This window comes from Acyrthosiphon pisum, chromosome A2 (assembly GCF_005508785.2).
Source record: "Acyrthosiphon pisum isolate AL4f chromosome A2, pea_aphid_22Mar2018_4r6ur, whole genome shotgun sequence".
Taxonomy (NCBI): domain Eukaryota; kingdom Metazoa; phylum Arthropoda; class Insecta; order Hemiptera; family Aphididae; genus Acyrthosiphon; species Acyrthosiphon pisum.
In genome coordinates, this window is record NC_042495.1 from 69,432,603 (window position 1) to 69,558,038 (window position 125,436).

The 125,436-nt window shown below is 32.0% G+C and overlaps 1 protein-coding gene across 4 annotated transcripts; it reads left to right on the plus strand.

The window, feature by feature from the left end:
* The first annotated feature begins 46,452 nt into the window (after positions 1-46,452).
* LOC100571674 lies at positions 46,453-121,637 on the plus strand. Of its 4 annotated transcripts, none has more exons than XM_008183820.3 (13): positions 46,453-46,966; positions 107,718-107,967; positions 109,651-109,806; positions 109,957-110,028; positions 110,591-111,598; positions 111,681-111,940; positions 112,403-113,013; positions 116,250-116,942; positions 117,255-117,550; positions 118,195-118,820; positions 120,782-120,918; positions 121,018-121,094; positions 121,193-121,637. In XM_008183820.3, the coding sequence occupies exons 2-12, from the start codon at positions 107,779-107,781 to the stop codon at positions 121,092-121,094; spliced, it is 4,125 nt and encodes a 1,374-aa protein (XP_008182042.1). In that variant the 5' UTR covers positions 46,453-46,966; positions 107,718-107,778; the 3' UTR covers positions 121,193-121,637. The 4 variants fall into 4 exon arrangements, with proteins under 4 accessions (XP_008182042.1, XP_003243834.1, XP_008182043.1 ...); XM_003243786.4 differs by having other exon boundaries at positions 121,018-121,090; XM_029490093.1 differs by lacking the exon at positions 46,453-46,966 and adding an exon at positions 58,005-59,839 and having other exon boundaries at positions 121,018-121,090.
* The last annotated feature ends 3,799 nt before the right edge of the window (positions 121,638-125,436 follow it).

Genomic DNA, 125,436 nt, shown 5'->3' on the forward strand with positions numbered 1-125,436 from the left:
TATGGAAATATTGATAAGTATTTTCTTCTCACTGTATTTCATTTTTTTCCCTCGACGTCCCTTATTTTTCGTCCTGAACTTACTCGAAAAATTGTAACGAACGTGAGCAGTGGCGTATTTGAGGGGAGGCGATGGGTGCAATCGCCCCTCCCCCGGAGAATTTTTAGACCAGAAAAATGTCATATAACTAATGGGTATAGGGTATTTAAATATTTCATTAAAAAACAAAAATTCCGAAAAATTGTGTTGATGATAACAAATTATTTGTAAAAATCACGTTTATCTAGATAAGCGTGGTAAAAATGTACATACATTTTTCTTTGTGGTACATATGTCGTCATGTAGATCACTGGCAAACTAGATTCCCATGGGTCATTAGTCCCCGGTAACCTAGTTGATGGGGTATCAAAGTGGTCGATCACCTGTTATTATCTATGATAACTGACTCCAGCTATCAGCATGATTGTACATAAACGGCTATTTTTTTATATAGTGGTTGCGACTTGCATTTCTTCATATTATGTTTTATAGTGTTATAATAATTAATTAAATTAAAATTAATTAAATAGCAAGCTTTTATTAAATATTTTAACTATATTATAATATATATATTATATATATAATTATTTTATATGGAAAATGATTATGTTTAAGTCGATTCAAAGAAAACAAATCTTTGACTTAAAAATTTAATTTAACAAAATCGAGTATATTATATAAATATATTTATTGTATATTTATATATTTACATTGCTTAAAATTAAGGACTTGTTCTTTTTCTTAAATTACATTAAAAACAAACTCATAATTCTTCTCTTTGCTTACTTTTGTTGCTTTTTTTTGATAGATTGAAAACATGGTTAAGATCCAAAATGGGGCAAGAACGCTTGACTGGTTTGGCTTTGCTAAACATACATCATACTATAACTATATCAATAGATGATGTTATAAATAGATTTGCTAATAAAAAAAATAGAAATATAGATTTTGTTTTATAAATATGTTGCTTTTTTTATCATATTTGTTTAACTTATTACTTTATAGGTTATACAGGTGCAATATAAAATTCATTATGTCTTGGTAAGTTTGTGTGAGTAGTTGGGTAAACTCTTTTTAAATTCGCCCCCCCCCCCCCCGACATGAACTCTCAAATATGCCACTGAACGTGAGAAGGTGCAGTATTCTCATACGCGCGCGTAACGCATTATAATAATATAAACGGCTCGTCTGATATGACGTATGTATAATACGTTATAATATTGTAAGTATGTATTAAACCCGATTAAGTAACAAACCGTAAAAACCGTCAAGGAAGATTTATTATTTCGTAAAAGAAAAATTCCCCACGTCTTTTTAGTGTATATCTGGCTCATCTTATACCGAATGCTCTGATGGTTATAATATGCGCATACCGCGTCGTCATAACATTAATCGAAACGTTTTTTCTTCTTCTTATTATTATTATTATTATTATTATTATTCATCAGTTTTAAGATTCAAAAAACTTGCTCAATTAATCCTCTCTCCGATGAAATTAATTTCACGATTCGTTCAAAACTAAATACTCTGCCATAAAAAAAAATAAAGTCTTTTCTTAGAGCAAAGTTTCGTTCTTGTTCAAATATGTTTTACATTCGTGTATAGATATATACTAAAAATATTTAATGGAAAATGTCTGAGGTTGCACAATATTGCAAAAAAAAACGTTTTGGTTAATAAAAGTCGGTTCCGAATATTATAATTTATCTTCGTAATAAGAGAAAATGTATTATACTTTGCTTTATTTGTAGACCGTATTACAATAATTTTAATTTTAAATTGATTATCGTATCTCATAATGGTCAAAATTGAAGGTTTATAGAAAATATTCGTTTTAAATAGGAACTCATACTTATATTACGATACGCATAATACAATAAATACGTTACAATGAAAAAACGTTTTATATATTATCTTAAAATATAAAAACATATACGTTTTTGAATTAAACAATACACAGCACAAATTGGTATACTATTATGCATCCATGTTTCTTAGTTGGATAACGAATTTGCGCACCGCCCCAAAGGTTTTCTAACAACCAACTGTTACACTCTTAATATTGAAGAAAATGTTTTGTTAATTGGTTTTGAGCAGAGCAAAATCCATTTCCTAATCTACGAGAAGGCAAATAATTAATGGCATAACGCTGCATCGTATATATAAATTAATTAACACGCGAATTGGCAACCGAGTGAGTTCGTATCAGACGGACTTTTCTTTACGGATTGTCGTGAAGTTGTATTCCGGATTATTACCCATCTCCCGAACCTTAAACACTCGGAGAGCTTGAAAGATTTATTTTGTTATTATGATCGCACATACAAATATATACAATGTGTGGTAGCTTTTATTTGCACCACAATAAAATATTGTGTAGATAATCTATGCGCAGTATAAAATTAATAACGTATATTATATTAAATATATTCCATAAGTGTCGACCTGCAGGGATGGGAAAAATACATCACATTTGGGAACTGAAATACAAAATAAAAATAATTACAGCAAATACTTTAAAATATGCATAATAATTAATATTTATAGTAAATAGTAAATATTAATATTAATCATGTACCTATCTTGAAAACATTATTGTCTTTTAAAAGTATAAGTTTTTAAAATACTCTCAATATCACTCATTCCATAGCTCTAGGCTCATTCCAGTGAATCAAAATAACCTCTACTATATTATAATGATGACGAACTTCAGTACCTACTTCGCATGTTATTTGTATTATGTCTTATGAACAACTAGCGAATTTTAGGGTAGAGTCATTTCAATACTTAACAAAATTTAAATCTGTACTTTTTGCCATCGGTATTTCAAATACATATTGTTGAAATATTGCTCATGCCTCATCCCATATTATCATGTCGACATTTGTGGGTAATCGATTGAAAAATCGTTTCAATCGTCCAAGGTAATTCTCGATGATACAAGTGTGTGACGTGAGTCATAATTCACATTGATTTCTTCCTTATTTAAAACAAAATAAATAAAAACGTTGATTAAATCATTATTATTAATTTATTAAATCATTATAATAATATTATATTGTGCGATAAAATTAATAATTATTCCGGTCGAACACGTAATACGCTGGATTCCTTTATATATATAATGTATATGTTGTATATATATACAACTATATATGGAAAATACGATCGATAATATGTACAAAAACAGCGCTTTGGTACGAAATGTTAATGATTAATTTTTTTTTTCACTCGTGTAAGTGTTCCAGTTACCTGAGGCTAATTGGATACGTGCCTACAGTAACGATTTTAATTTACATATTACGTGTGCATACGTCCTCTGCACCGAGTAGGATTAGGACAAGAGAAACGTGATCGGAACAGGGTTCGTTTTCCTAAACGGGAATATACGTATATTATTCGACAGCGTTACGGCCATCTAAATTATTCACTCCACGTGAATAAAAATAAATACACTTTGAGAGAAGAAAAAGTCGGATTAACCGAAACGCATGTTATGCTGCAAACTTTCTGGAACGAACTCGAAATCCTGAAATCGCCGCCGTTATAATATGATCGTCTAAATCATTTTCAAGAATACTACTGACCTACCAAATTCGGAAACCCGTACATGTATTGCGACGACGACACGAAAAACGCATTTGATACGTGCTCAAACTTTTCTTACTTTTTCCTTTTCTCTTCATAAAGGATTGTTTCTGGAGAGGTCTCTCGGCGCAGTTTTCGAGTCCGACGCGCCCGGAAAACAATTAAACATTTGACGCGCAAAAATACTCGTGGGTTGACAAAATGTCAAAACGTGAGCTCCTTCTCGTGTGAACGACCCTGGCACACATATTATTATATATTATATTGTATCGTGTTTGTTACGCCTGTGGTGTAATAAATTCCGAATCTTGAACCTTATAGTACAGAGGAAATCACAAATCAAACGGCGGCTGTACAAAACGGAAATATAGTTACTTATTGCAATGCGTCGACGGCGAGGCATAAAGGTATGCCCGCATGCTAAATAATAATAATATAATATATATAATGTACTTATGATATATATGTAACGCGAATCAACTGCAAAACGAATGATAGATATATTATTATTATTTATTTATTATTATTATTATATTATCATCATGATGCAACGGCAATATATTATAATGTTATACACTTCAAGTACAAAACAACTTACTGGTAAGTGGTAACTAACTTTTTTTCCGGTAATTATACCAGTCCATCATCATCGAACTGATCTCCATACACGGTTAAAGTGTGTAATGTGTAAGCGTATACACTATATATAATTCGGCTATTTATCAAACATAATTTCCAGACACTCCCAAATGTGTGGCACAAGGATTTATAAGAAAACAATTTTTTGTCGTTTTTAATGGATATAATATCACTATTAGATTCTGAGCAGTGAGAAATGTATTAGTTTTAGGTATATTGATTATTGTTTTAAATTGTTTTTTGTGCCAAACTCTGTCACCAATAGGAACAGTAAAAATAAGTTGGCAATTATTTATTTTTTGGTTTCATGGTGAAAGTTTGTCCTTGCAAATTCTAAAAATAAACTTGCAAATACTTGCAAATAATTTTCAAAATAATGGTATAGGTCTTTAAAAAAATGCAGTTCTGTGGGCCAACTTCGCGAACTTGATTTTGACACAAAACCAATTTTTGGCATAACCCATTTTGTTTTTTTGTTGTAATTTAAAAATAAATTACATCAACGATTTGAATTTTTCCCTTGCATTTTCATCTTTATTACAGATATGATTTATAAAATGTTCTTAAGAAAATAAGCTGCCTCCGCTCAAAATCGTTTTTACTATGCGATAGTTTATTATTGAATTCATTTTTAGTTACCCGGTTCTTGTGTTAGTTAATATTAATTAACTATTTATATATTTATCTATTTTGTTTGTGTTCATTATTTGTTAGTTTAACTATTAATTCGTTTTGTTTTGCATTAACTTTAATGTTTATCTGCGCCGAAATTGTATCATACGGAATAATAATAATAATAATAATAATAATTTAATTCATATTTAACACACCCATTACAGTGACCTACTCGATTAGTAATGACGAGATATACTCGAAACTTTCTTTACAACAGAGCGAGTTCCATCATGATTTTTTTTTATTTAATCAATAATAATCACCGTACCTATATTATTTTATTTGTAATTTTCTGTTATAAGTATTTTTAGTCAGCGAGTGCTAAATATCGAGAGTAAATTTGTGATGATTGAGTAATATAGATGACTGAATGACTCCGTTAGAAACCGAACGAAATATTAATAATTAGTACTTACATAATAATATTAAATACATATTTAAATATTTTATGAAATTTAATTTATTACGCTTTAACGGCGCTTACAATTTTTGGTTGATTGAGTTTAATTATACGATTGAAGCAGCGAAGGAATTGTAAGAAACGCCGTTCAAATAAAAGCTTACCTATATATTATTATCCACATTATAATATTCTACATTATTTCCATGGGAAGAAACAAAACGGTTTTCCCGGAATGACCATGTTGTAGTTTTTGTTTTAAGATGAAACCTATATTATTATGTTATTATTATACAATATATGTGTCGCTGCATTATAGTGTTTAACGTTCTCCAATCGTACTAAATTATCTGTTTTATTTTAAATTATACTATATCCGTGCATTATTATAATAATAATGTGCAGTGTATTTAATATGTAACACCTACACGCATACGTATTTTATATGGAACACTTAATGACGATTGGTAAAAATAAAAAATATATTATATATTATTGAGAAGCTCAGTTTACTTACGCCAAGTGTTTAATAATGGTAATAATAATAATAATAATATTCTAGTGAAATGCCTCCAAGTCTTTCTCGGGTGCAACGCGTTTTCGAAGGCAAATAACATAATACATAATAACACATATTATACATGAAGCATGCGATATGCACCTATAATGGGCGTGTATTTTTCTTTCTTCGATATGTTACGATACGAAAATCAAACGACGCACGCATAATATAAATTCGTTTAAAATACGCGTTATACATTATATTATCCGCCTTCGTGTAGGTAATAATAATAATAATTATGGTGACCATACGTCGTGTGTACCTACTTATTTTGATAGGACGCGTACTTGTTTCCAGTATTTTTTGTGTTAGCTTGCTCTAAATGGTTTTAATCGGTACACCTATAATACTTACAATATGTGTAGGGTAGGTATACCTAAATGTGATTATTTTCGCAGAATTGTGATGCTGAGGACGCCACACCTGCGAGTGTATTGACTCCGTCTTACAAACGTACTAGACTGCAGCTACAACTTAACGAACCGACTTTGTGTTGTCAGCCTAAATATTAGAGTGAATATTATAAAATTTTAAGGTAAGAAATCGATCTGTGTTTGATGATATTATCATGATGATTTTTAACGATATTTTAAAGGATTTTTAAATTTTAATATGCTACACACCCGTACTCATAAGTAATAATTCGTTTAGAAATTGAAATATTGTAAAACGCAGGTAATGTTTTTATACCTTTAAGTTTGATAAGCAATAACTAATTGGTCAACTCATATTTTATACTAAACATAACAACACAAAATGATGACTGCTGAACGAAAATTAATTGCTGTATCAGACGATTATAAAACGGCGACAAAACTACGTCTATGCACTTGACCCAGCCACTTAATATGATCGGCACCAAACTAATAGTTAGAAAATAACAGCAAATCTTTTTTTTTAACGTTAGCAAATCAAAATTATATATTTGATGAATATTGTTTTGATGTTTCTCCAGTCCATTTTCCGTACGCCCATACTATGATTACCTCTGATTCTCCGAGAAAACATCTAACAAAAGTTATCGTTTTTACATTTTTTTATTGTTAAACTAATTTATTATTTCAACCACCTCTGCCATGTTTGTATAAATAATGAATAATAATGAAATGTTTGTTGTATGCAGACATCGATTTAAATGTAAAAATTTCCCACGTACCTATCAGCGGTATAAAAAGAAAATAATTAAAAATGTTCTTATACATATAAAGGTAGTAGTTAAAAGACCGTAATCATAATGTATTTTAAATTTTATTTTATTCTTCCATCAATAAAATAAATGCTTGTACAAAAATACATTTTAAAATTATATTAAATCCTGTCATACATGCGGGTGTACAGTCCTTTTACGCTGTACCTACACTATTTTTACAGAAAGCTATGTCGAATGACTGAGCATTTTGCGTTATTAAAGTGCACTCGATTATAAAATGTAGTTTGTTCTTTGAAACACGTATGATATTAAATACTCGACAGTTTCGAAAATCTACTTAAAACACATTTTAAAGTACCTAGATTTATAATAATACTATGTTGAAATACTTAAAAAGTAAGTGACGTGACAAAATAGTTTTATGCGTTTGAGTAATACTTTACACACGCTCTTCACATTTTCCTTATAACACTAGTAGTACCTATCTTTGGTATTTTTCAGTGCATGTATGTAGTGTTTTAATTTCTCTGGGACGATCGCTGACATTTTCCGGATTACCGATACTTAAATAGTTTAGTATACCATAATTCGGTATGCTAAAAATGTTATGACAATAACTGTACACCGTAAACTGCGTCAGCCCTAAACGCCAATGATTCGTTTTTTTGTGTAACACAAAACAAATAAAAAAATTGTTTTAACGTTTTCCAGCCATGGCCAACGTTTTTCATTCCATATAATATTTTATATGGCATATAAATCAAATGATAATTACTACATATTATACATAGTCGAATGGCAAAATGGAGACTTCGAACATAATATAATAAATATTTCCCAGCATAACAACTATATAATATATATATTATATATATACCATTATATGAAATACGACATAATAAATCCACAATAATAATAATTGTTAACATTTACGAGCACTCAATATTTTATATTCCTACTTGAGTGTATTTTTTTTGTCCCGATTATTGCAATTTTAAGAAAAAAATTAATTCATTTATATTTAACGAAATTTATGAGTTTCCGAGTAATAAATACACATTACGTCGTCTTATTTAATTCAGACTGATAAATGTAAATGGAATTTCTTCCTTTAGTTTGAGTTTTAAAGATTTAGTTTTAAAACTCCGTTAGGTACTTTTTCTTTATCAATATTCATATTGAACAAGGAAAAGACGGAACGTATTGTTAGAAGGACTTGTTTTGACATATTCTGTTAGATTTGTAATCATGTTCCAATAGGTAAGTAGATTACAAGCAATATGTTAAACTTTAAAATTCAAGAAAGAAAATGTTTCCTTAGAACATAAAGTTTTAAACTTGAAACTAACATTTTAGAATAATGATTTAGCTACTGGTAAAATGCTTGTTATATATAAATAAATATTTATATAAGAAACTTACCTATATATGTATAGGTCCAGGTGCACCACCCTTATGAAAGTTCAGAGTCGCTTAATGACAGGGACGGATTGATCCCTTTCAGAAAGTCTGAGAAAAACTTTCATACAGCTTTATAATTTTACTGTGATATATTCTATAGACGTAGTATACTTAATACAGTATAAACTTAAATATCATAAAATAGGTACAGCAATAATGTATATACAATGATCGATAAAAAATAAAAATGATATTATACTCTCAATATGACCACGGGCAAAACAAAATTATTATATAAGTATAAAAACAACATATTATGGAATATTTAAGATTTTTTTTTTCTTAAAACACTATGATTTGTATAATTATTATTATTATTTTGTGTTTGTGTTATGTTCATATATAATACTAACAAACATTGATAAATTTAAGTTTGAAATAGAAATGGAAGAGTTATATAATTTATATTATTTAGCATTATTTAATATATTATGTTTCCTACAACAATTCCTGTTACAATTTTTTTTTTTCATAAGGATTAAACAACCGTTAATTTCTCTCGATACAAAAGGCGTTTAATCTAAAAACATCAGTTAGATAATTACTATTCATTATTCAACGGTGTCAGTGTTGCTGTTAATAAGTCACGGAAATAATGGACAATGTGTTTTCCGTCGTGACTAATCAGTAATATCGTACACCACGTATTTCCTAGTATTTAGTTTGTATCACTTGTATATAGTTGTAGTTCCAATTGGTTCAACAAAATAAAATTGGGCTCAACCTATATATTTCTGGCAACTCCAATATAGTTCACTTAATAGATTATTTCAAGGGTCTAAATCACGTTGACAAGTTGTAATATGAAGAGGAATTGAACAAAAACTATTTTATATTGACATGTTATGGAACTTTACAAGTATAGTTATGGAACTTTTGAAAGTTGTAATAGTTTTCGTCACTGCCGTGGGGAAAAAAAGAATAAACGTTTAGTCACATTTTAGTTGTAGTAGTTGAATGGCTCTGCAGCACTACGATGGAAACCTTCATTCAATTTTCAAACAAATCCGAAAAGTGGACGAATAGAAACGGGAAAAAAATATCAGTGAAATATAAACCTATTGGCCGGGATAAATGTCCGAAGTCAAAGTTCCAACGTGAGATATTATATACTCGCGTATAGGAATGTCTCTAAAATCGATTTGTAGCGTCGTGGCAAGTCGTCGATGCAATAGCAGCAGGGTATATAGGGTGATTCATGGTGCATGCTTAACTCCATTTTTTTTTAAATATTTAATATTGAATTTATCATGGTGAGTCTCGGAGTTTGTAGACACACTTAAAAACTGTATTTTTAAATCCTTGAGATTTTTTCGTGCTTATATTATGAGATGTGTCATTGTGGCGATACCAACTTCAGTTTATCAAATGAGAACCCCTCCTTTTTTACAATAAATTATTAAATAGATATTTTTTTTTAAATCAAATTTTGAACGAAAAGTATTCTCAGCTATTAAAATGTTTATACTGAGGATAGGCAGTCTTTTAAAAAATATAAAATATACGTGATGAATGATATTACATCTAGTATTTATACCTGGACTTTTTGTAACCTATACATTTTGATAAATTAATATTAATTATAACTACTGAAATATTCAAATCACTTTAGCCCTAAATTTTCCAAACTCAATATTGTGGACCGATTATCCTTAGTACACACAATTAAACAACTCAAAAACTACTCTTTTAAATTTTAATTTTGATATGCCAGTATTTTCAGAAAAATTATCTGCTAAATCATTTTAAAAAGAGAAGTTTAGATGACACTTCTTAGGTATTACAAACAATTTAAAGAATTAAAAAATAATATGGTCATTCAATATATTTAAAAATTCCAGAAGACTGATTTCGAATAACTGCGCATTATTGAGGAAAGAAGAGGGTGAGATTGCTCGATGAATCGCCCTGTGAACGCCAACGTATATTCTTATTTGTTATTGTTATTATTATTGGTTACATATCCGGTGATATGCACATCGGCTGTGGCATTAATAAAACTTTTAAAGGGCTGGGATACTAAAAATGGTACCCACCGTCAACCGTCAACGGTTCTCGGCCGAAAGCGTTGCTATCGCTAGAACGACGCGTTCAGACGAAACGAAACGAAATAATATATTACATCGAGAAAGCGCAGAGAAAAAAACCGAATGAAAAAATATTACGATGGCGAAACACTCGATCGGATACATGCAACTATTATATTATGTTATATTAAATTGTGTAATATAAACGCGTCTACAAAGATTACGTCCGGTATCTACTGAGATTTTGCATAGCGTTTTACGTTGTTCGTATCGGAGGCGACGTTCCGTATACAATTATTATACGCTCTATTCGGTGGCAGAATTATCAGTCTTTCGTAACCGATAAAAACGGCACCGACACCCGACTATTCCGTTGTGTACATCATAGATAATAAAAACATGGATGGGACATCGTCAGTGGCGCAACTAAGGGAGCGGGGGGGGGGGGGAAGATTTGCCACCCCTAAAATACTCCTTATTGGTTTAGATATGAGCCTCATGTGTGTTATTTTAATTTAATAGTCTTATTGTTAGGCGGGCGTAGTTCCTCAGAATTTTAACTATAAAACTTGGCGCACTTGTACCTGCATGGACATTGAGGCCACTACATTTTTGCGTGAAGTGATATCAAATTGAGGCCGTTTGTTTAAATTTTTGTATAAAGTTATTTCCTATATGTATATTTTGTATGTATTATAATATAATATTGATAGCCGATTCTCGATGTAGGTATAAACATAGGCGCAACTAGGGTTACAATTCTGGGGGGGGCTTACAAAACTATTTATTTAAAATAACCCATAGGGGGTTTATATCTGAATCAATAAAGGATATTTTTGGGAGGCTAAATCTTCGTCAAGGGGACTAAGCCCCCTAGTTGTGCCAGTGGGTATAAACCTATTGACCTCAATATTGGAATCTTTGATCACTGCTGATAAGATGATAATAATATCTCCTAATTCCTATCCAAGTTTTTATCATCTATAGTCGTAGGTATACGATGATGGCCCTCAAACACCGCGGTGCCAAAGACGATTTGAGAACATCGTCGGTCGATCGTTGCATATACGCCGCAAATTTATAATGATATTAATTATATATTCATACGTCATATTCTAGTTGGTTGTTTCCCGCGATCGTTATTAAAACGGTTTCTGCACTCCAACGATTATCTGCCGCAGTGTGACCGCATGATGTTATTCAACATAAATATAGTATAGTTAACTATGTGAAAATTTTTTTTGAAAAATATAACGTAGGTAAATGAGAGTTAGAAATTACTCCAAGATGATGATAAAAAAAAATGTAATTCTATAAGCCATAAGGTGGTGAAAAGTTAATCGTGACACTGTGACAGAAATATTATTGTTCATACCGACCTGCCATCGATTGTACACAAGTTACAATTATGAATTATACTATGAATTATAGTAGTCGTCAATATGAAAACTTGAGTTTGAGGTAAACCGCAGCTTGAGTGTGACATTTTTATTTTATAGGTATAGTTTAATATTGTTTCAAGTTTCAAGATCAACACTTTCAGTAACTTACGTGCCAATTATTATAGATTTGCAATTTCAAGTTTGAAATCAATTTCAAATTAATCTGTCGAACGAGTTAAACATAGTACCTATGCCTAAGAATTATGATATATATAATATTGAGTAAGTTGATACACGGAAACCACATCATAATAAACCACCAAGTTTCTTGAACAAATATTAATTGTTTTATACATCGATATGACTTATGACGTTAAAGACATGCACAGTGGTTCCGTATCGCATAACTCACGCGTGTGAAATTATTATGACCGACATTACATTTTCCACTACAAATTCCAATATGAAAAAAAAAAAAACAATAATAATTATAATTTGTATAATTGATCTTTATTTGAGTCCACTTGAAGGGAATACTTTATGTAATAAATCGAAATTTAGTAGAAAATTACATTCACAAAACATGCGGTGGAGTATAAAATTCCCCACAATTTCCGCACAGTTTTTGGTCAGGTCTATACAACGCGCAAAATACTAATTGAACAAGATTTTCAATTGACGTTGAAGCATTAAGTTCACAATTTAATGTAATTTGGAGTTTGAAAGATTGAATCCTATTTCGTTATTACGTTTCACAACTTGTTAGATGGTTTTATACAGACAAAAATAAATTATTGCGCTTTCATCTACATTTAAAAAAATACCTGTTAGATTAACCCCTGTGCAAGCCACTAATAAATTATATTAGAAAGTTATGAAAAATTATTTTTCTTACAATAGTTCATTTGTAACCATTAATGTTTAGCACTGTGAACCGTGTCATGAATGACGGTTTAGAGACGAACAAGTGGTTCCTGTTATAAACGCTTAAATTCTAGCTCGGGAGGGGTCAAAGAAATCATAAGCGACAGTCTTTGGTTCTATAACAACCAACGGCTTTTACATTTTTCAAAATTGTTGTGAGATACATCTATTAATTGAAAATTCGGCGTAGATGTTAAGTAGGAGATTAGCAATATAATTAGGTAGGCATATAATTACTCATCGTCAACTAAGATATATGAAAAAACCAAATTTTTAACTTTACTCCATGAAAAATTGTTAATTAGAAAGTCATCAGAGAAAAGTCATCGTCAGTCATGTACATTAATTAAACACTTATAAATTATTACCGTTTCGTTCATTTTTTTTTTTTTAATGATATCGCAGACCAAATTATTTTAGGGAGTCTACTGAAAAGTGAGGATACACTGAAAAAAAAATGAAAACTATGAAAGACTGTAACTATTGATGTAATAATATTATATTGACTTGCAAGTATTCGTTTAAGCTATATTTATTATATACTATGATACGAAAATAAATGGAATACAATAAAGGACATTTTAGAATATTTTAGAATATATATAATATAGTACCTATCTATCTGTATAGTCCATTCCTATAGATTTTTTACTTTTGATAAAACTATTTTATTTGATATTTACATATTATAATGAATTTAAACATGTTTATCGTCTATACTCTCATAAAAATGACTCGAAATATTTTTTTATACATATTAAATAGGTATAAAGACATATTAACTTTACATTTGTACGATAATATCCCATTGAAGTGTGATAAATAAAACAACGTAGGTACAATAATAGGTATAGTGTATAATTATGATATTCTGATGAGTAAATTTAAAAATCGTAATTTAATTCAAAATCAAATAAGTTAAATCGGACAAGCATTATACGCCATTATTCGGCCTTCAAGACGTTCGTGGTCACAGTTAACGAAAAAAAAAAATGTCTTTAATTTGATAAAAACTATAAACGACTAGTTTTCCTTGGCCCTCGTGTCGACTACACACACTCGCGCGACTGGCGTGGGAGTCTATTCTTTGGATCATCGCAAACAAAATAATATCACAATAACATCCATAATATATCCATCTTATTATTCGTATAAACGAGCTTATTAACATGATGACACGATGTGCAATGGCACGATTGTGTCCGCCGCGACAGTCGTAAGATATAATATTTATTTACAATAAAATTAATTAAAATAACTATCGTTTATTAGTTTATTATAATAATTGATAAGTCTCGAGTTTTGAAACGTACTCCACACTATTATATAATATTAGTGTGCACTATTTTCTAAATAACCGATTTAACGATGACATTTTTCGTTCGTAGGAATCGACTTAACACAATCAAAAGCTTCCCTTACATGAAACCTACACAACCCCTAATAACCAAGGCTTAACTGTGCACAAACGGTACATTTCTACGGATTGTGATGTCGAGGAATAAAATCGTGAAAACAAAAACATTGAGTCACCGAAACATAATAACTGGACATTATATCCGGATACCATGTTGTCTCCATCTTACAAAAGCTCAACACTCTATATACATTATACATTCAGAATAATCCATTTTCTCTGTTACTTTTAACGATAGAAAGAATATTAACCTATTAAAAAATAATATTACGTTCAGAATATTCTTCAGGGCCCCTGAAACTTAGGTTTTTTATATTTAAATTTTAAAGTAGGTCTTTTTATGACATATTGCACTTTTTTTGTAGTTGAGCAAACATTATACGTAATTACGTCAAATTTTGATATAAACTCCAAGTTTCCTGGCCTATAATTATTTATTTGAATTTTTATAAATGTAAAATCATAAATGTATTATAAATATTGCTGTAAGTTATATTATACTACCTAGTACCTATTTTAAAACTTAAAAAAATATATATATTTCTAAAGATAACATTTTTTTGCGCATTTGGAGTATAAACGGACGTTTATTATATTATATGCCATATTCAGTGATTTCTCATTTGAAAAAAAACTGAAGGTTTGTATCACTATAGTCTTCAGAATAGGTACATCTAAGTATTTTAAAAAATGTACTAAAAATGTAGTTAAAGTTTCCAAAAATCAGTATTTAAATATTTGCATTGTAGGAGTTCAAAATAGGGCTGTACCTACATCATACAGCTTGCGTTGAAATGGCGAATGTTCCTAAAATAATGCTACTGTAAAATAATAGCAGCCAAAACATAAATAATTCAATTGACGAAAATACTATGTATAGGTACCTATACAAACACAATCGCGTTTTGAGCTTTATCGACGATTTTGACTTACGTTTAAAAACATTGTTTCACCGTAGTCATAAAATGGGATTAAAGTTGTTTATGTTTTATACCTCACGAGTCATCATCGCCAACGGTATAAAATCCCACGTCACCATCACACCAGCATCACAATAGATACCATATAATATTATGCGTATAAAATATAATATATACTTAAAACTGTTATATATTATTGTAAATAAAATATGTAATTCGTTCCGACTGACCCCCGGGTCCGGTGACCATAATTTCGTCGTCCGACAAATGTCACAGAACAATTACTATTACCTATATAGCATAATGGTCATATCGGTCGGTCCCGCAGAGATTTTTACTATCCGGTGCCCACGCGCGTGCAACGACGATATATGTTTTTTGCATATAATAGGTATACAACAGAAGATATTATTATTATTATTATGAGGTGGTTGTACGGGGATTTCTCGCAAACGATCGTAAACTTAATGTGAAAATGAAATAGTTTCGCGTTGTCTGGAGCTATAAAACTGGAAGGGCGTATCATTGTATTGGTCGGATAACCGCGTTTCAACGGGTAAACACGTCATATTCTCATAATATATTATTTATTATTATTATTATTATTATTATTATTACTTGGAGTGTATATTATATTTGGTTGGGAAAGAAAAGTAAACAGCCGTTCGCTGTTCATTCGCCGTTTAGGTCGCCCACATTCATACTATTCACGCTGTATACAGCTATAGTAAACAGAGTGATTATTTTAACGTTAACACTAACTACTTCAGCTAATTTTTGCAGTATTTGAAAAAACAAAATAAAAGTTTTTATCAAGAAAATACCCGTAACATAATACCTACAATTTTACAATCTGAAGGAGATTGTTTACATAAAATATTTTTTTTTTATATTACTAATATATAATATATATTATTGATTAAAAATACACTATACACACCATGTCCTTAATATTAATAATATATAAAGTGTATTACAAGAGTTATGGGCTTATGGCCATATCGACTATCGGCATTCCTCGAAAATATTCTCTAGTTGCGTTAATATCTGTATTGAATACAGGTACCTTTGTACCTACAAATACAACCTATACTAATATTATAAAGCTGATGAGTTTTTATGTTTGAAAGCGCTATTCTCAGAAGTCAGAAACTACCCTGGACCGATATCAACAAAAGCTATGTTATTAATTATAAAAACTATTATTTATAATCAATGGTTATATCAAAAGATTCCTTGAGAGTCAGTTGAAACTCTGCAGATGGTGTTTTAAGCTTATTCGTTCAACCCCAAAATACATTGTGAACCCTATAGGTTGGTATAAAGTGAAATGTAAATTTGGTTTTGGCTCACGAAAAGCGAAATTTTTTTTATATAAAACAATCTCTGAATATAAAGGTATAACTTATACTTACCGACAAGCCCAGATTAAGGCATTTTGAGGCCCAGGGGCCAAAGTTTTAAATGAGGTCCCTGTACGAGAAAAAAAAATAATGTATATTATATTATTTAATATTAGGTACCCGTTATTATAAATATATATAGGTATTAGGTACATAGCAATAAATAATGAATAATAACTTTATTTATAAACTATAATTTACAAGCTTTTTTCCTCTCTAAATAATCATCGATTTTTTTTTTAGGTGATTTATACAGTGTTATAGCCTATAATGAAAAAAATAATGGACAAATCTGAGGCCCCTAAATAAATTCTAATTATCGAAGCCCGAGGCTTAAGGTCCCCTTAATCCGGGGTTGCTTACCGACCGGCGACCATGATACATGCATCTTACTCTGATTCCTGCCAGAAGCAGAAGAATTAAAATAATTCAACTCCAGACCATAACACATGTGCTATCGAAATAATATACAAATATCTCGATCAATATCGTTTTCCAGAAAATGCGTTAATTCCAATATCACACGAAAAGAAAGTGTATTCAGCTTGGTTAAATTATACGGTTCTCATAAATAGGTAATATTGTTGCAAATTAGTTATAGTTTCAAAATGTACATCATAATATCACTGCGGCTATTAATTTATCTGAAGTATTCGGGTATCAAATTCATCGAGCTCTCTTAATTACGTAATTCGGTTTAAACTTTCAACTGCCTAGTAAATTTGTTTGTTAAAATTATTATAATTTAAAACAAATTTTTATCAATGAACACCGAAATATCAAAAATGTTTAGTTTTGAAAGAGTTCATGGCGTTCTCTTGTTTTTTGTTATCATTTAAATACCCATTTACTATACGTATGTACATTATTTATCGAATCAAATTCCAAATCCTCAAATTAAATGAAATTCCATTTTGAGCTCTTTATTCTTTATTGACTTTATTTTATACTTTACTGCAACATAAACATGAATTCTAGGTAAGCATTCTAAATTCTAATGCAACATTGAGTTAACTATACCCACATATTATACATTACTAGATCACTATATTATAATATTTTATTATAACAGCCTTTAATTTATTGTAAATTCATCTAGAATTTAACAATTGTATTGGTATTATAATATTGAGATCATTTAATAATTTGTAAAAATATTTAGACTTAAAAAATAGTTATAAAATATAAAAAATTGAACTGCAAATTAAATACCCACATAATAACAGAACGGGTATAAATTGTTCAAATTGTCGTTTCTCGGAATAAACCGTAAACGGGAATTCGTCAATTTGAAAGAGTGTGCGCAGCAATGCGAGTTAAATTATTTAAACCGTTTTAATAGGTATTCGTAATAATAGTGAGTACTGAGCAAATGTGTAGCAAATATTTTGCGTAAACAATATAATATTGCCAAATATTATTGGTAAATGTTTATTTTAAATGTTAGTGTAGGAAATTATTGGTGAATAATAAGTCAACGGCCATCGGAGAAATGATATACGCATAATAGTTTGTTTGCATTTATAAGCCATTTTTTGTCCATAATAACACTAGGTTTTTTTTAGGATAATCAACGCGATGAGTTTTTGGCAGTAATGCGTAGTGCGTACTAGTGTATACCAGATACCTACAACAATTCAATAATTATACAAATCACAAGGTTCCAATATGAGGTTATTTTAACAATTCGAAAAATTATAGTTTTAAAAACATTTTAACTTATTAGAATTTTTGGATTTTTTTTGTATGTAATAAAACATATCAATATATATCATTATAATTTATAATGTGTTTATTTACTCAAATAGTAAAAATTAATATTGTTATTTTTATAACTGTGATCGCCAGAAGGGCATACCGATATTATATTAATTGTTAAGTAAAATTGTGGATACGAAACACCCTTTTCATTATATTTTGTGTTGCACGAACACCAACGTGTGGTGTGCAGTGAGATTTATTATACTTATTTTATAATTTTGAGCTATAAGGGCTTAAGTTATACTTACCTATGCTATTATTATTGTTTTTGCATACTACCTATATTTTATTTTAGCATAGGACCAGCTAGCTAGTCTATGCTCCACAAACTGTGAGTTTTTCATTATTTATATTATCATATTATTAATTTCGGTTGGTCATAAGGACCGGTCTTTTATTATTATTGTTGAGTATTGGGCCAAAAGGGCCGTATATCATTTATTATTATAATTTTGTTGGGCCAGAAGGGATGTATATCATCTTATAAGAGCTTCAGCTCAAATAGCTGCGTCAATTATATTTAATTTCGGTTGGTCATAAGGGCCGGTCATTTATTATATTGTCTCTTATTATTATATATTATAGGACCAGAGACCTTTTTTTATAGTGGCTCAAATAGCATCTTTATATCATATTATTATTATTATTTCGGATAGGCCAGAAGAGTCGTTCAATTATATTTTTTATACATTTGTGTTGTGGTGAGTTTATTATATTATATTTTGTACATCAATTATTTAAATCCGTTTATTATACAGCAACTTAATTACCTACCAGAAACCGTGTTACCATTTTTTATTAATTGTTTAATTGTATACCTACACACCTACATGGCTACATACATACACACATTCATACACAAATATACATAATTACACAACACACACTACATAGCCGACAGTAATTTCTAGGCGATTCCGACCACTACTGTTTGAGCTATTACACCATTACACACCCAGCTTGTTCTCCACATTTTTAAGACTTAGGTGTTAGTGGTTTAAAACCCACGTTATCCCGTTGGTATCCGGACGCGCGTATTATTATTGTACGCTCCCGGCCCGCACAAAGTTGGTCACACATTGTGAGTCCCACTTGCAACTCTTAGGGCCAGTTGTACCATCTCCGACTTAAGTTAACCGAAGTTTAATTGGCCGAATTTGTCCGGTAATAAAATCTGTTATCAGCTGATTAAGCGTAATCGAAGTGTAACCGTAGACGGTACAACTGGCCCTTATTACAATAGTCGATTACACATAGATTACGCTTAACCCACTGATTTTACCGGCCGAATTCCGCGGTTTAACCGGAGATCGGCTATTGTAATACTGGCCTTTAAAACATTGATGCATAAAATATAAATATGAATATCGAGTATCGAATATTGAATAAATTAATTTATCATTTTCGTGAAAACTATGGTTTAGATCAGCGTTTCTCAACCTTTTTGTATTTAAGTACCACCTACCTACCCACTTACCGTACCTACCTACACAGTTTAAAAATTTCCATGTACCACTTACGCCAAATTTTTTTTTGTGCTTATTAAAAATGTAAGTTTATTTTATTTTACATGTACTTAAATAACAAAAAGAAATTTAAATAATATGAACAATTATTATTTATATCATATAAATGTGTATAATGATCCATTTCATTTTTATTATAAAGGGAGATTTTCTTGGCGAACCACACACGAGCTTACGGCGTACCACAGGTTGAGCTGGAACGCTGGTTTAGATGATAGCAGAGTACATCACAATTTTTTTTGAACGGGGTAGCCTAATCATTGCCACACCACCATAGAAATGTTTTGCAGCACATCACGAAATACAAAACTAAAGTGTGAAAATTCTAGGGCTACGTATCAATCCAGTCATTAACTTTGCAACAAAATCAGTATCAAAAGAATTTGGTGGTTACAGAAATAATGAGTGTTAAGACATTCAATAAGAAAATAATTAATAGATGCTCACCCTATAAGGGCGTACGAAATCGCGCATACGTAGTTTGGTACATCAATGAGCACGTTATAATATTATATTGCCAGGAAATAAAAATATAAACGTTTAAAAATTAATCACACATATAAGTACAAAACGGTAGATGTTGATAAATGTACTGTTTTTATCTTTTCTCCATTTCGCGTGACGTTTCCGAATGCATCATAATATTAATAATACTATATTATATCCCTAAACACACGTACATAATAATATACCGGACGGGCAAGGCGAAGGATCTTACCTATAATGATATTGTGTGTATGACGAAGTGACCATGTTCGGGAACTGCGGTGGCCAATATCGTCATATTATTATATACTCATCAGGTATAATAAAATATGTATAATAATATTATAATATGTATACGCGCACGCAACACATTATTTATTCGTATAATTATTATTACTATTTTTTTTATTATTGTCCGACAACGGACAGCTGATGATTCATGGTATTCATATGCGCTTTTGATAATAAATGGACTCGCGCCGTACAAGCAAAATAGGTGTATATATATATATATATATAAGCGCATAACGATGTATATTATTATTATAATGTAATAATATAATATAAATGATTTACCGGCCGATCGTATTAGGCAAAACGGGAAGCCGCGCGCGATGACCGACACGAGAGATTTCAACAATGTTTGTGAGCACGACGGCGGCGACGATGTGTGTAACCTATAGCCGCCGCCACTACACCGATTGATTGATTTTTATCGCGTCGTCGGAACGGCAAGTCATCTCAGGGTGAAGGACAGTAATTATGTACAGCGGCCTATTAGCGGATTGTCTATATGATCGGCGTTTCTCCAGTACTTATAATAATAACGTATACCTATATAATATACCTGTTGTAGTAGTAATGTACGTATATAGGTAGGTCTATTATATATAGGTACATACAATATATATATTATATAGACGTGTTATTATCATTATTATTACGCGCTCGCGCGCCTTTTTATTATAATATTATTATGTAGGTACCTTTATAGACGATGCGTATAATATTATTGTTATATCGATCGAGCAAACGTGTTAATCGCGTTTTTCCCCTAGCTGTATTTGGCATTCGTTATAGCGTATTCGACAAACACGCGTCAAGAAAAAAATAAATCTATTTTAGGTGTTGTATAGACGTGGTTTAGGCATTGGTGCCTATCTCACCGTCTTTGTTCGATCACGGACGCACCAACGCTGCTGCAGCTGTATATAGTGTATAATGTATATAATTTTATTATTGCGCACTATTACAAAGATTTATCTAATTATCATAATGTCATGTCGTATTTCAGTTGGTGGAAAACCACTATAAATACAACGATATAGGTGAATTTCATCTACCGGTACAATAGCGTATAAGATCACATATTAAATACAGTGGCAGATCTAGGAACTTCATATGGAGGTTGCTATGTTGATAATAAGGCTCCTTATAGGTAGTCACAGGCAACACAACTTCCGGTTAAAAACAAATTTTACCTCTTTTTAGGGGTAGGGAGTAGCTTACAATTATTAATACGTTTAGTTCTACGTGATACCTGTAATCCAAGTAATTTATAATTTTAAAAAAGTTCAATATGCGGAACGGTGGGTGCTTCAGATTCCAAGCAACCCCCCCCCCTAAATAAGCCACTTCATAAATATACAACTTACTATAATATTTACACAAAAAACTATATGCGAAATATTATATAAATGAATCAATAAATCGTAAACAAGTTTCACCATGACGGAATACTCTGCAGTGTTTTGTTATAATAATTTAGTGCCATATTGTCGTCACACTATGGCAATGACAGACAAAGTTCTATAGGTACATCGTACACGTCCATGTGACTATCATATTATTAGTTTAAAAGTAGAGGACAGTAATTTTAAATGTTACCGGTAGGTATAGCTGCCGTAATAAATGTCTATTTTTTAATAGCCTTCCGTCAATTTAATATTACAAAAAAATTAATTTTGAATAACTCTGCTCCAGTGCACCAAAAGATATATGCCAGCCAGCGAGGCTGATCTCTTCCACCTCAAACAATAAAACTCACAATAACCTGACTGTACACAAAGAACAACTACAACTTACAACTGAAAGTGCAGGTCATGTCTCAAAAATATGCGATCACAGTGCATGATTTATACATTATAAACGCCAGTTGAACAATAAGTACGTAGAGTCAGAGACACGAGGTAGCCAACTACTTCAAAATTATGTACCTATACTTATATATAGCCAATAATTTAATTTCGTACTACCATTTACAGTTTGTGCGTAATAGTTGAACAATCGTACAACAAATTGTTATAATTGAATTATGATTATTGGTTTTATATATATATACACACAATGTCGTTGTTGTTTTCATTCAATTGCAATAATAAAATATTAACAAATTGTTCGTTCAATATCGCGTCATAAAATATTATGTACCTAACTAACTACGTTGGTAGGTTATACATTAGGTTAGGTATAAATAAATAAATAAATAAAATATGGACTACCTACCCACTAAGATATGCGACCGATAGGATATAAGACCAGTTATACGATTACGATGTAATTAAAGCAAGTACCTACTCGCAGTGGTTCACAGCATATTTGTTCTCAATCAAAATCACATTTTATATGTTTCGAAACCTGTCGATAATTATATTAGATAATTGATATCGTATATGGGCATATGATCCGTTACACATATTATTACAATGTGGTGTTAGTCCAATTTCAAGAATTTAAATTTCAAAAAATTTCTAAGACCTATTTTCAACATTTAATAATTTAAAAACGAAATCTAAACATAACATTATAATACAGAACTTTTCAAAACTTGGGAAGTATAAAATATCTAAAATGTATAATGAAATGCATTGTGTAGTTTGTATTTATGATGCATTAAAATTTTTTTGAATACCTACTTAATTTTGAAAAATGTAAAGTATTTTGAAAATTTCTATTTAGGAACATCTTATGAATATCAAAATAATTTGATCCACTCGCAGAATCGCATAAATGAATTAAATTTAACCAGTGGCTTATTATAGTACAAGAACATACTTATGAATTATTATGATGTATTTTTTTTTTATATTATTATTAGATAAAAGTAGAGTATTTACAATCTGTAATATTTATATAGGTACAATAATACAATAAGTAAATTTGATAGTTAATATAAGGTACATAACATAAAATGGTGTGAGGAGGGAGGCCCACCACTGTGGATACCCTCTAACTTGGGATATGATATTATATTTATATACGACAATTATTATCGAAAAAACATTTGTCAAAATAAAGAAAAAACGTTATGTTAGAAATAGAAAATGTTAAAAATATTATGTAAAATATATACTAAATAAATTTTCAAATTTTAGTGAACATATCCACAGTACCACACGTAATTTATGTGGTAAATGTTGGTTATTCTAATGTGGTTATTTCATTCTTATCGCATTAAAAAAATGTCTGTATAAAAATAAAGAAATTTCATTTACATATCTTTTCGATAAATTATTTCGAATAAGATATTTAATTAGTTTCGCAATTGCATGCGCAGTATAATATATTGTGCACCAAGACTCGAATGATGAGAAATACACTATAACCATAAACTTAATATTTAAAAATACAACAATAGATACAAAATGCAAAAAAATGTCAAATCGTATAATTTTTTTCCATTATTTACCGACGTGTGGGATTTTCCGTACCTACAGATATATGCATAAAATAATATATATCATCAAAATTTCCGGCAATGACTCGTTACCCGTTAACCAATATTTTATGAAAATTTGTTGCGCCTGAATCGCGCCTTTGTCTTTTACATGGAGTAGTTGTTTATTACCTATATAATGACGCATAACTTAAATTTATAATGTATATTATACTTAGAGGCCAAATTGTTCATGACTGGGAATAATATAATACAATTTACCTGATATATACATTTTTTGATGATAATAATATAAACAAGGAAAATATATTTTATTCGTATAATATGTATAATTTCCAAATTAGAGGTATATAAATAAAATGAGTGTTCCAATATTCCGCCAAAATTGACCTTCCCGTTTACGACCATTATAAAAAATTTCACATAATATAATGTATTTCTAACTTAATATTTTACTATCTCTGTTATAATAATGACGTAATCACCAATTGTCAGCATATTATGTACGTATAGTTATACTATATAATTTTCTATTTTATGAAAAAAAACGTTAACAAAACCCAAAACATGAATTTTATTTTTGTGCAGTCTGGAAGTATATATTTTATTGTTATAAATAAAAAAAAATAAAAATAAAAATAAATTATACTGCGGTAAACGTCGTAAAAATTAATTTTTATCGACGTCCAATAAAATCATATATAATATATTATGGCATAAAAATCTAAAATTGTTTGAATCATTAATCGATATTATATTAAACGATCTAATATTTTAAAATTATAATGAACCATGGGCAATTAATATATGCATTATGATAAGTTATGTACCAAAACCGTTTTCGCGGGTTCAAACGTTTCAAACAATATTATTGTCAGAGTATGATTTATTTGCTCTATCAAACATTAATAAACTGCCTCAGCGTGGGTAATATAATATTATAATATAATATAGTTTGCCTTTAGATCAGCACAAGAAAAAACCGTTTGTAATTTCCAAAAGCACTCGACTGCAAACAATTGAAATGGTTTGACTTTTGTTTAAATAGCAAGTATTTGATATAGTCACGACTTTAGAATGTATAAGATCAATAATCTACTTTATGAAAAGGGATGAACTGCAGAACTGCGTCAGTTTTGGTTTAACCATATTTTACAGTCAAACATATTTTAACTGAATGTCACGTCTTGTCCTATGATAAGGAGAGGCGGAAAGCCAAAATTTTCAACATCCCGTCAGAATCCTTTAACCTAAGTGTATCGAATCATTAATACTATTCATGAGAATATCCAACTCACTCAAAGTTATTCAAGACTTAACTGTACCACGCTGTACTGAAATAATTCTGTACTATTTTTTATTTTGTTTTAATCACGCTGGTAATCCAATGGCAAAATTCACCCAAGATAATCTAAATATAAATAAATAAAATATGTATAACGAAATAAATAATAATAATACTGCATTCATATCGGCGGTGAAACTCAAAATTATTTAACCACATGCCATACAATTTTTCAGCATAATCAATCTATTTTTTTACGTTTTCCCGATATTCGTTTTCCGGTGAGATCGTCGAGCACCGCTATCTGAGACGCACTTCGACGCTGTTTACTATAGTTTCTGGAAATCCTACGGTGGTCAATGGAATCGCTTGAAAGTTCGACGTCCATTATTCGCGGCCTGCAGCATAATCTAACTTTCGGCCGTCATTTGTGTCTATGATATATTTATTATTTATCAGCGTTTCTGAATAGCAACAATAATGGGCTTGATAAATTTTGTAGAATTTTTCCCAACTGCAATTTTAATATATTATACTTATAATGTGACGTATACGCATTCGTTATATTATTATACTTAACAGCAACGGCCCCGGACATGGCAAGTCCTGACTGCGTGGTGGATCAGACAATATAATAATAATAACAATATCATCATATTGTTATTATTCTCGTTGTTTACCATCGGTCGGATTGCAATCATTTCGTTTGATTTGTCGCCGTGGGAGCGATTTGCCGCCGCATCGCACCTGTAACATTTTAATGAGAATATTCATTATAAATTCTTATTATATTCTTATTATAGCAGCACGTACGCGAAATATTGTGTTCGCGTATAAGTCGTCGCCCAGGTACGTTTATTGTAAATTCGTGACGTGCTCGTTTTCCGTAAGACCGCTCAAACACGATTCGTCGTCAACACACTTGTTATCGTAATAATTATCATTAGGTAGAAGATTCAATGCCGCGAAGAATCATCGAACACGATCACGCCTGCTCCAGCCGCTACACCGCAAAGACTATTTTGTACGTTATCGTGTGTAAACCATCTGACGAACGCTGACAAATCGGCACTAATAGAAATCCACTCAGCTAAAAGAGACGAAAAAATTGTGTGAAGAGGACCTAAATGTGTGCCCATTATGCTTAATATAGTAGCTTGAATGTGAACAGAGTGGTGGGTGTCCTTACCCCGGTGGCATATTTGAGACGTCGTCATTTTTGGGAGCGGTCTCGTGAAGTACCTACTAAGAGTTATAAGTTATGACTTTAAAATATTTTAAAATTTAAAAATTGAAAATATTGGCTATTGAATATACATTGTTTTGATAAATACCAAAAGACATTTTTACTATAACGTTTATAATACAATTAAATCAAAACTTCTGTTTTTGAGTTTATAAACAATAAACCATCTTGTATTATCCATAGATGATCATATCCATGAATATATTTGGCAACGTCAAACTTTTATATGGTAAAAATATAAAATGCTCCGAAATATAGTGGCAATCATAAAAAATAACAATATAAGACTAAAATTGTTTTTGATAGGTACCTATATGTCATTAATTTTATATAATAATATTCTGATGATTGTTTTATCAGTTGGTAATAACTATAATGTATAATATTATATTGAAAAGTATACATTTTTAAACAATTATTTCTGTATACACTTACTTGACAAGTTATCTGAAAAAAAAATAAACATTTTTCTATTTCTTATCGTTACATTTTTCTTAAGTACTTCTTTGAATGGCAACAATATATTGTTTTAAGTATTGAAAGTTTAGCTCATCCTTTACGAATCAAATAATGAGCGGAGTAGTATACAGGGTGTATCTTATGTCATTGTACGCGGGTTTTTTTAACGATTATGGGTCGATGAAATAGAATTTCGTTAAAACGAAAAAAGACATGTTTCTTTATTTTTAACACTTAAAAGGCAATTTTTTTATAACAATTTCAAAATTTTTAAATACGCAGGTGTACCAATAGCAAAATCAACTTTATTTTTTCAAATGGTAACTACTATATTTTTAATGGATTCCGGTAAAGCTTTTTTTTCTGAAAATTTTGATAGTCAAATCATCAATTTTGGTTCGCTAATTTATTAGCTATGGTCTTCTAAAGTTTACTAAAATATACATAAATTCTTTTAATTTAAATAATTGATATAAGTTTAATTTACAAGAGCTCAATCATTTTTCTTATAACTAACTTTTACAACTTGAAATTTGAACCATAAATTCCCTATATTGGTAGGTATCGCATGCAAAGTATGAATTTAGCAGCTGAAATTCTTTAAGAATTATTTAATAATCGTGATTTAAAATAAACTATTTGCAAGATATTTAGAGAAATAGTCAATCTCAATATACCTAGGTTTGTACCTAATTTAGGCATACTCTTAATCTGAGTTAATTATAAATTTCCAATATTATTATAACAAGAATCAATTACCATTAGGTATCCTAAGTCACCTAATAAAGAATCCAAATAAATTCTATTGTAAAAAAAGTTAGATAGGAATTTGTGATAGGAAAAGTACGAAATAAAATGTAAATGTCAAAACTAAAAAATATGAAGGGTTATGAATTTCAACTCCTAAATTCATACTTTGCAGTTTGCATGTGATACCTACCAATATAGGGAACATATATGGTTCAAATTTCGAGTTTATCCTACTACGAGAATTAAGAGCACCACAAAACATTGAACTTTTTTTTTTCCACAATTTTTTTAACCACCATACATACCTAAGGGCTAAGACATTAATGTCAACAATCGAATACCATTTATCAATTTACCATTATCACTTTAGCCACCTAATAAGTAATAAATAATCCAAATTTATGAAATTATAAGAAAAGTAACTGTGAAGTAATTAATTACGATTATCTATAAAAACAAATTAAATAATAATACTAATTTTGATGATTGTTTGTTAAAATAAAAACAATGAACATAGTTTGCTAACAATTTTGTTTATATTTTTTTTTTTTCAAAGTGTCATTAGATTATCAATTAAACAACTTAAGTGTATAAAAATGTAGTTATAAGAAAAAAATGATTTAGCTCTTGTAAATTAAACCTATATCAATTATTTCATTAAAAGCACTAATGCATATTTTATTAAACTTTGGAGGACCATAGTTAATAAACTAGCGAACCAAAATTGATGATTTGACTATCAAAATTTTCAGAAAAAAAAGCTTTACCAGAATCTATTAAAAATATAGTAGTTAACATTTGAAAAAATAAAGTTGATTTTGCTATTGGTACACCTGCGTGTTTAAAAATTTTGAAATTGTTATAAAAAAAATTGCCTGATAAAAATATAGAACATGTCTTTTTTCATTTTAACGAAATTCTATTTCATCGATCCATAATCGTCAAAAAACCCCGCGTACAATGACATAAGATACACCCTGTATACATCTGCAATGATGAAAATGTCCTTTTGCTCGTCTTCTGATTTTCAAATAGCTACTTATACCTAATTAATAAACTATTGGCCCTCGTTTGAAATTGAACATTCATATATCGAAATTCTCAAAATAATATTATCTTTGGAAATTTAAAAAGGTAGGTTAGTAAAAAAAAATGGAATAAAATAAAACATATTTTTCAAATATGCTCTTTTTGTAATAACTTTAAATTATATAAAAACAATGTTTTCATAAGCTATACCACTTTTCAAAACATTTAATATTAACTGTACCACTCTATAAGAATATTCAGATGGGTTTCAAAATAACAATGTAACAAATTAATGTTCATATTGATATAAAATGTTATTTCTAGGTAAAAAAAAAAATAATAAAAACTATTAACCATCACTTATTATATTAGTATTGTTGTGTGATTTAGAATTCTATAGGAGCGTACATATTTTTATACATATTGGCACTTGCAGTACCCATACGATTAATTACATTATTGATGGCACTGTTTATGCCAAATAGAAGATTTATTGAACAAATTACAATTATTGGTTTTCCCATATACCGAGAGTCATTGTTTTCATTTTTTTTCTGCGACCACATCATATTTCCATTGTATGTGCCTATCGTATATATATATTATTTAATGTATATTATGAATATAATATATTATACCTGTATTTAAATAAAAATCTCGTGTATGCGGTTCGAAGAATCTAATGTTTATTGTTTCTCTTTCCATCGATTTTAAATTATATTTTATATAATATATTATATATTGTCGTCGATAAGATGACGGTTTGCAAAAAAAAAGTATAATACCCTCTACGTGTACCTTCATGTATAATGGTAGATATCTCTACAATTGTATATGTATATACCTGGTAATTATTCTGTAAGATATTCACTAATGGTTGTCCTACACTAAATGCACGACGCGAATCAATAAGGAGTTTTAAAATTTACATAATAATTGCGTATTATTATTTTAGTACCTATTAAGTTTATAATTTATTTTTATGATATTTTTTTTAATGTCACACGCCAGTTTTAAATCTAAGCACCGAAACACACTTTGGAATACCTATAGTATTTACTGATAATCGTTTTAACCATAATATAATATCTATATTATAATCATAATATATGATATAGGTAGGTACGTTCTATTTAAATTCTAACTCTTCATCTAGTCTTTACCAAGCTTAAACGAGGTTTTGCATAAATAACTTCCTGTTTTTAACTTTTGAACAAGACAATTTTTAATTAACTGTGGAGATTATTTTTACACTTAATTTACATATAATTTTGTCAAAAGTATGATTACATTTTAAATATCACGATTATATATTTGAACAGTTATTTATAACACCGCAAAGGTAAGACTATAAATTGTACATACAAAGAGATAAAAAAAACAAGTCAAACATATTATGGATATTAAATTTTAAGTTTCAAACTTTTCTAACAAATTAAAAAGTTATAAACGCTATTGAAGTTTTATAATAAAATATAACCTAAAGCTTAGTTTAAAATAGATGTACATAAATTTTATGCTTAATCAATTTATGGGGAGTATAGTTTTAAAATCTAATCAGTTATCAAACGACTAATAGAATTTGTGTTCGAATGTTAATTAAAAGGCTTGTTTTAATATTATAGTTCTTCTAAAGTCCTAAATATAACATTACGTACAAACTTAAGTAGATAAAGACTTGCTCTTCGTAAATTATTTCATGATTAAAAAACTAAAACGATAAAGTACATCAAATATAAAAAGTATATAATATGAACTAATATTATTTTAATATTTCATACAAAATTTACAATATTGTTCGAGAAATATTGATTTACGATGGCCGACGATTTCAATGAAGGAAAAGATATCTAAGAAAATATTTGTGTGAAAATTAAATTTGGTCCCAAGTAGTCAATGAGGAAGTACACAGCGCCCTGCAGCCGCCATTGCAATTTGTATTGTTTGTTTCGACGTCGGATTGGTCGTAGTGGATGTTTTAGCTGATCTGACCCGAAGGCTTTTGATGAATATATTGCTACTGTAGCGAAAACTCAACCATCGTACTCAACTGCAGTTGAGATCACTTTTTTCGTTTAACGACGGAGATTAATAGTCTACTTGCACTTCGAGGGCACATATTATGATGGGCGTTTAGAAAATGTGCAAAAACGGCATTCTTGCCTTTGCAGTCACAAATCGTATTTATTTAATACAGTTGAAAATTAATTAAAATTCATAAAATAATTGAATTTCTCTATGCATTTCTCGAGAAGTAGTAGGTATAGTGTTATAGATAACACAGTATTCAATTTATATACCTATATATCTGTGTTACATTTTAGATGATGGTTTAGTGACTAATTGAATTTAAATGTTTTATCATATCTCTTTTGAAATTGTCATTGTAATTTGTAGTTGTAAAAACAAAGAAACAAACAAGTTCCTTTGCTGACAAAAATATAAAGAGAATTAATTTATCAAATTAATCTTAACAGCCGTAAACAAATTAATTTAACAACATTTGTTTAACTCTTGTTTTATTTATTCAAGTAATTTCGATTAATGAATAATCCAGTGTTTGCTTTATACACTAAGTAAGTCTTCTAAATGTGTAACCATACAAAGAACTAATATTAATTGTCCGTTTCCGCCACTACACAGCAGAATATTTTGATGGTCGTTTCCTTATAAGATTTTGTTACTGCGTACAAAATAATATGTACAATTATAATAGCGTATATGGCAATAACTATTAGAGTGTATTTGTATTTAATTGTACCTACCTATAGTTTTCCGTTTAAATAATTACTTATAAAAAAGGACCAGTTTTAAATTTCTCGTTAAAATAAAAATTACACATTTATATAAATATATTATAATACTATTCTGGTCAGGTGGCACTGCTGGGAGCCTTCCTATTAATGTTATTTACGTATGTCTAATGTTCCTATGTCACCTGCACACTTACTCATTATGCCTTGTTTTGTATATATTGTAAATAAACTTTTTTAAATAAATAAAAAAATATTATAATACTAATTATTATTAATATGATATATTATATATGGCCATAACAAATAAACTAAAATACACCTAGTACAAAATATATAAGAAATAGTAATGATACTTACACGGCTACATATTAGATGTATTATTCTTTTCAAATTTTTTATTTTTTATTGAAATTTGAACACGCTATAAATCTACAATAGTACATTGCATCAAGCAATAAGAAGAACTTATTGTTGATATTGTTCAAAAATATTCAAATTGGTTGATTTTTTGATCCGTTATTGAGTTACAGGTAAACGAATCATACATTCATCTGACTCATTACCGTGTTTGTAACAAATGTATTATGTATATTAAATCAAAACGATAAAATATATTATCTAGTACCTACGTGATTCGATATAGGTAAATAGTTATTTGTGTTCAAACATTTTCATATTATTTTTTGTCAAGTTAATTTTTAGTCATATTTATTCTTCAAAATATTTATTGTTCTAACCATCCTTCCGTGATACGGCGTAATGTAAATTCGTCTATATTTTATTATAAAATAGATATATTTTGTGAGGCAGGTTCTGGAGACTGTAAATCGATATTTGGTTGGTCTTGAGATGTTCGGCCTCTGCAAACTTATATCTAATATGCTACAGCTACTGAATAGTTTGTCAGAATAAAACTATAATACAATTTAAATTTCAGACAATCGTCAACCGTGTTAACATCTAATACTCTTGCCAACTTGGCTTATACCTTACAATAAACTTCCTATACAGCCGTATTTACCTATTGTATATATGTTATATGTATATTGTCCGTCGCGTACAAGAGTACAACACTATATCGTACTATACACGTATCCGTCATTGTGTATGTACAACTGAAATAAGCCGAAACCAGAAGGATTGAACAATATCATTACAAGCCCCTGCAGGCCATGCATATTGTCGGAATGTCTTGATAATTTTTTTACCAGTGTTTTGGTACAAGCCAAAAAATAACTTCAGCCGAAGGTCGACTGCCTAATCAACTAATAGTATAAGTTCCATGATTATTGTTTTGTATTATTTCAGAATGCGCCGATGATTATATTTGTAGTATAAAACTGTCATTATCTGGAAAGCTCAATATGAGAAAAAATATAATTCAGCTCTCTGCGTTTGACAAGTTTATCATGAATATTGTATATATAGTATCAGTGATGCATGGTAGGTAAATCAAAAATATTACGTGCAGTGGAGTCGGGTTAGGCCAGAAAACTTGCAAATACAATTCAAATTTTGGATGGCATATAATAGGTGCGTGCTATTACTTGAGCTAAAATAGGCAGCTCTCGCTTAACACATGCTTATCTCATCATAAAAGAACCAGCACCAGTATGGGATAATTGTATAAACATTTTAACAATATATTATAGCATTTAAAGTTATGAACTGCCCCAATACACCGAAAGCGCTCTCACACTTCACCAAGCCCTCAATGAAAAGAACACTGTCGCAATAAGTACATTTTTCCACAATACAAACCTAGGCCATAAATTGTGATAACATTTCAATATTTGTATTAAGATATAATGAAGGCAGGTAACCTTTTTTCTTCTAAATATTAAGTTTATATAATATATAAAGTAGGCTATTAACCTCTGTATAGTTTAAGCCTTTTACCAGATATATAAATATTTTTCAAAATAGGTACGTGATACGGTTTTGATGTACAACTGTACAAGTGTATAACGATGCTTACCATCCACCTAAAGCAGCAGAGTAGTCTCAGAGTATACGATCGGTTGTGCATTAGTCGTTCCCCATTGCAGGCTCCGATTGACGAGCGCCTTCGTACACCGCCCCGGTGTGGTTTCCGTACTTCAAGCAGCATATTCAATTTATATTTCTTATCGCCACTTGAGCAACTTTATTTGAATTCGATTTCACAAACTCGAACACCTCGCCAGCGAGCATTGGTTTGAATACTATAAAGCACCTAAGCATAATATCGAAATTTAAAACAAAAAATAAAATTCGTTGTTTTCAACTTTTGTTGTACAATTTTACAACAAAATTTGTACATGCACTTGATAAATGTATATCATAAAATATAATTTGTTGAGTAAATATTAGTACAAAATATGTTAAATTATAGTAATATAAACTAACACAATAAATTTGTTTCGAGCAAAAAAACAATTGAATAGCGTTAGTATCAAATAATAAAATAATGTAACACTATTGGATGGAAATAATAGATGTGTTTTTTTTTAATATTTAATTATACAACGAGTGGGGTTGACTTTTGAACATTTCAACAAAATAATAACTCAGATATGATTTGTAGCCATAACATTCGTCACACGCGTATTCTGGTATTTTGAAATAAATTGTAAAGATACCTACGTTTTCATGAAATAAAAAAGTACCTACAGGAATAAATTTACAAAGTATCTAAATTATAAGCAAAGTTAAGTTTTATTTTGGAAACAATATAAAGCTCCTCATAGATCTCTTTTGTAACAAGCTATTGCGCATATGTGGCGTTTATATTTTTAAACATATACAGCATAATGTATTAGTTTTCAAAGTTTATTTTTTAGTACCTACTAAATTTTTCATGAAACCGAAATAAAAACAGGTAAACATAGAAAGAGTTTTCACAACCAAATTAATAGACAACGACAATTTGTTTCTATAAACTTTATTACTTTTAGAAATGTCTAATGCAATTAAAAAATGTATAGCTGCGTTCAATTAAAACGCACGTGTGCTGCTTATGATTATATTTATATGTTGTCGGATGTCGGTTGACATTGCAGCGATTCTGTAGCCAATCGTCTGTACAGAATGTTAAACACCGGCGCCACTCAAATTACGTGCGTGTGTTGAAAATAGCGATATTATTTTATTTTACGTCTATAATAATAACAATGTATCTCGTATTGTTATAGGTAACTCACGTGTTCTTAAGATTCAAACGAAATAGATCTCGTATCGTTGTGTATTTTCTTTAGTGCTCGGTAGACCGAAGTAAATGTCAATATAATTAGCACACTAAACGGTACAGCTGTAACGCAGCGTCTATATGCCTATGTAGTTTGTATGCAACTATACACTTTTCTAAACTCGATCCACATTATTATAGCTGTCGGTATAAGTATACTAATGGCTAAAAGATTGATGACTGTGACGCATTATCTTTGGGGATAAAAAATGCGATGAAATAACGGTCATCTGCAGCAGTAAATTATCATCATTTACTGTAGAAAAAGGTATATCAACGAATTCCTAATGCAAATACCTAGCAAATGCGCTCATCGACGTTCATATATTATAATATTATTATGATCCCCTCGTTCATAGAAGATTGAACTACACATATTTTAGTAAATTCGAAAATCGCATAACATGAGAGATTTCCAAAAATGCTGAGAAATGCATCGAATCTCATTCCCTGTGTAGAGGAATGCATTCAAAATTTTTTTTTTTTAATGCGGTATATTAGAATGCATTCGAATTTTTGACGATCATTGTGTATATGAATGCACTTTCTGTAAAAATAAGGATTGTTGAATGGGAACGCATTACTTTTTTCACTTCAGAAATAACTGGAATGGAAATGCATTACTTTTTAAAATTATTTTCCAGACGCTGAATGGTATACCTATTCGAAAATAAACGTAAAACGTTTCTTACGCATAGTGTAGCAGTTTCGTGAATCACGAGCTAGAACGAGAAATAAATTAATTCACTTTTAACGTTACATAATTATTATTCAAGAATAATTAAAAAACGTGTAATATTTTACTCGGCGTTGGCAAACGACTGCGATTTCTGAACGTAACACACAATTAGGTAAATACGCGTTTACACCACGCGCGCGAAAAATAACATAAGAAAACGTAGGTACATACGTCGTCCAGGTAAAATATCGTTTTATTCGCCACGGTGTTCGCAACGTATAAACCTACGCACATTATCTCGTAAAATAATACGTGTTTTCCCTTAAGAATTCAAAATATCGTCTTGTAAAAAAAATAAACATCGGAAATAACCATAAAACAGCGCACCGCGGTGAGCACACTATACCTATAATATTATATTATGGTAGCCGAGCGATCGCGTGTTACGAACAATATAATAATAATAATAATAGGCGACATTATATTATTCCGTTTTGTCGGCGGTGATCGTGCTGTATAGGATGGACAAAAAAAAACAAATGTAATGTCGTATTTGGATAATAGGATAAGTATTATAATGTATACGCGACGTCAACGACGACGGTATACGAACTATATATAGGTACGAAATGTACTATTTTATGATTTTGTCGTATCCGGGGAGAGGGACGTAAAGAATGTAAAAAAAAATGCATTGGCCTTGAGGTCGGCTTTGATTTTTGACCACGACCGAGAATAATGAAAACCGCATACAAAATAATAAATAACACCGTCGTCGGGTGCATTGTGCCGGGCGGCGGCACATCAGTTCGGCTTCCGATCACAACCGATGTACGAGATAATATAATTTTCGAACACCTGCGGCTCCAGTACTCGTCGTCTAACACAACGTAATAAATTATAATATTATAATAACCTATAGGTGCTATTATCACTTCGGTCCGGAAGCTCGCGTGCCAGTGCTATAGCAGCTGATGCCTACGAGATAATAATATAACCTGTTGTGTTTTACGTTTTTTTTTTAATTTTTCGAACACCTCATAACGTTTCAAATCATCATGGTGCGGTATTCAACTATTAATATTGGGTCGAATATCGCGAAGTCCATACAAGTTGACGGGCGTACGTTATAAGAATTATTAATATTATGCATAACATAACTTCAGTAATCGGTGATGATGCGAGTTGTGACCGATTAAGCGATGTATTTTATTACACTGGGTGATTTTTACTTTTTTTTCTCGAAAAGTTTACTAAAGTTTTGGAAATATATTTTATTTACATAGGTAATTTGATGTCATTACAACACGTAATTTTTGAAAATAATGTTTTTTAAATTTTTGTTTTATTTTTAATGACAATACCTATACATTTTGTATTTTTAAACACCAAAGTAGAATATTTTACAGGTAATTTGTATGTGTGCAAATTGAGTTTTTAACGAGTATATTACACAATAAAAGTATATATTATAATAGTGTATAGTTAATTACTAATTAGTTATTATACTTAATAGTTTATACGTTATTACTTATTAAAGTTATAGCTGATTAACCATTCGTTTAAAGTACGATTTGAACACATCGAAATTCTCAGAAAAATATTCTTCTTCGAAATATGAAATTTAAAGTGTAGGACGTAGGTATACTGTATTACTGTTGTCTGCCATTCAAAAAGTGAACATAAAAAAATAATGATGATAAAAATATATATATATTTTTTTAAAGTTGTTTGGTATGTTTAACATTTGTGGAATAAAATATGAACAATAATAATATTATAATACCTTTCGATAAAATTTTGTTTATTTTTAATAGAATCACCTTGTGGCTTGTATAATATATACCACGAAGGCGGATTATACAATATAATAGATAGGAGGTAGTTATTGTGTTTGGACTCGCGGTTACTTCTTCGGCGTAAAATTGAATTATGGTCTGTATGTTATAATATCAGAAAATTCGATTTAAATACAATGCGTTGAATTAGAATATACGTTAAGAAAGAGAAAAAAAGTCTATTGTATATTTCATAAACACGCATTTGTCTTGGCACATGATTTATCGATGGGAAAATATTTAACGCACTGATGTCACCGCCGTAATCGAAAAGTCATTAGTATCATAAAAATCGACGTGCGTGTACATTATAAAGGAAATTATTAGATCTTATGAAGTCGTCATAATAATATTGACATTTATACGTAGGTATAAACGTGTCATACGTACGTAACGAGCGGTTTCAAGGTAACTTAGATAACAGTTTAGATAATATCGAAAACAATATAATAAATCTCAAAAACATAGCACCTATTATGTACAATATTAACTTTTCATTAGGTCTGCGCCTTTCGCTCATTTACCGGTTTTAATTAATAAACAAAAAAATTAGGTTATCTAATGTCTAAGTGATACAAAAATATAGAATATTAACAATGGTATTTACCAATTAATACAAAACTAAATTGTTATACCTAATATTGTTTGATATATTCGAGCGTCGGATTAAAAAAAAAAAAGAAAGGTAAATTTTAATTGTTTACAAGAGATGTAATATAATATTACCCAAAATATGATCTTATAGCGGCACAATTTATAATAATTTTGCATCGGTGAAATAAAAGTTATACTCGAGCCAACCGCGGTTATTACACTCGTAGAAGCAGGCACGTACAATATTATTAAATTCCGTTTTCGGAAGTAAATAATATGCAGAAACTGTAAAAATGAATGTTATTTAGTTAATGTTATGTGTATATACTATATAGTGCCTTTTAACCAAACGCCCGCGATGTACTTACATAATATTACAATACTATCTATCTATCGGAGCGCCGTCAAAACGAAAATATTCACCATTTATACAAACCTTCACAAATGCCGTCCATTACTAGGTCATGTTTGTTATATAAAACAGCCGCCCACCAGCATCTGTTCGTAACGATTTCAATGACACGGGTACGGGTTATCGACAAAAATATATGGAGACTATTATAATAGGTACATAGGTAATAATAATATATGTACGGCGATGTGGTTGCACGGTGTGTTCATATTCGATGACGTCAGATCGATGGAGGATCTATTATACACAATAATATACAACGAGCGTGTTCCAGCTGACCTGGTCGAAAACCATTGGTTAGGTACTCTCAGAAATCGAACTATTCCCCGAGTGCGAGTGTCAATCGAACATTCCAAAATATGTAGGTATACCGCTAGTAGATAACCATAACAAACTGTTTACTCTAAATGTGAGTATAAATCTGGAACAATATCGTTCAGCGCCTTAATTTGTATTTTTCAATAATAACAGTATCATTGTATTTAACAACGTTGTTGGTCGTAAATTGTAATATAAAATATTATAATGTTATTAAAATATGATTGTTACCACAAAACAATTTAATGTTATATTATTTATTTTTCAAAAAAAGCTCTTAAAGATGAGGAAAACTCGTTGTTTGTATACAATTTATTAATGACTATGACATATTATTACGTTTGAAAATAAATATGATGATTAATGGATTACTCATGCATAAAATGGGAAGTAAAAATAAAATAAAATCTATTACTATAGATTGAAGATGAACGCATCTGCAAATAATGAAAATATTTTTATTTACCTATACTTAAAACGATGATACAATAAATAAGTGAAGACTTAACGCTTAAACATTTATTTTGTTGTATTTTATAAAATATGTATAGTGTATACCTAGTAAATATTATAGTTATATAGGTACAATTATCTTACCAATAGTATCGTTTTGTTCAATGATGCGTTAGTACTTGAAACAAAACAATAAAATTAAGCATAAGTGTATAAATATTTGAATAATAATAATAATAATAATAATAATAATAATAATAATAATGGATGGTTACGAAGTCAATTTTAAAATTCGAATGCGCAAGGTTTTAACGTTTACTTCCGGTCATTGTAGAAATCTCGCATTAGGAAGTCAAAAGATTTCATAGAGATTTCGCCCGATGTTCGATGCGATATAAAGTATAAACCATTAAGTGGGTGATTTCCACGCATTCTCGCCATAATAACTATTATTATTATTTATACTTTGTATTTGGAACACAGGCTTCAAATTGTCAGTTTATGAAATATAATATATTATAGCAAATTGTTTATATCTACTGTAATATAATATTATGTACTGCATAATATATTATATTATTTTAGTATCTTTAAAAATTCTACGCATTATTAACATTTAATGCAGCTCTTGCAGCTGCAGTAAAATTATTACTTTACATTGTACAATTTACTACTGAACAGTTGTTTGTAGGTTAAAAAAATTGTATATTCACTGGTGAGTATCATTCTAATTTACATCCCTCTTCCTTGAACATGTAGTACAGTATATCAGTTAGATTGTAAGAACGCGATTTCAATCCGTATCTCCTACTTTGCAATCACAAATAGATAATTTGTACCTCCATAATAATCGCTGCTATTATTATATTATATTATGTATAAGGACGAACACTGTGAGACACTCTGTATTAGTGCAGTATTACAAGTTCTTGGACCCACGTATTGTGTATAATATATTATTTTATTCTCGTCGATTTGCGTTTGTAACGACCTGTCGCATTCGTTTGAAATTACTAGCGTCGAAGAGTGCGACACACGTCGCATAATCGGACAACACGACTTTTCAGAAGCTGTTTAAAACTGTGCTCGTAAACGACTTAACACGTTTAAAGCAATCACTCGCAGGCTCTTAGCTTATAGTATAAACAGTATTACGCATTATAAAAAGTTTGAAAAAACCAGTGAAACACTAATTAAAATAGAAATAAAAAAAACCTATTGTATTGAGCTATTTTACTTGTTTCGTACCCAATGTCCATACGACGCAAGTAGTACAATTAAACTTGATTACTATACCGTAATTTTTTTTTTTTTTCGGAAAAGCGATAGACTTGAAATTATTTTAAATTAGTGGCGTATATAGGGAGTGGGTCTAGTGGGCTGCACCCACCCCCCCCCCAAAAATTACAGTTTTTTTAAATAGAACAACAATATATTTTATTAGGTACTATTATAAGTTATAATATTTCATAGCCTGTTGAAAAATAACAAATTCGAATATATTTATAGAAACTATTAAATATATAGTAGACAGTAGCCTCTAAGTAATAGATCAGTTGCTAGTTTCTATCTACTATAGCCCACCCCAAAAATTATTTCTATATACGCCACTGATATATATATATATGTATTATGAATGCATAGCATTGTATCATACTATAGTACAGAATTCCTGCTAGAACACTGAGCTATAATACTATTAAATAATATTCTATATAATAGTAATTATAAATAGCCTTACCACCAATGATGCCCAGTGACAGGCAGCATGCTGCAGCCAGCAGGACGATGGATATAGGTACCTACTCACGAATCACGATTTTCGAAACGAAGCGGTCAAATAGTGCGATCATCACTTAGAATTTGAATAGGTATAGGTACTGCAGTTGTTGAATTTTAAAATATTTATCACCATCCATTGTTATGTTCGATAATATTAAATAAATAATTTAAATACCTATAAGATTATTATAATTAATTAATATTATATTATCATCGTATAAACAATAATTTAGTTAGAAAATAAATAATTTATCGTCACACGATAACACCTATACAGTATATTATATAGTATACCCATATAGGGGGGCGGAGTGGACGAGCGGACTAAGGCGTCAGTTGCAATGCACACCGTCGCCGGTTCGAAACTCGGTCACAGGTGGCACTTCTCTCTGACACCTGTCTAGAGCCTGTCTAGAGAGAGAGGATGCCAATACGCCATCTCACAACCAGGCATGACAGATACCTACGGGTGTCCAAATCAAATTCTGCCAAAAACAAACACACACGTGTAAACAAATCTACAGTACTCTCCCACACAGTACCACAGGCTAATGACCTTAGTAGTTGAAGCCTTAACCCTAATAAAAAAAAACATACAGATAATATATTATTTGACTCAAAAATATTTTTTAGTGCTCTGATGTTTTAGTTTAACATGGTATATTGTGTATATGGTTTATCTTTATTATAGGTACTTTGCGTCCTGTATCAATAACGGGACACATTATATAAATTCTCGTTCTTATCTTTTTGTATAACACCTGAACGCTTTACGCCCGATGAATGGAGGACGGAATTATGTCGTAGGTGCATAATAATACTGAATTAGTATTATATATAAAATATTATTATAAGGATAACACGTCACGAATTGATGGAAGACAATCCGAGGATTCCGTTTCAGACAACCCATGTCATACTTGCAGTCAACCTGCAGCACCTCACGAGTGATTAAGCCGATTATTATAGTAGTATTATCAGACTAATAATAAACGCCTGGTGGTAAATTATCAGACGCATTACAATATTATTTACAAAACGTTTCAACAACGAAAGTCACCATCAGCATAAACAAACTAGGTGAAGTGGGCAGTGGCATAAAAATATAAAATGAATGTACTTTTTTTTAAATGTTTTATTTACAATCTGTATTAATAAGTCTGCAGACAAGAAGAATAAAGTGAGTACTGAGTAGAGGAATTCATATCCAGTGATATTACTCTGCAATATTTACAAAAGTAGAAATAACATTAGTAGTCTAGTCTGAGTTAAAGACTTTTTTTTACATAAATTAGGTGTAAGTGATAATTAGTCTAAACAGTCCCAGGACCATTTTCTTTTAAGTCGACTGGTTATGTCGCGAAGGACTATGGAGGACAAATTGGATATGAGAGGGTTTGAATGATTAATTAGTTTTACTATGGAATCGTTTATAGACTTGATGCCTGATCGGGGATGGCTATTATGTTGAGGTCATTGTGAAGGGTTCTATTCCTATAATATATACCAAGGGGTATTGGTTAATGTTCTGAGTAATATTGCTTGGAAAGATTGAATAATTTTTATGTCCGTGTTTGTAACTGGCGATATCTGTCACCACTTGTTGGTGTCTATTAAAAACGAGGACAATTTAGATCACATCATTTTTTTGATTATGACGGCAACAAAATATATCACCCATGATGGTGGAAAATTGAGGAAAAGTTATGTAACATAATACTATGATTTCGCATGTAAAATTTAACAGATATATCTTGGGAACTTTTAAACGTTAATCGTTACCTTAGAAATAAAAATTAAAAAATCTTTATTCTTAAGATAAAAAAAATTCCAACATTTTCGCTTTAGAATTTAGATCACTTCGCAGATTATGTTTGAGTGACATTCGTTCTAGAAACTCCCTGTATATTATATATTTATATTATGCATATAGAGGCCAGTAATATTATATTTATACACACACCACCCGAGTACGTGACACTGCTGCTGAACCGTTGACAACGAACAGCTATTATAGATAATACTAGGTATAGTACCCAAAGTATACCGTTATTACGACGCGTTGTGTCTATTGAAGAAGCGTAGTTCGTCTTATGATCCAACGAACACAGTTATTATCGAACTCACGCCATGTTATTATTATTATTACTATTATTACTGTCATTGTTACCCGATCGTCGTTATAACATTTTATCGGTATAATACATGAAATAAAATATATCGTCGACATCACCTGCAGTATTTCCGTGAAATATTATGGCCACTATCCTAAAACGCTGTTAAATACAATAATTCAACGACGTCATATCATAATATTATGTACCTAACTATACGATGCAACAATTATGATGTTATTATAATGTTGTTATGAATTGCGGGCGATTCGTTAAAGTCTCCGGGAAAATTAATGACGTCCCCGTGACCGTCGTTATTGCAATCGAATGCAGGCCTGGGAAATATTTTTTATTGCTCAAAGAGCGTAAAAAAGTCTCTCAGACTCTTTTTATTCGATCGTCCGGGTTATTGTATTTGTATTTACAACATGATAATAATATTATACATTGCATACCATACGTATACTGTGTATATTGACACCAAACAAATCGTTTGTACTGCAAGTGTATTATCATTATTGTCATAGTATTGTAATCATTTTATAATGATATTATATTATATTGAGTACACCTTAGACATAATGCAATAATATTATAATAATACCTCTCTGTGTTTAATGCGACGATCACCGTGATATGTACTTATTATACAGACTTTTATATGACATTTAAATGATTACGATTGAGGACGTTTATGTAATATTCACATTTGACCGAGCGCGTACAATCGTCGCCGCCACCGCAGACAAGTCGTAGGTGCATTCGTTTGGCTGCTTGCACACAATAATATTATATACTTGCACATGCCGTAAACCTTACGGCTCTGTGTGTGTGTGTGTGAGAGAGAGAGAGAGAGAGAGAGTGTGATTATTCTCATACATATTATTAGTAATATAATAATAATAATTTATATTATGCTATATTGCTATGTAAGAACACATTTATCTTCTATTAATAATTCGAATTCAACATTTCAACGTCGATCGCGTATATAACAGTTTTAAAGCGTCCAACGTTAAATTCGAATTATTATTAGTCGATGTATTCTGTTTTGCGACCGTGTCTCCCGGGATAATTGTATTGACGAACACGGTTGGATGATTTCCCGGAATTGTTTACACAATCGCGGACGTAGATCAATCCGGATTTTAATGATTTTCCTGATTCGTTAGACTTTGACGCGAGAACAAAATGTTGCTCAGATATTACCGCTGTTGTCGTTTGAATTGGAAAAATAATATCCTACATCAATGAAAAAATTTGAACCAAAGTATTGTAATCAATAAAAATTCTAATAGATATAAATATATAATTATTATACCTTACGACGTAGATCTTAGAGTGATATCACTATAAGTTTTTATCGAATAACATTGTTCAAAAATAATTTACATTTATATAAGAATATATGTTATTACATGTTTAAATGTTGTTGTTTATTTATTACAAGGGAAACATATTTTATTCCTTATAAGATAATTCGAAATCCATTTTTGATATCTAGATATAATGATTTAATTTCTTTTACACTCATTACTTACGGAAAATTCTTTATTTCTTTAAAGTCATATTTATATAGTATATAAATACATGTCCTTTAAAATATGTTTATGATGTAATATAATAGTTATAAACAGTAAAAATAAAATATAAAAAGACAAGTGGTATACTCGGAATAATAAACCCATTTAATTCGGTGATAAGTTGGTTTATCTATGTAATATTTTCTTAATGGAGGTCGATTATGGTTTAACACCGGAAGGCTAATGAAAAAAAACTAAAAGATAAAAAATTAACTCATATTTGAAGACAAGGTTAATCCTCTTAATTTGCGATTATCTAAGTCCCTGGAAAACGTTTCTCAAGGTATATGATATTATTGTGGAGTAGTTGGGATATTATATCAAAAACCAAACACACCGTCAGGATATAATCCATAATAATAAATCGATGACGTACAAATATGATTTTTATTCCACATACTTCATTCGCATGCTACTCGTGGTCTAAATATTATGATGTATGATGAGTACCTAATACCTATCTCAAATCTTAATAATTTGGGAAATAATTTCACTGCACTCTCTGAGTCTGTCGGTGTAGAGACGAAAAGTCAAATATTATGGATACGTCAACATCGTTTTATACGTCCTATAAAAATTCAATATTAACGAGAACGTGGGAACGCAATAACTGAATATTAAGCTGCGCGTTGGACTCGTTTTTAAAATTCGTTTATGTATAACTAACTATAACTATATTATAATTTATAATATAAAGTCTCGTTTTCTGTTGGTATTTTCAACGCTCTTGGCCACCATCTGAATAATAATAATTACATTACCATCATTATTATTAGGTAGGTACCTATATAGCTGGTATTATTATTATTGTCAAGTACACGTACAAGTGGCTCTCCGACGCGCGCACGACCTATTCGTACTTTTCACTATTATGCTTGTATTATAATGCATTGAAACGGTCGGCTAACGGTGAACACAGCCGCACGAGAAATCTTCGTCCGCGAGGAAATAATAATTTGATGCGGTGGGGACTCAACTAGGGAGTGTGGGGAATTTGGAAAAAAATTAAAATTGAAAAAGGCGACTAGCGCAAACATAATAATATAGCTGCGGCTACGTCTTAGACCCGACGAGACTGGTCGTAGTAGAGTCGACATTTTGACCATTGTGTAATGCGCACGGCATTTGCGTTTAATTGTATATGATAGTGTGATATTATGATAACAACAACAACAACAGGAGTTTTTTTATTGGGAAAACTTAATTATATTACACACTATTATGTCGAGTCTAGAGATATTATAACAATAACAATATAACAATGAGTGGTAACATCGATTACACCTCAAATTCGGGTTTAATTGGTCACCGAACCATATAATACACATGCGATGTATATCGTGCAGCACATCAAGACTTAGGTCTGTGGCCGGTCTGCTGCCACAAGACGTAGGTACCCATCTGATACCTTTACGTGTACCCATATAATAATATAATATTATATTATATTGTAATACTCGCGTACCCGTGTGTGTGCGCGCGCGTATGGTGTTGACCATTTTAGGAGAGACCCGCGGCGGACACGGCGGTGCGCGCGTACACACACTCGCGCGGTGTAGGTACACGCAGACACTGGCATGCACTCAGTGCCAAGTGGGCGTCGGGCGATACGGCGATATGGGGGGGAGTGTAAAAAACGCGAGGAAAAATCGTTTCCACACCGGTTTCCGCGTCGCTCTGTATATGCATGTGCACTGCGCACGCACGCGAATCGAACCGAACGAGTGCGCCAACACAAACGTACGCGTATATTATTATTATTATCATCATCGTCATCGTCATCGTAGGTATCAACGATGATAATATTATATAGTCGGCGGCGGTCTCGTCGCGTCTGCGGTGGGGACGGTGAACTCTCGCCGCCGGAGAGTGTCGCGCGCCCGGCCGGCACGCGAGACGACTCCCGGGCCGCAGTACGCGAAACACGTTCGACCGGGTCGGCGGTGGCGGACGACGCGAAAATTTTCACGACACGTGCGATTTCGAGCCTATATATGCGACGAGAACTTATATTATTATACACGTCGTTATACGAGATATCATATTATTATTGTGATATATTATTATTATTATTATTATTGCGCCCATACGCGATATAACGGATATTCGATAGTACACGAATTACGTTATAATCTGGTTACGTTCGCATAGTAAATATTATATATAGACACATTATATATGTATCGGTTTTCATAACCGTCAACAGGAATCGACGCGACGCTTTCGTTTTTTTTCTCGCCGTCATCGCGTGTTTTTTTCCGTCGTGAAAATCTCGACCGATTTTGTTTCAGTGCGATTTAAAAATAGTTTTTTTTTTAACGCCAGTTTACGAAATCCGTCTATCCGGTCACCGATATAATAATATTATACGGTCAAACCTGCGACGACAAGCTAAGACGAGACTGGGTATGTGTTTTACATATTATATTATACGGGTGTAATAGGTATATAGGTATATTATAGTAAGTAATAACTATTATATCGCGTTATACGCACATATATTATTAATTTGCACTGCCCCGTTTATCGTCGCCACCTATCGTATGTTTGTAACGGTTGTATTATTCGTTTTGACTGCACGGATATCATCGCGAGTCTTGCGATCCGCTCTCGTAATAATTGCTCTGTATATTATAACATTGTTGTGAGTGTCATTATGCGATAGGTAGTTGTAGACAACGTCATAATATTATACACGCCAATAGACGCGTTTTTAATAGCTTTTATTGTATTTTTTATTATTATACCTTCAGTCCACGGACCTGCCCGCTAGTGGACGGCGGCTGTCGGCAGCACCAGACACTCGCGTTAGTCCGACGCGACGATCCAAATTTGGAAGTAGTTTATATTCAATATATCGGTTACGTTATCGCTATACAAACAATGACCGAGTATACTTTTAAAAAAAACCGCCAGTCTTAACATTCTTGTTTACTTGAATGTGTCGATTTACATTTAAAAAAGACTTAAACTAAACACAAACTATCTACTCGTAATACATTCTAAGCAATATATATACCTATCTGTGTTTACTCTGGTTTCGGTCATTTCTTAAAAGCTATACAAACCACATCTGGAGTCTACTTTAAACATAAGAACCATCGTCCATGGCTTTGCTTTAGATTACAATAATAGTCGCCATACATTTTAAGCTCAGATAATTGTTTTGATTTGTCGGGAAATTATTGTTTTAATACACACGTTATTTCAACCTACATTAGATTCTTATTATGGCAAACGCCGATATCTCGCATTTTTCGTTATCTCAAACTGATTTGAAAAATCCTTGAAACTACCATTACACTAAAATACCATTACAATAAAACTCGATATCTTGAATTTTTCGATAGATATATCTGACTTTTTTCTGTTCTCCTTGAAATTCGCCATAACGATGGGAGTTGACTGTAGGTATTAACACTTAAATTGTATAAAATATTGATTCCTGCTTTGGTAGCTAACCACAGTGTTAGAAAATATTAATATAATTATAAATTTCCATATAAAACTTTTATACCGATCAACACAGATCTGGCTATTGGCTACTCTTATAATTAAATTAATAGTTTTAATTATTCGATTTAAATACAAGTTTATTATCATTTATCATAATACATACAAATGTATTTATCTAGTTAAGTGATAAAATCGTATAATAAGAGCCGATTGTAATAATAGGTACATAATTCCATCTTGTCCTTAAGACGTAATATGCTGTAAATACTACTAAAGTCAACGAAGAACACTGATCATAAAAATTTATTTTAATACCAAACCCTTCAAAAATGTCAAAACATAACGTATTTACTGTCACTTTTTAAAATATATTTACATCAAATCGTGTGTGGCCCGTCAACCATTCAATATTTGAATTGTATTTTCGGATTTTTAGATATTGATTGTTTAAAATCCTAATGGGCATAACAAATAAAACGGTCAGTTGACTTTCTGATCTACTCATCGTAATGCAGAACCATACATTATACATTTTAACTATACATTATCTGGTATAGTCGGTCTCCAGATATTGTATACAAAACAACATAGGTACGTCACACGAAAATAACCGTCGAGGTATCTTAAGTGGTTTAAAAAAACAGCACGTGGGTTTTCGAACAAGACAAACAACATAATATTATGATGCATAATAATATGTTATATGGCCCTGATGATGAATTTCATAATAATATACGATATTATTATTATAATAAATGTTACCCAGACATATTATTTCGGAAATTAATTTAGATCGGATAAAATAATAAATGATAAATATGTGAATCATTTAAAACTATAGTTTGCTTGTATAACTATTGCTGAACAACTTTTCAGTTACATCCACGGACGGTTTAAAGTTGTTATATGTATTGCATTTTATATAGTTATATTCTGTATATTCTGTGAGTTAGTGTCATCGACCTAGTAATATCCACCACGGAAAACCTATATCAACACGGCCATATGGTTAAACATACCAAAAAAAAATAGTCTTTCTTCTAATTGTTTAGTATGTTATTATTGTTTCGATAATTTTGTACAGCATCCATTGTCGAAGTGATGCTGTACCCACGCCACACACATTTCGGAAGTGGTATTTCCATCGCTCACATGAGTATCCCGGTACGGGTGTAGGTTGATGTTCATACAAAAACTTGCGTAACACACACTTTATTTTTAATCTTCCTCCGTCATCATTTTTTTATTATGATTATAATTATTATTTTTCGGCGACTTTTGGTCTCCCGTCTGTTGTGTGTATACCTACCTCGGATCCGTTCGGTTTTTGTTCTCGGCGCCAAACGCGCGGGACGGACAAAGCGCCGATGAAAGCTACGTAAAAAACAGGCCCGTAATCTTTTACACACGCACATGGAAAAGCCCAGTAGTGGGTACTGCAGATTGAGTGATGACTGTAACTAAAAAGATTATTTATGATTTCAACCAGCTATGTCACGTATTGTAACATACATGATACAGTAGGTATTATATTATATAGTGGCTAGCGCATTCGATCAGGACAAAATACACTGGCCACTAACATAAAAAAAAATAACGTCTCGAAAACAGGATTGCATGACGGGTATCTTCAACCTCTAAATGGCGTACAGTATGTTCTTAACATTGGTCGACTTCACTCTATTTATGTATTAGATAGATAGATAGATATTATTATTATTAACTATGTATTTTTCCCCTGATATTGATTCGAATAATTTGTCTGAACATTTAACGGTCTGTTTAAAACCCATTTGAAAATCATTATTGTTAATTGTACGCTTATTTAAAGTTAACAATGTATATCACTGAATACAAATAAGAAATTGTTCAATTGTGTTTAGTAGCAGGTACCCACGTTTTTAACACAACCAGTTGGACAATAAAATTTGTTCTTCTATATAATAGCACAATGAACTGAGTAATTTTACATAACTCAATCCCCGCGCTGCAGCAGACTCTCTGAGTCGTACAATATTTGGTTTTTTTTTTCGTGTACAGTTGTTACGGTTTAGTTTTTTAATTTATTTACTATTAACGAGAAAGCGTTGAAAATATTATTACCTGTCATTTGGTGAACTCAGCTTACAAGACGTCGCAAAAATATAGATGACGAATTTCGCGAAGGACATTCCTCGCTATAACCCTGAACCGTCCAATAAACACGCGACTTTATTTTTCTCTCAGTTTTTATCTCGATTGTCTCGCTTCGAGAAAAGTGTGTGGAATCGCAATTTTATTATTTTGTTTTTTATTTTCCAAGGACATATCAGAATCTAAGATTTTACCGTAACTAATATTCCTCACTGGTGACGGAATATTTTAGATGCGCCTTTTTTTAATAACTCGTCACTCGAACGTAATAATGGAAGAAAAAATTGAATAAGTATTTATCGAGATGAACCGTCGACGGTCTTTGATTTCGATATTCACGAGTCTATAGGCGGACAAGGTTCGAGGAGGGCGTTATTATGTACCTACCTATGTAAGTTAACTAGTGTGCATCATGTGTGAGTAGTCGGTCGTCGGTGGGCAATGAGAGGAGATTATTAAATTATTATTATATAGCTATACAGTATACACTATATAATATCCGTCACCCGCGTGTGATCGCGAGTTCGTATATATAAAAGAACCAACGGACCATTTACATGATGTACATATACCTATATAATATTAATATAATATAAAATGTATATTCACGACACGAGAAAGGCCGTGTTGCACAATTCGTGATTCGGGCGCACGGGAAGTCGGAAAGCATCACGAAAACGTTTCTTTGGGGATTTCACCATCGTCGCCCGGGCCAGACGCGTGCGGGCAATAATATAATATAAATTATAAATACACAATATTATATTGCGCGTATTACTTTGTCCGAACAGTCTCCATATAGATGCGAACGCGTGCCGGTAATACGATATAGGACGATAATTGTTGTTATCACAGTCGTATCTACTTATTGTACATTGTAACGGACGAGAGTTATACTTCGCGACGCTTTCCCCGTTGCAGCAGACGTTTCGCCCGCACACGAGACCAGCGACATCCGCAAAACAGCCACAGTATTTTTCCGCCCACGCGTCACCCCGCGCACTATGGCTGCACCTGGCATGTGCATATAATAAACGCGTGTGAGATTGTCATCTCGAACGGACCGTGGCCTCAGGACTTGCACGAGCCATTCGGAATGCGTATATAGGTATATGCGGTTGCAGTCGTTGCGTTGCGGTCTATACCTTTACTGTATTATGTATGGTATGGTATAGTAGTGTTTGCGCGTACAAAGTTTGCCGAGTTAGCACGGTCGCATTCTTTAATAATATTGTAATAATACGACGTACAATAATAATATAACACGTTATTATAATATAATAATCGTCAGTGGCGACAAAATATGGGCCAAAAATCAAAATTTTCAACAACCCCCCAGCCCCAACAAATATCTAAAAAATCTAAGGGTGTTTTATACCTCTGTTTCATTCATTATATTACACTTTTTTTTATCAAGTACACCAACTAATAGACTATATTCGTAGGTACCTATTATAATATATAAGTACATATTATATTGAGTGAAACCGTCACAGACCTCAAGACTTTATATGTGACCACTTTTAATACTATAAGTAAAATCCGCATTAAGACTTAAATTGTTCGTAAAAATTTGAATTTCCAGTGCGTTATAATTCTAATTTTAATTCACTCACCATATAAACATCATGGACATAATATTGAGTTAATAACATATTATTTACACTCATGCAAGCTATTAGTTACTACACAATCAATATTGTAGACAACGTGACAACTAAATTTTAAGTGTATTTAAAATTAAAAAAAAATTTTTTTCATCGTGCACTTCGGTTCTCCTAGTAACCAAGTCCAGGTAAAAATGTAAAACTATACCATAATATATCCGATCTATTCCGGTTATATCACTGTACCAGGTTATATTAATGTTCCGGTACTACAAAATTCAATAGAAAATTGCAGTTAAAAGGCAGCAACAATATGTTTTTATCATGAAAATCGAGTTATTTGACCGTGTATATTCACGTTTTATCTAAAATAGTACCTACCTATCTATTGGAATCTTCGGTACGAGTGTATGATGACTTCTGTAACTATATATTGAATATTAATTTATTATTTTTTACAACCAATATCCAGGTATCGATCCACCCTCGTCTGCACGAGATTGGAAGCATAATATTATTATTTAGTATTACATTTTGTTTTTGCCATCCGCCGTGAGATTTAAGAAATATAGTGTCTCTCAATATATATATAGGGCGTCCGCGACATTTTTTTAATTGTATTGAGAACCATTGTGGACAACGCGATCTTTTTTGAGCTGTTTCATCGGACCGTGAGTCATGTCACTGCGTGTGTGTGGCGCGTATATGTATGTGTGTTTGCGGCACGTCATCGCCGTTAATGACCTCTGCGCGTAAGTTCAACGTATGAATGCAAATTTGCTCCGATTCTGTTATTTGTTATATTTTATTTTTATTGTTATTATACTTCATTTTTATTTTTATGCGATTCTTGTGATGGGATTTTATACATATACGCATATATAATATATCATTGTTGTTAATATTATTACCTACCTATTATTATTGTTATTGTTGTACACATTATTATTATATTATATTATTATTATTATTGCAGCGATGTGATTTCACCGTTGAATTTGATTATCATTATTTATTAATATTATTACCATCCACTTCAAACCGAGCACTCAGCCGAGACGTTTATTTTACCGCTCAAATAACTATAATACTATGTTGGCTATACCCGAATTACTAACAGGAAACTGGAATTATAACGTTATTAGCGATTCTGCGTGCACGATTCGCGTAGTTTTCATGTTTGGAATTTCGTATTTGACGTATAATTCCACTACGTTTTGGTAATTTGTTTTGTAACCATCCAGTGATGTGTATTTCTAGAAGCTCTAGGACGAGCCTCGGGCATAATGATATGTTATAATATAAAATAAAACTAATAATACTATAATATCGAAATCGGTATTTATGATTTTAACTGAATTGAATCATATATTAAGTTTGGATATTATGATTGTTATATTCAGTTTCATTAATATACCGTTAGAGTTAGTTGTTAACAGTTCAAAACTAAGAGACAATTAAACGGGTAGAAAGATTTGATATATTTTTTTAAATATTTGGAAATTACTTGAAATATCACGATTTGATAATTTTGTAATTTTTTTAACATAATATTATTTATTGCAATTATGTGCTTATCTACATCACTGAAAACTTATTTAATTTAAATAATTGTTGTAAATAGTTGAAATGCGATTCTCGTTAGTCGTTATTAGGATTGTAATATCACCGTGCTTTAATCAAATTGCAGCTATATAATTTTACTCAGGGACCAATTGCGGCAGAACAGTATAGGATATGCGGAAAGGACAAATTGTATTATTATAATGGCCGACGACTGTATGTACGTACAGTAAAATATTACACAATATCATAACAAATAAACGACAGCCCAATTTACAAGGATAATATTATTATGTAAATAAATATATGAAAAGCACACTACTCGACATTCGACGAGTTTAAATAGTAATAATAACAATGATCAACGTGTATACTATTATATTCTATGAACATAGGGCCCGGATTTCTATGTAAAGTGCACATTTTGGGGGGGATGCCATTGGACAATGCTTTACATGTACCTACATAATTAATTTCATGTACTTAACATAGATACTACGAAACTTTTTTTTGCATTTTTCCACGTACCTAACTCCATTTTTAAATCCTTTATTTTTGTGTACAATTGTATTAATTTTCGGTGCATAATGCATATTAATACATTCTAAGAGCTTTCAGTATAAATTAGGAAATATTATTTTCATAATATTTGAATTAATAGATTTTAGGTAAGTATTTTTATCCATACAAAATGTCAATCGTTCTATCAATGAATGCGATACCTAACGATTTATCTACAGCGGTTTTTGAATGTGATATGTTACCAGTACTCAAACAATTAATAACAATTTATACTAGTTGGTCAGTCGATGTTACATCTTTAATCGTGATTGAGTTTATTTCGTGTATACTGTTTATTTATTATGCGATTATGGATGCCAAAATTGGTATTATTTAGACTAGATTAGGTTTAGATTAGTTTAGTTAGTAAGATAAAGAATTGTTAAAACGCTGAACATTTTATCATATTTCACTCACTTGCGTATTTATCAAAACAATTTGAGTAATTTTTTAATGATATTATAATATTACAGTGAGAAGGCATTTTTGGTTATTTTATAGAGCATTTTTAATAGTCTAGACATTTAAATCTAGGCCCTATCGTTACTATAGGTAAATAATAAAAAGAGGCTCAATCTCCGTCCACTACATCATTATCTGTCCTTAAAATAGAGTATATCACCCGACTGTAGTGTATAGGTACGCAAATATTATACATCATAATGTGGTAGCGATTAAACACAAAACTCGTCTCGCTATTTAATATTGTACCATATAAGATTGTGTTAACATACATACGTGTCGAAAATTGTATCGATATAGTGCGGGCGCACGCGACAATGTCTCGTCGGCAAGACCTCGAAAACTAGGTCAGTGTGTCTGCTGCTGCCGCTCGTTTATATTATTATTATGTGTATGGTCAGTCGTTATGTTTATTTCGCGCGCATACCTATTATACCCATACGATAATAACATAATAATCGTAATTCGTAATAATAATAATAATAAAACCGATACGCCCTACGACACGACCGGGTCCGTCGTCCCCGCAAAACATAATTATAGTAAGGATATAATAATAATATCATAATAATAATTATCATGTTGGATTGCCGCTAAAATAATATCGTCGACATTATGCGATGTCGTATAATATTATTATGGTGTATACTATTTGTATATCAATATGTGTAGTTTTTGTAGGTATATACCATACCTACCATAATATTATGTTAAATACCTATACTACGTATCGTCGCGATCGAACCGGGTGAAGTCTGCTGCGGACAGACGAAAAGCAGTGTATAGGTCCCACGTAACGTGCGTAGGACCCACGTCTCCAGCCGGTGCCCGCGTCACATTATTTTTCGTAAATTTTTTTTATTTTATCACACAGACACCCGTCGGCTGCGGGCCAAATTTCGTATATTGCATCCGAACCGGGTGTGCACGATCGCTGACAGATGAACGTTTATATTATAACATTGTATCGACTTATGCGCGCGTATTATACCTGTACAATATATATATAGTGTGTGATAATAATACGTGTATGTGATATACCCGCCAGGCGTCTGCATTAAGCCCAACGCACGTGCGTTGGGTGGTCGGAGGGGGAAAATCAAACGCCGTGGGTGAAACGTCCAACTATCGCCAGCCACGACCTCTTCGCGTGATGTGTGTATAATATAGGCCGAGATACGTGATATTAATTTAATACATAACGCATGCGGATCGCGCGCACTGTTTATGTTATGTATTTCGCCGTAGGTAGGTAGGTGCTTGGAATGTAATATATTATTATGAATAAAAACGTTTTCGATTTTCGAAGCTTTTCTGCGAGACGAACGTCGTAAGTACATCATTATAGTCGCCGAGCGTACCACATCGTATATACCTAAGATAAAACCGTAGAATAATAACTTGGTATAATATTATGTAGAATTCGGTTCATCAAATTAAAAAAATTGAGGTTTCTGCAGTTTTATGTGTATGGTGATAAATATTCATAACTTAAGACTGAAAATAAATTATACTTCTAATTTATTTAAATATTATTATTTTCTTAATTATTATCAAATTGAAAACATGTTTTATTATTGTCGTACAACTAAAATACATACAATTTACCTATATATAATATATGTATAATGTATATATCGAGGATTTACGACTGATATATATTATCAGTTATTATTAGATTGAAATCGTGATAAGTTTTCAGCACTCTAAATAATTAAATGTAAGGGTTCCGGCGAAGTATCGGTTCCAGCCCCCAGCGAGAAAGATCTACTCTCCGGATTTCGAAACCGATTTATTGACGGTTGGTCGGCCGAGGTGTACATATATATACTAAATTCAGCATTGTAATATCGCGTATTGTTTGGGCAATAATAATGTTTTGGCAGCATTTTATTTGTATGTTTTCGCGCCATTGAGACGCGCTTGGAAATCGATGATATACCGCGGGCTTTCCTTTTATAATATTTTATATCTTAATATAATATAATATATAATAATAATATGCGCACTCTTGTGTTTTGCGTGCCCTTGAAAGGTAAATAGGTTTTTGAAAATTAATTTCGTACCCTCAACAAATGTTCGTCCGCTCGCCCGTATTGTTTGCACTCAATGTCAGCAGTCTGTCGAATGCATTATTCTTATTATTATTGTTATTATGGCGGTTCTTTAGTACAACCGTGTGTGTGTTTAATAAACATTCACCAATTATTTTAAAACGACAAAGCACATACAACACACTGTATAATACTATAATGAGTAGGTAATGACATATCAAATATAAATTATATTATATTAATTATTAATTTTACGTAGATTATAGTTATACATGATTTAATTATTATTGCTACCTTGTTTATATTATATTGATCTTGTTTTGCGTGACTATACTGCAGTGTCTGATATCCGAAAGAACATTATGTCTCGATTAATTATTGTTGTTTTATTTTTGACATTCCACCAATTCGACGCCATCCGATCACTTTAGAAATGTTTGACATAATATTATGTCCAAAATGTTAAATATGATGATTATTGGACTATTTACGATGACGTTTAAGGATCGTGCGGAACATTAATGCTACATACGCGTGAAGAAGAATTGTTGCCACCAATAGATTTTCATATTATTTGCAAACCTATATAATACCTTGACAATATTATATTATTATTATTGCTATAGTGGCCCGGTGTTTTAAGACGTTTTTCGTGTAAAAAAACAAGACATGTGTGATTAATAGCACAAGTATCGTTATGCAGACGACAAACCTTCGCCTACGCAGAGTACCTACCTCCTAATTCTCCCGTTCCTCCTCTCGGTGCTGCAGAAAAATTGCACCGTGGTGTCAGTGGTGGACCCGATCACCGCATAATTTTCGTCCGACATGCGGCTACGAAAACTCTTAATTTATCGTTCGATTTGAATGTCAACCAGACTGCCAGATTTTGCAACTGTACAACACTTACATGCGCACACGAGTAGCTGGATAGAGAGCGTAATTTATTATAATGAACACTAAGCCATTGATCACGTCAATAATAGTAGGCACTACGAAGATTTCGAAATCGTAATATTATGTATACAATGCTTTTTTTCATTTTTGCTCACATATTCTTTCACTTTTTATCCCGCCAATAAATTGACACGCTGGAACATGCAAGAGGTCGTGGAAAGTAGCAAAAAAAAAAAAATAAATAAATAAATAAAACACTTTTACACAAAAACAAGAGATGAAGAAATAAGAATATTTTGATTACCATTCGTGGGTTAGTATATACCTATACTATATAGATACCTATAGTATATATATTATATTGTATATTAATGTGGCCGCCGAAAGATTATCTAGAACAATTTCATATTAAATAAACGCCTTGCTTCTATGTACTAATATTATTATTATATTATCTTTATAGTAAGTCGTTTATCGTTTATCTCGTTAAATTAATTAAACTCAACTAAACGCAAATACCGTGTTTTTGTTAAAAACATTTCAGAAAAACAATTTTTGCCCGGTTCAAGCATAAAAAGATATATAATATAATATATTATGTTGTATTATTTATTATAAAGCAATATGAGTTCACAAATAATCATAATATAGTAAACTTTCAAATTTAAATAATATATAATATTATAGTATAGTATAGTATAATATAGTATTAACATATTATGTGTATGTAGATAAGTAGATTATCAAAGAACGTCCATTTATATAAGACTACATTAGGCTGATCATGGCAGATTATTTTAGAGCATTTTATAATTCATAGGTACATGAGTGTTCTACGTGGACGCGAAAAATACGTGAACGACTTTTCGGAGTGCATGGTTATACCTATATATATATATATTATATATATATAGACAATTTGAAATATGTACAATTGCATTGATTATAAATCCTCATATTACTATTATTACTATATGCATTTACGATTGGAATATGGTATAACTCGGCGATTGAATACGCTTCGCAGGAAAAAAAAATAGCAATCAAACGTCATTGGCTAAAAGAAAAATATTTAAAAAAAATAAAAAACACATGTCGACGAGCAACAACCGCCTACGGTCATGAGTTGTGTCGTAAATCGAGTATGCAATCGCGGAACTCTCCACGCGGCATCCGTCTAGTGATATAGGTACGTTTATCGTATATATAAGACTCTAACGGTACCAAAGGCACTATAGCTTTAATATATAATATTATGTTTTATATCTCAAACGCATTGCACAATAGGGTGTTTGCGCATATATAATTGAAGGGTATACGAGATGAGATGTCTGCTATACGTAACACAAGATGCGTGTAACGAACTTCGTGTACCGCTTTATTTATATATTATTACTATCAAATCGTTCAATGTGAATCTGCTCGGATGAGACACGAACGACGACCGGGGACTACGCGAACACACGGTAGAATAAGCGCAAATGCTGATTAGTTATCGCGGTGTAGTTTTATAATATAACATTATAATAGGCGTACATCCACCTATGGACGATGTGGGCATTTCCGTTATCACGATACTGACGGTCGGTGGACCGTTTCAACGACGAAATTAATTATCATACGATATGCGTAATATGCGCTTTTGCACAACGAAATAGATACGCGATCCGCAACTGCAGCTTGTTTAAAACCTAAATATATTACATAGGTACATATACTACATAATATAGTAGATTCGTATGCACGATAAATCAATATAGGTACCTATATACAGTAGTAACGAGTACCTATTGTAGACCTCTCACGAAAAACAACGTCGGTCAAAATTAAATTGTGGATTATTACTCTTCGTGTTCGGAGCGGTCCAATCGTGAAACTTGGGCTGAAAATTGTAAAACGCGTTTTCATCGGCACACAATGTAGATAAGTTTTGACAGCTTATAAAATTACGCGATAACAGTTCTGTTTTACGCGTAGGTACAATCGTTTAAAAAAAAAAAACCATAAACCGTAAAACGGACCTAACAAATTCGGACAATCGTATCGAGTACGGACACTATGGTAAATTATGAGCACCCTATTTTTATATTATAATAATAATAGTTGCGTCGGTCGGACGTCGTCGTCGTCGTGTGAATCATTGTAATTTGTAGATCCAATTCGCATCTTTAGTAATTTATATAATGGCTTTAATCCGTTCTACACGGTGGATGACGGTCGACTAAGAATAGACTTAGAAAGAGAGAGAGAAAAAAAATAATAAACAGCTGGATTAACCGTCTAGTCCGTCCCGGGCGCGATGCCCTAAAGTGCATTCGACCGAATCAAGTGACACCTACACCCACGCTGTTTCACTCTCTCTCTCTCCATCCATCACTATCTCTCTCTCTCTCTCTCTCTCTTCCACGCACACACACGCAGACACCATGAAAAATCGTAACCGGCACTATATAATAACGCGTCGAACAGTAAAGATCGATCCGGGGCAACTACAAACCAGCGTGACCTGAAGCTCTGTAATAATATTGCTCCAATTATTGTCCTGGGTACGTACATTTTGATGTTTTTGTTATTATTATCATTATTATTATGATCATAGTACTCGCGAAAATATAATAGACGGCCTTGTCGGAGAGAGCACGTCTCACGTGTTCGTAAAACGTCTTATCGACGGAAACGCATTTGTCTCGTGCGATTCGTAAATATTATATTACACGACGACGACGACGAACGAATAAAATATTTTATATTATTGTAATCCATCGATTTCATCATTCGCCGAGTTGCCTCTAACGACCTACGGGCTACGAGCCTACAACGTACGCGGACAACAGTTGTTGTTTGTCGTCGTCGTCGGTCGCACACTCGCACGTGCAGGTAACGAAATAATATGAACGATCTCGATGAAACCACTCGTTAAACTTTCGTGATGTCACTGACATAAGTGTGCCGGACCCACGAGGTTCTGTAGCACACTGCAACTTGCTAGTATACTTAAAAATATCATGTAGTACATCACCATTCACCAACTACCGAAGTATTCAAGTCGATCTAACAAGAATTATATTATCGTATCGCCTCGTCTGGTATATGTTCACATAATATTATATTATTATGTATAACAGATAATAAGTAAATCGAAGTGTTAGAAAATTGTTTTTCCAAAAAACACGTTAAGCCTATAATACTTGAATAATATTTATGAGTTTGTTTACAACAGCGTTTGCAAACAGGCAATCATAATATTGGAAAAGTTTAAAATACTACTATCAAAAATAATTACGTACGAATTTCGTTTTCGAAAACGTTTAAAAATGATATCGTAAAACTGATATTATAAATTTTAACTTTAGACAGTTTCTATAATACGAGCGCAATATAGTCAGAAATATTAACGATAATCTTAAAAACACCGTTAAGAAAGACTTATTGGACCTTGGACATAATATTGTTTTGTATATTATAACATTATAATATTATGTACGCTTGAGCTAAGGAAAAAAATAATAGTCGCGATTATTTCGACAACCGGACGTAATAATCGCGGGGGACTCGATGCGATTCTTCACCGTCTGTATTTTGAAAGTTTTGACGCCCCCGAAACGTTTCGACGAAAACGAAACGTTACGAAATCAGCGGACGATGACGACGTGCGACGCGTAGAGGCACCTTGAAAATCACTTTCGAACGTTATTGTCGTTATTTACTCATTCCGCGCGGATGTCATTCATCGTCGGAATGTTTACGACCAGTGTGTAGTGTATGCGTGTGTGCAGCTTATTATAATAATATATAATAAAACCTAAAGGTATATACACGATGACACAATCATAACTACGGCCCGGTCAGCTTATAGGTTTCCGTCAGTTTCCATTAATATAGTAGCATGATAATAATATGTTTTTGCGACGGCGCGAATTCGACTGCAGCTTGTATAATTATTACGGTCAGCGGTTATGTTGTATACATTATAATAATTTTAACAGCAACCACATAATACATACCGAAATATGGTATGTGGGAATAAAGCGACAGTTAAAAAAAAACGAAAAAATCAGCAGACATTTTTGAGAAAAATGTGTAGATTTGCAAGAGTTGAAGTTATATATTTTCTTGGCGTATTATATAGTAATGTAAAATAATGTAATATATTGTGTGTGCTAGATAGCAAATTCATATCAACTACCACCTACCTATCAGTCGTCAGATGCATCTTGTCGACATTCGGAAAATAAATATTATATTCACATATTATTATATTATTTATTGTAATAACTTATAATTATTAAAGCTATGATTTATATGCAGTTTAAAGCGTGCCATTTTATTATCTATAGGCTATAACATATTTAATTATATTATGCGTATATGCACATAAATTTACGAATATAATATGCAGCACAAAAAAAAAGTTGTACAATTTAAAAAGGTATGAAGTGGTATTTTAATATTAGTATAGGTATTATTTTAACATTTTATATCCATCGGTACTGGGCAGTAAAAATATGTTATTTAATGAATCAATTTGTTTGCGTACATATATATCTACCACTGGTTTTCATAATTTTATATTTTCAATACGCGATTGCCGACGATACCCGCAACCTGCGGTATGGTATAGCGGCAAACTTGTAGGTATATCTGATTTTACCTAACCAGCTAGGCCATATAGATAATATGTTAAGACTAATGTTATTACCGCGATGGCATGTGACTGATAATAGCCAAATGTTGCATTACCATTTAACACTTACATCACATAAATATAGATAGTCTCGATTTTGATTTTAAAAAGTGATATTATTTTATAATTTTCAATATATAATACTATTTTTACTAATTTGTTTACTCGCAGATACGCGCGATCGTTGTCAAACACGCTAAATTGGGTAAGTGTTCTTAATGGATTCTAACCTGTGCGTATAATATAGTTCGTTAAGATCATTGACAAAGGTCCATTTTAATGTGCGAACGGGAAATAAGTCCATGACGTACGTGCTATATATAATATATATTATATATATATTATGCGATTGCGTATTCTACAAATCTCCAGACCCTTTAATAATATTATTCACTAGCCATACCTATTTACATTCGTCACGGCGACACGCAAATGTTAATATGATATTATACGTACCTACAAAAAAAAATCGACTTTGCATCGTAATATCGTTAATATTTTTGAGTCACGTTCGGCGTATTAACACAATAAAATATACGCGGTCATGAACGAAATCGAGGTTATTAAAATACGTAGGTACAACCTACCTATATATTATATGCGAATATATGCGTGTAATATATTAATATGGTACCTATTTAGAATTTTTTTTTAATGGCCGAGCGCGTTACATCATTGTCGCGAAGACATTATAGTATAGTTGTATAGTATAATTCTATAGTTAGGCACTTGTCGATTTGATACATTATGCGAAGCATATATTAATAATATTATTATTCGTCTATAACATTATTCGGATGGTTTTTCGGAAATTGACAAACGAATAATAACCACGAGTTTATGTTGTACACTAAACCTTTTAACCGGTAATTTTTCTATTAGTAAGCGCGAAAAAATTCAACGACTCGTAGGCGTACCTATGTGTCAGATTTGCATAGGTACACAATATAGTTATATTATAATTTATATGATACCTGTAACTGGTTACTATTGGAAATGGTCGACAATATTATTATTATTATTATTATTTTTGTTTCACATTTTATTTTACGTTTTTACTATACACTTGATTGTATTATTACTATTATTATTGTACATTTCCGTGTTGCTTTATGATGATGGTGATGATAATTATTACTAATTATACTAGATTTGAAATGAAATATTTGATTAAATTTTATAATACATTTAATTCGTCGTATTTTAACCATATTAACTATGGACAACATTAATTATATATTCACTTGATGTACTCAGTGAATTTCAGCACGAAATATTTATGATATAAACATACAGCAATTAATAATTGATATCGAGGTTACATATGTGGCTACGTGGACTTTGTGGCTATATAGCCTAAATGCATATTACTTACAGGTTTCGTATATTATTATATATCTATTACCAAACCTATATAGTCATAAGAAATTACATTTATAATTCATTTTGCTCATATAACAAGATTCAAAATGAACATTGATATAATAATAAAATTAGAAGAAAAAATAACAACCATATAGGTAAGTCATAACAATATCTTCTAATAATAAAAAAATACGCGTTTTGCTCTCGATGTATTCTAAATGGTGATTACAAAATAACTGTGAAATAATAAATTATTGTTTGAAAAATCCCTTAAATGCGTTAATATATTATACAAAACGATATTTATTTCGTAATTTTGTTATCGTATATAGTTGCTTAAAATCGAACAGGTACCTACGTTTTGTTTATGTGTAATACGTTTTTATTTCGCAATCGTATTAAAATACTTATTATAAAACGATACTTGGCACTGCAGTAAATCTTCCAATATTATCATAATCAAGGTATTCCGTACATACCTAGTTTAATGTTAATAGTCAGAATGGTTTATGTCTTAATGATGCTTATAATTTTGTTTATTATTATTATTATTATTTCAATCGTACAATATGTTAGATTTCGCTTTTATAATGGTAATATTTTTTTTAAAATAAACTTGTGTTTATTAATAATATTTTATTTTGCAAAAACAGGTTTATCGATTTAATGCTCGTATAGTACCACCTGGAATTTCATCTAAATCTCGTTTTATCGCATTAAAAACCCTACGATCAAGATTGTGCAAAACGCGTTGATGCGCCAATTCGATTTTAACTATATATAGTATCTATAATATACGTCCTGTTAAATAGTTTTGAAGACCATGACTTATTCATATTGTATGTGTAAACAATAATAATAATATTATATAGCAGCACGTCAACATAAGGAAATATTGGCACAGATTCAGAGAAGACACACGTCCGGGACGGTTAAAAAATTATACTTGAATAATGTTTAGAATTATAACAATTATATCTCTAAAGTGACCGCAGTCGTGAAATACGTACTTACCTACCATTTAAATTAGTTAATAATGTGTGGGACAACTCGTGAAATCTTTTTTCATAATATTAAATATCATTAATTACTATCATTGTGCCGGTCTATGCGTGCAGTGGCAGTTTTTTTTAGTTCGATTAGAATGATAGGGTAAGATCCTGCACAGTCAAATTATTTAGTACACATAATATACATAAGCTTTATTGGTTGTAGGTTAACTGTGAACATCTTCACTCTGTTCTTTATTGAATTAACATTTACATTTTACATTTCATGTACTTAGTTCTTTACTAAATTCTTACATTAGTGGTTTTTTGTTAAAGTAACCACAGCGTCGTAAAGTTGTGTGTACCTTTGTATACCTAATTATAAGTTTTTACGATTAAATTGTTGCTTATAGTTTAATAAACATTAAGCTACTAATTAATAATTACCAATGGAATTTACTAATAAAAATGATTTAAAGGGGCAATGGGAGCGTTGGTGGAATTGAATCTCACCCTCGGACACTTCCTAGATTCACCACAAGTTTCATTCCGTTTTCCAAACGCATGCCTAGTATTATTTTTAATATAGAAAATGTATATAATATAAATAAAAAGCTCCAATGTGAAAGGACATTTTTCATTTTTATTTTGAATACACAAGATGTCAAGATCTATCTGCAGCACGAAGCTGACTTCAGAGTATATAATATAATCGTATCGCATTTTCTCGTGTATGTGAAAGAGCTTCGTGCGGTTTTTCAAACCGGATCGTATCGCCGAGAGCTATTTAAACGTACGTTTAAACGACGCATTACCGAATTTTCAGCTGTTTAACTTTTGAACTTTGTTAAATAATAATAGTAATAATACTTATATAATATGATTTACAAGCAGAACGTTCATACTTTATTATACAATGTGTATACCTACTCAAGTATAATATTTATATTAGCGAGACCGCCATTTTGATATGATTATATTATATTAAGCGCATTATTAAAATTATAAATATACCCATTAATAATAAAAAGTTTCGTGTTTTAAGTTCTCTATGGGGGTGCATACTGCTGCGGAAATTTGAAGTGGCCAACACGAGTGGTGTGCGATAGTGAGACGGATATAGATTAATATTACGTTGCAGAGCATCGAACATTTTCACTGACACGTAGTCAAAAGTCTATTCAAATATCAATAATGTGTCGAGAAGTAATAACCTCGAATCAAGAAGTCAATGCGTTTTAACTCTAAAAACGACAGAAATTAGACTACGTAATATGTAACTTGCATTTTTGGAATGGTAGTGTGGCTGGGAGGGTATGAAAGAATATGAAATATTCCATCAAAGTAAATTGGTAGAGAGTTGTCATCTGAGAGACACAGATTGTGAGAACACACACTCTTCTCTCTCTCTCTATTTCCATACGCGTCTGCACGAGACAACTATTTGAACAATATATTAAAATCGTTAAATGCGCAGTTTGCATATGATTTATAACTATTAAAAAAAAAGCCACGGGTGGTTTTCATTCGTCACCGCAGCCACCGCACGAGGACGACTAATTTATTGTGATATTATAATAATATCAAATCTCCTCGCGCGTATACGTGTCACGCGCTGCACATTAACGGATTTCGTGTCGTCGTCAATGCAATCGGATTTCTACCAAACGGCAGTAAACACCGAGCTATATAATAATATTATTATATTGTTTACTCGGATTTGATTCGCGTCTTGTCCGGAGGTCCTCCAGCAGCATCCGGATCACGCGTTGCACAGTAGTCGTGGCATAATAGAAAATCCGCGATACGTCCCCGCCCACAGCGTTTAATATTATAACGGGCGCTGGGCGATCGTGTAATTAAAATATAATATTATTATATAAATAATGGTACGGTCCGACATAACCCCCCCCCACCCTCGGCCGCATCACCTTGACGTGCAAACAAAATAATAATAATATTAATGTAATGTTGTCAATATCCTTTATGTAGAACGCGCGGGCATTGCCTATATATTGTGTGAGAATGAAAATATAATATTCCATAATATTATCACCTGCAGCCGCACCAGTAACGCCCCTGAACGCTATCATATATGATTCCGCACGTTTTTCATTTCGAAATAAATAATATATTATATTATTATTAACATTTAGCGTACGCGCAAACACTTTCGCAAACGGAATTAAAATATAAACTTGTAATAATATTATATTATCATCGCTTAATTATATCAATTTACAGTCGTGGAGCGTCTTTTTTTCTGTTTTAAATTAAAAGTTAAAACATATAATAATATATTATGACGTATTGTACGGTTGTGTTGTCGTAAAATGTAGTTCCTTTGCAGGACACGTTTACTATATAGTTGTAGGTATATATATAGTGTGTTACTATATATGCGTGTCAAATTCGTTTCGATTAACCTTAATAAAACATATAGTACGCTAATATAACTTAATCGCATTCAAAAACTGCAGACATAATATTATTATACATAAATGTAATTTTTTTTCCTCTCCGGTGAAGCGTATTAAACAACTATTACACATAGAGTTTTTGTCATGAAATTTTATTTAATTTGTTTATGGGACTAAAGAACACCGCACGAGACGTATAAAATGGATTTTACGTCAAAACTGCTAGAGACGATGTCAGACAGCAAAGCACGGATCAAATTTATTTGGAATTTTCTTCAATTTACTGTGTTACACCATATTGTATAAAAATAATAAGTTGAGTTTCGACGGACACGCTGCAGCACATCAGCACGGAAACAATAATAATATTATATAATAGCCGGTACAAAGTTAGGCTTTTGTGCACATAATAATAATATTATAGCCCAGTCAGTGGTCATTTGATTCATATGATATTATATTACTTGCGAGCATTGGCCTTACGACGTTTATGTCCGCGTACGAAGTTATTAACAATATAATTTCAAGTCTCAACCTACGCGGACGACACGTCTCAATATATTATACATATATAAATCGAAAACAAATGTTCAAAAACTGTAATTCGGTTCCACGTTAAACGCACGTTCCGCGGGCGTAATCGGTCGTTTTCCGTTTTACATTATGTATTTTATTTTATTTTTTAACGATTTTCGCTATAAAATGTCCAAAACAATAATCGCCTCCGTAACCACGCGCACTCTCCAACGGTCGAAGGTCGAGTTTTTGTTTCCACCCTCCTCTTTTCCGAAGCGTAGTTTCTTTGCACTTTTATGCCGATCGTATATATTATTATAGTTTGATTGTTATTTTTCAATCAAAATGTCAATTTATTTTTATGACTTTGTCCGCGTAGTGGAGAGGACGTTTACCTACATATTATTATAAGTGCACAGCGCATAATAACAACGGTCTGCTCGGCCATGTATATATTCGTTGAATTACGAAAAATAAATAAAGGCCACTCGTATTGGCTGAGTACTGCACTCTTTGACAATAATAATAATACCTTATTAATACGGTAGGTACATACTACTTACATCATATTATTGTTGTCCATAAACGGCCAACACAATGGAGTTTTCGGGCGGCCGGAAACCTCCTCGGCGCGCTGTGCCGTTGTGTTGATGATTCGATCCGACTACCATGTCAGGCACAGGTCAACGTACTATCAGGGTGTAACAGGAAGAACTGATAAATTAAATAACTTGTTCTAATCAATATTTTTTTATTTTTTTTTTATATAATATAATTTATTGGCTCGTGCACTACACGTTTAATATAATATTTTTTAATACTGATCATAATAATAATTTTAAATGTGTTTAAAATGTATGTTGAGATATTAAAAATAGCCAATTTGTTAATCTGATTTTTAGAAAACTTTTGATTATAAAAACATTTATCTAAGTCAAGTGGTTTATTTTTTATGATTTTTTAAAATTTGTAAAATTTGTTTGAAGTAAGGGTCATTAATTTAATAAGTAATAACTTTTTAAAATAATATTTAGGTTTGAACAAGTACCTATTTAAAAATTCTAATGAAATATTTCAAAACAGTTTATACTTTTTGATTTTAAAATGTTTTTTTTCAACTGGATCAAAAATAATAAGTTTTCAACGAAGTTTTCAAAATAAACTACGTAGCTTATACACATATTTTTACAATCTTCATTTTCTAAAAACCATATTCACAAATTAACTACTTTTGAATTTTTAAAAAAAGTTTATATCAGATTTAAAATTGTTTTTTTTCTGTATTATGAAAGAAAAATAAAACAAGTAATACTATATAGGTACTTGTAAACACAAGCATCTTTAATGATATATAAAGAAAAATAATTGATCAGAATAAAAGTCATTTCATTTGTCAGGACTTCCTGTTACACTCTGTATATAATATTAAATTCTACCTATATATTTTTATATTCTAGAGCAGATATAGTACATTAGTACGTACAATGTAGTGTATTATAGGACGGCGATTGTTAATGTTTTTTGCCATTAAAACTCAGTAAAACGCAAAAAAATATATATCACTTTTTCTGGTTGCCTTTACAACAATAACGTCAACATTATAACCAAGCAATATATTATTATAATATTGTTATATTATTATTGATATTATTACTCGACGACCATTTATGGCAGCAGGTTGGTGTGACATTAAACATAAAGATAATAATATAGGTATACTATATTATATAGGCCTTAATTTGAGCGAGGTCCCAATCCATATGTATGCACAACAAAATCGGGCAAACTGGATCTGTAATAATGATGTTATCCGTGTATCCATCATTTTTATAGAATTCATATTTATATGAATAAATTTAATATGTAAATCTCTCCAAATGACCACTACTGCCGAGGGTTATTTCAAATGATAATAAAAAAAAAACAGTTATAATAATAATAATGATATGTATGGAGCAAACCAAGGAGAAATCAATAAACACCAATTGAATCAAATACAGTGGCTGTCAAACGGGATATAGGTTCCCTCCATAAACATTTTTTTCAATGTTTAAGATCTGATAACCATAAATTATATTTTAATAATCAAATAGTGCATGTTAAAAATCAGCCATATTCCCGCCTCCCTTGACAAAATCATTCAACCGCCACTATGATAAAATATATTAACTATCATCAAGTACCATCATCGTTAACGTAAAACGTTAAGATTTTAAAACACACTCTTATAACATTGGATTTAAAGCAAAATGTAAACATTTGTTTTTTTAGGGAAGTGTAAATAACACGATTTTCCTTCTACTAGCGTCGAAGTATCTTAGCACGTATACTGCAAATTAAAAGTATTTAAAGTCTTTAAAGTCTTAGATTTAAATCGTTTATTAAGCCAAAATTCTTCAGGTCCAGCAGTGTACGTGTACATGCAGCTGGCAACGTGGAATTTTTTTAATCGAACAATGATGTTATGGTTATACTACGTTCTTTAATTATATTTTTTGGTCAATTTAATGTATAAATAATGACCGTGAAAAATTCACGAAAAAAAAAACAGAAAATCTAATGTAATATAATTATTTTGGTTTACATTTGTTAAAAATAAAAAAATGACCTAGTTAAGAAATGCAAAATAAAACAAATACAAATGAGATAATCAATTTAAAAACCAACAAACGTGAAATTTTTATAAATTATTAAATTATATATTTTTTATTGTACCAATAGAAATTGTATCAATAATTTGTATAATAGGGACATTTACATTTTAAATTGAATTGTTTGCGCAAATCATTGAAAAATTATGATTTGACAGGCACGCGTTTAAAATAAACGATGAATTAAAAAATAAAAATATAATAAATAAATAAGAACGATGATAATAAATAATAATGTTACGATATAAAACAGTATTGTACGCGTTGTGTGCACCTAATGATGCTACTGACAAACGCAATGTTTACCTCAATCTGTAAAATAATTAATGTTCTAATTGTGTCTCGTATCTCGTATTGTGAGCATTTTACTTTACACCAACAAATTTTAATTTACTATACGTATTATACTCGTGAAGCTTATTTTTATATTAGCGTAAAAATGTATTTCAATATGGAACATCATTTAACCTTATCTCTTAAGTATCACTAGATAACACAATAATTAAATTAAAATATTGTGTAAAAACTGTTTAGATTACTCCATTTTCTTTAAAACTGTAGTAGATTTTTTAGGGTAATTACCTTATATATTTTTCATCTTGACTAATAATTTATATCTCTTCGTTTTATTCTATTGGGATATAATAAAAAAAATGTACAATACGCATATCAAAACAATAGTAGAAAACTAATAAAGTTCATAATATACCCACGGGTGAATTTTTATAACATTAACTGATTGCATGTGCCATTATTATAATATTATCTATTCGTTGGCAGAATATCAAAACTTGTATTCATACTCGTGGGAATGAATATCATTTTTATCGAGATAAAATTTGGTACATTATCCTCGAAAACTATACGGGTTTGCAAATTATTTATTTAGTTATAAAATGTTAAAAACATATTATACACTTCCGTAAAAGTTATTCATATAATATTTTAATTTAATAATGCAAAATCATAGATTTTATTTTTAATTTGTCCATTAATTCAAAATCGTACAATTTTGCAATAAAAACAATAAACAAAGCCTTTTTAAACATTAAATCTAACCAACATTGTCGCGTTGTGTAGTTTAGTAACTTGCACGTAATTATAATTTTTATTTACATAACCATAGTACTAGCTGTATAACCTAATTTCGACCGTGAATAAATCAACAGATATAAAACAGGTACCTACGGCGATATCGAAGTAAATCGGTTTCAGTGTGCACCTCAGTTCACGGGCAAATTGGACTCGGTGTACCTCGCTTTATGAACAAACTCGACCGAGTTCCGTAGCCTGTTTCGGATTGAATAATAGCAATTGGTATATTTTTTAACGTGGTTCAAACTACTGTCCACATTTTCTGATATCTCCAAGAACAATTTCTGACATTTCTCGTCAGAATCAGCAGAGTAATTTTTGTGTCTATAAGCTACAAACATACAGACAGTGGCAACGCTACATAATACATACAAAAAATTATTTCATTTTCGTGAGCTTTGTTAATTAATGTGTGCGTCTATTTTTTTTTTTTTTTGTCAGGCCTTTGTGTTACACCCCGAATATATTGAAGTTCGATAGATAGATATAATATAATGAAAACAAAAAACAGTTTAATATCTCATTTGTTCATAACATGTAGAGCTTGTATTCAAGACTCTGATTAACGGCGTGTAACGATCACAGACGTGTACAAACATGTGTATAAAAAACTTCGTGTTATATGGACATCAAAAGCCGGCAAGCGATTGAGTCAATTTATATATTTTGAATATTATGAACTGTTGATGAAACATTTAACTATTCGGCTGACGATATCATGTGTAGTGTACCTATAGTGTATAGCTGTATACAATATCAAAACTTTACTATTGAGTACGTAATATAAGTAATATAAAATATTATAACATTATGCATTTATGCATAGTCAGCTATTATTGCTAATGAGCGGTTATAATATTATTGTGTTTAAAGAGTTCGCTACTTCGGTCGGTGTAAAACCCGCACAATCCGTTTTGGAATTGACTGATCTACGCCCGTTGTTAGTGTCTGATTAACCTATTATAATGATATATTTATAATTTATATATAATATATATATGGCTTGTCGTGAACGTCGATCGTTAAAAGAATATTAAAGACAATGATATATAATATACAAATTATATAAAAAATAAAACATAAACAATTTGTTTGGCCAGTGGCAACGTCTTATCCAAATGGAGGCAGTAAAATATAATATATTGGGCTCTGACCGAATCGGTATTTGGCCATTAGTTTCTAATTGAACAGTATTTAACATATTATTATGGTTCTGGTTCGGATCGGCTGAAACGTTGTTGAAATATTTAAAAACGATACGCCTGTTTTATAGTCCGTCTTGAAATTAGATTGATAACTATCGACGTCCGTTTCGTATCGGTTTTCTCCGAAAATAGGTAGGTTATACGTTTTTCCCACTCGGAAAGTAGGGAATAAAAATTCAAACCGAAAGTTGTTTAAAAGCGTAGTCGTCAAATAGGATAGAAGGCGGTAAAAACACATTATACTATATATGTATAAATGTATTATGTATACGTTTATTGTAGGTACGCAATAATATACACGATATTGTAATATATATATTATATTATAATGTATATCGCGTCCATAAACATTTTATAAGTTTTGTTGAAATTATAGCTTTGGGGGGCTTTAAATAATATACGTACGCTATAGGTATTTGATATTATGCCGTTCGTTCTATATAAAACTGATGCCCGCGGACTAATTTAAGTCATCACGTGTTAAATATTCGTTGTAAATATTATATTGTACGTTTTATTATAATTAATTTTTATTTCAAACGTCTCTTTACAATTGTTTAAAGAAACTCGTATAAAAGAAAACTTTGTTAAATTAAAAGATATCATCTGCACTTGAAGGGGTTATACTAGCAATAAACCGTACGTCCGTACCTATCAAAAAAAAAATAAATCACAAAGAACTTAGAGAAATCACACGCTACTCGATATTTTCCTCTTTTAAGAAAATGTATTAATCATAATTCCTAGGCATAACCTAGTGGGAATAAGGTAATTTTTACATGCAGCTATTCGTTTCTATGATGATAAACAAAGCGTTACGCAAAATCAGTTAGAAAATAAAAATATCTTTACCCAGGCCAAAAACATATTAATTGTGTTTGTGTTTCCCCAAGTATAGCATTAAGTAATAGAACTGTACTTCTCGAATAATAATAATAATACAAAAACAAAAAAACGTTGATAGGTAATATTAATATTTTGTAAACGTAATAATAAATCGATTACATGCTCCGCTGCCCGCTACCGCGACACACAGTACTTAACCTAACTATAGTACTTAACCAGTACACTTAACCCGAAGTCTATAACCTGACCAGCAGTGTGTACCTAAGCATAAAGTAATGTTATAACTTATAATACTCGCTCCGTATTTATATAACAATAATAATAATATAAGTTATAAAGTACGTGTGTGCTCTGTGTGTTTACACATATTATATTATGAGGTACCTATATACACTATACAGCAATGTAACATATAATAATATAATATATATGCATAAATGTATATACACACAAAATATGAGTTAATAACGAAGGTTTACACTGCGCGCGTACAAAAGCGAGGCCCACGCCTGCGGACGGATTATATTATATAAGTCCGTTGATGGATGACATCGAATAGGGATCGTACTTGCGTTGGTCGACAATCGCCATTCGCCGTTGCCATAATAATGTATACGTACCTATATGTGTTATGTGTATTATGTGGATACGAACGTTTTTAATACTCAAACAATAATATAATATATATATATATATATATTATACGAGTAGGTATACATAATAGTATACATATTCTCGTCTGAGTCGACTGCAGAAGTTACCATGTGTTTGTTATGACCTGTGAATTGTGATATTATTACAATTATTATTATTTACATATTATAATAATATAACTAAGTATACGTGAATAACAAAATAACATTTTACATTTTTTTTTTTAATTTTAAGCAAATTCTGTCATATCTGATAAGAGTTCAAGTTGATAAATTATGTCGCGTCAGATATCGTGTGTTCGAAGTAGCGGCGTATATTATAGGATAATATAATGATGATTTTCACCGTACCTTCTGCAGACGCACCGCAAGATTATTTCAACGATATGAATATTGTGATAAATTACAGAATTTTTGTCATGGCTGTAATAATATAGCATAAAATCCAATATGGAGAATTATCGAGTTTATCTGCCCGTGGGTCTGTCCCGAGGATTGTAATATATAGTATAATATCATATTATATAGGTGTATATTAGCTGTAGAATGATTTTAATTTTTTTGGTTTTCTTATATTATTATTATTTGAATTAGATCAACACTCGGATATCATTAACTCGACCGATTTTCCGACGGGCTATATCATCGGTGGTCGTCAGATTTATTTGATATTTCACTGCGCTCGTGCATTTTAAAATAATACCCGTGGTCTGCGATCGATCAATCCATTTCAATGTCGGAATTTAATTAGAATAACGACTGACGACTGCTGCGGTAGTACGTCGTCGTGATTGAGAAAGCTTTTACGCCCGCGGGACAATCGACGTTATATTATTATTATTATTATTACACTGCGGCATGAAAATACGTTCGGCCGTGTCTCCGACAACTACACAGCTGTGAGACCGGGTGTAAGCCAACGAAACGGTTAAGTAGCACGACCAGTGTTTTAATGTGTATTTGTACAGTCGTACTTTCGCAAATAATTGTACACGTGTACCTATACCTACTTATAGGGTGATTATTGTATTGTATATTATGATATGATATTAGATTGTATATGTGCGCCACGTGCACGTTTTTCTATATTATGATCAATTTGTTTTAAAACATTCATTCCATAGATTCTAACGATTGTATAATTGGTTTTCGAACTCTATTAAGACATCTTTTTTCGATTCAATTTAAATGTTTACCCCTATGCGTCCTGATAACATACAATATTGTTCTCTTGTCGACGGTAAATGTTTGTATTTTTTATATAATTAATATTTTCATTTTCCCCTCAAAGTCAACACTTGTACAGTATGTAGGTCTAGACTGTTTAATAAGTAGTATATAGGCAAAGGTATAACTATTTTGGTAGTTTGTCGTCGCTCCTATACGCACTGTACGGCTGTGTCCACGTTTAATTAGGTAATATCGTTTTTGTCGAGTTCGTTACCGATATTATAATAATAAATATTAATAACGATCGTTATCACTTTATTGTTTGAAGTCAGTACCTAATCAAATATTACAAGAGAAGGGACTTAATACTTTTCCGGTTTTCGTCTGCGTTTTTATTTTCAGATTTGGAAAACAAAAAATAGAAAGTATCAGATCTTATACTGGTCTGCAGTGTGACTGGGGTACGGGGAAATCTTCTCCTCGTCCTACACCCGTCACGAACGTAAACGACCAGAACAATGTATAACGTATATAATATATAAATATATATATGCAATATAACACGTTGCTGTCACAATTTTCCATAGACCACGCACAGACATTAATAATAATAAAAATAATATTTTTTTAATATAAAACTTTTCTGCGAGACAGTATACATATATGTGCCTCACATACGGACACACATTTTATTGGAAAAGATTTCGGTCAGATACAATTCTATTGTCAGTCGACGGCGGACAATCTTCCACGATTTCACAAAACAATAGTTATATTATAATACATTATTATTATTATAATTATTACATCGTTGGGTAGCTTAGTAGCTGCAGGACGTGGCAAGCGTGATCCGGGTGACAAAATAATTTGTAATGTTGTTTTTTTTCTACGTTATTCCCGAGAGTTGCCCAATTTGTGTGCCATTTTCTTTGCCATTTTCCCTTGACGACAGTTATAACAATCTACGGTGTACAGTATACTAGGGAAAACGGAAAACCCGATTTTCCACACGACTATAACAATAATTGTAATTAATATAATTGGAGCTCTCGGCGGTGCGTTAACTGCAGCATTCGATTGTTATACTCCATACACTATAAATAATAGGTATATGTGTAATACGAGTATTTCAATTATTATAGTATGTACCTTATAGCTTCGCGATAACTCGCAATAAATGATTTTTTTTTTTTTAATTAAAACGTAGTTCTCGTTATCGTTATTGGTTTTTATTTTTTAAAACATCTCTCTTCGCAGTCTCGCATAGAAAATAATTAATAAAAATACAAAAAACACACACGAATGAATTACACAACGAACACGCATATACTAAACATGTGAATACAATATCGCACCGGGTTAGGTTGTATTCCACTTACCTTTATATATTATACAGCCATACAGGGTGATAAAAACCAAGCATGCTAGTTCATCCTTTGCATCCTTTAATAATGTATATATTCTCAAATACTGAGTTTTGGAATTTTTAAAAACATAGGAAGACCATATTTTAAAATACCTTGTTTTTTTTACTATTAAAAAAGTGGAACTATAATAATTCTACCTACCTTAAATTTGTATTCAGTTAATTTTTGATGAATATAAATCAAAATCTGAACTAGTAAATCCTGAGTTATTAGTCTATATATAAATACTACGAATAATTAATATTCTTTAATACCTAATAGTTTACTTATAATATAAGACAGATGTAATGTTTAGCCTAGTTCTTAATATACTCTAACAATTTTTACAATTTTTACAATTTTTACAATGTATTATATCTTAGTAAATTAATATTCATGAATATCGCTTTCAAATCATCATAATAGTATACCACAAATAATATCTTCAGAACCTTTTAGATTACGAGTATTTTAATTTTAATTTCATGGGAACTATTTGTTTGAATGCCGATTTAGAAGCATTTAATCATATTAAAAAAATCAACTAGTTAAAATGGTGGTTCTCATTTGAAAAAAATAGGTTTACCGCCACAGTGTACTCTTTGAATGGTAAAAAAAATAAATGATTTGAAAATGAAGTCCTTAAATAGGTATACACTTCAAATTACAAAAATCAGAATTCGAATAGATCAACTTTTAAAAGATAAAATCGTAGTGAGCATGCTTTGAGAATCTCCCATTTACTCTGTATATATATAATATATGCTGCACTAGACGCTATGTCCCACGCACATCTCCTTCCACTTGTACTACTTGAGTATACAATATTATTATGATATTAACAATATTATTATAATTTAATTGAATTGCGCAGACCATAAATACCAAAGCCACATAACAAAAATACACATAAATGACGACGAATGTTTCCACGGCAGAGTCGTGCGAGCCTAATTGACGTGATCCGTTAAGTATTAAAATATATAACATTTGAATCAATGGCGGTGTACTAGCTACAATATACGTAAACCTATATGGTAATCCCTCATTACGGACCGTTTTAATTTATAAGTCGCGAACGAGTGCCCATCACATAATAATATTGCATTAGATAAGTACTTTCGGTACATAACAACACTATATACCTGCATTGTACGGTAACTATAAGATATCGGTATTATATTTTATAATTGTGCGCCATAATTTTTAATTTTTTATCGTTGCACAATATCACTATTATTATGTAGGTATACTGTGTATACACATCCGACTTTTATAATTCGCTTCGTGATTCCGCGCATAAAAAAAACCATAAGTTCCGTAGATGTTCCAGTAATCGCGTCGTATTTTATTATATTCGTATTATTTTATCATTATTTTATATATATACTATATAGGTACCTACACGGCAAACGAAAGCGAATTTTGGCGCATTGTCGTGTACAATGATAAATAATACTATGGGTATATATTATAATAATAAGTGATATTAAGAAGAAGACGAAGAAAAACGAGGAGATGACCTTTAAGTCTCGCGCCAGAGAAAGTCGTGTACTTAAACAAAGTATATCCTACCTACCTATACATAATATACACAATAATGTACGTTTTTTTTTATGTATACCTGGTAAACGCGCACGCATCGCACGGTATTTACGTTATTATTATTATTAAATACGTATATCCACACACATAGTATAAATATATTATCTGGATTTTATTTATTTTATTATTATTTTCTGCCCGTCCGAAACGTCAGCCGATATTCATTTTTTTTTATACATTTTATTTTATTATTATTATCATCATCATCATCATTATTATTCGGACGCTCGTGAAAGTCAACGACGACGACCAGTTTTCAAGACCACTACAATATAATAATATTATATCGATATTTTACGACTGCGACTTCGGGTTAATAACGCGTCCAAACGACTGCTTCACAACGTGATGTTATTATTGTTGAATGTGCGCAGAAAAATACAGCAATTATATTAAACGCATTGTGTTGCTGCTGTTGGGACGACAGAAAGCTACATAATGATAATATTATTATTATTATTTTGCCTGATCGCACGCGAGACCACAACTTTCGTATTCGTTGGTTGAAAGTGCTGCACGCGCACCATCAATAAAAATAATCGATCGATAAACAATGCAAACACACCGGCGAAAACTTATAATAAATTATAATAATATACTTCGTATACCCATACCTATATCTATCACCTACAAATTTTTAATTTTTTTACTGGACCCGTTTTCAGTAATACCTTTAACTATGCAAGAGGTAACCTAACCTAACCTACCTTTAAACATGTCAGGGTGAATACTGTTCCAAATTCCAACTACCTAATATTTATCCAGTTTAAAAAATAGTCGTTTATAATAATTGTTATCCATTATTACCTTTATGCAACACGTGCCTTTAAAGTCTTCGTATAAATACGTATCTATATATATGCGTCGAGCACTAATCGAGCATGTAAATTTCTTTTTCATTTTGATCTTCCACTCCTCCGACAGCTTCACAACATTCGTATTCATTCATCATTCCTCGTGAATTTATGCATATTAAATTTCGAAACCTGTTAAATAATATGAATTGTTGTTACGGATTTCAGACAGTTATACTAATATATTATTAATTATATATATAGGTACGTACGTACCACATGTAGAGGGATAAATACTGACAATTTTAATATGAAAATTGCATGAAAGTTTTTAGAAATGTACCTACTAATATACACACGCATAATAAATATATTTATAGCAGTACCTATACATATTATTAGGGCTCGGATTTATATGTAAATACATATTTTCTCTGCGACATGATAAACTAATTTCGGCAAGTGATAAATTTGTTTCACAAGATTTTTGATAAAACGAGCTATATTTGATTTTACATATTTTTACATATTTTGTCATAAATACATGTTTTTACATATTTCATAATTATTCAATTTTTTCTCACATATTTAGACAATTATACTGTTTTAATGTCTTTTCTTCAGAGTTAGAATAATTGAAAGGTTATATGTTTTTTGGATTCGAAATTTAAAATTGCACGTTATTATTAATTGTAATCAAGATAATTATATAACTATAGATAAATATGCATTTTTTTATCACATTTTATTTTATTATTAATTATTATTAAGATTTTACGACAATATCGGCGATCTTTTGGATTCGGAAATTTAAAAATGAATGTTAATAAAATATGTTTGTAATCAATATAATTAGATAAATATACATTTTTTATTACATTTTTTTACATTATTAATTATTATTATTATTATTTTTTTTTTTTTTTGATAATACATATTTTGAATTCTTTAACACATATTTATGTACATATTTTTATTGTATAAATACATATAAATCCGAGCCCTATATATTATATATGTATATAAACACAAGTATACTAAAGTATTCTGTTTATAATGTTTTCAGTAGTTATCTATATTATAATATCTGGCTTAAAAGCAAACGGTTCAACGACTAGCGAAAATGTTGAAAATAAAAACAACATGTATATTGTTTAATGTACTAACCTCCTTAAGGGGATTGGTAGCGGCGATTTTCTATCTTTGTCTAACACACGTGCAATGTAGGATTATAGACAAGTTCTATTTTCAACGTACCGATTAACATAGTGAAGCGATAATAATTCCAAAAACAGATTTGAATTTGTCGTCAAGTCTTTTTGAGATCGAATTCCCACATTTTTGATTTTAGATACTAAGTGGAAAGATGAATGTATTGATTTTACAATGAAATGTGTTTTTTTATTTTTTGTGTGTCTGTCATCACGGTTTGGGGCAGTAAAACTGCTTCGATTTTCTTCAACAGTATCTTGTTTGATGGGAAAGTGAATCTAGTTGGTGAATTCGGATTAATTTCCAATAGTTTTCAAAAGCGCCGTGAAAAACAAAAGAAAAATTAAGGAGAAACGGGAATTTTTACACAATATCTGTTTTCGAGAAAATTGATTTTGGTTTTTGTTGTAACTTTAAAACAAATGACCGTAGATACATGAAATTTTCACTGGTTGTTTATATTTCCATTTTCTATACATGATAAAATTTTAAAAATATTTAGATTTGTTTTAAACTATTTAGGGACATTTTCAGTTTCCAATATTATTAGTTTTTTTTTCTATGAATGTCAATAAAACTTTATTTGTTGAGTAAAAATACTTGAAAATTTAATACAAGGCTCCTTCTATATTGTTACAATAGCAGTTAAAAAATACTAAAAATACATAGGCACAATTTTTTTTTATAAACATTTAAAGATCGAATTTTGACAAAATTTATCAAATTTAAAATTGAATAATTATTTTGTAGATAAAAATTTATAAAATGTTCAACTTTTATATTTAAGGATTGAAATATTAAAACAAAATTCCACGTAAATAGTTAATTCTGTTACCAAAGATCTAAAAAATACATAAGTACAGTTTATTTTTATACTCATTTTAAGCTCAAATTTGGACGAAATTACATATAAAAAAACGTAGAATAACTATTTTAGTTATTTTGTTGTGATTGTATAATATTATTCGTAGGTACTTGAAAATTCTAAAGTATACTATTATATATCTATGATAGTATCACGGTTTGTTGCTGATGTATAACGCGTTATAAGTACCTAACGGATATTGTGATATGATTATTTTGGAATTTATTATAGATACCTATTATAGGTCAATTTTTTTTTTAATACCATATAATATATAAGTATAATATATCTTATACCTAGATTCAGTCTCCGCTCAGAATCGTTTTTCTTATACAATGATATTCTATCATTGAATTCAAATTTAATACCATCCATTATACAGTGACCCACTTGTAACCTACTATACAGCAGAGCGACATCCACTTGCCCACCTTTTTTTTTTGATTTAAACTTCTCCAAAAATTGAAATATGTCAACTTTTTAGTTACTCTTTTTAATATATCGTTTTTATGATTTTGGGGGGATAATATAAAAAATTTGGGAAAGTCGATCCCAAGTAGACTTGATGACAAAGTCAAATCTGTTTTCAGAATTCTTATAGTTTCACTAGATTAATCGGTACGTTGGAAATAGAACACGTCTATAATCCTATGTTACACGTGTGATAGACAAAGACAGAAAATTGCCGCTTCCGATCTTATTAATATTTGATTATCTGGTCTTTTATCTTTACAATAATAATTGCAATAATACTTTAGTATTATAATGTATAATGCTATACTGAATTGTTTTGCACTCATTATTTTGATACAATGCTATCAGTGATTTTACGAACCTAAACTTGTGCCTAGTCAATCACTTCATTTTTGTAGCATTTTCAATACTACCTACTCGGAAATCGTCGTCATTAGATTACTAATAACAAGCATTACTATAATGTTATATTTGACCAAAATCATGTGCGATTCGACACTATTTTAAGTACCAAAACCATAGAATTACGTAAGGCTAAATATTGTATAATACCGTAAAAGCATAGGTGGACGTCTGATCCCGAGGGTTCGGTTTTGGAGGATTAGCCCCTCCCACTACAAAAAGAATTGTATATAATATACATTTTTGGACCATGTTAATAGTAATTGGGGTGCGGGCAGCTTTACTTGGGATTAATCATAAAACTAAGATGTGTATATTAAATATTTTGTTAAGTTTAATAAACCTCAAATAGGTGCCTATAACTATATACCGTTACGGCCGAAATAATATTGTAAAATAATATGTATGTCCTATATAGATGGGACCATCGTTACAATCGACCCTGATCAATTGCAACTGTTTTTTTAGTTAATATAAAAATCGTTCGAGGTGAGTGTAATTTATTCACGACTACATAGATAGGTATCATAAATGTTATGTATCTACATAGTATAATATCATACAATAATCGGAATTTCGTAATATTATGATGATGTTTGAATCGTATTAATCGTTTTCTGTTCGAACGAGTCATCATGAATATTAGTTTTATTCCGTGATTATTAGCGATATTAATTAATTTGAATGTAAATCGAAACGCATCAAACCGTATAATATAATAACATAATACCTACATAATACGTATATCATAATATATTCATATATATATATAGTATATACGTCGTATGTGTAATGTGTACCTATACATATATATAGGTAATATAATAATATGCCTGAATAACGTCGTCACCATTCCCTTCACTCGGAACGACGATTATAATATAATTTAATATCAACACAGATTTATTACCCTGGGTATAAAAAAAAAATTACCTAAATAAATATAAACCGTCTCTCGGTGGTTTTACTATTATACGCGTGTGCAGGTGTTTACGCGTCTTGACATCCAATGACAATTTTAAAATAATAATATGTACTCGCACGTACAGGTATAATAATAATATGTATTATAAATATTATAGTTATTGCTAGTAACTTACAGATACACCGTGTATTATTATTGTGTGTGCAATCGCGTAATGGACTCCCGGAAAGAAAGAAAAATTGATTAACAGTATACAATGGGTCCCCGTGAACAATAAAAAATAATAATATAATATGCGTGTAATGAAGATTGTACGAGAGTGAGTGCGTGTGTACGCGAGCAATACAATTTCAGATTTAATATAATATTCTCTGCGGGGAATGCGGAAAGGTTTGTGATCAGGATGTGCCATTAATTGACGTCTATTGTGGTGCGCTCGACGTTACATTTGCATGGGCCCTGATTATTGTCGGTTGGCGAAAAAAAATTACCGAAACCACATTGTGCATACAATAAAAAAAATTGTTCATCGTTTTCGCATCGGCAACCATATTATAATGTAGGTCAGAGTGTCAGTGAGGTGATATCATTGATTTCAAAATGTCAAATGTTTGTAATAACTAACAGTAATTTAGGTAGGTACCTACTATCAAATATTTAGACATAAAATTGCTACCTAGTATGAATGTTAATTAGGTACTCTCGTACACCTGAACCTTAATTCCAATTTCTTGATCACATAATATCTTGAAATAATGTACAGACAGTGGTTTTTACAACACTGTACTATGTTTAGGTCGTTTAGGACAACTGATTTTACTGTTCCGACCTCTTTCAAGAAGACGGCCACACCAAAATTAAAACGAAAACAATGCTCAAGATAATATAATTTATAATGATTAATTCAAAAACGCTTTTTTTATTTTTACTTACCTAGGTAATTTGAACCATTGTAACGTTTTTATAATTAATATATTTTATAAGCCGCCCATGTGACTTACTCCAAAAAATAATAGTCTTCTATGGCTCTATGTTTATATAAATTTGCTAGTAGGCGTTATAACTCTAAAATCATTTTAAAAAATCTTTTCGATTGTTTTTTCGAGAATAAGTTTTTACCATGGTCTTTACGACGATAATCTAATACCTAAGCATAATATAGTAACGCCAATCTACATAATATTATAATTTATAATAGTTCAACAAAGAACCGGACCTATACACCGACCAGTTTTCGTTGGCAATTACCCGTGGTTGGTCGCTGTAGCTTATTGTTTTTATTTTCACTTTTTTTTACACATAACATTATTATCACGCACACAATAATAATTAATATTATAATATATCGGTTTCAATAATACTTTCGTGTTTTGATTAATCGTGCATGTTATCCTACTGGCTCCCGTTTCAACCCAATATTATAATTAATACGAAAAGCTTGACAGACGTTAAACATTTTCAATTATTATAATCCATGTTCAGCAAATCCGGTAGATCAGTCAATTAATAACAACAACGAATCATGAAAGTAAACCTACATTTTAAACTCGTTTAATCTGAACGGATTTTTTATAGACATTTATTTTTCAATTGTATTATTTTCTTTCTCCTAATCGACAGCATCAATCTGTTAAATGTGTGCATTTCTAATACACGTTCGCACGAAAACCCAACGTTAGTACGGTTAGTCGTACGAATGTACGATACATCACACAACCCACAGACCCGTCTACCTTTTCCAACATTATTATATCATCACGACGAAGAAATATAATATGTAAAGGCAGTATCACGCAAACGGGTAATAATTTCTACTGCAGCGTTTTTATTTCGTATTATTGATTGCGGATTAAAATAATTTACTGATACCTATAGGTGCGTATTTTAATCGACGTAGTTATATGTTGAAGTTTAATTGTTTGTCGACGTTGGTACATTTGTGTGTGTATTATACTTATTTTAACAGCTATAACAACATTACGATGTTCACGCGTCTGTTTATTACTCACCATATACGTCTATACATAACATTATATAGAATTTTTTAGTGTGCAGTAGCGGATAATACACTCTCATGATAATATGCCTTGTGTGGAAAGTGGTTTTGTTGGTTTTGTTGTAGACTTGTAGTGCACTAGATTTGTCGTTTAATTGTGTTCATTAATATAAATAGAATTTAGAGCATTGTATTACAGTGCATATATTCATAAATGAAGATATTGGTTTTTGAAATTTGAATGCAAATGGACATTTTAAATTTAAGTTAATACAACAAAAAAAAATTTATTTTCAAGGATAATAGAAAAAATAGTGCTTATAAAAAAATTTGAATTTGTTTAATGAAAGTTGATATTATTCGTCCTCGCCTCGTCCCACACAAGTAGCCTAATAAATAATATTCCTCATTGAATTATTTCTCGTAGTAGGTATTAATATTAATGTAGGGCTGTGAACGTCTTAATTCCACGTACAAGGGGAATGTATATAGACCACCATATCGTATGTGCTGTCATTAAAAATCTTTAAAAGAAAACCCTTTATCTACGTATTGAATAACAATAATATACCTGCACCTACCAATGTATAAAACAAATAACGGGAAATATCGACGGTTTGGGTATAATACTATCTTTATAATATACTCACACACTGCACGCGCATATCCACAGTTTTACGGACGACTTCATTCCATCACATGTCTAAAATCCAATAGAACAATGACAATTACTACATCATATATATATTATATAATACACATGTACACGGACTGAAAAAAAGTCAAAAGGAAACGTGTAATAAAGAAAATTAGAAATACTTTTACGGTTGTCGGCGTTTACCAATTCGTTTCCGGTCCGCGCACCCGATACGGCGCGGCGATAGCCATAATATATAATACATGTTATATTTATCGTACCTATACATAGGTTTCAATCGTATTATATGTAGCATGTATGATGTATATATAACACATATACATGCGCGTCGACTCGTCGAGTCATGATGGCGATTTCAGATCGTCCGGAAACGAAAAAAACACACAAAAATTGCGACCAACCCGACGAATATATAGGACGTTTGACGCAACCCGAAGATTTCCACTTGCGTGCTTTTCAGCACACCTCGTTGGCAATCGACATGCCACTGCATGCGTACAGTGGTGTATAGACTGAAGGGTGGTTCTCTTTTGACCGGAAACAATGTTTGAGTTTCGGAAAGTTCGCCGTAGTATAATATTATGGCCACTATACCTATACATAATATATATCCCGTGATCCGTATTATAGAATAAACTATTATAGGTACAGATACAGGTACATTTTTACGTAAGGCATACACTAAAAATATGTTGACAACTTTGCGGCGACGATATTGTCACGATTAATCGCCTCGTGTCAGTCGTCATAGCGCCGTCGTCGTTACCCTTTGGGCCTTGGACCGCGCGAAACGGAAGAAAATAAACAAATGAAAACGAATGATAATTATACGATATTTAGTATCACCGCGGCATAAAATCGCCATGACACTTAAGTAATATAATAGGTATATTATTATACCATCAAGCCGTACACACGTCACAGTACATATATTGTGTACTTGACTTTCCGCAGTCGTGGTGTGTACCCTTGGCATTGGCCGGACCGTAAATGGTAGCGCAATCACCGCGGTGCACATAATATAATATTATGATGTGTTCGTGTGGTACACGAGTCGCGTATACTTACACACATAAAATTATCTATATATATGCGCTGTAGCGGCGAACGGATCGCGGAAATCCATCGCCCAAAACTTGCGCTGTCCGGGCCGTGACTTACGCGCGAAAAACGTGGTCGAGCCGAATGCGACCAAGGTCGATCGTAACTCGTAAGCACGCGTATTTGAACCGGCGCCAAGTCGGTATATATCTGCGACATGTCCTTTTGTTAGTAATAATTTGCTTGGTCTACATATTTTTTCCCTCGCGAAATCCGCTCCTAAATACGCCATTTGCAGTGCTCCTCTGCGGTCGAGCTATAGGGTATAATGTATATATATACTACAATATACGATATAACGATAATATTATGCGATATTTGTTGCGGGGCTGCATATTACAATAGACCATGGTAGGGTAAAAGTGAGCATGGATTTAAAACGTTTTTGGCACTTTGCCGTGTATATATAGACCGGTGTCCATCGTGCGAACACTGTCATCACCCCCCGCAAATGTGGAATGAAATAAAATGTACAGAAATCAATAAATTATTTTATTATATTTATTTTTATTCATTAACGAGGATATAATATTTCATTAAATACCACTATTTTAGTCACCGTGTTCAGGTCCGCGTTTGAACGTTCATCGTCATCATAGCGGTTTTTCGGCGGAAAACGAGACGTACGTATTATATTACATAGAAAATTATGTTGTAGTCATAGGTATACCTATGAATGCATAACGGGAAAACGTATCGCGTCATCTACAATCTACATACAGGTTGTCTGTGTCACCTCGTCCATGACTATCCACCTATATACGAGGATGCTCAATGTTCACCCTGCTATTTTATCTTTTAATACTCCATATATTTTATCTTTAAATACTTTTTTTTTTTTTTTGTTCCATCTAAAGAGTATTCTGTATCAATCCAACATTTTAGTGTAAGCAACCCTTTTTTTCTGTATAAATACTGTTAAGCTGATGGTTTTTTTTAACGATGTACCCACTTATATAAATCGGAATTTTAACGGGTAGTTTCTGAATGATTAAACTTTATATTAGGTACTATAGTCATTAATAATGGAATGACAATGAATAGAAAGTAGATATAATATTTGGTTAGCACTAATACTGAACTCTGATTACAATTTCAAGATAAAATCACTATTTTCAGGAAACAGAAAAACGGTCTCATTCCATATTTGCTGTAATAGCTTCTTCATTTTTTTGTATACACCTATCTAATTCAAGATAAGAGAAAATCAAAAATGTTTCTAATTAAAATTATGTAGACAATTATATTCTGCAACATATATTATAATTCATATCAATCTAAATATATGTATATTGAATTAGGTAGTCACATTTATTGAGCACCATTTATATGTATACTGTTTATAAATAATATTAGATACACATTATATTCGCCTTCTATCTAGACACAAAAACTTACCTAGACTTAGATATCAGGCTATCGAAAAACACAATAATCAATATTTAAATTTTTTTACTTAAGTTTTACTAAAAATTTCTATGAATTAAAATAATTGTTCAATCTCACTTTACAGTAAGTATTCCAAAATATAATTTTAATTCTTATTTAAATGTAACATAAAACAGTTAATTTTTCTTTACTAGGTCTGTTTTATTTATTTAATTTTATAACGTGTATTAAATTAATTTTTTTCGTCTCAAATTTGCACTTAAAAAAAACTAGCAATGAGGCGTGAAAATTCCAAATACCTTTCTGTGTTGCTTGTCCGGTGCACCCGCGTATAATAAAACAATATGATAATTGATATTATCGTTGAACACACATGACGTGATGTGTCTATAACCGATTATATTATAATATTTATAAAATATATACGAACAAAGACCGCCGCAACTACAGTAGCAGCCGTGTAAATAATCCTTATAGGATATAGTACAGCTGCGAACCCGAACGGTCTTATGGACTAAATAGTTTTTTTTAATTGCTTACACACGCGCGTACAAACATAAACCGCGATAATTTTTTTTTTTTTTTTTTAAACGGTGTGGTTGATGTCTAAATCGTATACTATAATAGTATATAGGTAAAATAGTATAAACATCGGTCGATGCGAAACAAATTCATGCAACGACGTCATTACACGCGCGCTCAAAATATCATGTGCTGCCGAGTGTTCGAGAAAGCCTTGCCTTTAATAATAATAATAATAGTAATATTATATATTTTAAATCTCTTGCGCTGGTGTATCGTAACCGGTTGTGTATATTATGCAGTTGCCAGTTGAATATTGCGATCTGCAGCAGTTGTAACATTGAAGCGTCGAGGTGGGCGTTATATAGTAGGGAAAAATACCAACTATCTATATAATAATATAATGTGTGTTATAAGTGTATAACCATTATCGCAACACAATAATATGATAATATGTATGATATAATATTCTAACAACGTGTCAGTTGGATTCTTCGATCTATTAATATATTAATAGGTCTCTATAGTTAGTTTGCAGTTTCGAAAAACACAAAACAGATATTTAAGATTTTAATTTTGGTTTTGCCAAAAAATAGGTACTCACTATATGGATTAAAATAATTATACAATTATCCCTCTTCACAGAATATAGGGCAACATTACTTACACCTTAAATATATATATATATATATATATATATATATAATATATATTCCACACTAAATAGTAAATACACACTCGACACTTTTCGGCTCCGCCCAAATGATCAAAATAATATATTATTCTAAAATGACGCTCGCGTGGCAGTTGGTTCGATATTCACTAACGTCTAACGTTATGATTTATGAGCAAACTCAATTATACTTTTATTAACAGCAATTTTCCAATATACAGTATAATATTACGAACTAAAATGTAAGAGTTAATGTAAGAGTGGCGTAAACCAAACGCGTCTCTTTATTGAAAAAAATCTCTTGCAATAATGCTCAAACCCCAGCTATCTAAAACGTATCCAAATAAGGAATAGAAAATATCCTTGACTTAAGCCTCTATACATTTTATTTATAATTTACTAATTAAAAAAATGCTAGGGCTGAAGCCCCCCCCCAACTTTAAGGTCTATTTAAGCCTATGTATCTGGAACAGTTGTAACATTGAAGCATCGAGGTGGGCGGTATAGTAGGAAAAGAACTACATATATTTAATAATATATTATGTGTTATAAACTTATAGGTTTACACCATCATCGCTGTACATATAACATAATAATGTGATATAATATTTTAACTACGCATCGGTATGCGGTCAAAACCACGTCGCCATCATAAACGTATTACTATAATCGACTGTGAATATTATTATTATATTGCGTTTAGAACGGAAGCGTCGTCCATCATATAATTCTATATACAGTAAGTACAACAATGTCTATACGGCAGCCGCCGGAGAGTCTATAGTTCTATATAACGCGAGGCTAACAGCCAGCTAGTTCCGAAGTCCGACGGCGATTATAAAATTCATTTAAATGTCAACATGCGGAAAAAATCTTGGTAAAACTAACCCAACGACAGTTTTCATCCGTTCGATATAATATAATATTTGCAATAACTAATAATATTATGTAAATCGTATGTCTAGTCAAGTTTGCACACTCGACGAGAGATGCTTTACTAAACCTACACCGCGGTCGTGCAAAGGTTTTCGATCAGAACGAAATCTTTACAAAGTCGATTTTCCAGCGATGTGATGTTTCGATGTGAACATAATCAAGGCAAGTCATCGTTGTCAGCGTCGACAACGATAATTATTGTACAGAGAAATAACAAAATCAACACCGCGAAATTTCTCCGGAAATCTAGGGCGGCGTGGCGTCAAGTGAACCGAAAAAATTGCACGTGCGTGTGTGTGTTAGTGCGTGAGATTTTTCGTCCAAGAGGAGAGACCGAAATTCCTCAACGAGCTGAACCGCGACGGGTCGTATACACCGTCACTGCACCGGATTTCAGTTTCGGGGCGACGACATTATAAACGTATTATGTACCGGTCCGTCAACATCGACTTGCCACCGGTTTTCGCGCATTTCTCTTATAATTGTATGATGATAATATTGTTTTGACACGACACGAACAGATGCGTTAGCTGGAAAAATCTTAAAAGTATGTTATAAGTATTCCAGAAAGTATGGTTACACAATAGCGTGAGACTTACGTCGAATGTCTGTCTGTTTTCCCATTTCAACGAGTGAAACGAACGATATTGGCTTTATTAAAAACGCGTTGAACATGCCTTAAGTTACAAAATGTTTATTTTCATTGGATATATCGTTGAGATTATCAAATTATCAGTAAAGGAATGTCTTAAAACGTTATGAGTAATTTCATTGCAATAGATGAGAGTCCAGTCGTTATGGACGCGTAAAAAACTATATTAAAATGTTGTAGATAGGTACCAATTGTTATGATACAAATTGCGCAAGACAATATGTTTTTACCATTTGGCATTCATGGTCCAATCGTTCGAGAAAAATAAAACTATTAATTAAAAATAATTGGTTAACACTTATTCTTACACTTAACCTGTCCTATACTCCTATCACTCCTATAGGCTATACGATATATAATACGTGCAAAAAAATCAGTGCCTATATACTTAATTTAGAGTCATTTTTTATCGGTTGATATTTTCGTATAATTTATTCATAGTATACAATAATAATAATTACACTGCACGATATTATAATAGTTATTAATCGTCATTATAAACATTTACCATATTATAAGTAATAACACTTTGATATAGCTACTATTGCACCTATATAATATAATAATAGTTCTTAAACAATTGACCTAAAATGGTATAATATGCACACTGATATATAGAGTATAGACTTATAGTATACAGAATATCTGTACTGTAATAATAATATGTTCCTACTCTCACGAGTCACTGTGATTAAACCGTACGCGTGTCTACCTATAATTGTATACCTATAGTATTCACGAATTGGTGGTGCAGGGGACATGCAGCTCGAAAAGGGGTTATCAATTTTCACCTCGACGTCCGCATCGATGTGTAAATAGTCACTCAAACGGCCTGCGCATAAATGATTCGAATTTTCGATGTCGATAAAAATGTCATGGTATTGAGGAGCTACTCGTGAATTTAAGAGTGGTTTTTTTTTATATAATAATACTATCTATTACGTTTTTACTCGTTTTGAATGAGACATTCATCTGATACTTAGATCTAGTTTTGTGATATAGGGCGAATGAAATTGGGTATTCGCTTGCTTCTGTACCCTTCATTTTCCCTAACTGTTGAAGTTCATTTTTATCTTGCACCTCATGCAAACTTTCGAAATCCAGACCTGTTATTAAGATATTAACGTGTATACGTTTAATTTTCTGTATATTTTTCAAATAGGTACCTATCCAATTGCTTATCTAGTTTATCTCATAACATTTCTTAAATTCTATACATATATTATCATGTAGATATAAATGTATAATATTTAATTTGTCTCACCCTCTTTAGAACACAATCTTTACATATTCCACTTTAATGTAATATATTTTATTACCAGTGTATTTTTGTGCTAAAAATAATATCCAAAGTTACAAAATATGAAATTTACTTAATAAATATTATCTCTATGATGAAGATAAGCTGACCATTATTTAAATAACGACCATTTTAAATATCTGTGTCGGACCGACCGGGTAATAATATACGTTTATCATTTATAAAAATAATAATATTATGTACGGGTACCTATATAATATTATATACGCTGCGTCATCGTTGATTTGGCTAATGGAAATATTTTTAAAAACTATTATAAGGTACACTAAAATTATTATGGATGGTATTTTTTAGGTATATAGACGGTGTACCTACCTATACATTTTATAGTTAAAACTGATTTCGATTGATACTATTTCCATTTGGGGATAATTTGCAAATGCATTCCCCATCTAATATTTTCTTAAAATATTATTATATTATATATTGCTATAATGGAGAAATCAATTTCAATAAAATACACCTTACACACACACACAAAATTTATTACTAACCATCTGGTAAAACAACATGAAAAAATATTATGATGTGCACTTTAAATCCATTTTCGTTTTAATATAGAACCCGTCAAAATGATCACACCTACACGCACTATAATCGAATTAACATTACGTACGCCGAAAAGGTAAACACACACACACACACACACACACACACACACACACACACACACACACACACACACACATATACCTACACAGGTACATATATACACACTACGCCTAATCTAATTTACGATATGTTTCGCTGTGTCACCGTCGTCGAAACGTTTAGAACAAGACTATAATACTGCCGTGAACTTTCTAATAATATTATTAAATTCTCTTGCAGCTCCTGTAAATCCTAAACCGATAAATCGGGCCACAGACTTGCGTTTTTTTTCTCAATTATTTATATACGCAGCCATATCCGTAGGGAAAATCCTCGTTCAAATTCGATGTACTCAAACAGTCAAACCGATTTGTTTACAACTCATCGATTATTACCTATTACTCAGTCGTCGACTTTCCAATAATCATTTTGTCGTAACTCTTTACAATACTGTTACAAATTCTTAAACGTAAACTCGTGCATAATATATTATATATTATCATTGATCATCACCGCAAATTTTAAGCTTCATTAAAGATAATACATTATCTATAATATAATATAGTATGACGTATTCGTGTAAAAATTGTTTACATGTTGTCGAAATTGTCAATATTTTATTATAATATCATAGTATTAATATATCGTATAATGAGATCGGGATAAAAGGAATACTTCAAAGTTCAGAATAATAGATTTACGTTTAATTACCAACAAATAAAACTATACGTTATAGTAGGAAAAATTAATTATTACTTCGATACTATAACCCGTATTGATTTTAATGTCATCGAGTTTTGAAGTAATACGAATTGTCTACAATAATAAATTGTCATACCGTAAGCGTATTACTGGACAAGAATAATATGGACGTAAATAGATTATATTTAAGTTTTTTAGGATCTGAAATGATGACGGTACACAACTACAACTATTATTAACTCATTCAATTCAATAATATTTTATCACAATTTCGTTTAGTGTGGTTAATTAAATCATTTAGTAATCCAGATTTTATTACGGAGTTTTGGATGATTAAAATTTTTTAGTTACAAAACTATAGACTCATAACATACTATAGTTCACATTTCAACACACCGGACGAATGATACCTTTAATGATAATATACCAAATTAATTATTTTATTGCTCAACAATAATATGTTACTTACCGTGAAAGTTTTTAATTATAGTGATCTGTGCGGTAACTCCAAATCTAGTGTTATAACTATACGGCTAACTCGTCGACCGTACTACACAATACGTCATATTATGTTAATACACAATACACATTATATAGTTTTAAGAAAATGTAATTATACCTGTGACGCTAAGTATTAACAATTTATGACAAGTCTGCGGCGTAGCATGCTTTTCTGAATGCTGTATACCTATACCTAGGTATAATTTATACGAATCTGAATGATATGCATTATGGAAACTAATAATTTATGAATCGATGACTTTCGCCTGAATAATAAATTATTCATTGTAACTTCTATCGCACTTCTTATGATTATCATACAATAATATAGGTATAACAAGATAATATTATTTCACGGGTATAATATATGGCGATTTTTACAATATTAACTAGGTATTTAGTATTAAAAACATGTAATTTGTCACGTTAGGTCATATCTACAATAACCGACAAAGTCTTCGTGGTCGCGTTACTATACCGATAAATTCATCATCTCCTAAATTTATTATGACACGAACAATTCGGTGACACTATATTTGCTAGGTATGTAAATAATAAACGCACTTAATTTTGTATCTAATGTTGCGCTGACATCAGCGCACTATAGGAACGATATTCAACAATCTATGATTCGTACGACCGAAAGCTGCGTGTATAGAACTGCGATCGACACATAATATTAATGCCATCACAAAATGACTGAGCCGGCCCCGATGGACCATGCGCGACGCGCGAGTCTTCGTCCGATTTCTGCGGCGAGGTAGGTACCTATAGGTTAGGTAGGTGTATACTTTATTATACTATTATATTATTATATCGCCCGTTGAGACTCGATGACAAATGAACAACAACAGCGTGCAGATGATAATAATAATAATAATAACACAAATACCTGCAAAACGCGTGTATATACTGTCCTGCGGGATGACCGCGAGGACGAGAAGAAAAAACTCGGAGTAAAAGAAGAACGAACATAAAAAAACAAACAAACAACAGACCGACGCGTACTACAGCAGTGTCCGGTAATGACCGGCTTCGTCTTATACCAAATACGGAAACTAGTATTTTCTCGTGTACGCGTTTCCAACCGATATTTATCATAATCTCGTGTACGCGCATGTACACGACGACTCTCCGGCTCGGCCGTTTATATACACGATAATACTATATTATTATTATTATTCGTATTGAATGTAAAAAAATAAAAAAAATAACGCGATAATAGTCATCTCGGTAGCCGTATACAGCATACACGATAGTGACTAGCAGCGTGAGTGGTGCCAATAATGTGCAAATGTACTCCGGAAAAAAACGTGTATACTCTACTTGAACTACAAAGACGACGGTGAAGTTTCATTGAGTCTTATAAATAATAATAATATTCGTGTATAATGCTGGGAGGAGTTCGATATTTCAATTACCGTCATACATCCAAAATGCTAATATGATTTACCTATACCTATATGAATGAATTTGCTATGAAAGACGACCAATATCGAATCGAATCGTCATTCACGCTTTTGAATTTTTACTTTACAATATATCGTCCGTGTACTAATAAATACTAAATATTATGTAATTGTCTCCCGATGATATGTTTTCATTATTCCCGTCACGTGGCCTGATAAATCTCGATATTTACGAGAGAATATACCTACCTGCAGTGTAGTTGTACCTATATGTAGTATTTTAGGTACGTAACGGTAATCCTTAAAAACTAATACGGGAAATTATTTCAAAACAAAAATACCGTTTCTTTATCGTCTTGCCGAGTACGCCCGTCGACTATCATCAAAACGATCGTTTAAAGACATTAATAATATTATTATCATTTTTTATCACTCCTGTATTTTCTCCACACAACACGCTAATATCGTTTAATCGTCGAAGATGCACTTTTTCTTCAAAACTGTTCTATCATCGTATATATAACATGTTTTATACACTCATTCCTAATTTGAATATATTTCTCGCTAGGTATTCATACCACTATTTTAGTATTTCATCGTCCAAATGAAATATGCGTTATATGCGTACACGAACAACACCGACCGTTATGATATTATACTATTATCGTGACGATCGTCAAATAGCACTCAACGTGTCTATTCTATACTATAATATATTATATTATGTACACTTGTACAGACTCGCTATCCGTTTCCTTGTTGTACAGCCGCGGTATATCGTGTCGTTTAATTACTCGTATATTACATTTCAAACGCCAAGGTTTCAAAGATTACACATTATTCAAATTTATTTTTTTACCTAAGATTTTAACTCATAGATTAAGTTTAACGGCCACAATCAGTTTGAATACACAACACGTATGCAAAATAGAATATTTGCTATACTTATGTTATATATAATATTATGTATACTATACCTACATTATACACAATATAGGTACTGTACAGCTCGGTATATATGTATACGGCCCTGGATAATATACAGATGCAGGTTTTATAAACGCTTTTATGATCGTCATAGATGTATATAGTATATACATATAATATGTTTGACGAGTTATGAATGGTGGATAGTTTTATCGATAAAATGTAATATGTTTATTTATATTATTATCATTGCCGATGATGCATTTCAATTTAAGCGCGTCTTATACGCCGTACATAAACATAATGATTTTATAATATTATATTAGTATGTACGATCCAGATTTAATAACCATCCGATCGTGTTTGATACTTTTCCCCGAGTGTTTGCCTACCAACAGTTGAATAGTGCAACATATACATATTGCATAGGTAGGTACTCCGATACTTACCCATACAAATATACAATATTTGCCTATAATAAAATGGCGGAGTAGCAATTGAAATTTAACGTTAACATCGAGGTTACAATTTTTATTATAAATAAAATTCGCAATACTTTCGAAAACTTTGACGACTTGCCTCACCTCGTGTGTATTATAATATTATATACAGGTAACTATCCTCGGTTACCGAATAGTCGCGGGCCAAACTCGTTTCACGTGCACACCGAGACGGTACAATACAAATATATTTACCTATAAATATACAACCATGCTCGGGGCTATTTTATTGTTTTTTTTTTATTCCGATCGTTCCCACCAAACCATAATATACTGCAACAACGATAATAATAGCATCGATCTCGTGAGATCTCGATCGAAAAAGCTGTATTTATCGCGGGCGTATAAACTATAAACATACATAACATTATGTATGTGCGTGATGTATAGGTTATTATACCTATAATGCATTAAAACCACGCGTGGCCCCATTCTATTTCACTGTCCCGAATACGTCAACGATTAGATACTAAGAACGAGTTTATGGAAGGGAGTAAAGGACTTATATTATAAAGGTTCCCCTTTCAAACATTCAGAAATACTGAATTAGGTGTACATATTTGTACAAGTATTGTTTAATGCAAAAAAAAAACCTTAAAGATTATTATAATATTATATAGATAATTGGTTATAAATTATAATACAAAAGTACAGCCACAAATAATACAAATATTGAATTACACATTGTACACTTAAACATTAAAATATCCATTATTTACCAAACACAACAAACCGACATGTTCTATTGTTTTAGCAATTATATTTTAACGTGTTTTCAATGTCATCACAATAACAGGCTGCCAAATAAACTAGTCAAAGTTATAGGTTAAGTATACTTATATGTATGCTGGATCGAATAGTTGCCTATGCATACATGCCTATTATAGTTATCTTGTGTAGTTGTGTACGGTCAACAATCAATATATTATGTATATTATTAAATATAGGTAGGTATAGGTACAAAAGTGACGTTACGTGATTGACAAATGATTTACAAGTCTAGCCGTAACACTCGAAGAGCAGCTCTTTTACACAATGGCCTCCACTGCCCAACAACGACAAAAAATGTCTATTGGTATACACCCCCGGATCGTATTATTATTGTGCGACGAGAGGCGCTTTTCATTTGTTTTGGGCAGATCATCGATCGGGCCCGGGAGGAGGGAATGCAAAATAATATATTTTAATGTTGTGGGTATGTGTACCATTTTTCGCCGCTATATCGTCTCCGGCACGACCCGGATGTATACGAAAACGAAATATTAATATTTAATAATCGTTTCCTGTATACACGCGAAATCCCACTTGTACATAATCACGCTGTGTATACACGGTATTTTCGGTCGTTGCGGATATATAATAATATTATTTAGGTAGGAGAAATACGTATACCAAATTAGGATTTTACGACGGTTGTTGGAATAATAGTACTTAGCACGCGCCGTATACGGAATAAAGTTCTCGAACGAGTATTCAAATTCCGGAAGCGCGTTCACCTATCACGATATATACCATATACCTGTAATACAATATTTATATTATTTTCTTAACCACTGCCGCCGAGGTGATTTACAGTGCGTCCGCGGAATCGTGTCAAAGGGGTCGGACCAGGTCCAAGGCCTTCGCGCCCAACTGCTGCATTTCTATACCTACATAGATAATAACATATTATATTGTAGGACTACCGAATGACACGACACGTCGCACAACAATATATTGTAATATCACAACGCCACGACGCAAGTTATTATATGCGTACAGGGTGATTTGATTTTCGATTACAACGAACCAACTGTATCTATAATAATCATGTAACCATGTAGAAATAGTTATACGTTTTATCTGAGAATTTGATGTTTGTGATTGTATTATTATATATGATCATTTTAGCTTTTAATGTTTGGCTACAGCGATTTGAATAACTATATCGTTTTCTCTTTATCATAGCGATTTTTAAGCTCTTTGCTTTGCTCAAAGTACATTTTACGTCATTATCGGTACTCTGTACTATAATCTCTTGAGTATATTATTATAGAATTCAAAACAAAAGTAAAATTTCTCAGAAATCACTATGAAAGAAAATAGTGAAATATTTAAAATAGGTACAGTAGGTATTATAAATTCTATATTAAACACTAGAAAACATTTTTTTTTAGTCACAATTGAATTGGAAAATTAGTGTAAATTGATCATCCTGTATATTGTATATAAATATATGATAAATATCTGTGGTCAACATATAGGTACGATATGGACGCACATTTTTCGACATGGATCGTAAAGCAAGAATAATAATATAATAAAATACAATAGAATGTTCTATATTATAATATTATAATCGTGTATAGATTTATTGAACGGTTTTCGCGGAACACATGATAATATAATATTAAAATATAGGTAAGCTAAAAGTACTTACCATTATTGAATTATAGCGTAATATTATTAAACTATCGGCGTGACGTGGTTTCCGAAATTGCCTCTTCGAGTGCATTAATTTGTAGCTAGATGTACGCGTGTTCTGATCATTGTCGCCATCCGCCGCCGCGGGACGTTTAATTAATGACGTTTTCGAACGATTTCGCATACGTATAAATACGTCGGTGGACGTCGTCTCGTAATTTATCAACTGAGCGAGCAAACTGATCCTACAACCTCACCCCCCCCCCTTACCCTTACCCTGTGCACCCTACAGACCGCACGTCGGCGGCAATATACCTATACAGCGTTTCGCGCGTTTAATTCGAAAACGGACGGACACGGACGTTTGTCATTTTTCATCGTCTCCACCGACAGGTGCGACGCGTGCACGCCGAAACGATACTCGTCACACCGTCCGAAATATCGTCCACAACCGTTCCGCTTTGTCGCGCGTGCAATCGCCACAAATATTTTATTATAATAATAATCGGCTCGCATAACATAATAATACCAAACAATAATTCCGAGTACCTAATTATACCTCTCCTACCGTAAGTAAACTGCACTACGCCGAGCACAAAATAATATAATATCACAGAATAAATATTTTGTGATAAAATGTTATTATTGTGGTAGTTATACTCATCGTGGCCGGGTGAAAAAATTCGTAGGTATATCGTCGACAAGAACAGTTATAATAATATTATGTCATTCACACGTGGACGTCGCGTATTGTATGTATAGGGTTGGTTTTAATAATTAGGTATTATTATTTTCTTTTTTTGCATTAGTAATCGTGACACGCAGTGCCTATTACTATTTCATTGGCAATGTATAATATTTAAACATTTTCCTTCCTTTAAAATTTTACGACTTTTGTCATTAATTGAAAAATTTTCATTTAATCTGTGGTACCTAATACGGAGCGGTCTCAAAATAACGAAATCTCATTGTACCTATATAATAGGTATACAATATTATTCGATACCACGCAACAAACTCGTATTGTATAATAATTATAATATTATTATGTTATTTTTTGATAGTGATGATTATTATAATAATTATCATCATCATCATCATTTACATCTCGTTTTCGCGATCGGACAGTGGTTGCAATCGACTCGTCGAGAGCGTGCACACCAACACACATATAGGTACTGGCATGTCGTCTGCTGCTACTGCCGTTGCACATCCGGCTCGCCCTCCGGATGTTTGGTTTCTTACGAATAATTTTATCACACATATTATACACAATACATGATCTGAAAATTAATATCGTACGAAATCCGGTGTACATTAACTGAACGCGTCCAAATTGTCATTAAATAGACACGCGAAAAAATCGTCTGTCTTTGTATTTTTCTCATCGTGTCGTTGACGTTTTTTAAAATCTACTTAGCTTTTTCAAACATTTATTTTTGTGAACGGCAAGTAACTTCTTTTTACAAATATTATGCTTGTCTAGCAATATTTACGCACGCATTATCTGCATTTGGTACTGCAGTATTGGAAGTTGAAAACCTTTCATTCGATGTGACATTAGTTTTATATTCTAGCTAGATTGCAGAGTGGTGCTTAGGTAGGTATTATACTTATATATTTTTTAGGAAGCGCGTAGAGATGTTTTTCGAACGAATTTCGTGATTACGTCACATAACAACACGGAATGCGGTGTACCAAAATAATATTATTTTAACGGATCGAATTGTATAACTATTTCTTAAGCTACGTATTGAACGGTTTTCTTTTTAAGTTATCGGTTGTTATTCCATTCGTTTCGTTGAAATTACCTATTCTGCCCAAACCACTTGAACTCTTCTATCATAAAAGATTTTCAATTCCTGTATTATCATTATAATAATATATGCACAAGTACTATAGGCACATCGTAATATTGTTAAATAGTGTGACTTTTAGAAATTATGCGCGTTGTAAAATCTTCCGGTACGTCTGCGGGCGGGCGAATGAAATAAATCAGATTGCGTCATTTGACGTGAGAAATCCGACAAACACATAGCAATGATGATGATAGTAATAAAATTCCATACACAGTTTATCATAATAAATAATAGTATAGTGTCGCCATAACGAATTTTCAGAGCACGTGTACACGCGGTGCCGAAAGTAGCGAAGCGTATACCACCCAGACCGATGTTAATTTGTAGCGCACCATATTGTGTCAAAATTTCCAGAAAAACATATTGTGCGACGCGTAGGCAGTCCAATTTAATTTCCTCGTTCTAACGAGTAAAAACTTGTACACCACTATATTATAGACGAGGGCCGTGGATGCTGCCATGATTGTATATTTTTTTTTCAATTTGGAATACAGCCTAATTCATCTCGTATACGGCATACACATATTATATTATATGTATACAGATTCAACGCCGACTGACGTCCATTTTTCAATCATTATAATTCCAAAAATGGATCGAAACGACTACTCGACTTCTGGTCAGATACTCGTGGTTACATTTATATCTATAAATACATCGCAGCGTTATGTAATAAATGTGTAAGCTTACATGTATATGTATATATTATACACAAGTAAGTTAACATATATAATATATTATATTCTTTTTTTAATTTATGCTAATCCATTAAAATACAATTTCACCTGACATTTTGTTTACGCGTGTTTATTGTAATATGGTTCAAGTTCATTTGAGAACGGTCGCGTGGAATAAAGAAGGCCAGCGATTGAGCCAGAAAGTTACAGGTTTCTATTTTATTTTTTTCTATAATTTCTAAACGGTCATTATTATTGGCATTGTTTACGTGATGTTGAAACTTGGTGGAAACCACAACTTGGCGAAAACCGGTTCACGGTTAACAATTCAAATTGTTGTTACAGACCGGTTCAAATCAATTAAATTAATAACATCGCGAAAGCCATCAATGCGAAAAAAAATAACATTAAAAAAACTTATAGTAACGATCAATACCCAATGGCTAATCGTCTGCGAAACGTAATCATCCGGATCTCTGATCAAAATGTAATCCGATTATATTGAAAAATGACTATTCGCTTCCGTGTGATAAGCACTGTATCAGTCGAGTATTCGGATGTGGTCGTTTGCGACCAAATATTTGATATTTCTAAAAGTTAATTATAATCTAATTTGTGTTCGGATGTTCTTATACGTTATGATTACTGTTTTATCCAAATTTGTCGACGTTAAGGTCACATATTTTCTGCTATTTTCCGCAAATCAAAATCAATATTTTTGTATTCAAAATAATTTCAAATTGATTGTTAAAGTATAAAAGCTGCCTGTACGCAGATGAAAAGCAAATTTTAAAATTGGGAGGTAGCTAAGTGTATATAGTCCCAATAATTACCCCACACACTCCTAACTGACCAAAGAAGTAAACAAAACTGTGATTATTTATCGAAATAAAATGCCTAAAAGTACAAGCGCGCTGGAATGATTTCTATACATCGCGTTTAGATAGGTCATAGTGGATCTCGGAGGTCACAAATCAGTAGCTTATAGTACCTATACATACAATATGAATACGCAATAATTTGTATAAAAATGTTCGTTTTGGGTAAACCAACACTATTATCAATAAACAGGAATTTAAATAACGGGTAAACCAAATTTTTATCTCAACCGTTTACAGACTGCCAAGCATTGTTACTATTACTATCATCTGCAGCATCACCGCAGTTGTGCACACACACGCATCGTGTCGTCATATAGGTACACGCAAACACGGTATTATCTGCATAATTAATAAATACGAATATTTAAATACCGATAGGTAGGTACTTTTGCAGGGCCTACGGGCGCAGGTTTGTGGAAAGCCTATATACGAGAGCAGCCAGCAGCAGAATCAGTGGTGCACATAATATAATTATTATATACCTACACAGTGGGACGATGTGTTGCGCCCACGAAAGCTTTGCCTCTGCGACGATGTAGGACTCGGATAACGCGTGCCAAGACGACAACCACGGTGTGTGGTTTGCGGGCAAAAGCGGTTATTATCAGAGCGGTTGTTATAATATTATACCCGCAGACCTCTTTTCGCGATGGATTTGACCACGCGCACACTCAATTACCTATATATAATAATATAAAGTGATATTATCGTTTGTCAAACGAAGAGTTTTTTTTAACTGTCATCTACAGCATAAAATATTGTGCCCGAAAGCACTTGCTATGTTATTATGATTATTATTATTATGTAAGGTAGTTGGAAAAACTGCAATGTAATATTATATTGTAGGCATACGGATATGATAGACGTATCTTATACACGTAATAGAATATTAATATATTATTAGAAAGAAGGTTCATTTTTGTCAATAATTTTATTTTAAATTAATATGATATTTTGGATTATGATTAACTAAAAAAAAATGCATTTACGTAATGTTTAGAACTCTAAGAAATATAGCTAATTTATAGAGCTTTTTTCAAGTTTTTTATTTTTCAGTATTTAAATAGGAACATTATATGTTCGTTTAAAATGTATGTAGGAGACAGGTAGAAAAGTAATAACTAATAAGTATAATATATACTAGTATAGTATATTATATAATATTATAATAGGTATACTGCAGATGACTAAACTCGTCAAACGTTCGTTATTTATTTTTACAATAATATATCGAAACTATACACGCCTAGCGTTTAGTCGAAAATATTTTTAATAATTAATATTGCTATGTTCTATAATAGTGTACTAATGAAAAATTTACATTTCCGAAAGTGTAATCTGTACGCGACAGGAGACATCTCGCGCGCGTGAGTTGAATTTCCGATTTGATATTTTAAGACAAACATTGTCGACCGTCGTCCTTATATATAAATATCAACTATGAAAACGACAAAAATACTATAAATTATAATATTATAATGTTTGCGAGTATTCCAAAAATAACGAAGAAGATCAAATAAATCAAAATAAGCGTATTTCGACGACAAGTCCAAATGTCGCTAATTGGCCACGTACTTAATTGTTTGAATAACATAATATTATGTATGCATAATATGCATTGAGGTGGAAGAAATTTAGACAAATTTTAGAGAGCAGGGCTTACATATTTAAATAAGACAAAAATATTTGCATAAGCACATTCTTTTCTATTAATGTATTTAATTGTTATACCACTTGTTGTAAATATCGTGTAATCAACAATAATGCATAAGACATAGGTAATCAAAGATAATATCTTTGTAACAGCAAAAAATATTTATTTTTATTTTTTATTTTTATTGTCAATCTTCCAGATTTGGTTTTAAAGCCAAGCACAGCACGATACATCGGGGTCATAGAGTTGACGCAATATCTCTCTCTCTTCAAAATAAACTTTATTGCACTTGTGCCTTTCTGAACATCTCTCGGGCTTTTAACATAGTTTGACATAAAGGTCTACTTTTTAAATTGCTTAAATGTCTTCCTCTTACACTCTTCCTGTTAATTAAATCATATCTTACAGACAGACATATACAAATACGTCATGGCTTTTCCACTTCAAAGATAGCTGTAATTAACACTGGAGTTCCTCGAGGAGGTATACAAACTCTCGTCTATACCTACTGTTAAATATTTATATTTTTCTCAGTTCTGAGTGTTCTGACTAACCATCTAATCGAAATACTTTTGTCAGTCTTGTCACCGACTATGCCGAAGAAAAATCATATTATTATTATTAAAAAAAAAAATTATCAATAGATTAATCATTTTCATCAATCAGCCGATATGGACGTACATAACGCACGTTATATTTTTGTGTACATTTAGCCATATTTACGACGACATTCATTTGACCTTCTTTTACGATTCGCACACGTCGTATATTAGCGTTCGAATTCGCTTACTATAGTTACTTCTCGTGTTTTTTGTTTTTCTGTTTTAATTTTTTTTACTGTACAACTTTTAATGTAACGGTACGCCACAGTTCAATAATAATAACATGCGTATTTTGATTATTGTATTATGTACTTATGTGTGTCATAATAATTATTATAATACATGCTTATTGTTTACCATACGAACATTTGCTAGTGCTTTAACGTACGTAGCTGTCGAGTCGAGACAGTGGAACGCGAGCTATCCGAAAAGGTACCTACAACACAAAGTGCAATAATTTATAATTTATATAATAAGAATAATACGATGGAACGACGTCAGTTCGGTTGTACCTACACACGCTCGCGCGCACACATATACGACATTGATGTTAACAAACCGTAAGTCCTGTTTCGCGGCGTATAATAATATAATATGATAATAATAATAATAATAATATGACATATTATCACATATTCTTCGTGTATGAGTATATGGTGTACCTACCTATATTATGGTGATGGTAGTCCGGGCGGCGCGTGGGCAGCAGCAAGCCTAGGCGGTGCGCATAAACCAGTCGTTATAAAATAAAAACGACGTGGGGCTGTGTAATAACGCGAGATAAAAAGCAAACTCGTTGCGTAATTTGGGAGTCCTTAAAAACCAAATATCACAATAACACTCTCGACTCCGAGTAATTGGATACGCCCGTGTGCTTCGTCGTCGCTCGAGCCAAAATTCGCGACGAAACCCGTCAGGAGAAAGAGAAAAAACCCTAATAACCCATTTTAATGACTTCTTCATCTGCCCCCCCCCCCCCGCTCACTCTACCGGACCCTCGCCGACAGCATGGTGTTGTCGTTTTATATGTGTATATATAAATGAGCGGTAATCGATACTACACCGACTCTTTAAACGAAGGTTTTCATATTATTATATATTATTAAATTATACCGTCGTGCGAATTTAATATTATTATGTCTGGTAAACTCGACCTGATGCAGTTCGACTAATTCGACTTGACTCTAACGATGAAGTATTGTCGACCAAAAAAAAAAAAAAAAACACGCATAATTATTTTTTATTAGTTTTTTGTACGCATAATATCATGTTGCATTGTTCGATAAACGCCTTTCGGCTCGAGTACCTGTATTGGACGCAGACCATAATAAAAATGTATAATAATGATAATAGTAATATATTATTTATTCCACAATATATTAATTAGGCACGGCACAAATGCACAATAGCTGGTTATAGACTGTGGACAGACAATAAGTATATATACGTTTATATTGATATGGATTACAATTCACAACATCGTAATACTGTTACAACAGCCAGTAGAAAGGCGGTTTTGTATGCATTTATAAAAGAATTTTCAAGACGTATAGACGTGTCAGTATCACGAGTCGGTCATATCTACATGCCTATAACTTTTACAACTTTTTCACATTTAATTTGTTATATAACCTGTAAGTACCTAAAATGTCTTGAATTTTCCAATTTTCAATTCAATTTAGTTGGTTTACTATTATAGGTACTGATCGAAAATGCAAATGTCGTGATCTCGAAATAACTTCTTGAAAAAATCAAATGGGTTTTTAGAAGTTTTATCAGCACGCAAAGTCTCATACAGTAAAAATTAGGTATCCGTAAATTGGCCAAAAAAAACAGTTTATATATTTAGCTGATTCAAGTACCTATTAAAGACTGCGGTAAAAAGATGATCATATATTTTTTTTTATATCCACAGCCGATCTGTCAGCAGCATAATAACGTCGTCGTCGCTGCAAACATAATATTATTGTATACTTTATTATCATTGCGAAAATCCTATGCACATTTATATACCTACGCATATCGAAATTTATTACGTCTACCGCGTGCGCGCGCAGACAGCTTTTTATTTTTCTCTCTTCAATAACGTTCTTTGGCAATAAATCGTCGTCTGTACATAATATATAATATATAAATTATATATATATACATAATATTATGTACAATATACGAATACAATACATATACGTATATGTTATTATTATATTTATATACATCTATACCGATCGTTACAATATTCCAGTCACGGACCGGCTTATAGGTGGGTGACGGCGAGCTTTTGGAATGTTTTTTTTTTATTATTATCATTTTTGCGGCAGTCGAAACGGTTCACTTCACATTTCGTTTTTGTGCGCACGATCTGCGACAGGTGGTATATATGCTCGACTTTGGCAGTGTACGCACAATATGTAGGTAGGTACTGCACACTGCAGACAGATAGGGCACGCGAATATTATATCCGTTGGGAATAATATATACTCAACGAAAAATCGCTCGTCAATAATATAATTATTACATAGTACAACACAATAATATTATTATAATTATATTGTGTATCGCACGGAAACCAATAAATAACGTTTGGGTGAAAATAATTCGACGCGCGCGATGAATTCTAGCGATAATAATAATATATAACAATAACGGTCTCGGTCCGGCAGAGAACGAGGACACGGCGAGCATAATAATAATAACTAATATAATAAGCGCTGCAATGCTGTATGGAGACGAAATCTATTATTGGGATGGCGGGGGGGGGGGGGGGGGGTGGTGGTGTTAAAATTATAAAACATTTGTTGTTTCCCACGGTATTCCAAAATTGCAGACTCGGACGACACTTGGTGGCCATAATTTGAAACCCGCTGCAACATTATACATATTATGCGTATAATATTATGGTACTCGCGTCATACACCTCGACACCCATAACTGGATCTGGCATGGATCTCGCTGTTGTACCGGTGTATTTTTTTTCGATGTTTTTACATACCGCGATCAACCGCACTGTGGTTTATTGATAAGATCCCGACCGGAAACTCAGTTCGGATGTCGAACCGATTTTCGAATTACCCACACCCCATCACAACCACTGCCTGTATATTATTATATTTTTTCGTGCCATATTTCTGCACATCAATCATATTAGTGAGTTCCTATCGGTACGCTAATCGATGGTTTCCGTTATTGTTCACAGACCTCGTTTCATAATTTTGTCGTATATTGATGCCACACGCTTGTGACCACGACGCTACAGAATGGAGGTGATTCCTCTGATAAGGAGTTCAGCCACCGGTTCGGAGGCGTCCAAAGGTGATAACGGCATCAAGAGACACGTCCAAGAATGGTCGAGACTCGACAGGTTGACCGGAATCTTGGAGCACGCCAGAGTTGAAGCTGACCAATGGACCAACCACACTGCCAACACTAAACACAAATATGGAAAGGTAATAAAAATAATATAATATGCATATGATATATTATTATGTACCTTCTATGTATATAATGTATATTTTGATTGATTAATATGATAATATGATACCTATACCTAATATAATATAATACAACATTATCGTTTAAGGTTTAAAGGTGTTTCAATTTTATTAACCGGTCGATTCCATAAAAGGAAATTCGTACAGAAACGGATACACAGTATTTTATCGTTAACGTTTTTAAAACAACGTGTGTTCTATACCAAATCAGAAGAAAGAAGTTTTTTCAACCAATTAATTACCTATCAATCTCGTTTCATTTAAATAACTCATGATGGTCATCCTAATATTGTGGATCATGTCTCGTATTCTGTAATCGATAAAAATGTACACTTGCTGCAAATGCGTATAAAACCTAAATATAACATTATGTACGCTATAAATTATAATAGCACTGCAACACTTTGAGTCGGTTTTTTACACGTGATAATAGAAGCAGGTACTTATTGACATAATATTTTAGTTGGTACGCGTTGTGTTTTTCACAAAAATAAAATACAATATTTCCGGAAAAATATAGAGTAACAAAGTACGCAGATAGTATTATTATACCGCAGACCACTTTGTGACTGACCTGGATAAACTACATACATACACATATACCTACCTACTAACGTAGGTATATTATGGTATATGTCTACAGAAAATTATATTAAAATGACATCAAACGGTTTCAAACGGAATAAATTACGTTTCGGCCAAACGCTTCGGACAGCCCTAACCTACAGCACAGATTTTGAGGTCAGAAATCCTCGTTAGTGGTATATTTTGACTACGCCCCGGTTCATTAACCACACACAGTATATATTTATTTCCTCACAAACATAATTACTCGGTCGGCCGTGATCCTCAAGTCAATCGTTCTTTAACGACGAATCTCACCTATATATTATACGAATATATTGTGTACGTATGCGTGCTTGTCATACTGACTATCGTATTAACGAAAGATCAAACTAATTGCAAATTAATTGTATGTAATGGGTATTTGTCGTTTCGACCAAAAAAACACCATTTTGGAAGGAGGGGGAGGGGATTTACCAAAAATATGTTGATTTCCGAATAACTAGACAAATATAATATATAATAAAAATATGATCATGATCCATGAGTATTAAAAGATATCTAAAGAACTTTTATAATTATAATACCTATATTCTATAGTTTTCATTATTTTTAACGATTATTTGTTAAATAAAAAGTTCTAAGCAAAGTATCCCATCACGATATAGTGTACATAATTATAATTATATAAAATCAACACAACATTTACCATTTCTCTGTTTCCTTTTAAAGGAAATTTCAGCTGATAAACCGTCTTTAAACATATCTAACATTTTTATATTACTCTATTTCGCATCGTAATTATCAAGAAACTAATATTTGTCACTCTCATTTATTATAAAAATAAATTTGGAAATGTGAAAAAGAAAACTCGAAAAATAATGTTAAGACGCAGGACTGACTAACATATCGAAAAAAGTAATTGATAGCTTATTAGGTAGGTAGAACCGATGTAGCGCTCATCATAATTTCAATTTTGGGGAACTTGACCGGAGTTAGACTATTATAGTTGCGATGATTAGTGTCTGTATGTGTATATTTATCTAAACAATATTACCATGTATGCATTTATAGGTGGTGGACAGACGCGCCAGGAATCTCGCAGACGGCAGTAAAGAAGAGACGCAACAGACCAAACAGCTGGAAGTGTTTCAAGCTCACACTGCCGGATGCTCGGTACAAGTAATCAGATCTCAAACAAGTACCACCAGTTCGTGGCACAATTCTAGTGTAAGCCATTTAATACTCAGCGGTGTGTTCGGCGTTACGGCCACACGGTGTCCGTCTCGTTGTTTATCGATCGACTTTTTCATGACGACATATTGTTTTTCGTCTGCATTCTTATGTGAAATTTATCGTGGTTTTTTTTTTTGCTAACAGGCTGGTTCGAGTGCATTCCAATGGCCATCTTCGATATTCGACAAAAAAGACAATCAGTTTGATCAATTACGTGTACGTTATCGAAAAGAAACATAATATATTTAATATATAAAATATTTGATAAAAAAAAATGTACCATTTACTTTTTTCATTTCTAACTAAAAATTGAAAATTATTACGTCATTAATTTTTTTGAGTTTCACATATAGTTAAAATTAAAGTAAAACCTAATTAAACTTTGATTCTTTGTTTATCTTTGTTTAATTAGGTGCACCATGACTCATGGCATCATTAAATTGTTACATTTCATTAGATTACACTAATAAGTACATACATTTTTTTTCTGAATCCAACGAAATATCATAACATAAAAAATAATATAATATATTTTGTTTTAAATAATGAAAATCAGAATTATGACAGTATAGATAGGTATTTACACTAACTAGTAATTTTATAATATTTTAATTAAAAAAATTATGACACAAATTAAGAAACAAACAGATGAAAATAATATATTAAGTATGTACAGCTATCGAATATTTTATCTATTAAATATAAATAATATTTTATTACAGAAAAAAAATACCAATAATTGTTTAATTTATTTTTTGTATGTATATTATATTTTCAGTTGGAACACAGTCCTTTAGACGTTAGCTCACAAAAAAGTAAAGCAACCGTAGGTCGTAGTGGATCAATTAGCACTAGACGACCACCTACTCGTAGACCACAAACCGTTACATCCCAATTACCAAAAATAGAGAGTATTGATTCCACCGACACAATGGAAACGTCAAGTAGCCTAAATGAAAGTAACGAAGAATCTGTTTCAACAAATCTAAACCGACTAAAAAGTTGTTCTAACGATGAAATACGCAGTGAAATCAATGAATCCGATGAGCCGCTAGACCGATCTTCCAGGTTTCGGAGGTCGTTGCAGTTTGCTCAGTCTAAAAATATCGACTCTAATCATAAAATCAACGGTGAACTAGAAAACGTATTGAAAAAGGTTCTGGGAAAAAAATTACAGACGGTGGACAGAGATATCGTGGACGATTATTCTTTGATAAAACCCGTATCTCCGTTGAAGAAACCTACTTTCATCACGGTTGAGAGCCTCAAGAAAACAAAAAACAACTTGCGACACTTAAACGAGGACAAGGATAAGGAAGACGATGGAATAGAAACGGACGTGAAACCTACTGGAGACTCAAGAAGCTTAGACTATAGGGGTTCGGCACTGACTCGCACCGAAGAGTGGTACAACAGACGCAAATCTTATGGATTCGAGAAAGTGACAACATCGGATCACAGCAGTAAGTACGCAATAGATCCATCGGCAATGGATTCATCGACAGACAGTGGTATTTGCCGGTCGACCGAAAACGGACTTTCAAACTCGAGCAGGCAGTCGTCAGTCGATCGTGAATCTATCGCTGATCTAGTCAAAAAATATTCCAACAAGGAGATCAACAACAACACTCAGGTTCACGCGTACAACACGACCGTAGTCGCCAAAGGAAAGATACTTGAAGCCATTAATAGCTTAAGGTCCAAATCGAGTGCTTATTTCGACGTTGTCAAACCAAGCGACACCATTTCGGAGTCCACGGAAAACGATGAGAGTGAAAAAGAACAGGTTAGAATTGAAATTATATTTATTCATTTTTGTGTATTAGAAAAAAATCCGTTAGTCGTTTTATGAACTGTGTATTTTTCAGGTGTACACCAGACGACTGTCGGTCGGTATGGATATAACGATGGATAAAAATGTTGATAGAGATGAAGTACCGAAACGTCATTCGATAGCGGTAGTAAGCGAAGTGGCAGACAGAGAACCCAGCATTGACAAGAAGAACGGCAACAAGAAAGTAGAGTTTTGCAGGACCGAGGTACACTTCGATGCGACTCCGGGTAAGATAAACATCGTGGACATGGAAGACAAACCCGCCCCGGCTCAACTGTATCGACCAAAGAAGAGGTAAATCAAAGTTGTACTATATATTATGACATGGTTATTGGTTAGCGTAAATTATGAATTATGATAAAATAATTTTGTTGTCCTTTGTACGAGTGCAATCATTTAAATCTCTTATTAATAACGATTCCTTTAAATTTCTTCTGTTGGTTCATTTAGTTATTTTAGATTCTGAGTGAAGCGAAAGAAGTTTTTCATTTTACAATAATTTTTTTAGTATCAAATTTGATTATTTATACAAGTATGCTAGGTTGACACACCATCTTCGCTCAGAACCGTTTACGGTGGTTCAATGATTTATCAATGAATTCAAATCAAATACATCCATTACAATGTCATTTTCAATGACTATACTGTACAGCAGAGCCGTGCTCACTTGTCTGACTTTTGTATTTAAAATGTTAAAAGTATTTGATCAGTATTATATAATTATGTTACTATATGTTGCATGTATGTTCATTTTAGGTACAACCGTCCACCCGAGAAGAGCAGCCACGGGCTTCCGGAATATCGGTTTGGGGACGACGCTCAAAGTGACGTCGTCTTGCAGATTAATGGAACCGGAAATCAAAACGGCGGAATTGGCGGACACGAGTGTCCGACGACGGAAGACGAGACTACAGACACAGGCAACAGCATGCCAAAAAGCATACTGAAACGGCAACAGCTGCAGCAACAACAACTGCCATCGCAACACCACCAACAATCGCAGCACCACCAACAATCACAACACCACCAACAACCGCAGCACCACCAACAACCGCAGCACCACCAACAACAACAGCAGAACGCTGCCGATAATTCCGGTGGTGTCGCGTCCGACAACGGCATCGAAGTGAGGATCTCATCGACGGAATCTACGCCCGTAGACTGTAGACGAGCGTCCTGGTCCGTGGCCGACAGGGTGAAACAGGTGGAGGCCGTAGGGTTCTCGACCAGAGTGAACTTCACCGAGGGTGAAACGACGGCTGTGGGCTTCGACCCGGCTGACCCCAGGAAACAGCGGTACTCGTACAACGGGTCGGCCTCGCCGGTTTGGTACCAGAACAACGGCAACAATCCATCGGCCATCGCAGGTACGGTTTACCCTACATAACTTAACCTGATGAAACCTTATGTACCTAACCTGCTGCACTTGCAAATCTATTCGAGATTTGTTTGATCCTAACTCAGCTTGGTTGACTTGTACTGCTAAATGGATGAAGCTTATACCTAGATGCTTAGCTTATTCGTTTAACACATGCATCACGCTTTTCACGTAGGGCCGCTATTGTAAGACAATAATATTATATTAATACATTTTGACGCACCTCAGTAATCAAAATATTAAATCGACGTACGTAAGATTTCCATTTTGTCAAATGAATGAAAACGATATTTTATACGAAGACGATTTTTATTGATATAAAAATATAAAACAGAACTATAATTACAATACGTCTAAACGTGTTTAACGTAATATTGTACCATCGTCTCTTTTTATAAATATTCTTATTAATTTATAGAGATTAAATCGGGTGAATCGTGACAGACAAATTATGAGTTATAAATATTCAAAGTTTAGATGAGCGGAGAAGTGGACAGACATTTCGCGGGGTAACCCCGTACCACTCCACTCCGCTCATCTAATCTTTGAATATTAATAACTCATAAACTACTCGCCCCAAATTTGATTTTCATGTATCAAAATATTAAGAAAAATATTCTGCTTTGGAAAATAAAATTAAAAACCTATGTTGTCATTCAAAAAAGTAAAAAAATATTTAAAAATATAATTTTTTAAGAAAAACGTTGTTTTATAAGCGACTAGAAACTATGTAAAAAAAAATGTATACTTTTTGAAATAATGAGTGTTCTATGATAAAAGAATCACCCAGTATATTGTAAATTTAACACGTAGGTAGTGTTCAAAATAATAAAATAATTACTTGAACAAGTATTTTTTTTTTAAATTTCCCTAAGACAAAAAAAAGGTGACGATAATATATAAACGAGCACCACATTTTTCAACAAATTCTAAACAACGAATTCATGTTTTGGGTAAACCGAGTGTACTTAGCTTACAATCGTTTTTTGAATGCAATGATTTATCATTTGATTTTAAATGTAAGAGCCCGCCTCAGTGGTCCGCCCAGCTCGTGTATCTCACTTTTTATACTTTATTTATTTTAATTAAAACTGTATGACCCGGTATAATTTCTAAGTGTGATTAATCTTCACCACATTTCAACTTGAAACAGTTTTGAATATCAATAAGATACGTATGCACAAGCACTTATTATAATTTGTAACCAAATTAACTCATAAAATATAAACATAATATATATTAAACAAATTACATTTTTTTTTTCAATTTGTCGACTTAATTTTTTTGACAAAAATATAGTAAGACATAATAGCACGCTCTAACATTATTCGTAAAATGTATTGTTTCAATACGCTCTTACAGCAGTGGGTACCTACAACTATTATACAAAAGGATATGTAGGTATAAGTATATATAATATATAGTCAAAACGTCTTTGAGAAATTGCACATTTTCTTCTATGGTATTATATAAATTATTAAAAAAAAAAATTTTAGTTGAACCAAAAAAAATAATGGTCTACGCGTCGAAAAGCTGCAGCATGTACCTATACTTGGTAAAACCATCACGGACTTTTTAGCGCTTTGTATGTTGATTTATGTTGTACCTATACGCTAGCTCTTACCGGCTTGAATTATTGGTATATTTGAACGCAGCTATAGCAAGTGTATTGTAGTGTGCTATATATACGAGCGATGTGTTTTGTACGGCTGACGGGGGTTGTTGAACTCGCGTCTTTTTACAAAACAAAAATGAACACAGTTTAAGACGTATCGACCCCCCTGAGTCAGCTGTACGGCTTTTTGGCAATTGTGTTTGTATATCATCCGTCGTAGTTTTGACGCGTTGAATCGTGGACAATTTTTTATTATTTTTATTTTGCCGCATGGTAGTGTTGTAGCTGAAAGCATGTGATGCGTTGTTGTAGAATTGGCCGCGTTATTAAGATTTAAGAGGATGTCGTACGTGCGTGATTCGTGGTCCATATTATTTATTATAATTTATAAGACCACGTGCGTGAACCACTCGGTATACATATTTATAATAGTATACCATAGTATGCAGAGTGATTCAACAAGTGTGCTCACCTCCATTTCTTCATTTGTTCAAATTCTGATTTCTGGAATTTTGAAATATACTAGGAGTGTCCTGTAACGATTTAAATAACTGCTTTTCAAACTAGAACCCATCTTTTTTTTATCAAATTATTTAGTGAATAGGTAACTTTTTTAAATGTTGATGTGCTTGAACGAGTATATTTTCAGTTATTAAATTATTTATACTGAGTATTATAATTCATAATAGTTCTTAAAATAATTGTATAGAAATAAAATAGAGTAATATTGGATTTAGTATTTATTATACTTAGACCATTTTTATAAGTTATAAAATATTATAACTAATAGTTCAGTATTAACTACTACAGTTTTAAAATTCCATAACCCCCATCTTCCGAGCCTATTACCATAGTCTATGGATGTATTAGTTCTTATCCTTATAGTACACAAAAGTTGATAAGTCAAAAACTAATCGTTCAAATTTTTATTTCGATAAGTCAAAATACTCAGAAAAGTTATCCAATAAATAATTTACACAAAAAAGGAATTTTTTATAGTTCTACAAGTACTCCTTAAGTAATAAAAAAATTCTCAAAACTTAAAAAAATTATCTTAAGTATATTAAAAAATTAAAAAATTCAGATTTTGAATAACCACAATATTGCAGAAAAAAAGGAGGTTAGCAATGAGCATGCTTGTTGAATCACCATGTATAATTACCAAATTATTGTCATAAAATCTAAAGAAACGTTATCTAAACTACGTAAATATAGTAGCATTAATTTTTTCGATAACTCAATAAGTAATAACTGTTATAGATTTTAAGCCACTATCGTTTGTTTACATTCTTTTGATATTGAGTTGAATATTATCGAAAAAATAAAAAATGATACACCACAGGTAACTGGTAAGATTTTTCTACTATAAATATGTATTGTTAAACGGTATCATGTGGACAGTTTTCATACACAATTTCAGACAACGAACCATTGCGTTGCCACTTGTACTGCAACTTTTTTTCGCTACGCATTTACGTATACGTTTTGCACAATTTCGTACAATTTTTGGTTTCCTTACGTGGTGTACTTTTTTAAGCTACCCATTGAATAGCCCTTCGGGCGTACGGCATCCTTTTAACGATAATAATGGTCTCGGGCGCACGTTGCAGATACTTCGGCGAAGTGCCACGAGAAACTGTTGGTGCGAATCGGCAGCGGTGCGTGCAACGCAAACAGCAAACAGAACGCACCCGTCGCCGCCGACCTGTGCGCGTTCTCCCGGTGCTTCAGCGACCAGACGACGGGGAATCACCTTCCGCTGTCGTCCACATCGCTGGTGATGAACACCAAGTTCCGGTCAACGGAACAGCCCAGCACGTACCTGGAAGAGATGAACACCAAGATGCTGGGCCGGTTCCAGAAAGCCACCAGCACGTCGTGGCCGAGGTGCGGCCATAAGACGTACCCGACGCCGGCCACTAGAAAGCACAACGTGCTGAAGAGCTGCGCGGACATTAAGCGCGACAGGGCCACGAAAGGCATGCCAGACGTGATCGGCGCGTTGGACGATCTGAGCAAGAGCATCGACGCGCAGATCGTGGACGGATCCGCCAACCGGCATCACGTGACACTGATCAAAGTGCGTCAGCCGTGCGACGAAATCCACGGCCGGCTGGAGTACGCCAAAGATCTCATGAGCACGGACGAGACTAGTGAGGAGAGTTTAAAGGCTGACGAAGAGGTGAGGTCGTACATGGCCGCCGACTGCATTAACGAAGACGAACGGCTACCGGAGTGCAATAATCTCAAAAAGCTCATATCTACTGTAAAAAAAAATATCAAACAATCCCAATGTTCTCAAGGTACCGATGTTATTATATATAAGTTAGGTAATAGAAGTATAATACAGTATGGAAGTAAATAGTGGAATTTTAGTATGTATATTATATAATATATTTAGGTATCTGGTATATACGTTTAGTAGAAGAGAATGTGCAATCGTACTAACCTGATAATAATATATTATAGGGATAGACCTATAGGGACTGATCATAATTATTTGCAAATACTGGGCCAAAAAGGTTTTTTTTGGGAGGGGGGTGCACACTTGAAACGACTTAATATAGTAGGTAAACCGTAAACATGACTGACCGTGTACCGATATAAATTTTCAGATAATCGTCTAAAAAAAATGGACGTCAAAACGTACGAGTCGACATTGGTGGTGCCAAATGTCACTTCGGTGTTGTTGAACCACGAGAAACAGTTGGAACCCGAACGGTCTCAGTTCCAACCGGTGAGCGTGCAAACCTCACAAGTGACACACGTTGTAAAACACCAGTTTGAAGACTCGGTCCAAAAACAGCCAAGCAAACGAGTGCCGGTGAAAATCGTACAAGACAATCGCAAGAGCAAGCCAAAATCGGAGGCACCCGTTACCAAAATGAGTGCCACCGTGTCTTTGAAACAGGTAAACATTTGCACAGACGATTAAACAAAAATACGTAGGTATACAACGTTTTGTTCGAAAACTATATTGCGCAATTGTATCAGTATATTTGGGTAATATACTTTTAAAAATTATTTAAAATAAATATTCGAATACTCTAAAACATTTAGGTAATAGACAGTATATTATGTTTTCGGATGCTTTATAGTTTATATTTAACTATAATAAAATTATTCTCACAATATCTTGAATACTATAAATAAGTATTCCTAATGTTTTAAAAATATATATGTTGATCCTCGTTAATCAAGTATAGGAAAAACCAATCTTTGATTTTTTTTAATTACGCGAGTGTATACAGTAATACAGTATACACTAAAATCATATTTGATGATGCTTTCATTTACTTATATAGGTACTTCAAATCAATACTTATAAATTAATGTTCAAAATACAATCATTACAATGTTTAATACTATCATTTAAAAAATATCTACCAAGTACCTACTGTATTTTATCAAGCACCCATATATATTGTAATACATTTTTCGGTTAGGTACCTATGCGTTCCGCCGTTTTCTTATGTGTGAATACATAATATTTCATAAGTACAGCAACGCGTGTTATAATTACTTATGTAATATTATCGATGGTACTCGTTTCAGGTTCCTATGACGATGCAGCCGAAACCGGTGCAGTGTAACGAGAATAAAAAAAAACCCACCGAAAAGAAGGAGTCGATATACGGCAACATCGGGTTCCGCGCCAACAGTCTCAGGGTCAAAGACAAGCCGGCCGCGGGCAAACAGGCGCAGGACTTGTTCAGCACAGGCAGGGACAGCTGGCTGAACATGCCCAAAGACTTGGGACCCAAGCTCAACAAGTCCAAAGCGACCACTTACAAGTGCCGCGTCAGCCGTAAGGAGACGGTGGATTCGGAAGTATCGGTGTTGGAAGAACTAAACCGTGCCGCGGACGAAATACTGAAAGCCGTTAACGGGTACACCGACGACGAGTCACAACTCCCGAACGAAGCCGGTGATGAAGGGCCAAGGACGAAACCCGATCACTCGGAGGCGAAGCTCAAAAACAAAAAGAAAGCCGCCCGACTTTTGCAGCGGGCCAACAGCAGGGAGGCACTGTTGCACCTGGACGAGGCAAGTTCGTCAGACGAGGACGCCGCAGACGAAGTTCAAAGGGTCAAACCGAAAATGCAAAGGAAAACTAAGACTCAGACACAGGCCACCGCCAACAGTGTCGCCACCAAAACCACAGCAAGTTTTACGAAAAAGTAATATTGTGTATTTTGTTCAAGTATATAATTAGTATTACTCCTCCATATAGGCTAATCTACCACTAATATTATAAGGTATTTGAGTTAATATTGTAGGTAGTTAAATAGTTTCCTATTATGTATTTAAAATACTAAAAAATAATAGACTAAATTTAATTGTCATTCAAAACTGCAGGTGGTAAATTACTATATTGATTATAAATCGTATGTGTGATGCATAATGCATATATTTGATTTGAAATTAATTTTAACTGAGACAATCTAATAATTATCAATTTATTTATATTTTTCTATAAAGGTAATATTTTTAAATGCTCTTGAATGTTTGTTTAAATTATTATATATTCTGAATCTCTATTAAATAACTAAAATACAAACAGAAAGTATCTTTTTTACGATGTCGTCTAGCAGACGCCAGCATCCCTGAGCGGCAATATATTATTACCCTATTCGCTATTACGTTGACGAGTTAACTTGACCCTTGATAATAATATTACTCTAAATCCGATATCGTTTACGATTAATCTTATTAATACGACCATAAAAGCCCGTTAAGAACACTAAGAATCATAAGTCAAGGCTATTGCGTAGACCGGTAGCTGTTGTACAAGAATTGTGTACCACTGTTATCTTAATTTAAAGGTAACAAGGATTGCGTCCCAAGTTGAATTATTATACAACAGAATATTATGATTTATAACATATATTATGTTTAGTGGTTTCCAAGCTACTTTTTCGATTTATAAATAAAAGTGTATTATTTATAAAAATGCCTGATATGACAATATTACTGTAACGTATGTTACATCATTACGTTTATTTTATAAACATCATAATATGCACAATAGGCATATCATGTGTTAGCTATAATATATTAAGCCCCTCCAGTTTAGGTGTCACTTATATATTTTATGAATGTAAAGCTCCGGCCAATATCGCTATGTAAGAAAAGGCAGTGCATCACGCGCACGTAAACTCCGTACAATCCTACATTTTTGGTAACTTTGTTCGTATATTGTAAGTAATAGTAAATGTGTTTGTATTTATAATAGTTTAGACCAAGGGTTCTCAACCTTTTGAGGTCCACGCCCCCTTTCAAACTATTTTATGAGTTCACGCCTCCCCCCTCACTACAATAAGATTGATGTATGCATAATATTTATATGTAAACTATACTTTAATGTTGTTTATTGGATTAATATGAATACAACTTCAATGAAAAAAAATTATAATTTAAAATTAAAATTAACTATTATTAAATATACAACTAACATTTTTTTTCAACATTTTCACGCCCCCCCTGCAATTTTGTCACGCCTCCCTAGGGGGGCGCGCCCCCCAGGTTGAGAACCACTGGTTTAGACCAATCGTTATTTATTTGTAATATTAAGATCCTAATACCATTCGTGCTCCCAAGCTACGGTAAAAATATATTCAAAAGAACTAATTTCTTCCCTAAATATCTTATATTTAACGGGTCATCCCCGACCACGTTACATTACCTATTACTTAAAAGTTAATATTATCAAATGAAATACTTCATACAAACATATTCAACATTTTATTTTGTGTAGCTTTGTATGATTTGTATTTTCAATAAAAATATTATTAAATACGGACTTTCCAATCGATGCGTCGTATAATAGGCTTACACCACAGTGTCGGTAATTATTTAATGCATCATAATAATTGTTTGTTACTTTTGATTAGTAGCCATATGCAAGTATACGACTTATTTGAAATTAATAATATTATATGTAGTATGAAAAAGTAACACGAATTGCGTCCCTGATGCATCATGTAATTCATTCAAAAAGGTACATTTACCTGACTATGTACGCAATTTATGTACGCCCACGTAGACGGTGTTGTGATATCCTAACTAATACTAATATAAAAGAGTGGTTTTTTTTTTACTCAATTATTATTATTAAAAATTTTGCTCTCCTCTTTTTCAGAATCCAAAGTCGTACACAGAACGTAACGAAAACTAACCTGCAGCATAAAGTCCATCCGACGTATTACGGAAACGTATCGAGTTGCACGCAGACACCGATGAAATTCCGCAACAAGCCTTCGGAGACTTTGACGAAACGTAAGAGCAATATTGTCTTGTCTATGCATTTTTGATTATTATGTCATTTACCGGCGGTCTTTCGGTGGAAGTGTTTATAACGTTTTGTAATGATTCCAGAAATCATCGTCGATCAAAAGGACACTAAAGGGAGGTACCAGTGCAAGATAACGACCAGAACTTTTAATTCCAAGTAGGTAAATTACCTTTGCACAGACATTTTGGCGAACCGTTGAATAAAGCGATAGAAAGCGTTCATGTTTAAATTACATCACGGTTTTTACTTGTTCCGCAGGAAACTCAAAAGTTCAGTCGAGGAGAACAAAAACTCTATCAAAGGATGTTAAATATAATATTAATTATTATTATATTAATATGTTAGAATAAAAATTTCTTGTTAAACAATTTAAACAATTATAAATATAACTTAACAAAATATTTAAATATTATACTTTGACCATTAATGTTACGCGTTGGCATGCGGTCCTAACTAGAGATATTAATTTATGTATCAGCAATAATTTTTGTTTGTAAAAAAAAAAATACTGAAAAAAATTAGGTAAAATAAATTTACATTAGTTTACTTGTTTTTTTTTTATATGTTATATTTACTCGTGTCTCGTTTAGTCTTTCATCGTGTACTACTACTATATTATATTCAACCTTATATTATTGTCGACGTATGTTGACGTAAAAATAAGGTTGTTACGCCTAATATGTTAAAAACAAAAGAATATATATATATACTTACTTATGTATAAGTAATATAATAATAAATTGTGATTTATTAATAATATTGTTTATTACTTATTAACCATGTATTTATTGATTTCATTTTAAAATGTAAACAATATTGAAAATTTGGCTATTAAAACAGCTTGATTCTTTATATAACTCGTGTTTTATCATACAGTCTATTATTTTTAAATCTTACATTTCGATACCTTAAAGCACACACAAGTGCTGTGTCCAATTTTTTCGGATATAGTGATATTGGTATCCATGAATTTATCAATCAGAATCGATTGCACACCAGTGTTATGTCCATTACCTCACAAAGTTGAAAATACCGTTAATTTTGAATATTCGAACAGTATTATGCCCACTAGTGTTTCTACTTGAAGAGCACAAATGTTCTATGTCATATTTGTGCTCTTGAAATAGAAATATCAGACAAAAAACTTTTCCTTGAGCTTACCGAAAATTACTAAAAGTTGACATAGCACTGTGCTAATGTTGAATTGTAATACATAATATATGAGATAACAGCTGATATTTTATTTTTACAAATATACGGGTTTCCCCTTTAACTATAAAATTACAGTGCAATTGTAGACAATATTTGACATTTAAATACATTACAAATATTACGTAACTAATTCAAACAGTAGTACATATTACATTAGATAATATATTAAGTTATTACAGTTATACAGTTTATATTATAGTATATTTTGACAATATTTTACACGGGACATTAAAACAAACTAACATCAAATGAGGGGTCCTCATTGGCAAGTAACATCATGAGTCGTAGAAGCTCATTTTGCAAATAATTTGTGTTGCGCTAAAAATATGGAAGGTCTTTTGAGAACGAGGTGCATGCGAAGGGACTTTAAAATTTATTTGGGATAGCAAAGACAGGGAATCAATTTAGTTAGTTAGTAGGCCGCGAATAAATTTAATATTTAATATTCTACGTTCAGCAAGAGTAGGCAGGTCAAGTATGTTAGAGATACATATTTGTATAATTGTGATCTACATGGGGAATTCCTAACACAAAACAAGCAAATCTCAAAAATCTCTGTTGAACACGTTCAAGCTGATCAGAATCAAAAGCAGTGTAAGGATCCCAGACTACGTATTCTAAATTATGTTCATATTATATCAAATTAACTCGTGTTTAATATTATATTTTATATGCGCATTAGGTACCTAATCTTATTTATCATAAATTAAAATGAATATTAAATTCATTAAAATGAATTAATACTGCAAAAATAATTTTTTAATTTTTTCTCATAACACAATATCAACAGATTTAAAATATATTTTTAAACCTATAAATCAAAAATATAATATTTAAACGTAATAATTATTAAACTTAAGTGATTATATATTTATTAAATAATTGAACACAAAGAGGTAGCGAATCGCGAATGAAGAACATAATACGATTCTGTAGTGTTTATTTATATATATATATATGTTTCTAATAGTAAATGAACAATATACTTGGGATGGTGGACCCTTGAGATCTGCACTAATCGATTTCTACTGTACTCAAACTCGCCGTTTTAAATTTAAGGTCGATTTACACGAGGATTTGCTCGGGACATAAATATCGAACTGAATGGAAACTGTTCTATAACAATGACCAGAACAATAGTAACCACACAACTGTTGCTGAACGTACACTGGAAACCCATGAGTTACTAATAATTATAGTATAAACTTTATCATCGTCTAACTTTGTGATTGGTTGTCGTTTCGATAATAGCCTTAGTATAGTAGCAATCATTACACTGGATGAACAGAGTGAACGCAAAACTTTTATTGCACAATCACACTGAAGATATTTGAAGTCCATGGTCGAGCGATTTACATTGATTGATACTGTATGATAAACTTGTGCTATATTCCATTATATATATCTGATAAGAATAATGTAAAATTGTAATTTAAAATTATTTCAATAATTGTGGGCAAAAGAGAAAAAAGGTGGGCAAGTGAGTGTCACACTGTCGGTCTGCTGCACAGTAGATTACAAGTGGGTCACTGAAATGGGAGGTGTTAAATTTGAATTCAATAATATTATATTACTATATCATAAGAAAATCGATTCTGAACGAAGATGGTCAGTCAGCCTATGATATTAGTATTTAGTATATTATTAAGTATATTTGATGATATTATTGTGGATAAAGTAATATTTTTAACCTATTTATGTGGAACCTTGTTTTAGATTTTCAATCCTTAGCTACAAAATCTGAATATTTTATAAATTTTTAACTACAAAATCATTTTTAAATTTTTAAAGTTGATAAATATTCTCAAAAAGCAAACTATAAATGCTTATAAAACAAAAAAAATTATACTTTTCTATTTTTAACATTTCTAACTACTATTGTAACAATATACTGGAGCCTTTTATTAATTTTTGATGTGAAAACATCTTAAGTGGCGTTTAGACTTTTCCACTTAGGCAGTGAAATTTTTCGAGCGTTACCCTTTTCGCGTAAAGCTAGCGCTGCTGACGTGCTAATTGGTGGAGACTCGGTGCGACGTAACGATAGGCCGACTTGTGCTCAGGGGGCGTGGCTTTATTACGATCACGGATATCGAACATGGAGCCGACGAGATTGTTGCTGTTGTTTGTTGTGTTTATATTATGTTATACTATATTATCACTATAAAACATTGTTCCGAAGATAGAATATCGGCAGGGTGTACCTATAGTGGAACGCTGCATTACATGGCAATGTCGTGAAGATGATGAAACAGCAGTAACAACGTTACTACCATAAAATAATACTAACATAAGCGTGCGCACGGGGGAGGCAGCTGCTTGATATTAACGACTTATCATATCATCAACCTAATTCACAAATCACTTAACACCAAAATGACAACTATTCAAGAGAGCAATTATTACATTTCGTAGGTTTGATTCCCTATTCGCAAAAGTCCTATCTCCATCATGTATTCATATTTTAAATATTTCGCTAAACGCCGTATGGAACTTAAATAAAATATATTACCTATTTTTTTTTTTTCATTTATTATAACATAAGATGTTTCAACACACTGGGTGTTTTTACAAGTATTTTAACAATTTTAAAATTTATAAGTAACATATTTATAACATAAGTTATATCGATAATAAATAATTAATATTTAGGTAAAATAATTGAGGTTGTTATTGGGAATACAATTTGACGTTTTTGAATAGTTAATGAGGATATTTATTAATATAATGATAAAAGGAAGAGATAAGATTATGGAATAGGTACTGCTATTAGCTTTAAGTGCGTTTATAACTGACGTGAGGAGGGAGATAAGGGGACCAATTAATGAGTTTATGATTGAAATAAAAGTTGATATAGCGTCGGCGATATTATTCTCCGTGTGTGATAATTGAATTTTTGTGGCTTCCGCATGTTTGGTCTTGTTTGGACTGGGCGTTGGAATCAGAGCCCTTGGCTGGACGGACTCTTGGGACTGTTTTTTTGAAAGTAGCTTTGTAAACTGGGCATCCCTTGAAATTTGCAGTGTGTTCCTTTGTGCAAAGGGCGCATTTAGGCGGACTGTGACGGTCTTTGGAGCACTCGTTCGTGGGGTGATTACCACCACACTTTACGCATTTAGGTTCGTGGCAGCAATTGTTTCGCGTGTGTCCGTAGAGTTGGCAGTTGTGACATTTTGGTGGGCTGCGTGCCTTTTTATGTGGTTTCTCAATTGAAACTTTGGTATTAAGTAGAAACTTGATGTCAAGAGCATCTTTGTTATTGTTTTGTGTGAGATATCCACAAAAAATAA

Excerpts from the sequence above, each read along its gene's own strand:
- LOC100571674 (XM_003243786.4), top strand. The coding sequence starts at position 107,779 with ATGGAGGTGATTCCTCTGATAAGGAGTTCAGCCACCGGTTCGGAGGCG. Across the intron at positions 113,014-116,249 it reads CAATCCATCGGCCATCGCAG|ATACTTCGGCGAAGTGCCAC; the intron begins GTACGGTTTACC and ends CGCACGTTGCAG. Across the intron at positions 116,943-117,254 it reads ACAATCCCAATGTTCTCAAG|ATAATCGTCTAAAAAAAATG; the intron begins GTACCGATGTTA and ends ATAAATTTTCAG.